General features: G+C 36.6%; 4 protein-coding genes across 12 annotated transcripts in view; 3 read left to right on the top strand and 1 right to left on the bottom strand.

Annotated features, from left to right (window-relative positions):
* Nucleotides 1-9,698, top strand: part of gnb1b (guanine nucleotide binding protein (G protein), beta polypeptide 1b) — a 51,780-nt gene extending 42,082 nt beyond the window's left edge. For 2 of the 3 annotated variants that reach the window (XM_051707107.1, XM_051707109.1), the window contains exons 9-11: nucleotides 1,989-2,205; nucleotides 5,076-5,219; nucleotides 7,466-9,698. In XM_051707107.1, coding sequence (XP_051563067.1) covers nucleotides 1,989-2,205; nucleotides 5,076-5,182 — 324 coding nt within the window. In that variant the 3' untranslated portion in view covers nucleotides 5,183-5,219; nucleotides 7,466-9,698. The remainder of the gene's footprint in view (nucleotides 1-1,988; nucleotides 2,206-5,075; nucleotides 5,220-7,465) is intronic. The other variant, XM_051707108.1, reaches the window with a different exon arrangement.
* Nucleotides 9,699-24,501: 14,803 nt separating this feature from the next.
* LOC127446389 (cysteinyl leukotriene receptor 1-like) lies at nucleotides 24,502-25,731 on the bottom strand. Its single transcript, XM_051707295.1, has one exon. The coding sequence runs from the start codon at nucleotides 25,729-25,731 to the stop codon at nucleotides 24,502-24,504; it is 1,230 nt and encodes a 409-aa protein (XP_051563255.1).
* A 5,046-nt stretch (nucleotides 25,732-30,777) lies between these two features.
* Nucleotides 30,778-50,524, top strand: LOC127446289 (RNA-binding protein 5-like). Of its 5 annotated transcripts, none has more exons than XM_051707086.1 (25): nucleotides 30,778-30,936; nucleotides 31,950-31,987; nucleotides 32,114-32,300; nucleotides 32,390-32,545; nucleotides 36,134-36,203; nucleotides 36,784-36,857; nucleotides 37,650-37,733; nucleotides 38,145-38,205; nucleotides 38,953-39,018; nucleotides 39,359-39,519; nucleotides 41,671-41,768; nucleotides 41,901-41,988; nucleotides 42,079-42,147; nucleotides 42,257-42,347; nucleotides 42,503-42,609; nucleotides 42,714-42,855; nucleotides 42,950-43,041; nucleotides 44,187-44,345; nucleotides 44,902-45,042; nucleotides 45,151-45,219; nucleotides 47,146-47,319; nucleotides 47,738-47,812; nucleotides 47,909-48,009; nucleotides 48,126-48,255; nucleotides 50,130-50,524. In XM_051707086.1, exons 2-25 carry the CDS (start codon nucleotides 31,971-31,973, stop codon nucleotides 50,253-50,255), a joined length of 2,538 nt encoding a protein of 845 aa, XP_051563046.1. In that variant the 5' UTR covers nucleotides 30,778-30,936; nucleotides 31,950-31,970; the 3' UTR covers nucleotides 50,256-50,524. The 5 variants fall into 5 exon arrangements, with proteins under 5 accessions (XP_051563046.1, XP_051563047.1, XP_051563048.1 ...); XM_051707087.1 differs by having other exon boundaries at nucleotides 42,503-42,603; XM_051707088.1 differs by having other exon boundaries at nucleotides 42,257-42,320.
* A 23,908-nt stretch (nucleotides 50,525-74,432) lies between these two features.
* On the top strand, nucleotides 74,433-121,305 carry LOC127446292 (sodium-coupled neutral amino acid transporter 3-like). Of its 3 annotated transcripts, XM_051707093.1 has the most exons (17): nucleotides 74,433-74,688; nucleotides 90,429-90,573; nucleotides 91,270-91,290; nucleotides 91,412-91,493; nucleotides 91,902-92,017; nucleotides 96,672-96,745; nucleotides 97,966-98,058; nucleotides 100,824-100,905; nucleotides 109,128-109,210; nucleotides 109,667-109,725; nucleotides 109,839-110,003; nucleotides 113,155-113,234; nucleotides 113,317-113,417; nucleotides 113,727-113,851; nucleotides 115,428-115,572; nucleotides 116,891-116,994; nucleotides 118,548-121,305. In XM_051707093.1, exons 2-17 carry the CDS (start codon nucleotides 90,470-90,472, stop codon nucleotides 118,650-118,652), a joined length of 1,539 nt encoding a protein of 512 aa, XP_051563053.1. In that variant the 5' UTR covers nucleotides 74,433-74,688; nucleotides 90,429-90,469; the 3' UTR covers nucleotides 118,653-121,305. The 3 variants fall into 3 exon arrangements, with proteins under 3 accessions (XP_051563053.1, XP_051563054.1, XP_051563055.1); XM_051707094.1 differs by lacking the exon at nucleotides 91,270-91,290; XM_051707095.1 differs by lacking the exons at nucleotides 74,433-74,688; nucleotides 90,429-90,573; nucleotides 91,270-91,290; ... (3 more) ...; nucleotides 97,966-98,058; nucleotides 100,824-100,905 and adding an exon at nucleotides 103,985-106,303.
* Nucleotides 121,306-121,896: the final 591 nt, after the last annotated feature.

Here is a 121,896-nt window from a genome sequence, read left to right on the forward strand (position 1 = left end):
TTAGCCAATTAGCTTCTGATATTAATGTTGTGGCTGATCTCTCTGTGTGTGTGTGTGTGTGTGTGTGTGTGTGTGTGTGTGTGTACACCGATGAGCCAAAACATTACGACCACCCGTGTAATATGCTGTTGGTCCTCCGCGTGCCACCAAAAGAGCGCCGACCTGCCGAGGCATGGACTCAACAAGACCGCTGAAGGTGTCGTGGTATCTGGCACCAAGAGATTAGCAGCAGATCCTTTAAGTCTTGTAAGTTGCAAGGTGGAGTCGCTGTGGATCGGACTTGTTGGTCCAGCACATCCCACAGATGCTCATTCGGGTTGAGATCAGGGGAATTTGGAGGCCAGGGGAACACCTTGAACTCTTCATCATGTTCCTCAAACCATTCCCGAACAATGTGTGCAGTATGGCAGGGTGCATTATCCTGCTGAAAGAGGCCACTGCCAATAACATTACCATGGAGTGTACCTGTTCTGCAACGATGTTTAGGTAGGTGGCACGTGTCAAATTGACGTTCACATGAATGGCCGGACCCAGGGTTTCTCAGCAGAACATTGCCCAGAGCATCACACTCCCTCCATCGGCTTGTCATTTTCCCACAGTGCATCCTGGTGCCATCACTTCCCCAGGTAAACTGCGCACACGTACGCTGCCCTCCACGTGATGTAAAAGAAAATGGGGCTCATCGGACCAGACGCATTTTAGGCGCTTTCGACGGTGACAGGGGTCTTTGTGGGCACTCTTGACCGGTCTGAGACTATGCAGCCCCATACGCAGCAGGGTGTGATGCACTGTGTTGTGACGCATTGTTTAAACACACAAAAAAATAGTCAAAAAGGTCCTTTACTTGTTCTCTTTGTTTCCTTTTTTCCTTTTCAATGGAGGTGTGTGTGGTTTGAAAACCATATGTTTACCCCGGTACACCCACTCCCACCACAGTTCAAAACAAATATTGCATCTAGACAAATCACATTAAAGAGGGCAGAATACAGGTGAACAACTAAATGAACTCTGGTCTAAACAGAAAAATACAAATTAACATTGATAATATATGGTTCCTACTCAATTTTAATTTTTTTTTTTTTTTTGTTGTTGGTTTAACTTATTTCAATTGTGAAAATTGGTTCCATACAATGAAAATGAGTTTCTTTGATATGAAATTAAAATGTAGACTCTACTAAAATACTTTAGTGAAAACCTAAATGAATTGAGTTAACCTAACTTATATTTGACCTGTTCAGATAACTCTATTGAAACTTGCAGCTTGTTGCTAGCTAGCAGCAAATACATTAGCATATTATGTATTGTGCTGCTGAGAGATTACAGATCCCCAATCAGTCATTATACTGATGATCCCTCAGTTTTGCTTCATGAGAAGAGCAATACACACTGTTTTTTCAGATGTTTTGTACTCGACCTAACCATTAGCTCCACTCTTCACCACAATGGTCATTTCCCAAAAAAAAAAATTCAACACAATAGAAATTCCTCGATCCCAAAATAACAGAACATTAAGCACTAACTCATCTCCTACTACATTAAAATAACACTTAATTTTAAAATTTACGCTCCCAATCCATTCCCACGCAAAGCAGGCTGGGAACGGGCAATCCCCTACAAACATTATTCACATAGTCCCGACACAATTAGATTAAGTGAACATAGATGGATTGTACACAGTGAAATTAAGATGCAACCAAATGCTAAAGAATTGTGTTGCATTAGCTTATTTTAATTGTTTATTTTAAGGAAGAAAAAAAATTTAACTACTGTCTCCAGACAATTACCCCAGACATAGACATCTTTGACTAAGTCCCAGTAAAAATATTAAAGTGACTTTGCAACATATTCATCATATTAGAGGTGTATTCAAATAATTGTTCTGTGTTAACTGCGTTTTTAAAGATCCAGATGTCATTGACCCCTTTGGTAGTGTTCTGCTTATCCTAAAGATCTTAAAATAATAAAGATCTTATGTTTCCCCCTTTCAGTTCTTCCCCAATGGCAATGCATTTGCCACCGGCTCTGATGACGCCACCTGCCGTCTGTTTGACTTGCGCGCTGACCAGGAGCTCATGGTGTATTCTCATGACAACATCATCTGCGGCATAACCTCCGTGGCCTTCTCGAAGAGCGGCCGCCTGCTGCTCGCCGGCTACGACGACTTCAACTGCAACGTGTGGGACACCCTCAAGGCTGACCGTGCTGGTGAGATATTATATAGTCTGCAAACATGAGTTTGTAATAGTTACCATCAGCAGGGCATGCTTTAGTAACCACCATGTAAGCAAACAATCCAACCGCACAGGTTTTTCTTTTTGCATTCATTGTGTACTGCACGCACAATTCTTTTATGTAACAGTTCAATGAATGCTTGCAATTATGCCACATTGGTTTGTCTCTTTTGCATATGCTAACATGCACAGTATTCCCACAGTGTTTAACAGGACACATTTTCAAGGTTTATATTTTCTTATATCAAGCAATGACATTCACATACAGCTCTGGAAAAAATTAAGAAACCACTGCAAAATTATTAGTTTCTCTGGATTTACTATTTGTAGGTATGTGTTTGAGTAAAATGAACATTTTTGTTTTATTCTATAAAGTACTGACAACATTTCTTCCAAATTCTAAATAAAAATATTGTCATTTAGAGCATTTATTTGCAGAAAACGACAACTGATCAAAATAAGAGTGTTTTCAGACCTTGAATAATGCAAAGAAAACAAGTTCATATTCATATAGATTTCAGAAATCAATATTTGGTGGAATAACCCTGATTTTCAATTACAGCTTTCATGTGTCTTGGCATGCTCTCTACTAGTCTTTCACATTGTTGTTGGGTGACTTTATGCCACTCCTGGCGCAAAAATTCAAGCAGCTCTACTTTGTTTTATGGCTTGTGGCCATCCACAATCTTCCTCTTGATCACATTCCAGAGGTTTTCAATGGGGTTCAGGTCTGGAGATAGGGTTGGCCAGCACCCCCAGGTCATCACTGATCCTCCACCTGGTCATCTAATGGTTAGAAGGAGACCTGGAGAGGCATTCAAGCCACAGTGTCTCACACCCACTGTGAAATTTGGTGGAGGATCAGTGATGATCTGGGGGTGCTTCAGCAAGGTTGGAATAGGGCCGATTCATCTTTGTGAAGGACGCATGAATCAAGCCACGTACAAGGTTATCCTGGAAGAGAACTTGCTTTCTTCTTCTCTGACAATGTTCCCCAACTCTGAGGATTGGTTTTTCCAGCAGGACAATGCTCCATGCCACACAGCCAGGTCAATCAAAGTGTGGATGGAGGACCACCGGATCAAGACCCTGTCATGGCCAGCCCAATCTCCAGACCTCAACCCCATTGAAAACCTCTGGAATGTGATCAAGAAGAAGATGGATGGCCACAAGCCATCAGACAAAGCCGAGCTGCTTGAATTTTTGCGCCAGGAGTGGCATAATGTCACCCAACAGCAATGTGAAAGACTGGTAGAGAGCATGCCAAGACGCATGAAAGCTGTGATTGAAAATCAGGGTTATTCCACCAAATATTGATTTCTGAACTCTTAAGTTAAAACATCACTATTGTGTTGTTTATAAATGAATACAAACTTGTTTTCTTTGCATTATTTGAGGTCTGAAAACACTGCATCTTTTTTGCTATTTTGACCAGTTGTCATTTCATGCAAATAAATGCTCTAAATGACAATATTTTTATTTGGAATTTGGGAGAAATGTTTTCAGTACTTTATAGAATAAAACAAAAATGTTCATTTTACTCAAACACATACCTATAAATAGTAAATCCAGAGAAACTGAGAATTTTGCAGTGGTCTACATTTTTTCCAGAGCTGTATTTTAAGTGTGGCTCAATTGTGCAAATACTTTATGGGGCCGCTGTTAGCCTGTCTAGCACCCTCTGCAGTATTGTGTAGGGATGGCACCGATCCGATGCCTGGATCGGTATTGGCTTCGATACTGACGTTTTTAGATGGATCTGCTATCGGTCTGACGAGCCTAATCCAAATTTGATACTGTGTGTTAGTCATGTTCATTGCTGTCAAGCTCCAAAAGTGACAAAAGAACCATAACAACACCATTAAAGTAGTTTATATGACTCATGCATTTTATTCAAAGCCACTTGAAGATGTGCGAATCTCTGAGGATCTGAGAATCACAAATAAGTATATAAAATGCATGCGCTGCACCAGCGCGTTAGTGAATGGTGACTGCTCGGTTGACACACGCGGCTACTTTTAGCCTCCACGCGGTGCGCAACATTTGAGCGCTACTCACGAACAACATCTCAGATGAAGATACTCAGCAGTTCGGTTCACTTATAATATGTATTTAGAATGGCATTGGAGGCGCATTTTACCAAAATATGAATAAGAAGTGAATAAAACTACTGTGAACTTGCTTACAAACAGACACATACAGGACATCCTGGAGAGTTCAGAATGTCAAAATAAAAGCCAGAGGGTTTTAAAGTTAAAGGTGCACGATTGAGAAATATTACTGTAGTATTTAAAATTCTAAAAGTCAATAATAATAATAGTAGTAGTAGTAGTAGTAGTAGTAGTAGTAGTAGTAATAATAATAATAATTTATTATTATTACTTGTTTACAATTTATAACAATATATAAGTTGAATGGGTTCCAAAAAATAACTGTGTGAATGAAGTGGACTTGATGTCTTACAACTAAATTGAACAAAAAATGTATCTGAATCCTTTAAAGTCCAGATACAAAATTGAAACAATTTTGAACACTTAGACTGGAATTACTGTAAATTTTGCTGCTATACTATCCAGTAGACTAGTTAAAGTTTTTAATAAGCTATACATTTATATTGAAATAATGTGAAGTTAGAGGTTTGTGTTTCTTTACATATTATAGAGAGTACCCCCAATTAGTAGCACACAATAATGTAACGATATTCTGAACTGACTATGCAAAAAAAACAACACTGGTATCGGATGGGGATCGGCTGATACTGAGATTTCAGATATCGGAATCAGAAGAGAAAAAAGTGGTATCGGTGCGTCCCTAGTATTGTGTAGTGACACTGTGCTGTTACAGGTGTGTTGGCCGGCCATGACAACCGGGTAAGCTGTCTGGGTGTAACTGATGATGGCATGGCAGTGGCCACAGGGTCCTGGGACAGCTTCCTCAAGATCTGGAACTAAATGCTGAAGGTGCTTGCAATACAACATGTCCGATACAGTAAGAATCCGCATCAGCTAACACAACCTAAATTCAAACAAGAGACACTTTGTGTTTTTACATGACATTTACATGTGACCTCATATCTCCTGCTATTTTGGCTACGTGAGAACAGAAACAAAATAGGCGCATTTTATGTATCAACTTTCTAGTATTTATTATAATGAAAGTGCATTCAATTAATAATTATAGTTAACAATAATAATGATTAATCATAAAAAGGTTTTTGTATCCTGGGTGATACAAATATTTCAGAGGCTGGGGAGAGGAGCAAAGAGTGAGTCAGTCTGTCAGAATTTTTGTAAAACATTCTGGGCGTCCCTGCAAATACTGAGGTTACATGACTATGTAAACTTTGGCATCAACTCTTCATCTTTATTTAAAAGTAACATGGCAGCATTTTTTGAGAAGGCAGTTGACGAGGCCTTTCAGTGGTATTTTCTTGATTTGACAGATGATGCTGTAAAATTCAAAATAAAGACAATATTTTGAACACATGGGAAAACATGGAAATGTATTATTTGGGCCCTAATGTGTTAGAAATAAAAAAAAAATATATATATATATATATATATATATATATATATATATATATATATATATATATATATATATGTATATGTATTTTTTTTTTTAGTTGTCCTTATTTTTTTGTTATAAAAAAATGTTTTGTTTTTTTTGTAACTTGTTACATTTAATAGAGCAGTAATTATATAATAATACAATTAATTATAATTGATATAACACAGTTTATGCATAGACTTTCTAGTGTATAAGTAATATAATATTCATTAATAATAGTAATTATGTAATAGAATTCATATTTATTACATTATTAATAATTACAATTATTATAGTAATTAAATAATATAATCATTATTATAATTAATAAAATTAAAGTTTACATGATCAACCAACTTGTTGCCATGTAAAGTTGCTTTACATTCTCAATATAAAATGCAAATGAGACTTATCGAAAGACTGATTAATATTCACATTTGTTTTATCTAATTACAATGTGTAAAATGTATACATAAACTTTCAAGTGTGTATTAAAATTAATATAATTAATATACATTAAAGTAATAATAATAATAATAATAATAATAATAATAATAATGTATTTGTGTAATTAATAGAATTAATATTTATTATATTAATTACAATTATTATTGTAATTATTAATTAATACTAATTAATTGTTATTATTAATATAATATAACCATTTTTGCTTGCTGTGTAAAGTTGCTTTATTTTCTCAATATAAATGACAAATGAGACAGTATTTATTATCTAAAGACTATATGTATCTTATCTAATTACAATAATGTATAAAATGTATGCATAAACTTTAATATATATATAATAATTCATATTCATTAAATTAATAAAGTATTTATGTAATGTAATTAGTATTTATTACATTGTTAATAATTGGTACTTATTACAGTTATTAAAGTAGTTGTTGATATATACTATAATTAATAATTATGATAATATACAATTTTTACATGATCAACCAACTTGTGATGTAAAGTTGCTTTATATTCTGAATTTAAATTACAAGTGACTTGCAGTATTATCGAAATACTTTTCAAAATTCACATGTCTCTTATCTTATAAACCTAGTTTATATTATAAGTAATATAATTAATATTCATTAAATTAATAATCATATAGTAATTATGTAATTAATATTTATAACAATTATTAATTACTAATTTTTACAATTATTAAAGTAATTATATACTATTATTTTTACATGATCAACCAACTTGTTGCCATGTGAAGTCGCTTTAAATTCTCAATATAAATGACAAATGAGACTTATCGAAAGACTGTTTAATATTCACATATGTATTTCATCAAATTACAATAATTTCTATAGATATAATATAACTGACATATAGATATTGTAACCAGTATAAAATATAGACCTAGATTTAAATTCTTCTAATATAATTGAAACGTCTTATATCTTTATTGCTGTTAAATTTGAATTGGTAAGATTATTGGACAGAGAGACAGTATGTCTTTTTTGAAAATGCATGTAGCTGTTCAATTTTAATATTGTTAATGGATATTTTTACTGACAGAAATATAGATCTACTGTTTAATCTCTTGTTATACAATGGGAACCTTCTATGAAATACCCCAGTAGCTGTTATACATTTATATCTGTTTAGTGTGAAGCAGTGATTGTGTTTGGCCTAAATAGTTAATCATTTTCTCCTTTTTTGTTTCAGATATCATTTGATCTCCAAAGTTGACTGGAAGACCATTCCAACTTTAGAATGTTAAATCTCACAGCATCGTCAACAAACAAAAACATCTTACAAAACTGACTGACACCACCATGAAAAGAAATAAAACTTCTAAGGGAAAACAAGGTCTTTCCTACACCAAGAAGAGCACAATTTGTTTTATCGCCCAGCTTAAAAAAAAAAAAATTCCTGTGGTATCAAATTAATAACTAAGCATTCCCTCTCGGACCATTCTGTCACCACCCTGTAAGAAAACACAAAAACACTATCATCCCACGCTTATGTATCATGTGTCTAGAGAGCAAATGTTGGAGTGTAATTGTAAAAATTATTTAACTCTCTTTATTTTTTTGTTTCTTCAAACGGTTCTTTTATCTGATAGTTCGTCTTCGATATTTTCCTGCCTATTGTTTCTGTTTTGATATGTTTCTGATTAGAAAAACCTTTTAATCCTGTTATAAAACCATGTGAAAACAAGAGTTATGAATAATGCTGATACTAGACAAGGATGGAAGAGCAGCTTTTTATAAAGATGCCAATCATGTGTTGTTTTTTTAATTTTAATTTTGTGCACTAGGTTGCTCTAGAGGTTGTGTAGTTTTCATAACGTGATTTAAGCGAAAGGAAAAAACGTGCGCCCTCGCGTGAAGTCATAATTCATATTCTTGGGTGACACAAGGGCAGCCCCGAGCAGCTTTCAACTGTTAACCATCGCTGGGCTATTGTCATTTTTCTGGGTAATAACAGCCTTAGCTTTCTAAAAATGTAGTTTAGTTAACTTTTTCTCCATGTGAATCCTGGTCCTTGTCATTAAAGAAAAAAGAAAATGCCATAAAAAAATGCCATATCTCTTTGAAATACTTTGCCATTTCTGAGTCCGAGGTACTCGCGTCATTTTATCCATGATGGCCGTTTGTAAATATGGGTATCTGACTTGCACGTGAATGCAGCATTATATCCTAGCTAATGTTTCTTTCCTGTCTTGTCACAGCTTTGTTTGCACAATAAGAAACTTGACTAGCATTTAAAGCGTTAACTAACCAAGCACATGCCGTTAATCACATTGAATGCTAATTTTAACGTAGAAAATGCGGGAAAAAGTACAAAATGTAAAAAAAAAAAAAAAAAATCAATACAATCCTCTTTCATTGGATTAAAAACTGTTCCGATTAACCCCTTAACTTGTGTTCTGGTCTTACGTTCATATTCTCGGTTACTTTAAGCTTTTTGCTTTAATTCTGATCTGGGGGGGTGGGGGCGTTTGTTTTCAACAGGGTAGGTGTTTTGAAAATTAAACCTTTCGAAGAGCTTTTTTTTTTTTTTTTGCCCAGTTCGAGAAAGAGAACCGATAGCCCTGTCTGTGCTTGGAAATACAGTATACTACTATGTGAATGAAATGTTGTACAAATCAATGTCTGAAAATAATGATAATTCTGAAATTTTTAAGTTAAGCGTTTTATTTCATCTGCCATGAATTAACGTAGTCGCATGCTGTAGAATTTGCTTAAAACAGGCGCTGACGTCTTTAGGCCCACTGACCTGCACCGGGACGGCGAAATCGATAAGAAACAGACATTTTAGAACATTAAAAGTTTGATTCCAAACGTTTTAGACATGCTGTGCATACATCCTTTACTTTTACTGGCAAAGCTATGCACCTGTGTGAGAAATCGAGAGGGAGAAATGACATTTCCTGCAAATCATGGCCATTCTTCCTTGAGAAACCCCTCCGAATGTTTCTGAATTAAATAACAGTTACAAAACTTTCCCATTTGAGAGTCTAAAACCTTTGTGTGAGTTTTCTAAATCAAATGTTCCGAAATCACGACAAACACTTTTGGCTTTTCTTTTAAAACCTTTTTTTAAAATGGCATCTGATATGGCAGAATATTCTGTTCTTTTTCCAATATAAAGATGCACTTTCTTTAATAGTTGTGACTTTTTTTGTTTTTCCCCCTTTCTCTGCGATTAATGTACAATAATTGTGATTGTATTTGTGTGTGCTGCCACCAGTAAAGATTAATTGCAGTTCAATTAAAAATGGATTCCCCTTATTTTCTTTCTTCATTAATAACTGTAGAGCTCAGCACTCCCTATCTCACCTTTTGTAATTAATTTCAGTCTGTTGGTGTACCACAGAAAGCTGGATGCAACATAGATACTATAATAAAATGTACTGTTATTTAAGATGTAATAAAAACAAGTTTGAGATGTCTCTGATGTTCTGATGTGTTGGTAGAGCGTTTGCGGCGCCAGAAAGTACATTTAGTAAAAGACGAGTTAGCGGTTCCTCATTCTTTAAGACTTCCTGGTGTAAGTGACCACCACCATCATCTATTAAATTTTAAGTGAATGTTCCAGGTTTAATACAAGGTAAGCTCAGTCGACAGTGTTTGTGGCATAATGTTGATTACCACAAAAATTATTTTGACTCGTCCAATCTTTTCTTTAATAAAAAAAGCAACAATTGAGGTTACAGTGAGGCACTTACAATGTGCTAATTGTACGAGTAACGTCGGGGCAGGTCTCTCTTAACAAACGGGGCCACAGACACACAATTGTACAGTTTTCGAGAAAGTTGTATGAATGGCTTATTTATAGTTGTCTCTGCATATTAAATTTGCTGAAAGCGAATTTTGTTTTCCTACTCCCTGAAAGATATTAAATTCGTGAGATGTCGCACCTGTCTCTGTGACCGCTCTATACTCTGTAAACGGCAAACAAAAATGTGTCTGCGAACACAGACTCTTGACGCTTTCTGCCTGTCAATCATTTTGCGCGTTCTCATAGTGTTGTAGTTGCAGTACAACAGTGCCCGCCCACTTTTTCAGCCATCTGGGTTCTGGAAGTATTTTCCCCATTCATTTCTTCCGTAGACTTTATAAAATCCTTCATAAAACAGTTGTGAGGCATGAACAAAACCAACCAGCTCCGAGGAGATTCACAACATCGCAAACTTTGTTTTGAGACAAAAGTATTTGAAATTCAGACATAAAGACAAAGGTACAAGGCTGTGTACTTATTGTCTTTCACGAGGGCACAAACTACAATCCCATGAAGCATTGCAAATGATGTCATTGAATAAAATACTATGGGAAAATATAAAAATATAGATTTTAGGTTGTTTATTATAAGTATAGAAACAATATATTTTATGTTTATTGCAAAATATTCCAATATGTACAAATATAAGTAGTTTAAGAGTCCGGCGAGACTGACTCGATTACGTCATTCACGCTGATTCATGGGAGCGCCTGGTCGCTCCGAGGCACGTTTTCTGGGTTTCATTGTCTGCGGTAGTCTGATTGGTGGATCTTTCTCTGTTGTACCATGAGTAATGTAGTTGTTTACCATGAATACTGTTATCAAACACTATTTTTAAACAGTGAAGTAAAATGTATGCAAACTGATGGCTTCAACAGAAAGCAAATACCATCGATGAACAACCTCATAGCTCACGGTAGGTCTGTCTTTAAAGATTTACAAGTTATCATTGAAAATCAATTCGTCTATTGGATAAATTAATGGGATTTTGAGTCTTAATGCCATTTTTATGCCATGTTGCTCATAACAGTAGTCAGTTGAGGGCGCTATTTTGCTTCTGTTGTCGGTGTCAATAAAGCTCATTTGGCGTATTTGGAGTGCAGGATTTTGGAAAGAGGGGGCGTGGCTTATCCAAAACCTCAATTTTTGGAAATTCCAGAATGGCTAAAAATACAGCACCTTTAAAATGGGATTGGAGGAAGTATTTTAACCCTGAAAAAGTTGCATAGTTCAGCTTTAAGTTCTTTGGTAAATGCACAGTTTTGTAGTTAGCTCAGCTCTAAATTAATTGATTGGCTAGAAATGACTCTTTTTGAGGGTAATCTCTACTAAATGATTTAAAGTCCTAATCCTGTACTAACGAACTTCTGCAAATATTGTGGAAATTCTTTGGTCAAAAATGTGACCAATGTGACTTTTCACATTGGAATTATGGTTGTTATTATTGTTATTTTAATAAAGTGGGAAAAGCAAAATAATAAGCTAACATAAATTACCATCACAGCTGTATAAACACAAGTACTTCAGTGGAAACATCATCGCTGTGTCTTAGAGGAGCTTCTTGCTTGTATAGACAATATACTGCAGTTAACTGAGAGATGCACTTTGAGTCCCTGTTTTGGTAGTGTACTTAACCCGAAGGTCTGTGTGCTTCACTATCCAACAGCTGGAGTGAGTAAGTGGCCATTACTTTTCTTGAGAAATAAGATTTTCAAGAAGAACAGCTGTTGTGGAGGCTAAAAACTTCTCTAGGTCCTAACTTATAATTTGGGACCTGTCTGTTTTGTAGTTAATAATTAGTTTCACATGTACTGCGGCGTTATTAACCCTGGAATCTTCATCTTAAGACTGCTTGAGACCACATAAATGTGTCTGGGTCTTAAACCTCAAAAGCCTTGGTCTGGATCTGGGTCTTGACCAATGGTATGGCATGCTTATATTTACTTTAATGTCAGAACATACCAAATTTAGGCCAACATTTTGCAAGTGCATACTGTACGTGTCTAAGATCATGTGTTAGATAATGCTACTACAAGATTTCAACACCTGCATTCCTTACGGATCCTTTTAAGGTCTTCCTTGTTACCTCTTATTATGCAATACATGAGTTTTGGAGGAATGGAACTTGGTTTTATCTTTAAAAGAAGTAGACAAACATAATACCTTTTATTATTAGCTGTACCTTTAACTGAGTTACACTCAGTGGCCACTAAATTATCTCACGTGCCCATTAATGCAAATAGCCAATGGAGGCAACTCTTATGTTCAGTAGGTTTAATATTTTCTCAGACCAAACATTAAAAGTAGGAAGAAATGCAATCTAAGTGAGTAATTGCAGTTAATGTGGCGGAACAGCAAATTTGCAGCAACTGGGTGATGCTATCATGCCAACGTGGATGAAAATCTCTAAGCAATGTTTCCTGCCCCTTGTTAAATCCATGTCAGGGAAGAATCCAGACTCTTCTGGAGGCAAAGCTGGGTTTTACTGGGTGTAAATAGGTTGTGTATATTTTTGTTTTGTTTTTATTAACATGTTATTAAAAATGTAATATGTTCTAAGGTGGTCAAAATGTTTGGGTGATTACTGTAGCAGACACGTGTGCTTTAGTAGCTCTGCCAAATATCTGTTTTCTCTTTGTTTGTTCCTCCCTTTCTGTAAAGGAAGTGATTTTACAAGCCAAATTAATCCATTTCTCACAGATCTATTCCTGTTTCTTAAGATGAGAAGTTTTAAATATTCAAGAGACGCCACAGTCTAGATTTCACTTCCTTTGGAAGCAGATATGAGTAACAGAAAAATACTATACAAAGACACAACAAGATCTTGAGCATTGCTGTGTTCAAAATTAAAATCAACGTTAGTATGGTAGACTACGTTTTTAGCGTGACAAATGAACTAAGTAATGTTAGCTATGATTTTTAATATATACTGCCTGGCCAAAAAGAAGTTGCAGTTTGGATTTAAAAAAGCAGATACTTAAGAGCCTATGATTGGGTCATTATTGCAGTGATTAATATGTTTCAGCTGGCAACAATTTTTTTAACCCTAACTGATGCAGTGTGTATCTTCTCATTTCTTAAGATGTATCCCATGGTCGTGGAAAAGCTGTTACTGTGTTTCAGAAGAGGCAAATGATTGGCCTGCATCAAGCAAAGAAAACAACTAAGAAGATTGTTGAAATCACTGGAATTGGGTTAAGAACTGTTCAACGCATTATTAAAAACCTGGAAGGATAGTGGTGAACTGTCAGCTTCGCAGAAGAAATGTGGTCGGAAAAAAATCTTGAATGATCATGATTGGAGATCACTAAAATGCTTGAAGTCACATCGTAAAAAATCGACAGTAGAACTCACGGCTATGTTTAATAGTGAAAGTAAGAGCATTTCCACACACACAATGTGACGAGAACTTGCAGGACTGGGACCAACAGCTGTGTGGCCACAAGAAAGCCACTTGTTAGTGAGGCTAATCGAAAAAAAACGACTTCAATTTGCTATAGGGAGAGTAAAGTTTGGACTGTGGAGCAATGGAAAAAGGTCATGTGATCTGATGAGTCCAGATTTACCCTATTCCAAAGTGATGGGCACGTCAGTGTAAAAAGGGAAGCACATGATGCCCCCATCATGCATAGTGCCCACTGTAGTGTTGAGGCAGTGTTATGATCTGGGGTTGCTTCATTTGGTCAGGTCTTGGCTCAGCAATGTTATGCAGCCATAAAATGAAGTCAGCTGACTACCTGAATGTACTGAATGACCAGGTTATCCCATCAATGGAGTTTTTCTTCCCTGACGGCACGGGCATTTTCCAGGGAGACAATGCTAAGATTCATCGGGCTCAGATTGTGAAAGAGTGGTTCAGAGAGCATGAGGAATCATTTTCACACATGAATTGGCCACCACAGAGTCCTGATCTTAATCCCATTGAAAGTCTTTGGGATCTGCTGGAGAAGACTTTACGTGTGGTTTGACTCTCCCATCATCAATACGAGATCTCGGCCAGACACGAATGCAACTCTGGACAGAAATACATTTTGTGACGTTGCATAAGGTTGTCGAAACAATGCCATGATGAATGTGCACCGTAATCAAAGCTAAAGGCGGTCCAATGAAATATTAGAGTATGCACATTTATTTTATTTTTTTTGGCCAGGCAGTGTATTTCTTGACTGATTATTTGATTGGACTGCAAAGAGTTAAAACAAATTTTTACACAAAATTGGATTAAAATGCAAAATAACCATTATTATTTCCGAGATGATAATTGATGCCAATTGAACATAATGAGGTCAAGTGACAACACTGAGCGTGTTTACCTGCATGTTCTTACACTGATTATGCCTAATAAGTCGACAACGTGTGTGGTCATGTAAACGCATTAAACAGCTATCTTTTATCAGTGTAAGTGTAACGGAAGCCAGCTGGTACATGTGTAAACCTCACTCCACAGGCCTCAAGGCACAATAGTGACTGACGCTAGAGGCTTTAGCCTCCTCGTTAGCACGCCCGCCTCCTATGCCAGCTGACGCCGGTTCGAATCCCGCTCAAGCAGGACCAGTTACATAATGTCATAAAGTGCGCAAGTATAAACCAATGGACATGGGTATATTTTTGCCCATTACCCCAATTTCGTGTTGCATGTAAACACCTTTATCTGTATTTTTACTGGCTTATCCACTTTACAGTGTTGTGCTCATGCCTCTTTATGGTTCAATGTCAAAAGCAGCATAAGCGGGTATAAAAAAGGTGGATGGATGGATATTTATTTATCCATCAATACATATTATGTGTGATGTTGTGTTTAACTTGTTTTAATAATTAATTAATTAAACAATGGTCCAGAACAAGACATAGATTGAAGATTAATTGATGTACATCAAGGTACAGAAAGGATATCAGTATGTAAGAGATCAGGAGAACATTAAGGAACGTTCTCCAAACCTGCAGGGAACGTTCTATTTCCGTAAAAAAAAAAAAAAAAAACTTTCCTGGCGAACCAAGTGAGAACGTTAGAATGTCCATTCTGGTAACCAAAAATTAACAGTAATAAATAGCCATGCGCACATCAGCAGGTAAGAACACAACGCGAAATCGGGGTGGCAAAAATCTATGCGTGCTGATCATTTTTGCTTAACCATTTATGACCTTACTCCGGTAAAGGAATGCCGTGGTGTTTACCTTAACTTACACATTGTCGGATTATTAAGCAAAGGGCGGTCATACTATACTTTGTGCTCCATTAACTCTCATTCAATGCATCTGAACGCGGGAGACCAGAAAGCAAATATGCGAAGAAATTTTGTACAATGCTGCATCCAAAAGTTCAAGCTTTTTATTTTATTTTTTATTACAGAACTTATATATACATACATACATACATACATACAAGATCAGGGAAATGAAGCATGGTTGTATCTCTTACAATGAACAATCATAACGACAGAAACAGAAAACAAATATTATGGATTTGCAGACATCAAAATATGAAAGTATATTAAAAAAAAATTTAAAAAAAAAGCTCAATAATAAGGTTAAATCATATCTTTGAATAAGTCAAGTTCAAGCTTGGTGAACTCTGAATTGTGAATTCTTACGACGAGATGATGCGTGGCCAATAGAAAATCGAAACGTCACATGGTGACCACTTAGCTCAATACAAAGAATACATATTTTAAAGCTAAGTGGTTTTTTGCTGCAGGAAAGTGCGTAGACAATATATTTTAAAATTTTTAATATAATATTATTTATTTGTGATGTATTGTTTACGTACACCAGAAGCCCTCCCGCGTGACATCATATCCTGGTCGGTTGTGTTGTACGAAAAAAATTTGCACGCTCAAAGCCTAGCGTGACCGCCCCTTTAATCAATATAAGATCATACTAGAGTTGCCACCCATCCCGTAAAATACGAGATTGTCCCATTCATTTAAAGATGAAATGATGTGTACCATACTGAATCAATACGGGACTCGATTTGTCCCATATTTAAGCTGTTCTGATGGCATCACAGCGAAATCATTCAAGATCGTTAAATTAACATTGATATTCATTGGAAATTTTCAAGTAGGTATAGCTGCAGGCCGGAGACCTCCAAATGGGAGTGGAACCTCCCAAAGAGGGCAGGGTTACTCCAGAAGGGGGCATGGTTATTCCAAAAGGGGGGTTGTGCCAACTCCAAAATGGGGTGTCACTTCCACTCACGGTTAAGATTAGGGAAAGGGTTAGGTAAGGGCAATGGTGTAGATTTGGCTTGAACATTTGAGGGTTGCAGCATGAAGCATTTATATGTTTCCATTAATAATGGTATAAATATTGGGGGGGGTTGTATGTGATTGTTTTGATTATGGGGGGTTACCTCCCCCCCATCCCCCCCCGGAATCTTCAATGGCTGTTTGGAGCTCCCGCCTCTTTTTGGAGCAATGCCTGTAGCTATGTCCTTCTTGAAATTTTGCCTACGGTGGGTAAGGAACAGGGTTGGGAAGGTTACTTTTAAAAAGTATTCCACTACAGATTACAGAATACATGCTGTCAAATGTAATCTGTAACGTATTCCATTCGATTATTCAAAGTCAGTAACGTAATATAAATACTTTGGATTACTTCTTCAGTACTTGCAAATTTTTCACTTGCTTTGACTATAAATAAGTAAATAAAGTAAGAAAATTCACTTAAATTTATCTTGTTTTAAGGATTTTCTTATATTTTTTACAGAAAAACAATATTTAAATCCTCATTAAGAATATGATTTTTGCAGTACATCTTTTCTCTAATATCAAAGGTCTTACTAGAGAAAAAAAAAGTTATGCTCCAACGTGCACTTTTGTCATAGATATATTGGTTGTAGCTTTTCTATATGATGTTAAAGGCTACATTGGTTAGCATTTCTTGTAAAAATACCCTAACCTCATAAAAAACATTGACAAGGCGTGTAATCGTGTATTTAATGGATTTATGTTTATTAGTATTCCACAACGAACATAGCCCATTTCACACTGTTAAGGTCAGTAAAACAAGTCATGTTACTAAATTAAATAGTAATAGTAGTACTATAAGAAGACAAATAATAAGCAACAAGTAATTAGAGATTTTATTGAAACAGACTTTATATATGGCCTTCTGCACATAGTGCTTACAAATGTTTTTACATGCAGTTTTCAAAATTGTAAAGAAATAAACAATAAAATGGAAAGACATTTTAAATGTCAAAGATAGTAAAATGTACAAAAGTATTGTGGTAAAAGGATGCCTTCATGGATGCTTTGAGATGGTATTGATAATACTGGCCTTTACATATACAATCAGAAGGCTAAAAATAAATACAAAATTAAATCAATAATGCACTGTGATGCACTTAATATTAATATTTCTGCAAATTTGCTTTAGAAAGATTCCTTTAATTCATTTACATCAGCGAGATAAAATGCAGGTTTAAAGACCAATAATTTTTTCTGTGCAAGGATTTTGATCTTCTGAAACAGCCAGTGTATGCCTTCTAAATAATAACCATGCAGAATTACACGCTCTTCCTGTCACACTAACTGCAGTTAAACTGAGCCAAGTTCCAGCTAATTTCCTCTTGAATGAGGGAAACCGATAATACAGTGTTTTGCAGTAATTGTTGTTTTGACTGAATATTTAGTTGTCTAAGAGCAATCTAGTGTGAAATTCTTATTGTCTGAACTTATCTGATCCAATAACATGCGATGACTGATTTCTGATGTGCAGATAAATATTTTAAAGTGTGCATTCTACAGAACATCAAATATATAACCCTAAGTATGAGCAATAGATGCTTGCCTTATTATTATAATGCCATACTTCTTGACAAAGTGTCCTGAGTATCTGAACTCTCAACAGTTCTTTGGTTTGTCTTTAGTTTGTGGTGAAACTCGATATGCCCTTATCTGAAGTACCACATCTGAGCAAGGTCTAAAAAATAGCCACATACTCAATTGATTAGACTTTCACTTGAGAACTGAGAGAAAACAAAGCAATGGAAGAAAACAAAGGTGCTTTGAGTTGAGTTGTCCATACAGTTTCTTATTCAGCTGAGTTATAAAGACATCTAACCTGTAATCTCTTCTCTTCTTCCTCTTTATATAGTGCAACTTTCCTCTTCTACTACAAATCACTGACACATTTTCCCTTGTCAGTCACCAATGCTTTTCTGCTTTTCTGAGTCTCCAAGTTCAACTTTACATTTTATTTTATTTGCCCCTTAAATTACATTTAAGGGTAGGGTCCAACAGGGCTAAAGGCCACCTCTGGGGAAAAAGGCACTTTTGAAATTGCTTTCTCCTAAAACACTAAATAGCAACAAAAGCTACAACAGCACATTCCTTAAAGGATTAGTTCACCCAAAAATTTAAATTCAGTCATTGTTTACACACCCCTGTGTTGTTATAACCCTATATTACTTTCTTTTCTTTTCTTAACACAAAGGGAGAAATTGTGAAAAAAAAAAAATAATAATAATTGTGCTTGGTGGTTTCATACAATGGCAGTTTATAGTGACCACCTCTTCAAGCTTTATAAGAACACAAAAGTATAATTCAGAAGTCTAATAAATTATTCCATGAGACTCATTATTGTTATGAAAGCATACGATAAGTTTTGCTGAGAAACAAACCAAAATCTAATGTATTATTTAATGAAAATGTTCACTGACCATTGATCTCCTGTGCGCGTTCATGATTGGGCACTAGAGCAACAGTTCACGCAGCCCCCTCGCGACATTGGGGCGTTCAGCTCGTTTTGTTTATCTAAAAACAGGTCCTCCACAGTGATAGTGACAACAGAACACAACACAGCTGCACACAAAACAGAGAGCAGAACTTACTAAACATGTCTGAGTTTGTAGTCAAAGAATTGATGCATTTCTATGCCCAGCCTTATTTTTTTGAACGAAGTATTCGGAAATCAAACATAGAGGAGGCTACAGGCAGCCACAGTCACACCATGTCCTGACGGCAAACAACACGTGATAAAAGGTATATTTTCTATGGTATTCAGAGTTTTTGTCCTAACCAGCAGTGATGAGTGACGGTACATTCTATCGATCGCTTGTTTTCTATTTTCGGTATCGCGTGGGTATCTCCAAAAACTTTTTAAAAAATAAGGCTGGGCATAGAAATGCATCAATTCTTTGACAACAAACTCTTCAGACATGTTTAGTAAGTTTTGTTCTCTGTGTTGTGTGCAGATGTGTTGTGTTCTGTTGTCACTATTACTGTGGAGGAACTGTTTCTTGAAAAACAAAACGTTTTCGTCTGAACGGCCCAATGTTGCGAGGGGGCTGCGTGAACAGTTGCTCTCGTGTCCTATCATGAATGCGCAGAGGAGATCAAAGGTCAATGAACATTTTCACTAAATACATTAGATTTCAGTTTGTTTCTCACCAAACCTTATCGTATGCTTTCATAACAATCATGAGTCTCATAGAATCAATTATTAGACTTTTACTTTTGTGTTCTTTTGAAGCTTGAAGAGGTGGTCACCATAAACTGCTATTTTATGACATTACTGAGCACAATTTTTTTTTTTTTTTTTTTTTTTGACAATTTCTCCCTTTGTGTTGAGAAAAAGAAATAAAGTCATATAGGGTTATAATAACACTGGAGTAAACAATTACTGAATTTTCATTTTTGGGTGAACTATCCCTTTAACACCTATTTGCCACTATGCACTACAGAAACAAAAATTTCCCTGATCAAACAGTTCATTGAGTAAAGTGTCTAAAGGTTGAGGTAATTTAATATTTAATAATTTTATAAATGTTGCAAATGTACAGTAGGTAGCTAATTAAGATCACATTTGTTTTGAGACAAAATGCTTATTTGGTTTTGTTCAAGGTGATTAAATAATAAAAATAAAAATTAATTACTGTTCAATAAGTGAAAGAATATCGCAGGGACTAAAGGCCCCCCATAAAAATAATAGATTTGTTTTGAAGAATGTTCATAGTGGACTCACACTGACTGATCCAATCACAATGGAGATTATTTTGTTTATGGAATTCTTGAGATGTTAGGAAATGAACAGGAAATGGTGACCCTTTTCTAAAGTGGTTATTTTGAATAACCATTATCTTCATTTGTTACAAAAAAAAACCCCCCAAAAAAAGCAACTTGCTGTCTGAAAAGTATATGCATAAGTTGAGAAATGTTTCACTATAACTAATGCTCCTATAGAGGTGTGGGTAAAAGGCCCCCTCGCCATCTTTCTTTTCAAAACAACATTATATTGCTCCATAAATATTCAATGAAAAGAAATTCATTCTTGGTACACTTTTTCCTTAAGGCGTGCCTTTACCTCCATTGTACCCTATATTATTTCTAACCACATAACACAGCGAGTCATCCATTTATGGATTCATTTGAGTGTCAATGAATTGAGATTTCTCAATTTCAACAATTATGTCTGTTTTAAAATGAAATCAATTCATCATCAAATACAAAAGTATCTAAAAAAATGCATAAGATCATAACAAAATAAATGCTCCATTAGTGTACATTCTTAATAATGGGCTGTTCTCTTCATGGTACATTTTTAAGTAATCTAACATTTTGTAATTTTTCATCAGTGCAGATTTGACTGTATTTCATGAAAAAACACTTCATATTAGCTACACATTCAGCAACACTGGCCACTGAGACAGTGAATACAGATACCTACAAGCAACAGGTAACTACGCCCATGACTAGATAGGCCTAGAATAGAAAATGATCAAATATATAAAATGTTTCATAACAGATAGCAGATGGCAACAGGGATTTTTTGAACCCAGTCTCATAACAAGTCATAATAGTACGAGATGGCGAAATCGTAAACAACTTTTACTCCAAAAAATAAACAAACCATCCAACGATGGTAATACGATTTATACTGTATTAACGCCAGAACCGCAGCGCTTTCCAGGGCTTGGGCCCCTACACTGAAAAAAATTACTAGTTTAAGATTTACTTACATTTTATTTCGCCAGTTTTTGCACAAACTTTTTCTAAGTTCATTTTAATGGTAGAAAATTAAGTAAAATCTCCTTCATGACATAATATTGATTACAGTTAGTGAGTAAATGTAACTTAAACATTTCAGTTAATACAGTAACTTAGAAATCTGATGTACATGGTACCTAAATTATCTTCGTAAAATGTAAACAATAATTTTGTTAGAACATATCACATTTTGAACTTCCTGTATAAACACGTTTAATCATGTACCACGTGACATGACATCCGAAAGCCTACCACAGGAAAGAAATAAGATGCAGAGCTGTGCACACAGACCTAAACACTTGGTGCACAAAACACAATGAAGGTAACAATTAACAGATAATTTTTATCATGAACGGGTAATTTTGAGTAGAAAATTAACTTCAGACTTAACAAAACAAGAGGTTACCAAATGTAACAACAAAATAAAAAAACTATCAAAATAAAAACCGGCGTAAATAAACTTGCAAACAGTGTAACCATGCAAGCTCATTAATTATTTAAGCATGCAACGAACTCTAAATTTACTTAAATTACCAAATTGATTAAAAACGACAAGGTTTTCTACTTTAAGATTGAACATGATGACACATTGTAAAGATAACACACAATCATATATAATATTTACATATAAGCTAGAGCATAAACTTTTATACACTGGCGGCCAAAAGTTTGGAATAATGTACAGATTTTGCTGTTGGTTCTTTAATTCACCAAATTGGCATTCAACTGATCACAAAGTATAGTCAGGACATTACTGATGTAAAAAACAACACCATCACTATTTGAAAAAAGTCATTTTTGTTCAAATCTAGACAGCAGCCATCACTCCAACACCTTATCCTTGAGTAATCATGCTAAATTGATCATTTGGTACTAGAAAATCACTTTCCATTATATCAAACACAGTTTAAAGCTGTTTGGTTCATTAAATGAAGCTTAACATTGTCTTTGTGTTTGTTTTTGAGTTGCCACAGTATGTAATAGACTGACATGTCTTAAGGTCAATATTAGGTCAAAATTAGCAACAACAACAACAAAATAAAAAAATAAAAACTTTCTCTAGAAACTCATCAGTCAATCATTGTTTTGAGGAATGAAGGCTATACAATGCTTGAAATTGCCAAAAAACTGAAGATTTCATACAAAGGTGTACACTACAGTCTTCAAAGACAAAGGACAACTGGCTCTAACAAGGACAGAAAGAGATGTGGAAGACCAGATGTACAACTAAACAAGAGGATAAGTACATCAGAGTCTCTAGTTTGAGAAATAGACACCTCACATGTCCTCAGCTGACAGCTTCATTGAATTCTACCTGCTCAACACCAGTTTCATGTACAACAGTAAAGAGAAGACTCAGGGGTGCAGGACTTATGGGAAGAATTGCAAAGAAAAAGCCACTTTTGAAACAGAAAAACAAAAAGAAAAGGTTAGAGCGGGCAAAGAAACACAGACATTGGACAACAGATAATTGGAAAAGAGTGTTATGGATCTTAACCCCATTGAGCTTTTGTGGGATCAGCTAGACTGTAAGGTGCGTGAGAAGTGCCCGACAAGACAGACACATCTATGGCAAGTGCTACAGGAAGTGTGGGGTGAAAGGTCACCTGAGTATCTGGACAAACTGACAGCTGGAATGTCAAGAATCTGCAAAGCTGTCATTGCTGCACATGGAGGATTTTTTGATGAGAACTCTTTGAAGTAGTTTTAGAATTTCTGAATTTTTTTTTTTTTTTGTTTTTCAAATTGTAATAGTAATTTTTCACATTATGAATGTCCTGACTATACATTGTGATCAGCTGAATGCCACTTTGGTGAATAAAAGTACCAATTTCTTTCCATAAGTGCAAAATCTGTACATTATTCCAAACTTTTGGCTGCCAGTGTATATTTGAATTAAGTATGAAGAATTTACTTAATATTTTCAAGTTCACACTTTAACTTATTCAATGTAGAAAGTACTTAATCTTTTCTGCTATATTTACTTCACCACAAAATCTTTTGTGTGTGTGTGTATCTCGAGGTGAACCCATAAATAAAGTTCACAAAGAAAGAGAAACATTGAGGTTTTGTATAAGCGTTCAACCTAACCCTCACCCTAACCCAGGGGTGTCCAAAGTCCGACCCGCGGGCCATCTGTGGCCCTCCGACTGCTCCGATGCGAGAGACTTTAGAAATAGAACAGAATTAGGCCTGCTATGGAGAAATTATATGAAATTCATATTCTGGGCACTAGTTGTAGCTATCATGTGCAGCCGCTATTCACAGCGTATCATCTCTGCAAGTGCGTTCTGTGTCGTCACCAGCTTCATCCACGGGCAGAGTTCAACAGGAGTTTGGAATACTCTTTATTTTCAAGGATGAAGGGCCCAGCAGAAAGAATGATGCATTTATTAAAGGACTGAAATCAGGTTAGATATTTTACTCATGTACTTGTTCTTGTTAAAATGTCCTGATACCTCACATCATACAACCGAGTAGAGCTGCTGTTGTGCAAGCGGCTGAACAGAGTTTACTGAGCGTGCACAGAGATGCACGAACCGAGTATATTCTTCCAGAACGTCCTCTGTAGCACTGGGAAGTATACTGTAATTAATTGGTTCGTTCTGATATTTTTTTGAAACAAAACAAATTATTAACGGGCTTCCCAGCGCCATTTGAGTGAGGATGTACTGTAGAAGAGAGCGCTTAAAACACTTGCACATCTGTGCCTGATGCGCGCGCTCAGCTTGCACATGGACGTCTACAAAATAAAATAATATTTGTAAATCAAGTAACAACAGAACAGAAGTTATAATTGTATATCTATAAAGAGAAATTCCTTGAAAATAAAGAGTAGTTCCTTGCATCACAAAGTGATAAAATGAAATCTGATTCTGATAATTGTGATGGGTCACACCCAACACTCAGTAGCAGGTCTGTTTGTTCTTTGCAGTGCCACTGAATGGACATCAAAAACATAAAAATGTGAATGAGTATAATATTTTGTATAAGATGCGTCACTGTTCCATTATAAGAGTTCTTTGTGAGTGAAATACCCTATCATTTATTTACATGTAGGGCCTACACAAGCATTCCATAGAGCACAAATTATGATTAAAACTTGCATAATATTAAGTGTACAATATAAAGATTATGCATAGTGGCAATCTAGTAGCTTCTAGCCATTTTTTTTAATTATTACAGTGATGTGGCCCGCGGCTCCTTATTTTTTTCTGCCATGATTTCAATTAGGAAAATTACTTTAGTGTACCATAGAAGAAATAAAACATTGGGTTTTAAATAAGACGAGGGGAGTGTTACAGGTTTATCGTATAAATAAAAATGAGTACCAAAATTTGTTCACTGACGTTTCCTTTCTTAAATAAAGTGTTGGATAGGAGGCTAGCTAAAATGCTTTAGTATGAGTAATTCGATATCTAGTAATTTCTCCATCTCATACAAATTATCATGAGACCGTGTTGCATTTTTTGATCATACTTTTTAAATATCTGGGGCAGTTTTGTCACTTTCTGTGTCATTTTTATCTTGAGACCTACTTAATTTTGGGGCCTGCACGCAACCATTATCCTTCTTTTTGTTTAGGGTCTGACAGCTGTCTAGGGAAAATGGACAGTCTTGGCATGAGTCAATGGAGCTTTGGCGTCTTGTTCTCTGCCAGGTGCCTGAATGACTCCTGCGACGAAAAGATGGGTAGAATGAACTCTGGTTGAACAAACTCAGCGTTCCTCGATCTGAAGCTCTGCAGATGGCCGTACGGAAGGTCTCGCCTGCAAAGTAGTACAGTAAGGGATTGAAGCAACTATTGGATGCTGCCGTGCAAAGCGAGATGACCAGAACTCTTTGGAGATCCTCAATGACCTGGCAATCCTTGCCTGAAACAATGGCATAAAGATGGACCGTGCGGGCAACGTGGTATGGTAGAAAACACAGCAGAAATGTACTTAGGACAACAGCAATCAAATACACAGAGCGTCGTCGATTGTTGTGCTTCCGATTCCCAACTTTCCATCCACTGATGAGTTTGCTTATGATGCATCCGTAGCAGGCTAGAATTGTTATGAAAGGAAAGACAAATCCAAACAGAACTCCCACATAATTCAAGTCCAATATTCGCATCCAAGACTTGCTGGTCCCAGGTTCAAAGCAACGTGTTTTCCCCTCGCGATGCAAAGTTCCTGTCATGAGGAACGGTGATGACAATCCAGCCACAAAAATCCAGATGCCAAAGCATATTAGGCTAGCTCTGCGCACCGTGACCAAGGTCTTGTTGCGGATTGGGTGTACTATGGCGATGTACCGCAACACACTTAGGCCTGTAAGAAACAGTACACTGGTGTAGAGGTTAAGGTAGAAGGAAAATACACACCAGCGACAAAGCCAGTCTGCAAAGTCCCATTCACCGCCCCTAAAGTAGTAGACCAGGCGCAAGGGCAATGTCAATGAGAAGCCAACATCCGAAATGGCCAAGTTAGTCATGAACACAGTGTTGGCAGTCTTCTTAGGAGTAAGACATAGAAACACAAAAAGAGCTATGAAGTTGCTGATAAATCCAATAGGCAATACGACACTGTAAGTGACTGTGTACGCCAAATATTTGAAGTCTTCGCTGTCATTACATTTCCGGTTGATTGGTCCTGGTGTCGACTGGTTGGTGAAGTTGGACCAAGGTTCTGAAGTGAGCACAAGAGCTAGAAACAAAATGGTTTGCATTTACAAATTAAACAATTGCATTAACAGCTTTTGCAGAACAAAGGCAGCGCATGCTGATAATGTGAATAAAGAGGTGGCATTAGCTGTTAGAGTCAAGTCATTGCTTAACAATAGCTTACCAAACCAGGAAAGAACCGTGTGTTTATTTAAAAGACCATAATTCCCATCAATGCTCCGGTTCCCAGTTGATAATGCCATCCATGGAGGTTTAATACATAGACATTTGGTACTATCAGCAAAACTCCAAATGGGTGGTTAGTTGACATGTTCTGAAGTATAACATGATTTTTCAATCTAAAACTTGAAACATCATTTTTCTAATTCATTTATAATAAGAATACAAGCAGTTTTGAACCTTAATAATAGAAAGACTGCATGGAAAATGTCTACTTTTAATAATTCATATAATATGTCACACCACATGACTATTGAAGTGAACCACAAAAAAGCTAAAATGTGATTTTTGGTTGGGGGTGAGGGGGTGCTTGATAATTTCGCTTGGGTTGGTCATCCTTGATCGTGTTTCCATGTTGGTCCAGGGAGCATCAAAAGTTTCAGGGGGGAGGGCACAAGGAAAATCTAGCGGGGCAATGACCCCCCTCCCAGACCAGGTCATGATTTAAATGGGGAAAAACTTAAATTAAGATGAGTTACAGCATCTAAAATATACACTTTCCCTTGATGTTAAAAAGAAAGTTCATGTCCGTTATTTGTCAACTACAAATATCATTATTTATTCAAAAAGGCTGTTGTTATTAGTAGCCCCATCCATAGGTTATATGCAAAACATATGTAAATTATATTCTTCAACGCCTGGACTCCAGTTACACTCTTAAAAATATTTAAATGACAGCTGTAAATAGACAACTGAAGAAAAGAAGAAAAAAAAAACACACAGACCATTGTCCTGCATAAAGAAATACATTGTTAATTATTAATATGATTAACTAGCCAGTATTCTGGAAGTAACTAAACTTGTTCTGATGTGCTATTGTCAAAATTTATAGTATGGAAAAAATACAGTTGGGCTGCATTTCACTGGAAAAACAAATGAAGTACATTTAACAAGTTTGCTCTTGCCAACATGATTTTCACGAAAGGTACCATGTTATTACCATGGTGTTTTGAACACGTTACCATGGTAATTCTGTTTGTGACATGTACCATGTTACTATGATATTCTTTTAAATACCTTTGAGTACCACATAAATATCATGTGCACTGTATATGAATATGGTAATCATTCAGAACAATAATAGCTAATATTGGCTAATAGTACCATAGGCTATAATTACAATCAATAGTATTTTTTGGAGTACTAATTTAAATATAAATAATTATATATATATATATATATATATATATATATATATATATATATATATATATATATATATATATATATATATATATCAATGTCATGAAGCGCAATGTACCTCAAAATACTGTAAAACTCACCTGTCATTCTCTCTTCCATCCTCTGTCCATCCTCCTTTAAAAGTTTTATGCATGAGAGCGTTATGCAAAAAATGTCAAACTGTTCCTCCCTCACAAGTTTCAAGTGTTTGCTTCCTTTATAATGGCCATAAATAGTGTTGCCTGTGTTCCATCTTTGATTACACTGCCGTCTAACACCAATTTTACGTGGTTTTCTTCTTTGAGGTAAGTGAAAGGAGTAAGGTCCGAATCGCGAACGAATCGTTCTTTTGAATCAGTTCTTTTTAAAGATTCGTTCAATTCGCTCAGGGTTTGTGATTCATACCACAGTCAAGGAAGCATAGGAGTTTATAACTGTGAGGTGAGTGGCATTTTTGAACTATAAACAACATAGCAATCGACGCAATCTAATCGAAAACACAGTAGCCAAATAAATAGTAGAATTTAAATAAAACGTATTTTGCCACGAAAGTAACTGCCGTGCGGCAACTTCTAGGGACGCTTTGAGTGATGACTTAGAATCGGTGAATCGTTTCTTTGAACCAATGCATTGTAATGAACCGTCCGAACGAAAATCCGAACGATTCGCTATAATGAATCGGACTTCTAAAAACAAAAAAAACAACAAAAAAAAAACAACAAAAAAAAAAACAACAACAACAACAAAAAAGAATTCAAGAGAAACCACACCTTCAGGTGAATGCTTTCCATTGCAAGATTTCACTTTTAGCAGAATGAGTGGGCTCTGCCTGTTTATTTTGCGAATAACTTCCTCTGCCTTAATGTGTTTCTATTCTGTAATTGACGTCATGTACAACAGTTATGTTTCCTGTTTTCCTGTCCCATCTGTTTACCACTTATTTTTTATTTTATTTATTTATTATATATATCCAAAATTCTCACAGTAACAAATTTCACGAGGGACATTTTAATGCACCTCAAGTAGAACAGGTTGAAAAGGGAACTGTAAACGTTTCAGATAGTAATATAATGGTACTTTGATGCATACATGGCACTGAACTGGTAAAGGGACTACCATGGCACCTGTTCAAAAACATTATATTGCCATGATACATGAAAAAAAAAAAAAAAAAAAAAACACTTTGGTAGGCTATTACTATTGTACTTTTGTAAGTGGTTTTTGCTTTGCATAGATTATTATTATTATTATTATTATTACTATTATTATTATTATTATTATTATTATTATTATTATTATATAATACATGCAAAGAACCAAATTTGTCCAAAAAAAAAAAAAAATCTATATTTTAAATTCTATATAAATTAGTGTCCTTAGAGGGAAGCCCATCCATTCAATTTTATTTAGTTTTTTTATGATTTTATTTTGTTTTGTTAGGCTACTTTGTCGAAATGGTGACCATTGAAATTGAAATACATACTTAGGTGCCATATACTGTACTTCTAGGGTTTTAAAAGGAATATTTTGGGTTCATAAGCTCAATCGAGAGCATTTGTGGCATAATGTTGATTACCACCGAAATTCAAATTAGACTAGTCCTTATTTTCTTAAAAAAAAAAAATAAATAAGCAAAAATCGATGTTTCAGTGAGGCACTTACAGTGAAAGTGAATGGGGCCAATTTTTGGAGGGCTTAAAGGCAGAAATGCGAAGCTTATAATTTTATAAAATCACTTATATTAATTCTTCTCTTAAAACTTGTGTATTATTATTATTATTATTATTATTATTATTATTATTATTATTATTATTATTATTATTATTATTATTATTATTATTATTATTATTATTATTATTATTCTTTTTTTCTCCCCTTTTCCTCCCCAATTGGGAATGCCCAGTTCCCAGTGCACTCTAAATCCTCGTGGTGGCGACTCACCTTAATCCGGGTGGTGGAGGACGAATCTCAGGCTGTGTCTTGTTTCGAAGGCTGCGTCCTGCGGAGGTCGCATTTTTCGGCCGCATACGTCATCGAGGCTGTCACAAAACTGGATGAAATAGCTCAGTTGTGAGAGCGTTAGACTCAAGATCTAAAGGTCTCTGGTTCAATCCTGGGTTTCGGCAACTCTCTTAGTTATGGGCAGTGGTAGCTCTGCGGTTAAGGCTCTGGATTACTGATCAGAAGTTCAGGGGTTCAAGCCCCAGCACTGCCAAGATGCCACTGTTGGGCCCTTGAGCAAGGCCCTTGACCCTATCTGCTCCAGGGGTGCTGTATCATGGCTGACCCTGTGCACTGACCGCAGCCTAGCTGGGATATGTGAAATAGAAGAATTTCACTGTTTATGTGCAAATGTGTGATAAATAAAGAAAATTATAAAAATTAAATTATAATTATAAAAGCGAGTAGGACACTTCGAATGCAGCCTTCGAATTCGACTTTCCACGGGAATTCGAAGGATGCATGAGGTGTATCCTTCGTGGGCACTCACAACCCACAATGCTTTGCTTCAACGGAAATGTCTAAAAAAAAAAAATGACGCCAATTTGCCCATAAATATTATGTTCAAACGCAAGTAATGTTAATTCCCAAGTTGAAGTACCTCAGTAGATCGGTGCAGTGTATATAATATGTGTATATAAAACTCTCCTAAAATTTACCTCATACATTCCCTTCTAAAGGGACTTTGTTCCCTTCTCACTCAAAGCGCTCGTGCTTGTTAAAGAGTGGCGTGCTGTCATAGCAACCATGTTACTTTCCGTTTCCATTTGCCCTACGAAGGCTGTCTCGTTTAAACAAGATTTGTTTAAAGGAGGACACTCTGTATACTTCAGCCTTCAAAGGACGCGTCCTACCTAGCATGCAGCCGTCGAAATGTGACACAGCCTCAGTTGCCTCCGCATCTGAGACCGTCAATCTGCGCATCTTATCACATGGCTTGTTGAGCGCGTTACCGTGGAGACGTAACGTGTGTGGAGGCTTCACGCTATTCTCCGCAGCATCCTTGCACAACTCACCACACGCCCCAACAAGAGCGAACCACATTATAGCGACGACGAGGAGGTTACCCCATGTGACTCTACCCTCCCTAGCAACCAATTTGATTGCTTAGGAGACCTGGCTGGAGTCACTCAGCACACCCTGGGCTTGCAAACTCCAGGGGTGGTAGTCAGCATCTTTACTCGCTGAGTTACCCAGGTTAAGTTATTTAAATCGTTTTACAGGATTTATGGCGTTATGTCATCATGGCAACAAAGCTGTAAAATTGGCTATAACTTTACTCAGAAAATGTTAGTAAGTGATTTTATCACACTAAAATCATGTTAACACAAATATTGTTTACATCTTTTGGCTATACTTTTGAAACAGTGAGTATTTTAACGTTTACGGATTGGCCCCATTCACTTCCATTGTAAGTGCCTCAGTGTAACCCAGATTTTAGCTTTTTTTAAAGAAAAGGAGGGACGAATCGAAAATAATTTTTGTGTTAATCAACATTACGCCAAAAATTGAGCCTGTCGACTTGTATTGAACCTGGAATATTCCTTTGAGAAAGTTAGTCATGCAAATTAGGACTCAGCCAAAAGCAGAACGGGGAATTTCGAAGAAAACGTCCGAAAGAACTACATTTCCCGTCATGCAACAGTTACTACACGTAATCACGTCTATGGGCATTCTGGGAAGGAGAAGCTTGTACAGGGGTTTGTAGACCATTTTAGCTGCCGATGACATCGAATGACCTGAGGGGCAAAGTCTGAGTTTTCGTCGAGAAGACAGTCGTTTGCAGTCGATACATTTCTCAGTATTTGAGAAATAGTTCTTTTCAACGTCTCGCTGGAATATATCTGGTGAGTTTGTGTTGTTTCGGGTTAATTTGGTGTGTTTTTCACCTTGTACAAACGACAACCCGACGGCAGTCTCCATTTTGATGCGTCTTCCTTTAGTTAATTGCACTTTAGTTCGTGGTACAGACGGACACGATGACCATTACTGCATCACATTATTCTTCTACAGCTTAATATTGCGATGCCAAGACTTAAAAATGTATTTAGATATTTAAAATTTGTTATAAAAAGCAGTGAAGGACACAAGGACACATTATAATTACACTGTTCTATGAAGTGTATATAAGTTTGTGTTTAAACGCTGTCCACATGTTACTGATTATGGAATTGCACCGATATAATTATTGTGGTCGATAGTGATAGCCGACAATTATTTTTTGGGCATATTTTCAAATCTTAGGCCTAACCGATAAGTTGACCGATATTTTAAATCTACAGCGTTTTGTTTCAATGATTCATTGAAATCATGCATCAAAACTATACAATATACAGAAGAAAAAAGTTTGAATTGAAAAAAAAACAAGAAAAAAACAAACAGCCGATATTGTCGGTTTTCCATATCGGCCTAATCAGGTTGATGGCTGCCTATAGTTATACAAATCGTAAATATTGGCCAGTGCAGATATGATAACTGATTTATCCCTTTTTCTGTTTCTTAAGTTGATTTCTATGATAGTTTGCATGCAATTGTAAGAAAATTTTTCATAACCAAACCCTATAATCTGCTTGTGCATTTTAATCCGATTTGTGCATTTTGTTGCATGCAATTGTTGATTGTATCATTGATTTTAGAGAGGTTTTGATCTCCGTAGAAGTAAGATAAAAATGCATTTTCTTGCATTTTTTAAAACGGTGCTGAGAACTGACCAGTGTTACTATGTTGGTAGATTGTCTGCCTGGATTTTTGTGCTAGGCTTGCATGAATGAAGTTACAAAAAATATCAAATAAATGCGTCTTGGACTGTTAAATTTGGGAGCGTGTAACATGTTGACCTTGTTCTCTACGTTTTTCACAGGCCTTTTATTTGGAAACAAAGATGGGTGCAGATAAACGGTAAGTGTTTTTTGTAGCCTATTTAATTCTGTAGTGTAAATATTCTCTGAAAGCAATGTTATTTAAAAAAAAAATAAAAAATAGCAGGTTTTTTAAAAATGTTTTAACAAATGTATTTTTAACCAGGGTTAGCCGCACAGAGCGCAGTGGCAGGTATGGCTCGGAGCAATCTCGAGACGACAGTCGCAGAGACCGCCGAGATCGTGATGACCGCGGATATGATTCGCATCGCTGGAGTGATGATCGCCGTAGCGAGCGCTATGACAGTGAAAGAGACAGAAGTGATCGATACTGGAGTAGAGACAGTCCTGAGGTGAGGACTACGTCGACTTGTGTTTAGTGGTTGTAAAATGTTTTGAGACAGGCTGATGCTCAGTTGATCTTTTCTTACCTACGTAACAGCGAGGAAGGAAGCGTCGTAGCAGTGATGGTTCTGATGATGGACATCACTCAGATGGTGATTACTCTGAGCATGATTACAGAGGAGATCCAGCTGATGAAAAGGAGAGCAAGACCATCATGCTCCGAGGTTTGCCCATGAACACAGCAGAGGGAGATGTAAGTCTTCTATCTTTTCATTCCACAAGCTTTAAAAGCCATATGTAAAACAGTATTTCTGGTTGTAAAATCCGATTGGATGAGTAATGTTTGAAGCATTAGCCTAATTGTAAACAGACGACAATTAGGTTGAAGAGCTATATTTCTTGGTTGTAGAATAGCTTATTTTAATGATTAAAGGGGTTATGAAGTGCTTTTTTTTAGATAATTATATTATCTTCCCTGAGGTCCAACGATAATGTTGTAAAAAAATTTTTTGCACCAAAACACAATTTAGTAATATATGATCATTTTCCACCCTGTTTTTGTCCCTCTGTCTGTAACGCTCGCTTTTGGCCTAAGCGTCTCCTTAAAACTTCAGTGTAAACACCCACTGTTATGATGTTATCATGCAGCCCCTCAAATTCGGCAAACTCAATCAGAAGAGAATGAACCTTGACATTGTAAAGCAAAATTGCAAGGTTTACACACAACACGCATCCAACATATTGCATCTGAATATATTAAACTGTTCATCTCAAGCACAACTGTTAACACTCAGCACCATAAACTATCAAACAGTCATGACATTTGAAATATTAAAGAATGAAACTGTTTACTTAGGTTTTTGAAGTGTTTTTAACTGTCCCATCCTTCCATAACAGTTCCTTTGTGAAGCTTGTATCGTATTATGACGTGTCACAAGCAATCTAAAAAAACACATCATAGTTCAAAGATCGGTGAAATTACGCACACACATACTGTAGGCACACTGAGGTGCACATTGCCTGAAACATACCGGAATGGACAAAGACGTCCTATGTTTACATGCACCAACAATTGAAAATAGCGCAGATGGATGAAAGAATGCGTCCATGACGCGTTTGTGCTCGAAACAACAAGAGGCAGCAGCTGAATGAAAGAGAATTGCTTCTCCCTTTCAGAGTTGTAACTTGACATGGCGTGTTTTAAAAGTGGCAAGATACATGGCAGTGGTCAAAGGCTACGTCCACACTAATATGTTTTCATTTGAAAACGCATATTCTCAATGTTTTGGCCTTCTGGGCGTTTTTGGAAACTCTCTCCCAAGTGGATAAATTTGAAAACGTTGTAGTGTGGACTGGGAAAACGGAGATATCCGAAAAGGATGACGTATTTGTTGTCATGTGACGCAGTAATTTGATCTATTCAACCCAAAACAATCAAGATGGCGGCCTGTGTTATAGCGGCACTGTTGTACCTGATATTCACTTGGTAAAGATAAATGTTACTTTGTACAACCTTCATATTGCATTCCTTTTAAAGGCGACGGGAAGTTTACTCGGAATTGGTGTCCAGCGATAGAACACCAAGACAATTGCATTTCATCAGTGATTTTTCGCATGCACAGTAAAGGGATTTAAGATTTAAAATGCTTAAACGCTTTTCAAATGTATTGTAATATACCTAACACCACTTCTTTCTGTAGTAAAATCACTGTAATACATGGGACCGAAGGTCAATTTGATTAGATTTTATAAATAATTACCAATATTTCCCTTACATAGTTTTATTTGGTTAACCGATGAAGTTAGACCAAAACTAGAGGTCGACCAATAGTGGATTTTGTCAATACAGATAAGGTGGTGGAAAAGGCAGATTACAGATTAATCGGTCGATAGTTTAAAATCAATTTATAGAATGTTAAAAAGATAAAACCTTTATAATGGGTACAGACCCAAGAGTCCAAAATGAATAAAATCCTGGATACAGTTTATTGTTCAACCAAAATCCCAATGATAACCAGAAAAAAATGAAGATTTTTTTTTTAATACTATCTAAACTCACACTTTTAACTATAAACAAGCCTGAAACACACCTGTGACTCTTATTTTAAAGTGACTGAGACATGGCTCCATTACAATGCTCTATAGTCAAGTAAGTTTTATGGCCTATATATTCACCAAAACAAGGGTTTTGTATATATGTTTTACAAATTTATCCCAAGATGAGGTTTAATAATGAAAAAGGTTTACTGTTTTTCACAAGATATGAAGTTGGAGACACAATGTACGTGCTGACTGGTACGTTTCTAAATAGCCACATTTTTCTCTGCATGTCCTCACTTCAGTTTAGACCATTATCTAATCAAAATAACAAAATATGCATTGAAGTGAGGATAAAAATATGGATGAACATTGTCAATGATAAAAGATTTATATATAGCAAATCTAGATGAGGTGCCAGTGATGTTTTTTAAATCTGAAGGGCTGCTGTTATAGTATACTGTAAAACCAAACTGTTCTAACTGTAGAATCCTCTAGTGCCAGCCACAAAGGAACAGCAAGGAATAATAATAATCATTTAAAAAATATATATATCAGCAACTATTGGCATCGATTTTTGACAATAAGTAACTATCAGCACCGATTAATCGGTTAAACCGATATATCGTTCTACCAAATTGTGCTCTACTCGTGCGCGCATCAACCGGGCTTCCCGCGAAACGCGAGCTCCAGTGACAGGATCAGTGCGAGCACGTCAACCGGGTGCTCCTTAAAATGTGAGCTCTCTTGACAAACGCAGAGCAGCTCACATGCGCAATTGATTTCTATCGATATCGTTGCGCATGCGACCCATTTGAATGTTACATGAGAATTTGTTATTTTAAAGTACCATGGAGAAGTTCAACCATGTGAAACATCTTGACAACGGTGACATTCTGAATGGCACTAACGAGGGAAAGAGAAATCACCTGCTCTGCTCTAGCATCAGTTATAAGACTTTACACATCAACACCCTTACTAACATTTATCCCAGTTAGCTGTAGCAGAATTTGTCATTACAACTGTGGAAGTTGTAGCCAAGAAAAGATGGCACGGATAGTTGGAAACAAGTCATAGGTATGTAAATACTTTGAATTGGATTAAACTGAAAAATAAGCTGTAATCAAACGATTGATCACTTGTATGTGACGTTATTATCTGTATAATTTTTTTCAACATCTGTAGTATCTTATTTTGTTGTGGATGTCTGAATGTGGATACTAAATTTGCACTTTCCAGAGAGCTCAATAACATATTCAAATTATATTTTGTTTGCATTTGAGGGCAAACATTTTTTAATTGATTGTGTAAAATAGGCACATAATATCGGAATATCGGTCGCAGGGCCCTGAATCAAATCGAAATCGTATCGCGGCAGACTTGGAAGTAGCCTATTGGCAAATATCAGATCGCAGGCCAAGATAATCTATATAAGATCATATTGTGATGAAACGTCCGATTTACACCCCTAATGAACATCCAGAAAGACAAATTGTGCAAAGTCTGGAAAGTTGCATTAAGTGAAGAGCCTTGGACTATAGATTTTTAATTAAAGTGAATATAGCCAATTAATTGACTGACTATGCACAGTATTAGTCTTACTATGCAGGCCGTTTACATTCAGAAGTTAGTGATTAATGATTTAATTATTATTGTATCATAAAACTGTTCTGCATATTGTTATCAGACACTTAAACAAATAACATAAAAATAACTGACATTGGTCGGATAAACACAATTGGTTGATCTCTGCTCTCAATGCTTGTTGCTTTATTTAATTTTACTCCCCATTTAAAATCTGCAGATTCGAGCTGCAATTGACCAGCTGGAGGGGCCAAAGCCAATGGATGTGCGGCTGATGAAAAAGAGAACAGGTGAGATTGATGTACCGCGGGTCCTCCTCCTCCCAAACAAACCAACCTGTGTCCACTGGGCCAACCTGCTTCTGCACAAAAACCTTTTGCCATAGCAACATGTTAACTGCTAGAACAGTTTAAAGAGTTTTGTTGTAAATTTAGATGCAAGTTTGGAGGTAAGTTTTTGTGTGGCTCAGAATTCAGTTAATGCCAATTGAAGTTACATAAACGTAACCTTGCAATCATGTAGCTGCTTCATAATGACATTTTAAATTAGGATAAAACATATTAAAGATTATCCAATAAAGTCATGATACTGTTTGTAATGATCATTGCCTTGTTAGATTTATTACTGTTTGCTTTGTTTTTATTGTTGGAACAACCTATTTTATCAGCGTAAGGCCAGTAGGTAGGTAGAATATTACGAGGTTCTGTTGCTATGGTAAAAGTTTCCAGGCAACCCCACCCCCCATACCTCTCTTTGGCCTCTCTGGGTCAAGGGGGGTCCCGAAGCAGTTTGTGACAGAGTTTGAATATTGTACCACTGATCCATTTAAACTAACACGCCTCCCGTCTGTATATCTGAATGCCTCTCTAGGTATAAGCCGAGGTTTCGCCTTCGTGGAGTTTTATCACTTGCAAGATGCTACCCGATGGATGGAGACCAATCAGGTTGCTTCCTAATCACCAAGTCTAGCTTTTGCTCTGGGGAATAATGCAAATAAAATAGAAAAAGACAAAAGTTGCTGCCCCAGCAGACTAAATGGACAGTATTGGACCAGATTCCCTGTTTTTGAAGGCAAGGTGTGACCAAAACATAGAAGAGCCGTTTGATGGATACACTGGCTTTTCTCCTAAGTCATGTTAATTACATTACCAGAACTGTTTAAGAGGGAGGAGTTAAACAATGCATCAATTAATAGGTGTGACTTGAATTAATGACTGACTGAAATGGGAACCAAGCCACAGTTTTTGTGACAATTTTAACATCATGCTCGCCAAATTCATTAAACCTTGAACTATTTTAGCAGTGCTGATAGGTTTCTGTAAGTTGTTTGAAGGTAATACTAGTAGTATCAGGTCTTACGTCTGGTGCTATAATTAACAGACCCATTTTCTCGACCTCAGCCTTTAAATATCTGAGAAATTTGGAATAGTACAGGAAAATGGTTCTTTTCTGCAGAGAAGCCACTTTTACTATGTGGTAAGCATATGCTTTGTCTTGAATGCCCCAAAGTCCTCCAACCCCCCCCACCCCCAATTAAGAAAGGACTACTTTTTTTACACACTGTTCCGGCCCCATCCGGACACTCGGGTCCCAAACACACACGTGACACATGCTTACATGTTAATCCCTCCTGGGGGACCCTCACCCTAAACCGTCATGGCTAATGTGGTTGTTCTTGGGCTGAGATCAAACCTGCATAAGAAAAGAAATAACCAAACCCTGTCTTCCTCTTGCAGAAAATGCTGACGATTCAGGGCAGAACTGTTGCCATGCACTACAGCAACAACCGTCACAAGTTTGAGGACTGGCTGTGCAACTCGGTAAGTTACATTGGCTTCCCAGATGTTTGAGGATATTTATTTGTTTAGCATTTCACTGTACACAAGTTTATTTTAAAATAGTTCTGTTAAAATTTTAATATGAGGTTCCAGGTGATTATTGTATAAAATAAGTGACAACAACTTGCACCTTAAATACTACTAATGCTGTCAAAAACCTTCCCTAGTCAAACTTTGTCATCACACAGCAATATTAGGTTTGGAAATATGAGTTACAGATGTAGTCTGTCTATTGCATTGACATGATTTTTAGGCAGTTACATTTAAAAATGTTGAAATGGTCTACTTGTTGGGCGTCCATCATGGTAAGTATTCAAGCCACTCTAGTGTGCTTGTTACCTAGTGCCCAATAGTAGAGCTTTCAATTAAAACGCTATGACCGGTTGCTTGCAGTGTGGCCTGTACAATTTCCGGAGGAGGCTGAAGTGCTTCAGGTGTGGCGCAGCTAAAGCGGGTAAGTAGCTCTTCAAACAGAAAGCCGCTGTCTGCACCTATCCGGATTTTCCAGTCAAACACACCATGTGCAATTTCATGTTATTAATCAGGGATCAGCTTGATACATTTTTTTTAGGTTGGCAAATTGTAGCTAGAGATGCATCGATATAGAAACGTTGGCCGATAATAACTGGTAATTGTTTTAATGTTATGCCTTGAAGCACCAATACAGAAACATTTGCAGATATCATGTAATCATGTATTTGTTTTTTATGGCAAGAGACGAACAGGTTTAGAAACTTTGGCCGATAATTGTTGTCAAGTTCTAACTAGAGATGCACCGATGTGCAGTCTTTGCCCAATTACCACCGATATTTCATTTTATTTTTTTGTTATGGCTAGACATACAGATAGAAATGCACAGATACAGAATCTTTGGCCAGTAATAACTGAATATTGATGTTATACCAATAGATGCAATGAAATATAAACATTGGCTGATATTAACCGATAATTTGTTTTATTTAATGGCCGATAACTGATATAATGACTTCGATTCAGAGGTTTATATGCTTGCGATTTGAAATGGAGCATCAAAAGTTGGAAAAACAAGCCATGATATTATCAGCTTCCAATTTAGTCACCGATATGTGTCTTTTATTTGTAGCAATTTGTATGTTAATCTGTCCAAAGCCTTTATGGGGCTGTTTAACAGATCTGTGTTGAAAGAAACTCACTGTGCTTTGTTTTTTGTGTTTGCCTTCAGATTCTGAGTCTAGCAGCACCACAGGTGGCACAGAGACTCAACCCAGCGGAGATTACTATGGCGACAGTAAGGATTAATTTAGTTTCACTGCTTAATTAGGGATGCATCAATATGATTTTTTTTTTTATGATTTGGATAGGCAAGTGGTTGTATTAAAGTGTTCACATTAAAGTTTCAAACTACAATTGTAATAGTACAAGTGAACTTTGGCATATAAAAAGATGTATAATCATTCATTATTTTTTCAACCTGGCCTGTTATTGACTTTCATTGTTGGCCACTAAAGACCGATACTGATTTTTTTACACTAATATTGGCTTATACCGATATGGTCATCAATATATTGTGCTTTCCGAATACATGGTTTTTGGTATTGATGTTGATGTATTTTTGCACGTCTTGACAGCCATTATTTTGAGGAATATCGCTCCTCACTCCACCGTTGAAGCCATCCTGGCTGCACTCGCCCCTTATGCCAACCTCTCACCCGGCAACATCCGCCTCATTAAAGACAAACAGACCGGACAAAACAGAGGGTTTGCATTCGTCCAGCTGGCCTCACCTTTGGTATGTAACACCAACATGTTCCTGTTACCTTCCACTTTCATTGTACAGAAAAGAGCTGCTTAGATATTCTGCTTAATGTCCTTTAGTGTTCCATGTAAGAAAGTCATACATTGGAACAGCATGAGAGCGAGTTAATGATGACAGAATTGTAATTTTGGGTTAACTATCCCTTAAAGTAATAGTTTATACAAATCACTTTAGTTGCTAAGATAAAGGAAACCAAGGAAAACAAGATGGCACCACGGATGGCAGCCACGTTGTGGAGCTTTCCAGTAATTTTGTTGTTTTTGCATCATTGTTGAGAGGTCTGAAAGACATTACTAACTACAGGACACCATCCCCCAACACTGTAGGGAATCAACAACTGACTGACGACCTGAATGTGTTCTACTGTAGATTTGAAAAGCCCAGTCTCACACCCCAAACCCATTATTGGTTGCCCCTTGCCCTGCCTTCAAGAACTGTACACTTGCAGTTTGAGGAAAAGGGCTGGAAAAATCACTCTGGACACTCTCACCCAGCCCAATACCTTTTTGAACTGTTGCCTTCTGGCCGGCGCAACAGAGCACTAAGCACAAGAACCGTCAGACACAAGAACCGTTTTTTTCCCTCAGGCTATCCATCTTGTGAACAGTTAAAACTGCCCCATTGAGCAATAGTGATGTGCAATACACAGCTTAGTCTTTTTATATTTATCTAACATATCCTGCCATTACGTTCCCTTGCGCTAGCTGTATATAACAGATTTGTTTTTGTACATACATGTGTGTGTGTGTGTGTGTATATATATATATATATATATATATATATATAATCTCATTTGTCTTGCTGTGTATTTCTATATATACTTACATTTTCTATTTGCTTTTTATTTGTATTTTTTTTTTTTTTAAATCATCTCTGCCTTGTATTGTTTGTGCACTGGAAGCTTATGTCACCAAGACATTGTGTGTAAGCATACTTGGCAATAAAGCTCGTTCTGATTCTAACTAGGGATGCACCAATACCACTTTTTCTCTTCCGATATCTGAAATCTCAGTATCTGCCGATACCGATCCGATACCAGTGTTGTTTTTGTGCATAATCAGTTTAGAATATCGTTACATTATTGTGTGGAACTAATTGGAGTTCTCCTTTATATGTAAAGAAACACAAACCTCTAACTACACATTATTTCAATATAAATGTATAGCCTATTAAGAAACTTTTTTTAACTAGTCTACTGGATAATGTAGCAGCAAAATGAACAGTAATTCCTTGTATCATTCAACTTGTATCTGGACTTGAAAAGATTCAGATCTCTCTGTTAAATTTTAGTTCACTTTTCATGGTTATTTTTTTGGAACCCATTAAACCTAAATATTGTTATAATTTGTAAACTAGTAATAATATTAAATAATTATTATTATTGACTTTTAGAATTTTAAATACTACAGTAATATATTTCAATTATGCACCTTTAACTTTAAAACCCTCTGGCTTTTATTTTGACATTCTGAACTCTCCAGGATGTCCTGCATGTGTCTGTTTGTAAGCAAGTTCACAGTAGTTTAATTCGCTTCTTATTCAAATTCTGGTAAAATGCACCTCCGGCGCCGTTCTAAATGCATATTATAAGTGAACCGAACTATTGAGCATCTACATCTGAGATATTGTTTATGAGTAGCGCTCAAATGCTGCGCAACGTGAAGGTTAAAAATAGCTGGGAGTGTGTGTAAACAGCTGCGCCATTCAGTAGCGCGCTGCACATGCATACTATATATTTACTTATTAAACACAGCCTTTTGTGATTCTCAGAGCTATCGCACTTCAAGTGGCTATGAATAAAATGTATGAGTCATATGAACTACTTCAGTGGTGTTTTTATGGTTCTTTTATGTCATTTTTGGAGCTTGACAGGAACGAATATGACTAACACACAGTATCGGATTTGGATCGGTCCATCTAAAAATGTCAGAATCGGAGCCGATCCAGGTATCTGATCGGTGCATCCCTAATTCTAAGATCTTCTAAAACAAAATAAGGAATCTTTGACTTCTTTTGAGGGTAACCAATGCTTGTCGAAGAACTTCAATAGCATTAAACAAGCTTTTACTCTGTGACTGTTCTGTTTAAATCCAGCACATACTGATGATGTTTGTGGTTTCACAGGAAGCGTCACAGCTCTTAACTATCCTACAAGGTTTACAGCCCCCTCTCAAACTTGATGGAAAGACCATTGGTGTTGACTACGCCAAGAGCGCTCGCAAGTACGCACCTTGTTTTAGTTTGCAGCTCAAAAGTTTTTTTTTTTTTTTTTTTTTTTTTTTTAATACATGTATTATAGCTCAATTAATTATTCAGTATGCGTCTTTAGTAATAGTGTTCTTGTTTGTTTTTAGGGATTTGTTATTGCCAGATGGAAACCGCATCAGTGCCTTTTCGGTTGCCAGCACGGCTATCGCAGCTGCCCAGTGGTCCTCTAGTCAGGTATGAACAACTTTATTTTATCCATGTCTCAGTGTAAAGAAAAAATTATCCATGCATGACCAATTTAATTTACAAAATTTCCCTTTACAGCCTCAGCAGAGTGTGGAGCCTACATCAGAATACAGCTATCTACAAGAGGGATATATGCCCTATTCACAGGTCAGCAGACTGCATTTTAAGCCTTAGCACAAACAAATGCATTCTAAATGTATATCTCAATTATGTTTGAGGTGCTGAAATGAGCTAGTTTTGTTCTGTTGTTTTTTAGGAATACCAATACTATCAACAGCCTGGAGCCGTGGACCCTTCCCAGGCGAACGGCATACTTGGAGGTAACGTTTCAAGAAGGGTAAATTCAGGTAAATTTAGGCATCAGTGTGAAAATGGGGGTTCACTTGGCGAAATTGTTGGAAAACTCTGGCCTATATGGACAGTTAGTTTAAGAAGGACTTGGAAAATTAGCTTCATTTTGAGATGCCATGTGATCTGCAGTTAAGTATATGTTGATTGACAGCTGCTCCAGGAGTGAAGATTCTGCCCACTGCTACAGGAGTGGTAATTTCTCAGGGTGCACAGGTCTATCAGCCACATATCATCAGCCAGCCAGCCACTCAGGCATGTGTCAGTGTCTTATTTGTAGTGTTAATTATTGTTTATTAATCTTTTTTCAGACATTTATAGTGTTTTTATCATGCTGATGTCGTTACAATCCATTCTATTGGCAGACGTTACAAGCTGTGCAGATTGAAGGCAAAGCCCAGCCTATTATAGCTGCTGGCATAATTTCCGTCCTGACAACCTCCGCAGTTGCAACAACAGCCACGGCAACCACCACAGTAATGGCTACCTCTCAGGAAAACCAAGCCAGTAAGAGCCAATTGCTAAATCTGTGCTTTTCCAAGCAGAAAATGGTTAATCGTTAGAACTCTTCTCTGATTCCTTTGCCTCTTCCATCTTCTAGATGCTCCAGACACGTCATCTTACCAGTACGATGAATCTTCTGGGTACTATTATGACCCAAGTACCGGACTGTACTATGACCCAAACACACACGTATGTTAGCTTCCACTTGCATCGTTTTTGTTGTTTTTGTATTTGAATGTAGAAATTGTGATTACCAGGCCTGAAGGAGTAATGGGAAAATTTATGGAAATTCTTGCTAATATAGATTTGTCTAGTTTTGCTCAGTTCTAAAATATTTAACCTCTTCAACTCTGCGGACCTCCGGCAGGTCCAAAAGAGGATGCTTTGTCGCTAAAAAGTTTACGCTTAAAATGTTCAAGTCTCCGAATACAAAAGTCAGGCATATGGGGTATCGTTTCAAAGCTTAGAATCTGAACTTTTTATAGATAACTCTCACTATATAAGGCCTGAAACATTCGCATCGCAGATCAGCGCCACCTAGAGGTCATGTGGTAAAAAATATTAGTATGACTATAATAAGTCTTTCAAATAGCTCTTAAATAGATAAATCATATATCAAATGGACTTTTTGCACAATACCGCAGTTTGTAAGATTTTCAAAAGAATCACGAAGTGAAATATGATATTTGTAAGACATCAAATACAAACATCTCTTATGTGCCGATCACTGCTGCTGTATGCCCCAAATAGCTAAAAATGTTATATTTGCTTTAACCTTAGGCAGATTTCTAAAACATTTGACCAATTTTTGGCAATAAATTCACTGTGTGTGTAAATGGCGAGCGTTTATATTTGAGTGTGAAAAATTGCAGGCGGCAGCCCAAAAATGCCTCTGAGTTGAAGAGGTTAATTAGGTTCTTTGAGTGCTTCTGTAAAGAGGTCAACCGATAGTGGATTTTGCAGATAACGGTAAGTTAACTAAGGTGGTGGAAAATGCCTGTAACTGATTAATCAGCCAAAAGTTTTTAAAAATTATGTCATGCAATGTTACAAATATTCTCAGTCTTTCCTTATGACGAGCACTGACCCAAGAGTCCAAAATGAATAAAAATCCCAGATGCGTTTATCGTTCAGCCAAAATCCAATTTTTTTTTCTTTGTATTAATCGGTGAATCTCTACTTCTGTAGCGTAAAACTTGCTCGCAGACCAGCATGGTGTCATCAGTCTGTCCTTTTTAGGGTTTTATTGAACACATTTGTACATTTTAACTAATAAGTATAATCAGTCAAATCAATTTAATTCGATTAAAGGGTTCTAAATATTGTGTGTGTAGTACTACTACAACTCTCAGACGCAGCAGTATCTTTACTGGGATGGAGAGAAGCAGGCTTATGTGCCTGCGGCTGACACCAGCAGCTCAGCTGCCTCTACATCTACTCAGAAAGACGGCAAAGAGAAGAAAGAGAAACCCAAGAGCAAAACTGCTCAGCAGGTAATAAAACTCCCCAAGTTCATTTAGAATATAATTTTGGCTACGGTAATAAAGTCGAGTCCACACTGCAGTTTATTCTGACCAAAAACCACCCACTTCAACAAGAGTGTAGGACTGTAAAATGACCAACCACAGTTCATTTTGTATGTGATGTTTAGAGACGGGTATATCTAAAATCAGATATAACCTGAAAGCACACCAGAATATACAGGTGTGCTCAAAGATATCTTGTTTGCATCTCAAACAAAACTCTTGAGTATATTTGAAAGATCGAGTTCCATTAACCTAACAAACTTTGGCAGAGACGGCCTGACTAAGTTGTTCATTAGAAGTGCACATTGTAACAGTTTTGGATTTTGTAAATGCAACTATTTCCCAACAAACTGAGGAACCCTGCTGTCTGGAAATTTTATTGCTTTGAAGAAGCAGTTTTAATTTTTTGTGTGTATTATGCATCTTGCAGTTTGCAAACAATCCATTGGTGATTCTTGAAATTTCAAGCCTGCTATTGTTCAGAATCAGACCTTTAGTTTGCGTCTTCCTCTCTGTGTGTCAGATTGCAAAAGACATGGAGCGCTGGGCCAAGAGTCTGAACAAACAGAAGGAGAACTTCAAGAGCAGCTTCCAACCCATCAGTCAGGAGGAGAGGAGAGAGGCAGCGGCAGCTGATGCAGGCTTCACGCTATTTGAGAAGAAGGTATAAGTGAAGACACATCCAATTCTCTTTTGTTTAGAATGTCATGCTACTTGGTATGTTTATCTCATTTCGGTTTTTTTTTTTGTTGTTTTTTTTGCATGTTTGCAGACAGGGGCACTGGAGAGACTTGTAATAGAGGCATCTAAAGCTACAGAAGAAGAAAGCTCTTTATCAAAGGTCTGTAACAATCCAAATCTTTCCATAGAGCCTGCATCCAAATTTGCATACTTCACCACCCACTAAACGTATGTACTTTGCTGTAGTGGTGCGTGATATTGACATAAAAATGATATCTCGATATTTTCTGGGATTTTGCATCCTTCAAAAATGTGTTTGTAAAAGTCTTATATTGTACTAGATTGCTCTTGTTAATAGGATATTAACTTTTTTGCAGAATGATTCCACTTAAGTTTGCTGAGTGTGTTTTTTTGCTGGTATCTTGGCTGGTTTAGGCCTGTCGTGGACAGCTGACTCCCAGAGCTTTTCATATTCTGTGCGGTGGTTAGTTTGCAGATGGTGAAACAAGTTAGTTGTCGAGCTGTCTTCAACGGCAACCGATTTTCAGCATAGTTTGCAGATTGCTGTCTTTTGAGCAATATCTGTCTTTTCAAAGCCAAACCACCACCATGCGAGTGAGGATGACCTACGTCTAGCAATTAAATCTAACAACGTAGATTGTGAGGCTGGTGGTGTCTGTATTTTGTCTCCTGGTGCTGTTTGTTCACTCATTTTTAACTTCAGTCATGCATTTTTAGACAGCTACGCTAGTTTAACTTGTGGTGCAGTGACCATGTACGCCTATACTAGCACACTGCATTCTAATAGGCTACATCACGCAATGAATGCGTGGACTCAAGGCGTGTTTTTGCAAAGTGAGTGACGTACTTGATAATGTCAGCTCGCACATCATTAAAACAACAATTAAGATATTATCATACACGATAATCGCACACCCCTACTTCGCTGGTGGTTGGAAAATACATACTTAAGTTTGCCTGTATTGAGATGTACAACCACTTAAAATTAAGTTTTGATACCACAGACCTTTTCGTCTCATACTGCTTGCATGTAAGCATTAGTATCTAGTGGAATGAATGACTTTAAAAATTCTAGGGTTGCACCGATATTCATCGGCCAATTATTGACCAAATTAAAACCATCTGCAAATCGGTTTTAAGCATGAAAACACAGATGGTTAATTTATAATTAATTATCAACACACTTTGTAAAAACTCTGTGAATTTAAATGTACAAGTCAGAAATAATGATGGTCACAGAATGTAAAAGGGTTAGCATTCCTAAGAATATGTAATATTTAATTTTCAAACATTCTCATTCTCACAATTATGAGAGAAACCCGTCATGACAGTTGTGAAAGTGGCACTTACCTGTAGGCTACATGATGAGGTAAAACCATCCAAAACACTTTGAAACCATTAAACTTTGACTTCTGGGACATTGGTATGGTATCCATTAAGGCTGAATGATTGATTGAGATTGAAATCGCAATATAACCTTGAAAGGCTGCGATTCAGTCAGCATTGTGTGAGCAAGTGGTGCCGTCTAGCCGTCTGGAGGCCATTATCCTTTATATAATGATCGAACTCTAAAGGGCATTTTGTTCTTTTGTTAACTTGGTAACTGGCCTATCATGTGTTCAGCAGATCCAAACCATGTTCAATGTAAATTATTTATTGTTATAACAATTAAAAGCTTTTGTACCTCTTTGTACATTTTTAAAACATAATTCCTGAACAATACATAAAATATCATTATCGGGCAATAGTTTTTTGTTAAAAATCGTTTTTGGCCAAAAATGTTCATATCTATGCATCCTTAAAAAATTCATTATTCATTCATGCATACTATTGTGGCTTTTTAACCATTTATGTAGAACAGCGAAAGTGGCTGATAGTAGCCAAAAAAGTATACATGCAAATCCACTGAAAATAGTACATGACCAGGGCAATTATGGTGTGTTTTTGATGCACTAATTCACGTCTTGCATACTATATAGTATGGGATAGTGTGTAAATTGGACAGCAGCCTGATTGACTGATTCCTGGGCACTGTTGGGTTTTGTAACAATCTCCTGGGATGCAGGTTGGGTTGGTGGCAGCATACAGCGGTGACAGTGAGCCAGAGGAGTCTGTAGAGGGTGATGACAGGGAGGACAAGTTGACCGACTGGAAGAAGATTGCGTGTCTACTATGCAGGAGACAGTTTCCTAATAAAGAAGCTCTGATTCGCCATCAACAGCTCTCAGATCTGCACAAGGTAATTGAGTTGAGTTTTATAATTAGTGGCATTTGCTCAAACCTAGATTGAACGATTTAAACAAACCTCTAATTCTAAGTATTAAACTTTGGCTTGTAACTTATCCCAGTCTCATGAATGATGCCTAAAATTGTGCACTTTTTTTAAGGAAAGGTGTGCAATACTTTTCCAAGCAATCAGATTTTTGCCTGAAAGGAGATTAAAATGGGTGAATAAATTCCATAGACTTGCATTGGATGTACCTGAACCAAATTAGAATATCAGAGACTTGAACGTAGTCTCTCTTGTAAGCAAACACCAACAACGTATGATTGTGGGAGCCAGTTTTACTCGCAATTTATTCTGAAAATATAGACATTGTGTTGTACCTTGCTTTCATGCTTCTGTTTACATATTATTGCATGTTTGTGATTACCAGCAAAACTTGGAGGTCCTTCGAAGATCCAAACTGAGCGAAGCTGAACTGGAGGAGTTGGAGAGGAAAGAGACTGAGGTGTGGAGTCACTCGGTAGAAATAAATGTGGTCACACTGCTCTTTTAAGGAAATTCTTTGGAAGTTACTGACTTTCCTGTTCCCTATAATAAACAGATGAAGTACAGAGATCGAGCAGCTGAGAGAAGAGAGAAATACGGGATCCCTGAACCCCCAGCACCTAAGAAAAGGAAATTTGCCCAGCCAACACCAGTAGTGTAAGTTCATGAACTGCTTGTTTTATTGCAATAAAGGTTAGAACCAAGTCTAACAATGTCTGTTACCTGCTGTAAGAAAAGAATATGCCATTATTGTGTTCCTTTTGATTTTGCAGAAATTACGAACAGCCCACAAAAGACGGACTGAACAGTGATAACATTGGCAATAAGATGCTTCAGGCAATGGGCTGGAAAGAAGGGAAGGGGCTGGGCAGAAACCAGCAGGGCATCACAGCACCTATCGAGGTAAGACATAATCTAAACCCCCACATAACCAGGGTTATATAGGTGATGTTGTAAGTACATGATAAAAAGGTAAAAATTGGTAGTTAAAATTTGACTTTTATGACTACTATCGGACTTTGTATAAAAAAAAAAAAAAAAAAAAATTTTGTTGTCCTAAATTTGTAAACAGGTAATTCTGGTTCTCTTCACTCCAACTCACTTTGGAAAGTCTCATTTTATTTCACGGTGTCAGAAAGCACTAGAAAAAATATGTTTTTCTCTATCACATTCCATCACAATATACAGATCTGAAATGTAGGTGGCCCTCTAATGCATTTTAGCCCTCACAGATGTGCTCGTCCATAGACATTCAGTATAATTTTCAGTTTAAGCACCACCCTTTTTGTTTAATTGAATATCTTAGTCTCTGAGTGGACTAGAAGCTCAATCTAGGTGTCTTTAGAAAGCTGATATGCTCCCCTTTGCGACGATAAAATAAAGTAGTGATCCCAACTGACCTAAGACGGGGAATGTTTTCTACGATTAAATGACAGGAATTGTGAAAAACTGAGTTTAAAATGTATTTGGCTAAGGTACATGTAAACTTCTGATTTCAACTGTATCTAACATGTATTTTTCAGTTGCACAGAATTATTAATTTTTCTATTCTGGTGTCTCCATTGCCTTCTGCTGGGATGATTTTTTTTTTTTTTTTTTATCCCACTCCATCCCTGATGGATCATTTTACTCTTAAATGAACAGTACTTTAAGTTTTACGAGTTAAGGAAAGGAAACATTTTGCATATTTCCTCACAGTAACAATAATAATAAAAATTTCAAACACTAACATTTCATGATTAAGGCTTTGTTAAAAGTTTTGTGAGAGCATAGAATTGTGGATTTAGTAAACCAAACTAAATCCTTATGCATTTATCATTTCTGGTTTAAAAAAAAAATAAAAAAAGACTTTTAATAAAATACAGAAAATTAAATGTTATTTATCCAATTAATCGGAGATATAATTGAAGATTAATCGTTTCCCAAAATTATTGTTAGTTGCAGCCCTACATGGGAATGCTTAAAAAATGTATAAAGAGGTACAAGAGCTTTTTTTTTTATTGTTCTAACAATAAATATTTTCCAATATATATAATTTCCGATATCTCAGACTTCTGGTTTTAAAGCGTTTTAGATGGTTCCTCTCATCATGTAGCCTGTAGGTAAAGTACCGCTTCCACAACGGTCACGTCTGTTTATGGCGGTTTTTCCGCATTAACGTGAGAACTAGAAAGAATACAAATTAAATATTACATGTTCTTAAGAGTGCCAACCCTTCTACATATTGTGGATATTATTATTTCTGGGTTGTGCATTTGAATTCACAGAGTTTCTACAAAAGTGTGTTACTAATTATAAATCAACCATTGGTTTTTCATATCTGCGGTTTCATGCTTATTACGATATGCCGACGTCCGATAAATATCGGCAACCGATACACCGGTGCATGCTTTATCATGTTATGTTGGAACTTAGACTTGTTGATTTATTTTATTTTCTTGAAAGTGAATGTTTGTCATTGATGTTTGCGTGACATCACTAACATTACAGCGAAATTGTTCTAGATTGAGTTGTAGATTTAGACATGTTTACACATTGGAAGACGGAAGAAAAACTAAAATATGAAGAACAAAATAAAAATGCCTCGTTTTTGTGAGTTGTTAAATATGCAGTGTAAAAGCAGCTCAATATTTCCTTGTCATGGTGACAAACATTTTCTAAACTCATCAGCAGGTGTGGCCGAAAGTGAATTTTTGGCCCTGCATACTTGTGTGCAAATAGTTGACACTATGACTAAGTCATGTTTTTCAAAGATGTGCTTGTTCTTTTGTCTGCAGGCCCAGTTAAGAATGAAAGGAGCCGGTTTGGGCACTAAAGGGAGCAGTTATAACCTCTCCGCTTCAGATACGTACAAGGACGCCGTAAGGAAAGCCATGTTTGCGCGCTTCACAGAGATTGAGTAAATAATTCCGTCATGTCTGGATGTTGTGACATCTGTGCTTTGAGGAATGTCATATTTATTTTGAATTACAAACTCTGTTGGTGAAGGTGAGAAATATGATTGTAGAACAATGTGTACATGTGTACAAAGCCCTTAAAGAAATGTGAAGAATGTGCTTTTGATTACGATTCTAATTTACTTTTTCCAAAATAGTTTGAATTGAACTGTAAAGTTTGTATAATATAAAGCTCATTTTTGTACATATGAAAATAAATGAGATGACAACTTCAATTGAATTGGTGTTTTCATTTTCTGTTGCACAGAACTTTGACAGTTACCCTTCACAAGAATTGACTAATTAGTAGATCGTAAAAAGCTTTGTCTACAAAACCTGATGTATAATTAAGAGGGCGTGAATTAAACTCATGCTGAAGATGCCAACTGTTTTACCTTTTCAACACAGAGTTTGGGCTTAGCACTTATAATATTATTACTTAAAGGGGTCATAAAGAACATTTTTGTTGCATTTTTGTCCATGTATTTTTAAAATACAGCATGACTGTGACTGTTGTACCTTATTATTTAAATATTTGTTTTTCACATCCTCTCAGTTTTCCTATGAAGCTACAAGCTCCTGTGATCATTTGCGTTGGTTTTATTTATGGTAAACTATAGCGTGTTTAAACGTGATGATCCGTTGCATTTGTTCTTCTGGTTTCGTTTATTTGCTGGCTGTGGCACACCCGTGAACTGTTAAACCAACATCTTCACAGGAATTGACTCTTGAAAGAGAACATGCTGTTGTAATGTCACTGCTGACAAACTGGGTGGAGAAACTTCACGGCAGTGTTACCAATGAACATCCACCAATGCAAACAAGAGTCTTAGTTGTATACACAAGTAAAATTAGCAAATTTAGTATTGCCTATGCTGTTATATATTTTGTCATTTTTATTAGTAAGTACATCATTGTTATATTGCAGTTATATTTATGATTATATATTTGTACTTTTGTATTGTTTTGAAGATATAAGTAATGCATTTACTTGAAGTAAATATCCCTGATATAGAAGTACCATGGTATTACCATAATATACGGTGTTTGTTTGGACACTGCAATGATGGTAATACCATAGTATTTCAGAGTTTTCACCCGTTTTTAGATTTTCACACATTTTTAAGTAACACTTAGCCAAATGTGTGAAAACATTATTCTTAATGCAATTAAGCACATTTTGCACTCATTCATTCCACAGTTCATTAAGGCAATGCCAAAATCAGATTGTCCGTACAATTGGTATGCAAAAAGTTGCAATTATATATTATTTAAATTGTAAGATGTCAATACAAAACAGTATTTTAAATAAAATAAATTGTATTACAAATAATGAGAATCATCTCTGAGAATAATAGGAATTACAATAAAAACACTGTATTAAAGGTGCATTCAGTAATTTGCTCCTCATTAAAAGAGTTTAACTCCTAAAGATGTGAATTGTAATTTTGCAGTATACAGGTGCATCTCAATAAATTCAACTCAAATTGTGAAACTTGTGTATTAAATAAATTAAATGCACACAGACTGAAGTAGTTTAAGTCTTTGGTTCTTTTAATTGTGTTGATTTTGGCTCACATTTAACAAAAACCCACCAATTCACTATCTCAAAAAATTATAATATATCATAAGACCAATAAAAAAAACATTTTTAGTGAATTGTTAGCCTTCTGGAAAGTATGTTCATTTACTGTATATGTACTCAATACTTGGTAGGGGCTCCTTTTGCTTTAATTACTGCCTCAATTCGGCGTGGCATGGAGGTGATCAGTTTGTGGCACTGCTGAGGTGGTATGGAAGCCCAGGTTTCTTTGACAGTGGCCTTCAGCTCATCTGCATTTTTTGGTCTCTTGTTTCTCATTTTCCTCTTGACAATACCCCATAGATTCTCTATGGGGTTCAGGTCTGGTGAGTTTGCTGGCCAGTCAAGCACACCAACACCATGGTCATTTAACCAACTTTTGGTGCTTTTGGCAGTGTGGGCAGGTGCCAAATCCTGCTGGAAAATGAAATCAGCATCTTTAAAAAGCTGGTCAGCAGAAGGAAGCATGAAGTGCTCCAAAAGTTCTTGGTAAACGGGTGCAGTGACTTTGGTTTTCAAAAAACACAATGGACCAACACCAGCAGATGACATTGCACCCCAAATCATCACAGACTGTGGAAACTTAACACTGGACTTCAAGCAACTTGGGCTATGAGCTTCTCCACCCTTCCTCCAGACTCTAGGACCTTGGTTTCCAAATGAAATACAAAACTTGCTCTCATCTGAAAAGAGGACTTTGGACCACTGGGCAACAGTCCAGTTCTTCTTCTCCTTAGCCCAGGTAAGACGCCTCTGACGTTGTCTGTGGTTCAGGAGTGGCTTAACAAGAGGAATACGACAACTGTAGCCAAATTCCTTGACATGTCTGTGTGTGGTTGATGCCTTGACCCCAGCCTCAGTCCATTCCTTGTGAAGTTCACTCAAATTCTTGAATCGCTTTTGCTTGACAATCATAAGGCTGCGGTTCTCTCGGTTGGTTGTGCATCTTTTTCTTCCACACTTTTTCCTTCCACTCAACTTTCTGTTAACATGCTTGGGTACAGCACTCTGTGAACAGCCAGCTTCTTTGGCAATGAATGTTTGTGGCTTACCCTCCTTGTGAAGGGTATCAATGATTGTCTTCTGGACAACTGTCAGATCAGCAGTCTTCCCCATGATTGTGTAGCCTAGTGAACCAAACTGGGAGACCATTTTGAAGGCTCAGGAAACCTTTGCAGGTGTTTTGAGTTGATTAGCTGATTGGCATGACACCATATTCTAATTTTTTGAGATAGTGAATTGGTGGGTTTTTGTTAAATGTGAGCCAAAACCATCACAATTAAAAGAACCAAAGACTTAAACTACTTCAGTCTGTGTGCATTGAATTTATTTAATACACGAGTTTCACAATTTGAGTTGAATTACTGAAATAAATGAACTTTTCCACGACATTCTAATTTATTGAGATGCACCTGTATGTAGGAAATCATGACCACTCACATTAAAATGAAGACTCCAGTCATATCAGTAACCTTATAAAAGCTGTTTTATTCTTCATGGAGAGGGTCCGCACATGGGGGCTGCCATATTAGAATCACATGACCAGCCGAATACTACTCACTTAATCTCAGTAACCGTCCTGTTATTTGACACTTTCACTCATCGATTAAAGAAATCATGGATGACTGAATACAAAATTTCTACAATGGCATCTGAAAGTGAAAACTATTGATTTTAAATGATGCTGCATCCAAACCGCTAGCTGTCAGTGTAAGTCCAAGATGACACAAAGACAAAAGCACCTTTAAACATCCAGATACTTCATGGTAATGAGAATTTGGAGGGAAATTGTGCTTAACTGTCATGAAAATGCAATGCAAAAATCATAAGCTACACAATGCCATTTCATATTATTTTAGTTTTTGATTGTGGGGTGAAATGTGCACTGGAAGTGTTCTTTGTGAGATTCATAGGCCCAGCATTAATCACTGCTATGTATGAGAGATTCACATGTTCACTATTACGGTTTACAGCTGCAGTGATTTCATTAGAAAAGCACCGCAGTGTCTCTTCTGCTGCTATAAACAAGTGAATATGAGCTCACCCCATTAGGATCAAGATACAGAAAAACATTCAATTCATGCAGCTTTATGCATGTTTCCTGTGAATGCGTGTAATTATACAGCATTCCAGTTAGCAGTGGATGCATTCTTGCAAAGGTTCTTGCAAGATCTATTCCTTATGGTGACTTGAACCTGTACAAAAACAGATGTAATCGTCGAGGTATTACTTATCAGGGCAGGTCTGAATTGTTCAGGAATCTGCAAAACAGAAATGAGTCTAAACAAAAACAAACTGTCTTCAAAGCAAGTAGATCCTGCACAGTGCCACGAGCATTGAGCTGATAATATGAAAAATGTTTTGGCAGAAGGTGTGTAATTGGTGACTGTCATGGGTGCTGGTTAAGGAACAGTTCAAAGTTCAGAAACTCACCTTTACACATCAAAACCAGAGATCCTGCTGCAACCACGGGTAACTTGTATTTGGAGTGCACATTAAGAATGAAGAAAATATCAGCTTAAAGGGGTAGTTCACCCAAAAATGAAAATTCTGTCATTATTAACCCACATGCCATCCTAGAAGTGTATGACTTTCTTTCTGCAGAACACAAACGAAGATTTTTAGAAGAATATTTCAGCTCTGTAGGTCCTTATAATGCAAGTGAATGATGGCCAGAACTTCGAAGCTCCAAAGTAATCCATACAACTCCAGTAGTTAAACCCATGTCTTCAGAATTGATATGATAGGTTCTGATTATTCCAACATTTTTAACCAATAGAGCGCAACAGTGCCTGCCCACTTTTTCAGCTTTGTCTTGGTTCAAGAAGTATTTTCCCTATTCATTTTCTCCATAGGGATTTAATAAAATCCTTCATAAAAGAATTCTAAACCATGAACCAAACCAACCAGTTCCGAGGTGAATCACAACATCACAAATTTTGTTTTGAAGCAAAAAATTATTTGGAAAAAAGGACAAAAAGACAAAGGTACAAGACTGTGTACTTAACGTCTATAATAAGGGAATGAACTACAATCCCATGAAGCATTGCGCATGACGTAATCGAATTTAAAAAGACTGGAAAACATGCAACTTTTGATTTAAAGTTGATTATAAGTATAGAATTAGCTAAATATTCATATATATATAAATATATAAGTTGTTAGAGAGTGTAGGGAGACCGACTCGATTGCTTCATTCACAGTTTTACAGTGCGCCATGGGAGTGGACGGTAGCTCTTTTACTGCACTTTGTGTGAGATTCTCTGATTGGTGGACTTTGAGTAATGTAGTGCTTCTAGAGTATGTGTGCTCTGTGTACCTTTCTGCCATTTTGTGCTGTGGAATCTGCAGCTACTGAGGGAGTGAATGGTGACCAGGGAGAACATAAGGAGAATAGCCCCAAGTAGGGGGTTTGGTGATGTGTAAGGGTGCCTAGAGGCACAACCTTTGACCCTGTGCCTTCCATGGAGCCAGTGGTTCCTGTGTTTGACACTACCAGAAGGAAGACCACAACAGAGAAACAACAGTCACTGTTACTCACTAGAACACTTGAGTATTACTCACTTACCCAACACTTTTGCTTCAAATAACCTTGTTTGTATGTTTAGATCTGAAATAACCTATAATTCTTTCACTCTTACCATTTAAAAAAAAAAAATATTTTATGTTAATCCTGCTTAGAATCTTGCTGAAACTAGCTTTAGAGTTATAGCTGGATTAACATAGTTTCTAGCTACTCCAAGCTGGTCTAGATGGTTGATCAGCTGGACTACAAGCTCTTGGACCTGGTTTCAACCAGATAGAACAACTTGGGTCAAGCTGATTGGGGCTGGTAAACCACCTTGGAGAACCAACAAACCAGCTAGCATGTTCCAAACACCAACTTGAAAACCCTGAGCTGTTTATTTTCTAACTGGCAAATCACTTCCTGTTATACTTGAAAGAACAGTTCTTAAGTTAAATGCTTGTTCAAATTTTCCTAATGCCATCACAATTTGTAAATGTGAGATCCACGTGGACAAGCTAGCATACAGTTATGTTGATGCAATGACCATGTTAACCACTAGAGGCCACCAGTGGCCTCTTAAATATATCATATACAAGTTACTTGAATCTCATAAAGGTTATGTCTGGGTCATATTTAAACCCAAAATCAAGATATAAAAATAAGAACATTATATTTTACATTTTGATGTTTGTAATTGTCATTCTCAATGGTGATTTTTTTTTCTATATTCTTTCTCATTACTGTAATACGGTAATGAAAATCATCCTGTCTGGGATACAATGATTTTTTATTTTATTTTATGAAACAAATATTATTAGTTTTATGTTTGTTTTTGTTTTTTATTGTAATAGAATCAGCATAAATTAAAGGCAGCAAAACAAAGACTAACATGATGTATAAATACGTCTCCCCTCATCTCATCTTTTTCAGAGAAAGAAAATACTGTTCCCTCTCTTGTTGTCCAGTGTGAGTGTCTCTGTGTGGTTTGCCCTTCAGCGAGGTGCTTTGACTGGTATAAATATCACTCATACTGTGTTGAGAAGAATCACGACAGCAGCACAGAACATCATTTACCCTGACTCACTCCAGTTGTTTTTGCTCTCTCATCTGTGCCACTAGTTTGCCCTCTGTTGCATCAAAGCGTTCAATATCTGTCTGTGTGATTCAGGGCTTTGTCACTGTGTTGAAGCAGTGGCACTGAAATGACAAACGCCTTGCTCAGAATTTCTCAAATTTGTGCCTCTGAGTGTGTTATAACTGCATTCATGTCCTCATATTCAAATGCAGAACCTTCACTTTTCAAAGAGAATTTTCATAACAATTTTTTGTTGTTGTTTCCCAGCTTTTATCATTAGATGTTAAAATACTAACCATAACACATTTATTAAAATTTTCATTTTTTATTTTACTTTATTTTATTTTATGTTTCCCTCTATGTTTCCATGATATTTGCATTAGATATTAAAATATTAACCATAACTTTTTTTAATTTTCACGATTATTTTCTTTTATTATATTTTTTATATAAAAAATGTGTTTACCTGATATTATCATATGTTAAAATGATAATAATTAAACACTTATTTATTTATTTTATGTTTTCATATTAGCATTAGATGTTTAAATAGTAACCATAACACATTTATTAGAATTTTATAAAAAAAAAAAAAAAAAAAAATATATATATATATATATTACATTTTATTTTGTTTCCCTGTATTTTTCCATGATATTAGCATTAGTTGTTAAAATACTAACCATAACACATTCATTAGAATTCTCAAAATTCTATTTAATTTTATTTATTTATTTTTATGATTTTTACCTGTATGTTTCCTGATATTATCATTAGTCATGAAAATACCTACCATAACTTCTAGGACACATTTTCAAAATTGTATTTATTGATTTTGTATTTTTATTTTCATAATGTGAATTTTCTTTATATTTTTTATTTTTTTATATTATGTTTTTGGCAATTTGTTCTTGTCAGAATCAAAACAAAAGAAATGTCTAATAATAATAGTAATATTAATGTCAGGGACCTAATAGTCAATGGATATACATTTTGCATTCAGTTTTTATGCAGTGCTGTCATAATTTCTTATACTGTGTGTGTAGGAGTGATATATTGAATCATTCTCTATGGAAAAAAGTTTTAAAAAAAGTTGTTGTATGTAATGAAGTAAAATGAGATCTACTTCACACCTGCCGCTCCAGAACTTTCCATGAAGGTTCAACAGCGAGTTTTGACTCTTTGCCTGTACAGCTTGGTGTATGTTGAGTTTTGTTTTTTTTAAAAACAAGTTCCCTTGACACAAAATAATTTGGCAGTTTTTGTGACTGATGTGACCTCTGAGTCCATCTCTTGGGTTCTGTAACAAACATCATGTCTTGTATATTGTTATAAACCATTATACAAATTCAGACCTATAGCTCCCCATTGTATTCCTATTGGAACAGTGTATTCAGGACACAAACTTCCCCAATCCCAAAACAGGCCACTATATTGTTTTTTGTTTGTTTTTTATTAAGAAAACTCTCACTGACATCTTTTTGCAGGTCTGTAACCACCAGACAGTAAGAGGGACATGACATCATTAAGCATCTGTAAACATCTAAATTAATATCTAATAGAGTTAAACGTAAAGTATGTGTAAAGTAAGTTATATTAAATGCTCAAATAGGAGGTTCAGTTCTAAAATAGTATAGTAGGCTATAAGATATTCAAAGCGGGGAAATATTGGCAATTTCTGGAAGGAGCATGTTTATCACTCATGACCTAGTGTTTGTTTTCCAGTGTGGGTCGTTTGAAGAGAGTCTTTTAAAAGAGCATCGATCTCTGGACCCACAATGTCAAGGTCTGTGTTGTCGACATGTGAGTCTGTTTTCACTGTATGAGAGAAGAGGTCAACTTTTCAGTACATCTCATTCTGGTTCTGTTTGGTTCTACTAGTTCTATCTAGACGTTTTTAGTTTTTTCTGGCTTTCCAGTTCTTTGAAACATAATTGAGTGTGTTTACATGCACGATCTTACACCGATTATGCTTAAGCTAACAAGGACCAGTGTTGGGTGTAATTTGATTACAAAAGTAATTTAATAAAAAAAGAATTGTCAAAAAGTAGTGCAAGAGATTACATTTTAAATTCTTGTAATCATATTACAGTTACTGATCAATTTAATTACTTTTAAGTACATTAATTGTGTATATATATTTCAAAAATAATATTACTTAAGTAGAATACTTTTAAGACATTAATTATGTTCATTTGTACATGTATTTGTGTTTCTGTGACAGATGAAGCGACGCAATAATGAACCAGAAGCGAATAAATACATTATTTTGAATTCTTGGAGCTAAAAAAACATATGAAAACTGTTTTAGAAAGTAACTTAAGAGTAAATTTTTATGTTATTACTTTCCCATGAAGTAATCAGTAAAGTAATCTGATTACAATTTTAGAGAAATAATTTGTAGTGCATTACTATTTATGACTAACTTACCCAACACTTGTAAGGACATGTAAACTATGGGATCAAAATCCCGTCAAAAGTGTTGCAGTCACGACTCCAAAAATAATAAGCGTGAATCAAAATAATAAGCGTGAATCAAAAAATAATAAGCGCAGATAAGAAAATAATAAGTGCAAAAATAAATAAAAAGCGCAGATCAAAATAATAAGCTGCAAAAAAGCAAAACAGAAAAATTAAAGCAAAGTCATCAGAATTGCAAACAAAATCATGGTTTCCTTGGTTATATCACTGTTTTTTTTTTTGTGCTCTCTGACAGTTTTGCTCATATTTTCTTACGATTATGCTGTATTTTTCGATGCTTTTGTTTCCAAGTTCTGCGCTTGGTTTTCCAAAACTTGTGAGTAGAGTTTCATGTAAATCGGGCCGTTTTGCGTCCCTACTGGTCCACTAGTTCTTGATCGACAGCTCCTCCTCTAGCCAATAATTCGAAGAGGTGAGGTGACGTCACCCCAATGTGATTCCAACGGCTGCCGCTCAATCGCACGATGGTAGATGAAGATGGATAATCGTCAGCTGGCAAATCCTGGACAATCACAGGTAATTGATTATAACTATATTATTTGTGGTTGATAGATACGCTGCTTGTGTCTGTTTTGAGTATTTTCTGCCAGCTCTAGGAAACAATGTGTTGTCCGATTAGGCCATTATCATAGTCCATTAGCACGTGTATCGAGTCAGCTGAATTTAGTTAGCAGAGTTTTTAGTTATTATTGAAGACTTCCTTGTTTGTAGGTTATTGGCTGCATATCTAAAAAACAAGGCTGGGTTGGTGTGGATGTTTTACTAGCTATACCAATGTAGTTTCGAGTTCAGAACCAAACGTGATCCGCTTTTCCATGTTGCTGAATGTGCCATTATGTACTGATCCTACGTTGGCACAGCTACATGTAGTTTCTTTTTCCACAATACTGCAGCAAAATCAGAAACAAGTGACCAAGCGTCCCCACGTCAATAAATAATGCAATAAAGTTGGCTTGATGTTGGACGTTCTTTAATCACAAATAGTCGCAAATTTAGGGACCGTCTCTAAAGAACAGGCAACATTGGAGCATACATATCCAAAACATTTACAAACATTTTCATAACATAGAGTATACAACTTCAGTAACATTTGAAACAAATGACTTACAGTCATACAACCAACTCCAATTTGTGCATGTAAGTGTCACCGCTTAGATTTTTTTATATAATAAAAAATAAATAAAATGTCCAATTATATGTAAGCATTTCTATATTATGTATTGTAATAAGCCTTGGTGTCGGGATCTGGATTTTATTTCTGTCAGCTGGCCACCAGATAAAACCCATTTGGATATAACACATTTTTGTAATTGAGTGCAAATTCTTTCCCCAACCTTCAGTACTGTGTTTATATTATATAAATTGATGTATCTTTGTGTAAATTTAATAGGCTACTCTTGTTTGGGTGTGGCACAAAGAGCCTGCAAAGCAACATTCAAACAAGTATTTCCTGACTTAAGATAATAATTATGACACCAAGGGCTATTACAATACTGATGAATATAGAAATGCTTTATTATTATATAAAAAATCTAAGCGGTGTGCATTATTGCTGACACTTACATGCACACTTTGGAGTTGGTTGTATGACTGTAAGTCACTTGCTTCAAATGTTACTGAAGTTGTATACTCTATGTTATGGAAATGTTTGTAAATGTTTTGGATATGTATGCTCCAATGTTGCCTGTTCTTTAGAGACGGTCCATAAATTCGCGACTATTTGTGATTAAAGAACGTCCAAAGTCAAGCCAACTTTATTGCATTATTTATTGACATGGGGATGCTTGGTCACTTGTTTCTGATTTCTCTGCAGTATCATGGAAAAATAAACTACATGTAGCCATGCCAACGTAGGATCAGTACATAATGGCACATTCAGCAACATGGAAAAGTGGATCAAGTTGGGTTCTGAGCTCACGACTACATTGGTATAGCTAGTAAAAACATGCATCAAACATCCACACCAACCCAGCCTTGTTTTTTTAGATATGCAGCCAATAACCTACAAACGAGGAAGTCTTCAATAATAATTAATACATGTGTTAATTGACTATGATAATGGCCTATTCGGACAACACATTGTTTCCTAGAGCTGGTAGAAAATACTCAGCAGTATCAACAGCAGCGTATCTATCAACCACAAATAATATAGTTATAATCAATTACCTGTGATTGTCCAGGATACTATACTCCACAATACTTTTGACGGGATTTTGATCCCATAGTAAACGCCTTAAACGGTTTTCCATTGTCCGATTAAGGTCACAAACACTTTAAGCAAAAACCGAGCATCAACACTATATTTTTGCCCGTTACCCCGATTTCGTGTTGCATGTAATTACTAGGGTTGCCAACTGTCTCGTATTTGCTGAGACATCCATTTAAATCCCGTTTTCTTGCATTATCGGATTTTTTGATAAAGGTGATTTTGGGAGTTATCAGCATATTGATGGCATTTCCAGGTTTGGAACACAGAAGTAAACTATGGCAGGGTAAACTTATCCTGTAATATACTATATACTTTTAGTAAGGGATAATCTACAGCTAGGTGTGCTTTAAAAGAACCACCCGACACGAAGCAGAGTGCATTTAAAATCGTTTAACGCACACCTAGTCGTGGATTATCCCACTTATACCATGGTCACTTGCCAGAATTGATTAGTTACAGCTGTAATATATATTTTTTGCAGCGCAAATTTTGACAGGAAGAATAAAAAATAACAGTTAATTTTATCTAAGGGCAGTTAGATCTACAGCTCCGCCTGTTCTAAATCAGACACAGAGAAAAAGTAGTGCGACCACACACTTGGTCAAAACTGTGAATTTAAATGCACAATCCAGAAATAATAATATCCACAGAATGTAGAGGTGTTGGCACTCCAGATAAAATGTATTATTTAATTTTTATTCATTGTCATTTTCACATTAATGTGGGAAAATTGACGTTACAAACATGGCAGTGACAGTAAAAGTAGCACTTACTGTATGATAATGGGAAAACCATTCAAAACACTCTGGAACCTGTAGATTTTGACCTCTGAGACATCGGTATGCTATCCATCAAGGCTGCACGATTGACTGAATTAACGCTGCCTGAGTTTTGTAAACAAACAGCGCTTCTCCTTCAGCATTTGAGTAAGAGTTGGGGGATGGGGGGGGGGTGCTCTAGAGGTTATAGGTAGCACTTCAGGACAGCAAAATAATATACACAACACATTACAGTTTAAATCGTCTTGCATCACCTTGCTGGACAGCGAAAGAAACATTTAATAGGTCCTGATTTCAATCTCTCAAGCTGAATTCCATTATATTAGCTTTGCTGATGAAAGTGGTTAGGAAATGTTTTCAATTGCTTTAGCTCACTGCTTGCTCTGTAATGTTATGTTGTTATGTTTACAAACAGCGCATTAATATCAAACGGTGATTAAAACTAACTGGAACTACCTGTGCATTCAACGGTTTGAACTGCACGCATTCCAGCCAATCAGAATCGAGTATTAGAACAGACCATGGTATAAGAGTACTTATACTATATATCACTTACATGCACAGAACAGGGGCTGCAAATCATAAATTCACAAATCTAAAAGTGCCCTTCACAAATGTAATGGCAGATTTCACTTCAGAATCTGTCCATGTCCTTCTGTCACTGCTAAGTTCTGTGCATGTCACTGCTATATGGCACAAACTTTTCAAATCAAATCAAACTATTAAAGGAATGTTCCAGGTTCAATGCAAGTTAAACTCAATCGACAGCATTTGTGACATGCTGATTACCAAAAAAAAAAAAAAATAATTTACTCATTTTTTTTTTTTAAAAAACATTAAAAAACAAAAAGGACATCTATTTTAAAAAAAGGACAAATTGTGGTTACAGTAAGGAACTTACAATGGAAGGGAATGGGGCCAGTCCATAAACATTGAAATACACACTGTGTTAAAAGTGTAGCCACAAGAGATAAACAATATTCGTGTTAACATGATTTTAGTGTGATAAAATAAGAGATTTTCCAGCTATGCATTGTCATGATCAAAGTCATCATAATGTTGGATATAAGCATAAGGATGGCACTTAAAATAATATTTGAACTAAGATTTGTACTCTAAATATTTATGTTGAAATTGTTACACTGTGCTATTATATTCACTTTATAGCTGATTTTGTAATGTTCAGAATTTTTCTTATGAGATTTTCAAAGCTACATTTCTGTTTTTCTGATTATCTGATTTTCAACAAAACTTTATGAAGTGAATTTCTCCTCCTATGTGTGGTTTCCAGGGTGTTGCGGTGCAGTTGCTAGTGTGCTGTGAGTGGTTTCAAGGGCGTTGCTATGCAGTTACTAGAGTTCTATGGGTTGGTTTCCAGGGCGTTGCTATGCAATTGCTGGGGTGCTACGGGTCATTTCAGTGGTGTTGCTATGCAGTTGCTAGGGTGCTATGGGTAGTTTCCAGGGCATTTCTATGCAGTTACGAGGGTGCAATGGGTGATTCCCAGAGTTTTTCTATGCAGTTACTAGAGTTCTATGGGTTGGTTTCCAGGGCATTGCTATGCAGTTGCTGGGGTGCTATGGCGGGTGGTTTCCAGGGTTTTGCAATGCAGTTGCTGGGCTGTTATGGATGTTTTCCATGGTGTTGCTATGCAGATACTGGGGTGCTATGGTTAGTTTCCATGGTGTTGCTGTACAGTTGCTGGGGTGCTATGGGTGGTTTCCATGGTGTTGCTTTGCAGTTACTAGGGTGCTATGGGTAGTTTCCAGGGCATTTCTATGCAGTTACGTGGGTGCTATAGGTGGTTTCCAGGGCGTTGCTATACAGTTACTAGGGTGTTATGGGTGGTTTTCAGGGTGTTGTTATGCAGTTGCTTGGGTGCTATGGGTGGTTTCAAGGGCGTTGCTCTGCAGTTGCTATGGTATTATGGGTAGTTTCCAGGGAGTTGCAAAGCAGTTGCTGGGGTGCTATGGGTGGTTTCAAGGGTGTTGCTATGCAGTTGCTAGGGTGCTATGGGTGGTTTCCAGGGGGTTGTTATGCAGTTGCTTGGGTGCTATGGGTAGTTTCAAAGGTGTTGCTATCCAGTTGCTAGGGTGCTATGAGTAGTTTCCAGAGAGTTGCTAAGCAGTTGCTGGGGTGCTATGGGTGGTTTCCAGGGTGTTGCTATGCAGTTGGTAGGGTGCTATGGGTAGTTTCCAGGGCACTGCGATGCAGTTGCTAGGGTGCTATGGGTTGTTTACAGGGTGTTGCTATGCAATTGCTAGGGTGCTATAGGTAGTTTCCAGGGCACTGCAGTGCAGTTGCTAGGGTGCTATAGGTTGTTTACAGGGTGTTGCTATGCAGTAACTAGAGTTCTACGGGTTGGTTTCCAGGGCATTGCTATGCAGTTGCTGGGGTGCTATGGGTGGTTTCAGTGGCCTTTCTTTGCAGTTGCCATGGTGTTATGGATGGTTTCCAGGACACTGCTATGCAGTTGCGAGGGTGCTATGGGTGGTTTCAATGGCATTGCTTTGCAGTTGCGTGGGTGCTATAAATGAAAAACAATCTATAGATGCTATGGGTGGTTTCCAGTGTGTTGCTATTCAGTTGCTGGGGTGCTATGGGTGGTTTCAAGGGCATTGCTATGCAGTTGCTAGGGTGCTATGGGTGGTTTCCAGGGCATTTCTATGCAGTTACTAGGGTGCTATGGGTGGTTTTCAGGGTGTTGCTTTGCAGTTGCTGGGGTGCTATGGGTGGTTTCAATGGCGTTGCTATGCAGTTGCTAGGGTGCTATGGGTGGTTTCAATGGTATTGCTATGCAGTTGCTAGGGTGCTATGGGTAGTTTCCAGGGAGTTGCTATGCAGTTGCTGGTGTGCTATGGGTGGTTTCAATGGCCTTGCTATGCAGTTGCTAGGGTGCTATGGGTAGTTTCCAGGACATTTCTATGCAGTTGCTAGGGTGCTATGGGTGATTTCCAAGGTGTTGCTATGCAGTTCCTAGGGTGGTAAGGATGGTTTCCAGGGTGTTGCTGTGCAGTTACTAGAGATCTATGGGTGGTTTCCAGGGTGTTGATATAAAGTTGTTAGGGTTCTATGGGTGGTTTCCAGGGTGCTGCTATGCAGTTGCTGGGGTGCTATGGGTGGTTTCAATGGCGTTGCTTTGCAATTGCTAGGGTGCTATGTGTGGTTTCCAGGGCATTACTGTGTGGTCAGCTAAGGTGTTCTGGGTGGTTGCTAGGGTGTTGCTAGATGGATTGTAGTATGTTTTGGGTGGTTGCTAAGTGGTTCCATTAGACAACATTCTTATAAATGAAAAATAATCAATAGGTGCTATGGGTGGTTTCCAGGGTGTTGCTATTCAGTTGCTGGGGTGCTATGGGTGGTTACAAGGGCATTGCTATTCAGTTGCTAGGGTGCTATGGGTAGTTTCCAGGGCATTTCTATGCAGTTGATAGGGCACTATGGGTTGGTTTTCAGGGCGTTGCTATACAGTTGCTAGAATTCTATGGGTAGTTTCCAGGGCATTGATATGCAGTTACTAGGGTGCTATGGGTGGTTTCCAGGCTGTTGCTATACAGTTGCTAGAGTTCTATGGGTGGTTTCCAGAACATTGCTATGCAGTTGCTAGGGTGCTATTGGTGGTTTCAGTGGCTTTGCTTTGCAGTTGCAAGGGTGCTATAGATGGTTTCCAAGGTGTTGCTATGCAGTTACTAGGGTGCTATGGGTGGTTTTCAGGGTGTTGCTATGCAGTTGCTGGGGTGCTATGGGTGGTTTCAATGGCATTGCTATGCAGTTGCTAGGGTGCTATGGGTGGTTTCAATGGCATTGCTATGCAGTTGCTAGGGTGCTATGGGTAGTTTCCAGGGAATTGCTAAGCAGTTGCTGGTGTGCTATGGATGGTTTCAAGGGCCTTGCTATGCAGTTGCTAGGGTGCTATGGATAGTTTCCAGGACATTTCTATGCAGTTGCTAGGGTACTATGTGTGGTTTCCAGGTCATTGCTATACAGCTGTAAGAGTTCTGTGGGTGGTTTCCAAGGCGTTGCTATGCAGTTCCTTGGGTGGTAAGGATGGTTTCCAGGGTGTTACTATGGAGTTACTAGAGATCTATGGGTGGTTTCCAGGGTGTTGATATACAGTTCTTAGGGTTCTATGGGTGGTTTCCAGGACATTGCTATGCAGTTACTATGGTGCTATAGGTGGTTTCAGTGGCATTGCTTTGCAGTTGCTAGGGTGCTATGTGTAGTTTCCAGGGCATTTCTGTGCAGTAGCTAGGGTACTATGGGTGGTTTCCAGGGCATTGCTATGCAGATGCTAATGTGCTATGGGCAGTTTCCAGGGTGTTGCTATGCAGTTGAGAGGGTGCTATGGGTGGTTTCCAGCGCATTACTATGCGGTCGGCTAAGGTGTTCCGGGTGGTTGCAAGGGCATAGCTAGATGAATTGTAGGGTGTTCTGGGTGGTTGCTAAGTGGTTCCATTAGACAACATTCTTATAAATGAAAAATAATCCTTTCAAGTGGTCCTGTCAAATGAATGTTTTGTTGAGCTTTATTTTGGCTAGTTTCCAGCACTCAGTGGTATAAACTCTTAGCAGGATTTATTCTGTTTGGACTTGATGGTCCTTGGCAGAGAAGTGAATTCCCATTACTATGTGAGAGGACTGATCTGCCCAGAGCCTGTGACTGGAGACCCCGCTATGGTTCAGCACATTGCAGTTTAATGAACTGAAAGTTGACATGAGGTGCTAATCAACAAATCTAATCTTGTTAGTCTAGAAGCTCAGTTATTTCCTTCACTGCAAAGAATAATTTTCTTAATCAGTATTTTTGTCTTGTTTTTTCAAAAAATAAACTGAATTGTTGATCAAGTAACTCAAGACAGTTTTGGTTATCAAGTAAATGTATCTTGATTTAAGGATGTTTAGATGTCATAACTGGAAAATAAGACGAAAATACTGAATACGATTTTTTAAAAGTTTTTTTTTTTGGTATGCTAATCAGTGATATGTTCCACATATTAAAAATATTATGTTTTGCCAAGCTGTAACTAAGCATTTTTGTATATATTTTTGTCAAATACTACTACTATACTACTGATACTAATACTGATACTACTACTACTACTACTACTACTACTACTACTACAACCACCTAGTAACGCCTGACAACCACCCAGAACCATGCAGCAATCACCCAGAACACCCTAGCAACCATCCAGAACACCCTAGAAACCACCTAGTAATGCCCTTACAATCACCCAGAATACCTCTGCAACAAGCTACCAATGCCATCGCAAACAGAAAACCCTAGAAGCCACTTAGTAATGCCTTACAACCACCCAGAACCATGTAGAAATCACCCAGACCACCTTATCAACCAACTACCAATGCCAGCACAACCAGAAAACACCTTAGCAGCTATCTAGCAATGAAATAGCAATCAGATCACCCTAGCAACCATCCAGAACGCCCTTGCAACCACCTAGTAATGCCCTAGCAACCAGAAAACTATAGCAACCACCTAGTAATGCCCTTACAATCACCCAGAACCATGTAGCAATCATCTAGAACACCCTAGCAGCCGACCACCAATGCCCTAGTACAGGGTATCTCAACCACTGGGTCGCGGATCACTGTCTGATTCAACTACTGATACTCAGGGCCGTAGCTGGGTATTCTGGGGCCCCTGACTGTATATTGCTTTGGGCCCCTTTCCTATTAAAAAATACAGTTTAGAATTTGTTGTGAGGCCCCTCTGGACCTGTGGGCCCATATAATCATTACCACCTTTCACCCCTCTAGCTACGGCCCTGCTGTTACTACTACTACTACTACTACTACTACTACTAACAATAATAATCACACAATATTTGTACCATAGCACATTAAAAGCGTATTTTCACACACTTTCTGATGAAATGTGAGTGGCACTTTCCCTTTGTAAATTTCATATTGTTAAATTGATGGTATCAGATGGTACTACCATGGTACTGTAGATATAACCATTTCTTTCCATGGTATATTTTAATACCATTGCACTTTTTTGAAAGGCTAATATAAGTAGTAGACATAATAATGTGAGGCTGGAAAAGAAATGTTGATAAGATAATAACCAATACGTGACCCTCCTGTGGATAATGTGTTGAGTAATGTGCTGTTTGACATTTTGGGATCATTACCTGTGATTTGGTTCAGGATGTTAATAGGTTATTGTCCAGATTTTAAACAGGTCACCCAGTCAGAGAGGCCCTGTGTGCATACGCCCACCTAGCTCTGTAAACAGTACGTTAGGATGAAACATTAGTAACAAACCTCTAAAAAATAGATGGTTGCAAAAATAGTTTCACAATACTGGGAGGGGATAGAGTGTGTTCCTAAAAAATTCCTACCTGCTTTAACTTCTATGCAACTGCCCAGAATCCATAGCAACCACCCAGAACACCCTAGCAACCATCTAGCAATGCCCAAGCAACCTGAACACCCGAGCAACCATCCAGAATACCCTAGAAACCACCTAATGACCCTACAACCACCCAGAACAATGTGGCAATCACTCAGAACACCCTAGCAATCATCTAGCAATGCCCTAACAACCAGATTACCCAAGCAACCATCCAGAACACCCTAGTGACACTAGTAATGCTTTACAACCACCAGTACCATACAGCAATCATCCAGAACACCCAAGCAACCATAGAAATACTCTAACAACTAGAAAACCCTAGCAACCATCAAGAACACCCTATAAACCACTAAGTAATGCCCTTACAATCACCCAGAACACCTCTGCAACCAGCTACCAATGCCAAAGCAACCAGAAAACCCTAGCAGCCACCTAGTAACGCCTTAGTAGCCATCTAGCAATGTACTAGCAACCAGATCAACCTAGCAACCATCCAGAACACCCTTGTAACCACCTAGTAATGCCCTAGCAACCACCTAGTAATGCCCTTACAATCACCCAAAAACATGTAGCAATCACCCAGAACACCCTAGCAACCGGTACAGGGTTTCTTAACCACTAGTTCGTGACCCAAAAGTGGGATCTTTTCTGTCATGAGTACAAATTACCAATTAGAAGGATAGAACTGTACATTTGCAATGTTAGGGGCAACAGTGACCTCTATTGTCAAATTGTGTTAATATCTCCAGGTTTGCGTAAACCGGGATTTTAGAGCTCCTTGGCGTAAATGACCATAAGAGAGGCTGCATTTCTCTGACATTTATTATTAGCTGTCCAATTACAATAATCCATCTGTGCTACGAATTGTTCTTTTTGGATAAGGTCTCTTTACGTAGTTTTTAATGCGCTTGCTCCATGCATTACCGTGCTAGTCTGAATGCAATCCAATGACATCATTTCAGAGCAGCAGTCCCAAGTAGGGTTGCCACCCGTCCCGTAAAATATGGGAACCGGCAGAACAGTCAACATAAATGTAATTACATAAATTAACTTTAAAAAACCATAAACACACACACACACACACACACACACACAGTGGCCACGTCTCTCTCTCTCTCTCTCTCTCTCTCTCTCTCTCTCTCTCTTGAACTAGCATCCCTGGATTCTCTTTATCCCTCTCCCGCTGATTGGGCTGTTTCAGCGCAGGGTGTCCATCGTTATGGCCCGGCTATGCCCTCGTCCTCATCACAGTTACATATCGAATCAATACGGGACACGATTTGTCCCGTATTTAAGCTGGTCCGATGGTGTCACAGAGAAATCGTTCAAGATAATTAATTTGTGCCTACGGTAGGTAAGGGACTGTCTGAAAAATCCTCGCATTGGGCTAAAACATGCTAAAACTGTGGAGAGTGTGGTAAGGGACCATCTGAAAACTTCAGCCAGCAGCACCAAAGCTATGCTATAGATATGGCCGCTATATTATAAGCATATAAACATAACTACATTAATTAAGTATTCATTTATTCCGCTAAACCCCCCGATTGGGCATGGATGACTGGCCTTCAAAAAAAGTGTGTGGCAGTGGGCAAAAGGTTGAGAAACCCTGCCTATATAGATGATATAGATGATATAACCCTGCCACTCAAAACATCCTAGCATCCGCCTGATAATGCCCTAGCAAACAAAAAACCCTAGCAACCACCTATTTATGCCCTTACAATCACCCAGAACCATATAGCAATCACCCAGATCACCCTAGCAACCACCTAGTGATGCCTTACAACCACCCAGAACCATGTAGTAATTACCCAGAACACTTTAGCAGCCATCTAGCAATGCCCTAGCAACCATCCACAACACACTAGCAAGCACTGAGTAATGCCCTTACCATCACCCAGAACCATGTAGCAATTACCCCGAACACTTTAGCAGCCATCTAGCAATGCCCTAGCAACCAGATCACCCTAGCAACCATCCACAACACCCTGGCAACCACTGAGTAATGCCCTTACAACCACCCAGAACCATGCAGCAATTACCCAGAACACTTTAGCAGCCATCTAGCAATGCCCTAACAACCAGATCACCCTAGCAACCATCCACAACACCCTACCAACCTCCGAGTAATGCTCTTACAATCATCCAGAACCATGTAGCAATTACCCAGAACACCTTATCAGCCATCTAGCAATGCCCTTGCAACCAAACAAAACAGAAAATTAACACGAAAGGAAAACAAATCATCACATATTGTTTTGTTAAGAATTTATTATTGTAGTGTTTTTCATTCTCTCTCCAGAAGGTCAGGCTTTCACTCTTTCAATGTATCTGAGTGATGGTTCTGGCACAGGTGTCTGTGATAACACTGTTAGCTACTCTTTACTTTAAGAGAATCAATGGATTGTCTGCCATTCAAATAAACCAGCCTCCTAACAGTCTGTCTCCATGGTAACACTCAACAAAGCAGTCGGAAAGGGCAGGTGAGGATCACATTGCACTTCATACAGACACGAAACATCTCTTGTTGTCATTGGCCTTAGTGCACGATTCTCATGAGGAAGACGTGTTCCCACCCAGCTGTAGAACACCATTCAATACATATGAAACTGTTGAACCTGAGAGGAAGCAAGCATGAGGGTTAATATGAAACACTATTAGGACTCCAAAGAATTGTATTTGAAATTAGGTGAAGATTTCATAAGACAAACTGACTAAAATCTGATGGGTTAATAGCAGGGTTGTGGACTCGAGCCGCATGACTTGGACTTGACTTGGACTCGAGTCACAAATTTGATGACTTGCGACTCGACTCAACTTAATCAAAGAAGACTGGGACTGGATTTGAACTTGACTTAAAACTTGAATGCAAAGACTTGAGACTTACTTTTGACTTGCAAAACAATGACTTGGTCCCACCTCTGTTTAATAGTTATGTTGTTCCAGAAAAAGTAAAAAGAAACTAAACTCAAATGTTTTCAAGAAGATAAATGTTTTGAGTGTTTTATGTGGTTCATTGAGAGATTATCTTTGATCAAGGTTGAAAATAAAGCAAATACAAACAGAATGCTACACACAACGCTTATGTAATTGTATTTGTGAACCAAAAAAATCTTTGTTACATAAGAATTATCTCATTTGAACATTTAACCCTTTTTGTTCCACAGTTTAGGAGGGACGAGTCAAAATAACTTTTTGTGGTAATCAACGTTATGACACAAATGCTGTCGACTGAGCTTAACCCAGAATATTCCTTACATTCCAAATTTTATCTGCCATTTCCAAAAGGGTAAGAATCCAAACAATGCACATTTAAAGAGTAGTCACTCACATTGAATAAATGAATCAGCTCTCTAATGCCCTAATCCACACATCAGACAACTTCCGGGCAATTTCTGCCCAGGGATCTGGTCACAAGGGCAAGTTTACCCACAGATTTAGACCAAGTCCTCCACGGAAACATTCCATTAAAGTAATTAGTCTAGTCAAGTGGAAATGTGCAGGGGTTTTGACAGCATTGGCAGATGCTAATTTACCACTCACTGCGACACACACACACACATATGCCGAACCCAATGTGTTATTTTCTGTGATGCAGCTGCTTAGTGTTTTAGTAGTGGTAAGAGTGAAGGAAATCAATGGGAATCTAATGAACTGCCTGGCAACTGTCTAATCTGAGTACTTGAACTTGAACTATGTGTCAGAGGAACTTAAAATTACTTACTATTACTATTGCTGAACAGACCTGTAACAACTCTAAGTATTAAACTTTGGCACGTAACTCATTCTGCATAGTTTAGTTATGGCGTCTTGGACTCTGAAGACCTTTTTATTTTAATTCTATGGTTTCTAGTCCATTTAGAGGTTAAAACGTTATAGCTAGAGTGTGTTTTGTTTTGTTTATTTCGTTTGTTTGGTACCACTCATGTCCCTTTCCCTTTCTGTGTCTTGGTATTTGGTATTGTAAACATTGATTCATTCACTTTTCCACCATTTCACTTTGTAAACAAGAAATCACTTGATTACTGCGCCGTATTTTCTAGAGTTAGTTGTAATTTTTGTTCCAGCACACATAATGATTTCATATCAATTTGAATGTTACACCCTGACACCCCTAGACCATCTTGGGGTTGTAACACAACATAAATGTATACTAAATACTTATATACTTTAAATATTTACAGTATACTTAAAAACATACTAAACTGAACATTTTATAAAGATTTCACTTCAAAAAGACACATTGATTTGAATGTGTGAATCATTATTTGAACTGGTTTATTTACATGAAATGTCCGAACAAACCAATTCACTCAAATAAATCGAACTTTCCAACACTTCTTATAAGTTAATTGGTGAATCGTGTCTTTTAACCGGTTTATTTACATGAACCAGTTGAACGAAGCAATTCACTTAAAGGAATATTCTGGGTTGTAAAACTTGTTTCGTTTTGTTTTCATTCCATTTCTGTTTCGTTTCATTTCGTTCCTCCTTTTCTTTAAAAAAAAAAAAGCTAAAATTTAGGTTCCAGTGAGGCACTCCAGTGAGAAACAAAAACGAAATTAAACAAAACCAAACGAAACAAAACAAAACAGCCTAAGCTGGTTTGCTGGTCTTAGATGATCTCCTCCTGATAAAGCTGGTCTATTTGCTGGTTTTAGAGGTGTTTTAGGCACTTGTCAGCTGGTCAGGCTGAGAGACCAGCTACCCAAACTTAAACCAGCTAAGACTAGCAAACCCCCTTATACTGGTTTAAAGAGTTCTTTTTTTAACAAGCACATTTAGCTTGTTAAACATGCTAAAAACACCTTAGCAACCACATAGCAACCACCGACAAAACTCTAAAATTATGACAGCAAGTTTTGCATGAGCAAACACCACTCACATTTTCTTTAGAAAATGTTAAAAACTAGCTTATGATAATAATAATAATAATAATACTGATTAATTAATAGGTCAGTGTCTTCTGAACAACACTGGATACGTGGATTTAGCAGACAGCCAATGGTTTCACTGATATTGTGTACATATCCTGCTAAATTCAGACAGTATTCCATGGCGCAAATAGATGGAGTGTTGTCGGACAGCTGCAGTGGCTGAGGTACCCCTACTAACCCCAGACAATTACACACACACACTAATGTACACACACACTTCCAGAACTATATTTAAACCTGATGGAGAAAACGGGACATTGGACATCTGTTGAATGCCAGTAGGTCTTTTAAAACAATGTCCATTATTGTTGAAGGGCTCGTCCCTATCTCTACTGTGCAAATGGACACTCTTTTTACAGCCATACAGATAGAGGACTGACTGTACTGACAGTACTACAGACAAGAGTTCTGTGTCTTCATAGAGGAACATCGGTTGTAGGTAATCTTGGCTAAGAAGACTGGATTAAGGGTCCAAACCAGGACTGTAACCCTGGATTATAAAAATCCAACTGAACCCCCCCCCCAAAAAAAAAACACTGAAACTATATTGTTTAAATTCCCAGAGTGGCATTTTATCCTATTTCCTATTGATTATCATAAAAACAAAAAACAAACAAAAAAATAAAATAATAATAATAATAATAATAAAAAAACATCTTTTATGTGTCATAAAAGATCTACTTTTCCCATTGGATTCTTTATAATTGGTTCCAAGTTGAGACATAAAATAGGAAGTATATGCATTGTTAATTTTATATTGTTTTCTCTATTTTTATACAAGTCAAAAATTTAAAAATTGTAAATTGTAATTAGTATGACATTATTAGGAACATAATAAAAAAAAACAAATATATAATGTATATTTTATTATATATATATATATATATATATATATATATATATATATATATATATATATATATATATATATATATATATATATATATTTAAACGTGTGTGTGTGTGTGTGTGTGTGTGTGTGTGTGTGTGTGTGTGGTGTTTTTATTCGAGTCTGTTTTTTCTTTATTTACCTATTATGATAATGCCTTTATCCAACGAGTAATTAATCCAGATTCCTTTAGTGATATCAGTCATAGGTAAGACATCCCCCTGAATCTCTTGAAGTAGGCGGGGTCACTGGAGGGGTCTCATCTCACATCAGAACACAGGAGCCATTCGACGGGGCCCCAAAGAGGGAGGGACCTAAACAACCCCCCACTACTCAACCTCAAACCTTTACCAGTCCAGTTCATCTCTAAAAGCAGCAGATCGGAACTGTTGTGAGAGGAAAACGCTTTGTCTCTAACGTGATCAACCAAACCACACGAGGAGAAGAACTTAAGGAACATAAAAAATAAGAACATCTGGAAACTTAAAACAAGCTCATCATTCCTTAATTTCATCGCGACAATTATCGGATCGTGTGAGGCACGCGCCGGCTCATTGACTGGTAGGCAATGCATGTTTATCGGTAATTTGTGATCGATTGTTTTGTTTTACGTGACATATACAATTTTTTAGCTTTGAGATGCATATACCATTTTTATAAAATTATAAAAAGAAGAATAAAAGAAAATGCTTGAGTAAAAGTTAATTGATGTGGACAAATTAATTTATGCATTGTGTGGTCGCAAACTAGTGTTTTTAATGGCCTTTGTTATGATCTTAAAGGGTTAACTCGTATAGGCTGCAAAGTAATCTAATCTTCTTTTTTACTTTGTATATATTCTTTTTTTGTTCATCTTTCTATCTTCACTGTGTCAAATTAAAAGTCCAAACGTGCATACATTAAAAAATATATTTTTGCCTATTTTTAAGATTTACGCATTTCAATTCTATTACAAAATTCCATCAAATTGAATTGTAATTTTCAACTAAATTAAATTAATAAAACTTAAAATATTTAGTTATTTTGTTATTTTGTTAAAGATTCAATTTAATGAAATTTTGCTATGAAATTGAAATGCGTAAATCTTAAAGTATTTTTTTTTATTATTTTTTTATTTTTGAGTGTGTTTTGTTATCAGGGAGCACGGAGTAAGACAGCATTAAAAGATTATTTATATGTTTTATGACTGAAAATTGTGAGTTCTGTTCATAAAGTGCTTAAACGTTTTTTATATAAAGCCGCATCAATTGAATCGCCTAAAAATTAATTGCTTTCCATATTTCATATCTCCAGCAATGTTCATATGGATAGGGTTGGGGAGTAACGGAATACATGTACAAATACAAAATATAAGTTACTGTATTCCACTACAGTTACAATTTAAATCATTGGTAATTAGAATACAGTTACATTCAAAAAAGTATTTTGATTACTGAAGAGATTACTTTGCACTTTATTGTCATTTGTTTCATTTAATATTTAGTCCTTTCAGATGGAAAACATTTATACATATAAATGATGCGATCCAAAGTGCATTTGAACAGCGGTGAAACACTTTCTTATGATGTGTTACATTCATACGAGCAGACAGAGAAGTAAGTTTGAAGTAAGTTTGGAGCAGAAGAAATAGAAATAAACCTTGTGTAAATTGTCAGCTTTACACTAAGCTAAAATGCTATTTCTAACCATTTTACATGCACGTTACCAGGCGCGATCATATTGTTTAATCAAGAAATTCACATTGATCATAATTTCTTTTTTTCTAGTAAGATCTTTAATATTAGGGCAAAAATCATATTCTTGATAATAATTTTTTTATTGTTTTCCTGTAAAAATATCTAAAAAATACTTAAAACAAGATCAATTTGATTGATCTTGTTTTAGAAACAACACTGCATAAGATATTTATGTTTTTCAGAGAATGTATTTTTAACATGTGTATTTTGTCTTACTGTACTGGCAGAGTTTTTATAGTCAAAAAAATCTAACAGTGCTGAAGAAGTAATCCAAAGTATTTAGATTACGTTACTGACCTTGAGTAATCTAACGAAAAACATTACAAATTACATTTTACAGCATGTATTCTGTAATCTGTAGTGGAATACATTTCAAAAGTAACCCTCCCATCCCTGTATATGGAACATCACATTTTAACAAAGTATCTATTACCAAGTGCAGCCTATAAATATACCTACCTTTCTGAATACGTCTCAAGTGAAAGACTGACATATAGATAAATGAATTGTTTTATAATTGTTTTACTGTTTAAATTTTGCTGAACAGCCATTAAATGCCTATAATGCATTTTAAATACAGATTTGTTGTGGAAGATTGCTTTTAAACCATAGATAGTGTCAATAATCCGCTGGTTCCCACTATTTTTACCGATTATATTCTTACCCCATGATGTGGTCGTCAATGTCAACGAGTGTTAAAATGTCTTTGTTTTTTTGGTGGAAATATTCAACAGCTTTTTTTGTAGCCAAGACCTTGAGATAAAAAATGACTTGAGTATCTAAATACTCCTCAATGTAAGAGTTTTATCAATCTTAAAAGTCATAGATTTACCTTTGTTATTTAATTACTCCGCTCCCATGTTGTCATAACATACAAGGGTACACTATTGTATATATAGCAGCATATTGTAAATCTGTATTATTATACTATATAATGCAATGTAATATCATCTATATAACTTACTCTTGTTACCCTTAAAATGTATTTTTTATTTTTTATATTGCGGCAGTGTCATGATACTAAATAATTACCATATACATATACCATGCTTCAAGGAAGAAGAATATTGAAGAAGTTATAAAGAAGAAGGTGTGCTTATTGATAATTTAAGAATGCCTCATTCAACCAGAGATTGTCTTTTAAAGGAAATACTGTCAATTTACATGAACACAGCTTTGGATCTGGACCTTTTGAAGACATTTCAAAGTAGTAAAGTGTATTTTTTTTTCTTGGCTGGCATTTGAATTCCCCATTTTTTTGACAGTAATGTTGTGCCAGATGGGCTTTAAGGATGTCTGTTCAAAATCTCTGTTTTTTGGGACCTTATATTCATCAGTCAGAGAATGAGGGATCAAAGTTCAGGGAGAAAGTGGGAAATCACCCCCCAGGTTGTTTGTCAAAGGGGTTGTAATCATTCTCCAGACATAAAACGTAATAAAAAGAACTGGAAGGCTTTGGAAATGTCCTCACAATAGTTGGATAATTGTGTAACTCAACAAAACGGGGAAAAGAATGTTATTCATTGTTTTATTTAAATGGTCTACACTTATATAGCACCTTTATAAACTTAGCGGTTCCAAAGTGCTTTACACTGTGTCTTATTCACCCATTCACACACACACACACCCCAATGACCTGCCATTGGGAGCAACTTGGGGTTCAGTGTCTTACCCAAGAACACTCTGGCATGTGGAGTCATGTGGGCTGGGAATCAAACCACTAACCCTGCAATTAGTGGACAACCTGCTCTACCACCTGAGCCACAGCCGCCCCAATGGGGCTTGTATGACTCACTTTGAACATAAATGTACTGTGACGAATCAATCAATAATTCACTTGTTAGTCAATATCTCAAGAGGCAGGTCAGTGTGTTGAGGCAAACATCCGTTTTCTGTGAATTTCACCATTGGGTATCTAGGTGAACCGATGGACCTGTACAACCAATGAACATGATCAAACAAGAATCTCCCAGAATTTTTGAGAGACAAACGCGTGACATCAGGTAAATGTGCGTGTCCAGCAGTAACTGTTCCTCAAACTTTGTCCCGGATGTAAACATATGGATGCAACTGAGGTCAGAGTTGGTGGGTTAGTGGTGACAGATAAGAGGTCGCTGACCTCAAGTCCAAGGCCAAAGATGAGCTCATGGGTTTGTAGGGCGGCAGTCATGTCCGTTTTAAAGGAGGAAAGTTCTATTTCTCTACACCATTCAGGGATGACAACAGGTCCAATCCTGTCTGATTTCATTTAAGTTGCTATTATCCTCTTTACACTTTGACATTGTCATGTTTTTATTTATGCTTTTTGGTCACATGACAGGTCACCTGCATAATTCGTTGGTTTAATTTTATCATCTTGTCATACTAGTGGTATAGCTCTTGTCAGATGTCACTGTAGTCTCCCTTTAGCCAGAAACATTCACAACCCATTTTACTTGCGTAATCTACCGTTTTTCCAAGTGAAACATGATATTCAATGAGAAAAAATTACTTGAATTTATGTATAAGGAATTGATTGGATGGTGGAACGTGGGTGTTCCCATGGTGTCTGGAGGGGACAGGTTGAAAAACAAGAGGGCTTGGTGATGTCATTGGAAAAGGAAAGTAGTTTCAAAGGCAGAGCAAGTTATTATTTTGTAATGAAAGATTACGAAGACAGTAGGGGTGTGACAATTCGCTCTGACAATGATTCGATTACGATTCTTTACCTAACGATTATGATGCATTGTGAAATCTGAAATCTGGTCATGATTCGATATGATTATATTGGAACGATTCATAATAATTTTTTTTAAAAATGCCTATTTTTTTATTTTTTATTTTTGTTTACTGAACATTCGTAATTTAGACAGCACAGACATGAGCACTAGCGTCACAGATGCATTTAGAACCAAGGAGGTTTGGCTTATATGTTTGGCTGCATATAAAAAAAAATGCATTATAGATATTATGTATATGTTATATTCACATAATATATTCCACATAATGTGGTTCATATAGATATGTTACATGCATAATAGATATCCAATAGTAATAAAGAAACATAATGTCTGATGCAACATAATGAAATGCACACACACAAACAGACGGTAAACTGTTAAATAAGCGTAATAGATCTGCATATCATGTACCATTAAGATATTGCACCAATAATAAAAGATCAAATGTCATGTGCAGGCACATGAGATCTATGTTTAAATCGAGCAGGGTCATCGATTAAAAAACTGTCTATAAGTAGAGTGTAAAGGCGTTTGTGGTATGTGGTAACCAAATTCCTTATTCTTTTTGGGACAGGCACAGAGGCATGAGGCGGCTAAATGTAGGTGCTTCAACTTGTCAAGCTCGTTTACATGAATCCAATCGCATTTTCATGCAGGACTGTTTGCACCACACACTGCCAAAGATAAAATGCGTTATATTTTCGTGGCTGCCGTGTGTCATTGACAAATCACAGGTGACTGTAATCTACTGGTTCCTTTCAGAACAGTGTGAAATTACTCCCTATTCCCTGTAGCATTCACTAATAACTATAAAGAGAATGAATGATCAAATGAGTGTTTTTGTTCACAGCCAATGCTGCCCACCTATCACATTTATTTAAGCTAGGTTCTATTCATGTTGTAATTGTTTTATGGAGATATAACACATTTTATGCAGATACAAAAACAATATTAGGCTAACATAATATATCGTAATCGGGGAAGAAGGAAACAACAATGAACTTACTTTTGTCAAATGGATACAAACAGATCTGAATAAAGACAGAAAGCTGAACTCGGCAGCATCCATCTATCCATCCATCCATTTTATCTTATGTAGGTTCGTGGGTGAACTCGGCAGCATAAACATTTCAAAGTGCCCTTTCTTTCCCTTCAATCTGGCATGCTCTGCTCCGTGTCTGTTCCAAGAAGGTTTGTGTAATATGAGATGGTCACATTGGGTATTAATATAGTTATGATAACCCATTCTTAAAAACCCTAATCGATGCATCGAAATTTCTTTGAAAGACTGATGCACCGTGATGCATCGATGAACGTTCACACCCTTAGAGGACAGTTAATAGGGTCCATTTTGATTTCATGTTGACTTTATTGTAGACTTTTTGAACTCATTAAATGGAATAAATGTGTGGAACAGTATTAAAATCAAAATAACCTAATTAATAACACAGTTTTTAAGATATCTTCACTTTAGCTGTTTGCAAAACTATCGAAATACAGATAGTATGTTGCAGACCTTTATCAGTAAAACAAACCTCTGGCAGTCTTTACACAGGCCAAGTCCCTCTAACCTCAAAGGGGTCAGATCAGTCCTGACAAAAGTGTGCTGTCAAACACCCCTTACCCACCTGCCTTTACCCCAAAAATACCATGTTTTTGGACAATGTACTATAGTAAATATATATATATATATATATATATATATATATATATATATATATATATATATATAATTTAAATATACCATGGCAATGCAATGGTATTCTTTAAAATACCTCAGAATACCATGTAAATACCAGTTTAGTTCAACAGGCTAAAAAGAACATAATACTTGTCCTGTGAGGGTACTTTTTTGTAAGGGCATTCAGTTACCTAATATATACACTGGCGGCCAAATGTTTAGAATAATGTACAGATTTAGCTGTTTTGGAAGGAAATTGGTTCTTTAATTCACCAAAGTGGCATTTGACTGATCACAAAGTATAGCCAGGACATTACTGATGTAACAAAAAAGCACCATCACTATTTGAAAAAAGTCGTTTTTGATCAAATCTAGACAGCCATCACTCCAACACCTTATCCTTGAGTAATCATGCTAAATTGATCATTTGGTACTAGAAAATCACTTTCCATTATATCAAACACAGTTGAAAGCTATTTGGTTCGTTAAATGAAGCTTAACATTGTCTTTGTGTTTGTTTTTGAGTTGCCACAGTATGCAATAGACTGGCATGTCTTGAGGTCAATATTAGGCCAAAAATGGCTAAAAGAAACAGCTTTCTCTAGAAACTCATCAGTCAATCATTGTTTTGAGGAATGAAGGCTATACAATGCTTGAAATTTCCAAAAAACTGAAGATTTCATACAAAGGTGTACACTACAGTCTTCAAAGATAAAGGACAACTGACTCTAACAAGGACAGAAAGAGATGTGGAAGGTCAGATGTACAACTAAACAAGAGGATAAGTACATCAGCGTCTCTAGTTTGTGAAATAGACGCCTCACATGTCCTCAGCTGACAGCTTCATTGAATTCTACCCGCTCAACACCAGTTTCATGTACAACAGTAAAGAGAAGACTCAGGGGTGCAGACCTTATGGGAAGAGTTGCAAAGAGAAAGCCACTTTTGAAACAGAAAATCAAAAAGAAAAGGTTAGAGTGGGCAAAGAAACACAGACATTGGACAACAGATAATTGAAAAAGAGTGTTATGGATCTTAACCCCATTGAGCTTTTGTGGGATCAGCTAGACTGTAAGGTGCGTGAGAAGTGCCCAACAAGCCACATCTATGGCAAGTGCTACAGGAAGTGTGGGGTGAAATGTCCCCTGAGTATCTGGACAAACTAACAGCTAGAATGCCAAGGATCTGCAAAGCTGTCATTGCTGCACATGGAGGATTTTTTGATGAGAACTCTTTGAAGTAGTTTAAAATGTTCTGAACATTTTTTTCAAATTGTAATAATAATTTTTCACATTATTAATGTCCTGACTATACTTTGTGATCAGTTGAATGCCACTTTGGTGAATAAAAGTACCAATTTCTTTCCATAAGTGCAAAACCTGTACATTATTCAAACTTTTGGCCGCCAGTGTATGTCAAAGTACCATGGTAATACCATCTGAAACCATCACTGTACCATGGTTCCATGACAGCACTCATTTGTAAGGGTCATATATCTATAAGGTATTCTTTTGAACGGAGTCCAATTAACAAGTACCCTGTGTACCTTACTAGCCAGGATTTGCTTGAGGATCTCTTGTGAAAGTGTCAAACCTCTGTTTACCCACACAAGCCTCTTAATTAATGTAAAATGGTGGGCAGGTGGCCTCTTGCCAATCGAATAGACGCTTGGCGTATTTCGTCTCACTCAAAAAGGCCAAAAGAATCTGCTTGTACAAATGTGCTACACTGAAAAGCTGTAGTTTGCTGTAAATTGCCTTTATCATTATGTTTTAGTTCGGACGAGGGCTCTGCTTTTTTTTTATTTGTTGGTGTCTTTACAGTCAATGTAAAATGCCATTCACAACCCATTTTACTTCCGAAATGTGACATATTTCAGAGTGAAACAGGATATTTAATGAGAAAAATGGAGGACAGGCTGCTTGGGTCATAAAAAGTAAGTGTAATATATTCCTGAATGGTGTCAGACCTGAATGCGAGATTACTAAAATAATCCCTAAATAGCTATTTGGCTATTGATTAACATTTTCCAATAGGCTATGCAGTCTTGGTGACTTCAGCAGAAAACTAAAGTTGTTTCAGAGGCAGAGCATGATATTACATTTTAATAAAGGAATAATAACTTGCACTGATGAATCATGCACAATAAGACCAGGAAGAAAGTTTAAGCAATGTTGAGTTTTAGTTGAAAGTGGTATAAAAGGCAGCACGGTGGCTCAGTGGTTAGCACTGTCGCCTCACATCATGAAGGTCCCAGATTCGAGTCCCAGCCCAACTGGGCCTTTCTGTGTAGAGTTTGCATGTTCTTCACGTGTTTGTGTGGGTTTCCTCCGAGTGCTACCCACAAGTCCAAAAACATGCAAGTTAAGTGAATTGGAGACTCTAAATTGCCCCGTAGGTGTGAGTGAGAGTCCCCCAGCCACTGAAGGTTGCGTCAGGAAGGGCATCTGGCATAAAACCTGTGCCAAGTCAAATATGTGGATCACGGATGGTCCGCTGTGGTGACCCCTAACAGGAGCAGCTGAAAGAAAAAATTGAAAGTGTTATCAAAATCAACCATCTTTGAATGCTGATTTACTTTAGTTTTATAAATCAAGTTCCAAGCATAAGTTTGGGAGAAGCTTGTTCATTTAGGTCTGCCAGTCTTATTCCAAGGATATATAAGCGGCTGCTTGCCTCGCACCGGTGACGATTCTTCTGGCATTGCTCCACCTCCAAATCTCCACCTTTATATTTCATAATGCCTATACCAATTACAGTTGTGCTCAAAAGTTTGCATACCCTTGGAGAATTGGTAATATATGTACCATTTTTTTAAAGAAAACATGAGTGAGCAGGCAAAACACATTTCTTTTATTTCTTATGGGATTCATATTCAACTGTAGGTTATAACAGAATGGCACAATCATAAAACAAAACATGGCAACAAAGAAAAAAAATGAAATGACCCCTGTTCAAAAGTCTGCATACCCTTAGTTCTTAATACTGTGTATTGCCCCCTTTAGCATCAATGACAGCGTGCAGTCTTTCGTAATAATTGTCTATGAGGCCCCAAATTCTTGCAGGTTGTATAGCTGCCCATTCGTCTTGGCAAAATACCTCCAAGTCATGCAAAGTCTTTGGTCGTCTTGCATGAACCGCATGTTTGAGATCTCCCCAGAGTGTCTCGATGATATTAAGGTCAGGAGACTGTGATGGCCACTCCAGAACCTTCACCTTTTTCTGCTGTAACCACTGGAGGGTCAACTTGGCCTTGTGCTTAGGGTCATTGTCGTGCTGGAAAGTCCAAGAGCGTCCCATGCGCAGCTTGCATGCAGAAGAATGCAAATTGTCTGCCAGTATTTTCTGATAACATGCTGCATTCATCTTGCCATCAATTTTCACAAGATTTTCCGTGCCTTTAGAGCACACACACCCCCAAAACATCAGTGAGCCACCACCATGCTTCACAGTGGGGATGGTATTCTTTTCACTATAGGCCTTGTTGACCCCTCTCCAAACATAGCGCTTATGGTTGTGACCATAAAGCTCTATTTTGGTCTCGTCCCTCCAAATTACAGTGTGCCAGAAGCTGTGAGGCGTGACAAGGTGTTGTCGGGCATATTGTAACCGGGCTTTTTTGTGGCATTGGCGCAGTAAAGGCTTCTTTCTGGCAACTCGACCATGCAGCTTATTTTTGTTAAAGTATCGTCGTATTGTGCTCCTTGAAACAACCACACCGTCTTTTTCCAGAGCAGCCTGTATTTCTCCTGAGGTTACCTGTGGGTTTTTCTTTGTATCCCGAACAATTCTTCTGGCAGTTGTGGCTGAAATCTTTCTTGGTCTACCTGACCGTGGCTTGGTATCAAGAGATCCCTGAATTATCCACTTCTTAATAAGTGATTGAACAGTACTGACTGGCATTTTCAATGCTTTGGATATCTTTTTATATCCTTTTCCATCTTTATAAAGTTCCATTACCTTGTTACGCAGGTCTTTTGACAGTTCTTTTCTGTTCCCCATGGCTCAGTATCTAGCCTGCTTAGTGCATCCACGTGAGAGGTAACAAACTCATTGACTATTTATACACAGACACTAATTGCAATTTAAAAAGCCACAGGTGTGGGAAATTAACCTTTAATTGCCATTTAAACCTGTGTGTGTCACCTTGTGTGTCTGTAACATGGCCAAACATTCAAGGGTATGTAAACTTTTGATCAGGGCCATTTGAGTGATTTCTGTTATCATTATGATTTAAAAAGGAGCCAAACAACTATGTGATAATAAATGGCTTCATATGATCACTATCCTTAAATAAAAGACAATGCCAAAATTTCACAATTTCTGCCAGCGTATGCAAACTTTTGAGCACAACTGTATTATTTCAAAATTGTCTTTCTATTTCTTGCTTTAGTCAGATAGTCCGGGGGGACGTTTTGGTAGATCTGAGAGGAGTGTTGAATTAGCAGTCAGGGATTCAAAAACATTTTTTTTTCAATTCAACTTTGTGTATTATAAACTCCCTTGTATAAACATGATTTTACTTGACATTATCCACAAGTCTTTTTAATGATTTCCTATACTCTTCACAACGAGCCTTGAAAGCTTCAGTTTAACCAGTTAAGCATTTTAAGTGGTTTAAGCCTGTTATCTACTTTTTGCATGCATGTTCACACAACACACACCAGGTTACATACCAGCTGTCAATCATCTGTGGGAACAAGATGTGGGAGTTTTTGTGGTCAGTCTAGGTCAGAGGAACATTTACATGTACATTTAAGCATTTTGCAAAATTAAAGATATTAATTGCAGTCATCTTAAATTGAGTTAAAATAATGTGAAATAGTGGTTTTAACATCAGTCAGTTTATGAAGCAAAAGCCTTTGCTTTTTAAGTGCTAATTAAACGTTAATGAGCTACAGAAAGGATTTTCGTCACAGTCAGAAACATTATAGGTGGACGTTTTATATATTGGGAACTGATTGGATTGTGAAAAGCAGGCGTTACATATCAGAATTGCAGGGTCATTAAAGGGATTGAAAATAAGAGGGAGTTGGGATGTCAGCCAAAAAGTAAGTTTCAGAGGCAGAGCGTTAGATCATTTTGATGAAAGATTACAAAAAAATTTCTTTGGAATAATGTGCACTGATGAATCGCAAATAGTAAGACTTAATGCGTATTAAGAAAGTAAATAGGGTCAGTTTTGATTTCATGTAAACTTAAAAAGGTGCATTAGGTAGCTTTTTGTTTGTTTCGATGGCTGAAACTGCAGTGATCTTGAACTTTATACTGATGCCTACTGGCATGGATGCAGCATCCAACGAAAGCAAAAGTTCTCAGTTACCACTGTCAGTGTGGGAATACACTACTCTCAAGTGTATTTGTCACTCATACTTAATTTCATCTGATAATAGGGTGGTTACTAGATAAAGTGAGAAATATTCAGCTGGTCATGTGACAGCCACCATGAGGGAATCTCAATAATACAAGGATTTTGCAAAGTAAACATTTCTGGTCCTGTAACTCTTTTTACAATATACTTCCCCCCTTGTAGTGCTTGGCTTGAAGAAAGCCCCTCTGGGAAAAATCTCGATGTTGATAAAGCCACATTCAGCCCTCAAATGGTCCAGAGTTTCAGTTGAGTCATATTTATACTGCTGTTGACAAGGGAACATCAAACATGTTATGTTTGACACGTGTGAGCGCCAGCCATACCACACTAGCTGGCATGCATTTTTTGGGCAGAGAGCATGCCAACCAATCAGCGTGTAGTTTGTGTTCCATCTGCAATTGGCATCAGAGCTGAGATGGTTTGAAGCAACATGGAACAAACTGGCCAGGACAACCTCTACAGTGTAAATAAAGATCCAGACCAATAACATTTCTACTGATGTGGGTAAAAGCATTTGACCAGAAGAAAAAGTAATAATAAGTCCTCCTTGACTCTAGAACCCTCAATAAAATAGATTCAGAGAGTCACTTTACAACCTCATTGACTTTTGACTCATTGTTGTGCATGAGATTGTTTTGAGTGAATATTTTTTTTTTTAAGGGGAACCATTAAAAACAGGACCATAGTTTGGCCAGTGTTGTGAGGTGTTGGTCAGGGTGACGTCAGTATTATTGGCTCTTTTGCCGTACAGACATTTTTATGATAATTCAGTAAATTGTTGAATGGATATCAAGGTCAGTGCATTGTGTGAAACAGCTGTGGCGGAGGACAAAATGGATGAGAGATGTTTTTAATACTTTAGTTATCATGATTCGGTCATCTCGTGAAGTAGCCACCTTGTATTTCTTCTCATTTGCATTAAGTTAAACTATACTCAGCTTTGTCGCTTATGTCGCCTAGAATTGGCTCAAATCACCAACCGTCTTTGAATATGAATGATTTCCAGTTAAGGTTATTATAGTTTTTGACTTTTCATGTAGCTTTTATTTAGATATTTTTCAGTAGTTTTCACTAAGATTGTTTTAGTTTAGTTATAGTTTTTTGTCCCACATTATATTACTGTAGGTGTCTTCAACTACTATGCACTAACATTAAAATACATACAATACAATATATTTATTATGTAACTTCATGTTGTTCAGCAAAATTCTCACAAGATTCACATCTGCTGCTACTGAGGTTGAGGTACGGGTAGGGTTAGGGGTAAGGTTAACAGTTTAATTTCAGATGTAATTAAATGCAGGTAATTTAAATCTAAGTATAATGCAACAACATGTATGTACATAATATGTACTTTGTGTCAAATGTTGAAGTACATAGTAGTTAAAGATACCTACTATAAAGTGGGTCCTAGTTTTTTGATGGTTTCCTAGTTTTAGTTTAGTTAGTATGTTAGGCTGCCAAAGCAGAAATGTTAGCTGATATCATTAAAATATGTTTAACAGCGTTACATTTCTCAAGGCCGTCTAGTGTTAACGCTATCATGTGCCATTTTCATGCTTAATGTGCATCAAATACTGAAACTAAAGTTAATTTGTGGTGATTTATTTTGTCATTTTAATTCATTTTGGAATGATGAAAAAAGGATTTTAGTTTAGTTTCCTTTTTTTTCAAACAAGTTTAATTATTTGTTTATTTAACGAATATGATTTCATGTAGATTTCGTTTTAGTTCTCGTTAACAATAAGTACACTGGTTGTGGTTGCATTGCAATGTAATCAACCAAGTGGTATGATTTTAAATTATAGACAGCTTTGTAGACTTGATATTGTGATAAAACTGAGCAGCTGCAATAAAAAGTGATTTTTCTTGTATGTTGCTTTCATAGACTGTAAATGTGTTATATATGTTTTTACAGTATATACAACATATTTCCTATACACTATTATGAACTCTGTTGTAGATGATCACGGGATTTTGTTAGTCAGTGGATAAAAACATGGATCAGCAGTTGGTCACATGCAGTGACTGATTGGTTTCGTGGTAAAGTTTTCATCCCTGGTACAAGGAGTTTCCCGTTCTAATCCCCCATATAATACTTTTTATTTTAATAAACCAAGATTGCATCTGTACATCAGTGGATCTATATATCTGTCTGATGTATATAATAGTCTGGAAACATTTGTTTGTATTTTGCTGTGCGATTTAACTGGACAGGAGCGCGAGCTGCGGAACAATGGAGCGAGAAGTGCGCGCGTCTGTGCACAAGACAACATTGCCGCTGCTGCTCAACGTCACTTATAACAGCTGAAACGAGCATTCATCCTAACATTCAAAATAACACATCGGCACTCATTAAAACACACATGGACAAAATGGATACTTTACATTGTACTATATTGTATTTAATATAGCTTGACTGGATACATAAAATATCCTTCTGATGTGATGCCTAAAATAATGATAAATGTACATTGTCAGTATGTGAAAAATTAATAATATATATGTTCATGTATGGTTTTCAGTTATGTAAAAAGCCACATAATTGTACATATGCATATTACATATATTTAAAAATACTACAAAAATGCACGTTTTCATATGTAACATAATTTTTTTTTTAAATCATGTTCAAAAGTGTATATGCCCTTGTAAATGAACTGTAATTATATATATATATATATATATATATATATATATATATATATATGGCCATTTATTACCTTTTGACAATTAAACATCATTATAGGATTCAAATAGAAATAGTTTGGCCTAATGCTGTGTGCACCAAGCTTTATGAAGGTTTGATTATAGTAACTCACACATTTAACACGTTTCCGTTTGAAAATGCATTGATTTTGCTACATTTAAACCTCTCATCCACTGTAGAATTAAGGGTTTGTGTAGCTCAACTGGTATAGCATGGCTATAGCACTGCCAAGATCATAGGTTCAATTCCCAAGGATCACAAAAACCAATCAAATGTATACGTTGAATTTGCTTTGGATAAAAGCGTCTGCCAAATGTGTTTCAGTGTTTTCCTCCACCGAAAATGTAGCGTTTCGAAAATGCTCTCCATACTTTGGAAAACGATTATGTTAAGTAACAAAAATCTTTTCAAGCAAACATTGATTAGTGTGGATGTGGCCTATGTGAAGTAACTTGCTATTGGTATACATGGTTAGCAGGCTAATTGGTTAGCATGACTGAAAAATGTAAGCTAACTGAAAATACTAACAAAGAGAGAATCATGTGAAATGTGATATTTAACCTAAACAACATCCGTTGAAATGTTTTGATGGTTACGATTTTAGATCAAAACACTTGACGTACATTTCTTATAAGATGATGGATAAAAAAGTCAACAAAAACTTGTGTGTAATGTTTTCAGGTCAAAAATTCTAAACTTGCTTGTTATTTTCACATGCAAATGAGATTTTGATTCGCCACACATGTTGGCCAGATGTTTGCAGCTCTTCGCCGGTAGTGGTGAACCTCCGGCAAACCTTTGGCAACAATGGACAATTTGCCGCAAGTTTGCTGCAAAGCTCATTTGCATGTGAAAATTATCAGTAGCAAATTTGCGGCAAGTTTGTGGCAAATTTGCCATGAACTCTCAATTTTCGTACGGGTGAAGAGGATCAAATTTTGACAGGGGCTACAATTTTGCATGGCTGTTATATATTCAGCGTTTTTAAGCATTTGTGTGACCCTGCAAACACTGACTCAGCAACATCTTACTTAGTTTTGCATTTTAATAGTTCCTTAAACATTATCTTGTAGCTGCATCAGACTCAGTTAAAAATGGACTAGATTTGAAGCATATTTTCCTCAATTATCGAGCCATAAAATTTACACACTTATTCAGGTCTTCACTTTGCTCTCCACTTAATAAAATGAGAGCTTGTGGTTTCCCTTCCAGACAGTTGTGTTTTGGAACAGTCTGTGTTAAATATATCATGACAGCTGGGCGTCTCAATAACCCTACTGTTTCCAGCGCTTAGTGGGCGAAATCATAAAATAAACAATGTTATCAAGCTTCCGTCTTTCCTAAGAATATTAAAACACCCTCAGCTGAGAATGTAGAACATATGTTGGCTTCAAATTACACCCTGGGGTGTTATGTCTCATTGTTGTTATTGTAAACGGATGTCTTAATAGCATGCATAAATGGAAATTAAGTCCCGGGGGAAGGTGGTACAAGGCCAGTCGCTACACTATATTATCCTGGTGAATTTTTAGGTGACATTTGGGTAGGTATGCACTCTGACCTGACTGTAGAGGTTTATAAGTGGGACTTTGAGACTGTGAACAATCAGGCTACATTTGAGTTTGGTTTGAGCTGATTTTCTGAGTATTTTGTGCATTACTAATGGCTAGCAAACAATGAAACAATTTGTGGATCAAAAACCACTTTAAATTCACCGTAAGATTTAATTTACATGAACACCCTTGAGTATGCATTGTTTAATTGACATGTTCCATGGCAATACCAAAGGTTTTTTGGACATGGTAGTACCATGGTGTACTTTGAATTACCTTGGAGTGCCATGTAAATATCATGGTATGTGAATATGGGAATCAGTACAATGGTATATACATCAAAGTACCACGGTGTTACCATGTGATACCATCACTGTGCCATGAGATCGCCATTGGATTTTTTTAGGGCTTTTGTTAGAATGAATACATAGAAATGAACATATGGCACAGTTTGATTGATTTGTATATTTAGTATTCATACTGTATACTTGCATCATTTAAACTATTGTCAAAATGTTTGTATTTTTCAGCAACTCGCACATAGAACTGTGGGAAATCGCCTGCTTCCGTCATGGAACCTGCCAGATCGGAAATGTGTATCCTTCCCAATGGGAAAAGTCACGACCTGGGAGAGGACATGTGCGTGCCAATGAAGACTATGATGGAGGAAGACCAGTAAGCACTTTTGCAACGCACTAGTTAATTTTCCTAATTCCCGTTTTATCTACAAACACTAATGCCACAGTTTATGGCTGTTCGATGGTTACTTGCATGTGTGTATATGTAACAGTTGGCTTTCTTAAGTGTGATGATGACCACGTGCATGGAGAACCAGGCCACTTAAAACCATGGTTCTCAACTGGTTTTGCCTTACAACCCATATTATGCCTTGAACAATACAATACCAAAATCAACCATTGAAATTGATTAATATTACAGTGTACTGCAATAGGCCAACAAAATGCAAAATATAAAAACAGGAAAACATAAGTGAGATATACTAGTCTGACAATGGAACAAATACTGGGCCAAATATTTGATTACTATTAGCCATATTACTAAGTGCTTGATGAATTTGCACTAAAATACTATGGCATCACCAAAAAATAATCCACCTGTGTCCTGTATAAATAATAAACCATTTACGGGTCACAACCCACCTGTTGGCAACCACCAACTTAAAATGTATAATTTACGTTGCGTCTAAGCACACACTTTATTTGTAACCAATGGCTATATCCTAGTAATCTCAGTTACAGTGTGCTTATATATCTTCTGGCATGGTGTGTTGAATTTGTCTAAGTGCATGTTTACCCTCTTTTTTGCTCCTGCTTGATGATGGAACCTCTCACTGTCTCTATCAACACTCAGAAATGGTACTCAAAACAGCAGGTATGTCAATGACAGAAAAGCAATGGATTTACTGATGAAGAAGTTAGAGGTAGTTAGTTAATGCAGCCTGCAAGATCATTTTCAATTGAATTTAAAGTGCACATTTCCTCCTGTCCAACAGATTTGATGATCCTGATTGCACTCTAGCTGAGAACATTGAGTTCCTACCTAACGGCGAGGGCAAGAAGCCCCGTTTCACTGATGTAAGTATGAGCAATATTTGCTGTAAAGTTTCAAGAATCTTCTGGAGCAAAGTAGGAATATCTAAGGTTTTGTGCACACTGCACACAAATCTGATTTGGTTTTTAAGTCCAATCTTTAGGACCGAGCGTTCAGACTAGACAGAGATGCATTTCAAAAATTCTGATTTTAATTTAATTTAAAAGCACATATGAATGGTTTGGATCAAGTTTGTAAACATTGATTTTCATGTGTTTTTATGCTGTACAGATACACTAAAAAACATACTTTTTGTCTGAACAAAGCCTAAATTTATGCAAATAATAGCTCTTAGGATCTAAAAGATATACAGATTTGACTGTGTTATTGTTATTAGTCTTTGCAACCTTTATCTATTGTAGTTTGCTCATGAATCTCATTTCCTCTCTCAGTTCGAGGGGAAGACCTCTTTTGGGATGTCAGTCTTCAATTTGGGCAATGCCATTATGGGCAGTGGGATTTTGGGACTGGCTTATGCCATGGCAAACACTGGCATTCTGCTCTTCTTGTAAGTAAAAAACATTCATTACCCTCTAAATTTTAATTTGTCCTAAAATTATTAATTGTTCCAGTCGATCACAATTGTTATGTTTGTTCTGATACACTTAACATCACAATAACATTTCATAGTCATGCAAATCAACTTGTCACATCCAACCCTCTGTGAATCAGCATTTAATTTGTTCTGAATGTCAAGCAGTTGGCTGTCTGATTGCCATGGTAATTAAAGTTTTGTTTAGCATCTGTTATTTTTCCAGGAATGCATTTGAATAATTGAGTATTTCCTTTTAGAGGCTGTTTATGTTAATGAACACATCATGGGTGTGTCGGTGGGATTTTCAATGTAAGAGAGCCGCCTGTTGGATTCTGTTAAATGGCAACGTTCAACTTTGCTTGGTCTTGTTTTGAAACTTTGGCTCAAAAATATAATATAATATAACTCATTAATTCAGTGTGATTAATTATATAAAAAATAATGCGTTAAACAAATTAACGCAATTAATTGTATCCCTGGACCTTAATGAGGAATATTCCTTCCAGATGAGCCATTCAAGCTTGGAGTACCACCTGTTTTCTCCAGGGGACATTCAGCGAAACTTTATATTATATACAGCGGTTAGCACAGTCGCCTCACAGCAAGAAGATCTCGGGTTTGAGTCCCGGCTCAACTGCATAAACATACTGTTTTTAGGTCGCTGTGTCAAGTTAAACAAAGATTAATACTTAGAAAAAAACGTCTTGAGATCTGTAAGTACGGATTTGTGCACCATCAAGCTGTGTTTTGAACGCAAGAACACATCCTCGTGTTGTGCTGTCTTCTGAAGGGCTGGTTTGTTCCTGTATAAGCTGCACATTGCCTATACAGCTGAAGTTTCGCTTACTGCCCCCTGGAGAAAACAGGTGGTACTGCAAGCGTGAATTGCTCAGGAATATTCCTTATTACGGTTTGGGGAAATTATTAATTGCGTACATTTTTTTAACACATTCTTTTTTATATAGTTAATTGCACTTAACGCGTTAAATCGACAGCCTTAAATATAATATTATATCATTTAAAAGTACTTTGGAGGATGTGTTTAGTAAGGGATCATTAAGATGACTTTTAGAATATTTGTCAAAAGTGCATGTGAAAAATCTTGTACTGATTAAAATTTTTCTGTATGAAGATTTTTTGTTTGTTTGGTGTGTCTGCTTTCTTTCTTTATTAATTGATTCCACCTTGTTCTTGCCAAAAATAAACTGCTTCTGGTGCTGATATGGCATTAAACAATATAAAACAAACAAAAATTTTATAAGAGAACAAAGAGGCCACATAGTGAGTGATACAAGAGAAATGAAACTAGTGCAACTATGTAGAAAATTGGTTACCTGGGACAACGGTAAATTCTACAGTTAAGTGGTCATTATGAAAAAAAGATTTGACTGCCGAATGCTTTACTTGACCAATCAGAATCAAGTACTGAGTATCTAGTAAAAACCTAAATGTAACCACACTTATCTCTACTAAAGCTTTTTCTCGAACATAAAGCGATTGCTTGATCTTGTATTTAAAGCACACTTCAACCATACCTACTATAGTGGCCTTACATATATCTTAGTAGACCTGATGTTAAGCACTACACACGTGCTGACATTCAAGAATGCTGTGTATTGCGAGTAGCGACTTCAATTCCAAAGACTAGAGGAAGATAGACAGCTAGTGCATGTGTCTGTGTGTGCTGTGACATCAGACCACGCTTTTAATATTTAATCCCTCTGAGTCCCCCATACATTTTCCACTAGTTAGCCCAGCCCCTCATGCATATCCACAGCCCCAGAAAGGCCACGACCTGACCTGGCCACGCCTCCTCTGTGCTCCAAACACATCCTTCTTTTAAGAAAACCCCACCCACTTTCCAAATATAGGTGTCATATTTGGTTTCCACTTGGCTCGTCTTGGTTTGATTGGGGGAGGGGAATGAGGAGAAGTCTGGGGCATCTCACGTCAGGTTACAGGGAACTGTATAATACAGCTCAAATTACCTGAGAGTTAAAGACTGCTTCCATCAAAGATAGTCTACTGCAGCTTATTTCCTCAGAAGTCAGTTATATTTCCAGTTATATAACATAATATTCATGAACTTCATGTAATTTATTAGCAGATGTTTCCCTCTATGGTGTGGTAAATGGTTCAGGAGGCTGTTTGACCAACTCCAACTTTCTCTTTAAAAAAAAATAAAATAAAAAATTGGGTTTTGTGAGGCCTAAAAACCAATGCTATGGACATGAATGGTACCTCAAACATGTGGCTTGTTGGGGGAGGTGTGCTATTACTTTTCTATGTGATCTGATTTACGATCTTTGCTAAAATGGGTGAAAAAACCCCCCACAGACATAGACTAAAGAAGGAGAGACTCAAGCTGTTTCTAGAGACCAGAATCTCATGGAGATTTGGAGGTGGGCTCTCTTGGGCCAGTAAGAAACCACCTATCAACCCCCATAACACCATAGCAACCATCCAGACACACTAGCAACCAACAACCACCCAGAACACCATAGCAATTGCAAAAACCTTAGCAACACCATAGTCAAGCCCTGGCAACCACCCATAGCACCCTAGCAACTGCATAGCAACATCTTAAAAAACACTGAGAACACCTCAGCAACAGCATAGCAATGCCCTGGTAACCATTAACAACACCCTAGTAACTGCATAGCAACATGCTGAAAATCCCTCAGAAAACCTTAGCTCTAGCATAGCAACGCCCTGGCAACCACCCACAACATCCTAGCAACTGCATAGCAACATGCTGAAAAATACTCAGAACACCTTAGCAACAGCATACCAATGGCCTGTCAACCACCCACAATAACCTAGAAACTGCATAGCAACATGCTGAAAAACACACAGAACACCTTAGTGACAGCAAAGCAACGCCCTGGCAACCACCCACAACACCCTAGCTACTACATTCTGAGCAAAAAATTAAGAACGCCTTAGCAACAGCATAGCAACACCCTGGTAACCACCAACAACACCCTAGCTGCAACATCCTGAGAAGAAAATTAAGAATGCCTTAGCAACAGCATAGCAACACCCTGGTAACCACCAACAACACCCTAGCAACTGCATAGCAACATGCTGAAAAACACTGAAAGCACCTTAGCAGCAGCATAACAATGGCCTTGCAACCACCCACAACAACCTAGAAACTGCTCAGCAACATGCTGAAAAACACTAAGAACACCTTAGCAACAGCACAGCAACGCCTTGATAACCACCAACAACACCCTAGCAACTGCATAGCAGCATGCTGAAAAACACTGAAAATACCTTAGCAACAGCATACCAACAGCCTGGCAACCATCCATAACAACCTAGAAACTACTTAGCAACATGCTAAAAAAACACTCAGACCACCTTAGTAACAGCATAGCAATGCCCTGGCAACCACCCATAACACCATAGCTACTACATTCTGAGAAAAAACATGAAGAACACCTTAGCAACAGCATAGCCACTCCCTGGTAACCACCAACAACACCCTAGTAACTGCATAGCAACATGCTGAAAAACCCTCAGAACACCTTAGCAACAGAATAGCAATGCCCTGGCAACCACCCACAACACCCTAACTCGCCCTGGCGGCAAGTTTTGAACTGGGAAGCACCTCTGTGCATATTAATCATGAAATATAAAAATCGAGTTCTGTATCAATGAAGTGTTGATATTAAACAATTAACTTAAACAATTACAAATTTTACTTCTGTTGCAAATCTCATAAGGAAGTAATTGAAATTGTTTTGCCTTTCTGACTCAGGCTGTGCAGGAATTCTAGATGAATGTTTATTTACACATAATTTATATATTCATATGATTTTGGTGCTTTACTTGCATGCATTCATTTCCAAAAATGGTGAAATTCAGAGTTTGTTTGCTGGGAATTGGTCAAGTTCCTCTCAAATTGAACTGAAAATAGACAATAACCTTTTGCATAATCTTTTGTAATGGAAGTTCCATTCTTTCCACTGACTGCCTCATATTATAGCACCAAACCATCTTTAAATATCAGTGCTAGTAAACAATGTAGCCAGCAACCAGCCAATACAGAAAAGAAGACATTTGTGTTAACACCTCCTAGACAGAGCACTTAACCATTTATTGGTCAAATGAAAGCATCAGGATACAAATTTAAAGTGCACATTTTGTTTAGACGTGTCAAATATAGCACCCTATTGTGTTCGCTTCCTTCCTCAATAGTCCCTCTGCATGCTGCATTATTGAGCAGCTGATAAAGTCAATAGTCTGTCAGAACACTCATCTCATTTGAATAGTCGTTCCAGAGCTCGTTTCTTGTCCATTGTTAATAACCTGCCATTTATCACATATACCTTCATCCAAATGGACTTGCAAGACACTAAATTCAGGGACAGACCACCACCTGGAGTTAAGCCTAAACCTAAAATGCATGATGATGATACCACAGTATTCTTTGAAGTACCATGGATAGTACCATATAAATACAACAGTACATGATTATGATAATCATTCAGATGGTATTACCATCCGATACCATCACTGTGCCATGTTTTCACCACAGTACTTTATTTTAAAGGTAGCAGGTCTGTCTAGATGGTGTTTCAAAAAGTGATTGTGATGGTTTTGTCTGCTCTTTCTATAGGTTTCTTCTGACGGCTGTCGCTGGTCTTTCATGCTATTCTATTCATCTCCTGCTCAAGTCTTCTGGTGTTGTGGGTAAGCAACACCACATTTTAGATAGATTGATGTGTCGGCCAGGCTGATTAATTGAACAGTATTTATCCATTCAGAGATTATCGGTCTTGGTGACCTTTATTTGAGCATTGTTGTAATGTTCTGTTTTATATCTACGATCAAAAGATTATTAAAATTATTAATCACAATTAGTTTTTATTATAGTGAATGTGTTACCACATTCAGTTCCTTTTAAGGAAAGAAAACTAGTAAAAACTAGTAAATTTGGGAATGCATTTGCACTTGTAGCAGAACGTATGCTTTTTTAATACAAGATTTTCACTCATTTAAAGGAATAGTTATCCCTAAAAATAAAATTGTCTCATCATTTACTCACCCTCATGCCATCCCAGATGTGTATGAATTTCTTTCTTCTGCTGAACACAAACAAAAAAAATTCTCAGATCTCCTGGTCCAAACAATGCAAGTGTATGGGTACCAGAACTTTTAAGTACAAAAAGCACATAAAGGCAGCATAAAAGTAATCCATACAACTCTAGAGGTTCAATCCATATCTTCAGAAGCAATATGATAGGTGTGGGTGAGAAACAGATCAATAATTAAGTCATTTTTAACTATCAATCTCCAATTTCACACAATTCATCTCTTGTTTTGGCGATTCGCATTCTTCATGCATATCGCCACCTACTGGGCAGGGAGGAGAATTTATAGTAAAAATGTACTTAAATATTGATCTGTTTCTCACCCACACCTATTATATCCCTTCTAAAGACTTGAATTTAACCACTAGAGTTGTATGGATTACTGTTATGCTGCTTTTATCAGCTTTTGTTCTGGACACCATTCACTTTGACAGCACTGAAAGGACCAACAGAGCGCAGATATTCTTTTAAAAATCTTTGTTTTTGCTCAGCAGAGGAAACAAAGTTATACATATACCTTTAAGCTTTGTGTCGTAAAATTAGATATATTGGTTTTAAAATATTTAATGTAAAACTACTTATGATGCAGTTCAGGGCGTTTCCAAAAAAATACAAAGCCTTTCTTAAAAGACAAGAGGTCTGTTATTTCCTTTCTGAAGGCATCATTCAGCTGCTATTTTAAGACTTACCAGAGTCCCATGTTAAACTACAGCCATCACCGGCAAAGATAATCATAGCATGAGATAAGGTGTTTTGTGGAAACTTGGCTCCGGTTGTGATATTTGTCTCTCTTCATGTTGTAATGACATTGATTTCCAGGAATCAGAGCATATGAGCAGCTGGGATACAGGGCCTTTGGAATGCCAGGGAAAATGGCAGCTGGAATCGCAATCACTCTACAAAACATTGGAGGTGGGAAAACCTGTAGAGAAAGAGACTTTACAATTGACTAATAGTACCACAGAGACACATTGTTCACAAATGGCTTACTTACAGTTGTCTCATATTATATTAAGCTGGGATAGGAAAAAAGATTTCAACATCCAAATAAAAAATAAAAAAACTAAGAAAAAAATACTGTTATGATATATGATATTCCCAAGGTTTTAACCATATTCCCTTTTTTAACACCAGCTATATTAAATAAGTCATCGGGAACTATCATCTTTTATCAATTAAAAGTAACAAGCAAAATACATTGCATTTATTAATTATTTTAACAGGTCAGCACAAATCTAAATATGTCAAAACTTATAAGTGTCTTCCTACAAAAACAGATTAAAACATATTTCTTTTATTTTGCACATTAACATTCCAAGACAGGGAACATTCCTGCATCTTAAAGGTTTTGTAAGCGATTTTAGCCAATCCGGAACTTCCACGAGACAGAGCCATTGAATTTACACCACCTCTTTCAAAACACTCCAAAGATAGCCGTTCCAGCACTTTACGCTAGGTTTAGGGTTAGCGCCATGGCGATACAATTCGATCCTATGCTTTACTTGCGCTTGGGAGGGGCATAGGCATAATTTAGGATAAACAGGGATCTCGCCCTGGTGTACGATTCCATAAAGAAATCACCTACAGCACTTTGAACAACAACCAAAATGAACGCTAAATATGATAAACAGAAAGCAAAAACAAATGAGTGAAAATACTGTATGATGACACTAAAAAGACAAAATAATACATATTTCGACATATAGAAACATAAAGCTTCCATCTTTATATTCCTTTTGTGCGTCATTAACATAAGAAATATTTTGCAGAAAATCCTGTTGTTTGCAATTAATTAGATGTCTGCTGCCACCTGGTGGACGTTTCCAGGCATTTCTTGATGGAAATATATTTTCAAAAATGTCCGCTTTTGCATGCACTCATTTTTTTATGTGAAATATTTGCTAATTGTAATAAAGTAAAAATGCCAGTAATGATTATATTGTTACTGACATTTTAAAATGAGTATTTGCTGAATATAAGCGCCTTGTGCTTGATTAAAATTTTGTATATTATTTTATTTAAAAAGCCCATTAAAATCCATGTATCAAATATGATACAACAGGCTTTTGAGGTATACTGTATCTCTGAATCATCATTCCAACAAACAAACAAACAAACAAACAAACACATTTTTTTACAGAGCTTTGAAAATTCTGACATATACTTTTTATAAGATATATTTAAAGTGTGAACTAATATTTCAGTGTATTTTCATATATGCAGCCTGCTCTGTCATAAAGATCTCATTGTTTTACATTACAAGCTATTATAATGTCATCTTACCAAAAGTTCCTGAGACCCAGCGAAAAAAGTTTTACAATTTAAATGTCTTTTTAAAATGTCAATATAGTGTTTGTGCATAAAATACATATGAACAAAATTATTTATTGAAAAAATAATATTTTATTCATATTGTATTTGATATGCTGAATTGAACTATGATACATTTGTCATCGCCAAAATCTCAAACATTTGGTATCTCTGAAAAGCCCAGGGAGTCCTCTTATAATACCCCAACATTTACCACTGTAGCATGTATGGGATAAGAACAAATTAAATAACAAATGTCGTACACAAAAATTAATTGACGGGTCTTAGGAGGATAATGAACTTTAAAGCCTAATGTATCAAAAACAATGCATAAAAACACGTGCGCAAATTTGTTTTTTAGGATTTTATTTATACTTTTTATAGTTTGTCTAATGGTACTAAAAAAAAAATTAATGTCAAAAAATTAGAATTTTCTGACAGTTCTTTCATATGTCAGACTTTACAGGGTTAAAGTACTTGAAACTGTCATAAAAAATAAATAAAAACATTAAAAGGTCTGCTTTTTATCATTTGCAAGTGTGAATATTTTATTTACACACACACACACACACACACACACACACAAATGTTGGTGCAGCTATCATTATGAGGACTCTCCATAGACATAATGATTTTCATACTGTATGAACTATAGATTATTTCCCCTAACCCTACCCCTAAACCTAACCCTCACAAAAAACTTTCTGCATTTTTACATTTTTAATAAAACATCCTTTAGTATGTTTTTTAAGCGATTTAAATTATGGGGACACTAGAAATGTCCTCATAAACCACATTTATAGCATAATACCCTTGGAATTACCAGTTTGTAACCTAAAAAATAGTCCTCGTAAACCACTTAAACCTGCCCACACACACACACAGTGTGATTGATAGATAGATAGATAGATAGATAGATAGATAGATAGATAGTGTATATATACGGTATATATTTTATAAATTTGCACACAAAAATGAAATTGAAGCAAATAATAATAAAAAAAATATTAGTGGTGGGACAGTAAAAAAAATTAGGGCATATACAAATTATTTTCCATAAATCAAGGTTTGAATGAAAATAATTCTTATTCTTATTTAAAAATAAAAATAAAAATGAAGAAACAATAAAGACAAAAATATAAAAAAAACAAGAAAAAACAAAGGAAAAAAACAAACAATCATATTACTTTTGGTGACGATAAAGAATTGCGAGAACAAAGAAACATTTTGAGCATTTTTTAAAAAACAATATGATATTTACTCAATAAAAGTACCAGGTTAACAATATCAGAATAAAACATGAAAACATGAAGATGCATTCTTTAGTTCATGTTAATTATATTATACATTTTTTGTCATTCCTATAGCCATGTCCAGTTATCTATACATCGTGAAGTCAGAGTTTCCTCTGGTGCTGCAGGCATTTTTGAATGCAGATACAAACTCAGGGTAAGTGCTTTTGAGTGTCATTGTGAAATATTGAAATTAAATGAGAAAATCTTGACCTTGCCTCGAAGTGCCATTTGGGAGCTAAAAGTTAATTATTCATGATTCCTTGGTGAATTGTACATTGTTCTGGCCACTGGTTCGAACACACATGCATTCATTATCAGCTGACATCCTCTTGTCACCGTTGAGGGCAAATACCATCTACCAGGGCCAACATGCAAAAATGTCAGCCTGACATCAAGGGTAGGTGTGGTGGCTGCCTTTAACCCTGAATTGGTCAGCTAATAATAGAACAGGAGCTGACTGGCCGATTCAATCCCTTTCCCGCCACACCTCTGTCCTTCTGCATGTGACAGCTGCTTTAAACAACAGTATTGACGTGGTGACCATGTAACTTGCTGACATCAGGAGGCACAACTAGTTTTCTGTGGCTAAAAACAAACATTGGGCTGTAGCTAAGGTCTGCTGCTTGCGTTCTTGGGTTAGTTTAGCTCCTTGTTTAGCTTTATCGAATATAAACATTGGTAATGTGAGAGTGTACAAATTTTGCAAACAGACCCATCCCAGCGGGTTTGTAAGAACAGAAAGAACGCATTGTGTATACTTTAGGCATTATACTAAGCCCTTATACTAAGGACTTGTCAACCTTAGTAACAAGTTTTAAGTCCTAAAATGTGAGGATTGCATTCTATGCGCAACAAAGAAATCATTTTCATTTTAAGACAATTTTAAGACTACTTGCCGTAAATAATTTTGCTAGCTAGCTTTCTGTTTGAAAGCACTTGCTATTTTAACAACGTTGCGTTTGTGTTACAGTGCAGGACAAATGTGTCAAATCATGCTGCTTGTTGAGGATGAGGTGTGCTAATACTTTCTAAGTGATCAGAATTATGATTTTGCCCTGGAGAAGGATAAAACCGGGGAAAAATTTCCCATTGACAAAAACTACTCAGAACACCATAGCAATAGCATAGCAATGCCCTGGCATCATGGCAGTTAGTTTTGCATTTCTTCAGAAAATGTACAAATCTAGTCTGTTTGCACCTAATTTAATATGATCAAGAAAAGACTTTTCAAAACTAACTCAATAGATCAAAATTGGTAGAAGTTTAAGGAACTTGTGAAAAAATCAGTGATTAATCAGATTAATTGTACATTTTGTCTCCTGTGACATCGTTCTATTAAGAACACCTAACAAAGAAAATGTTACCTGATACAGATTGATATTTACATTAACAATATATTTAGTTAAAGGATTAGTTCACCCAAAACTGAAAATTCAATCATTATTTACTCACCCCTGTGTTGTTATAACCCTATATGACTTTCTTTCTTTTTCTTAACGCAAAGGGAGAAATTGTGAAAAAAAAATTGTGCTCAGTGATGTCATACAATTGTAGTTTATGGTGACTACCTCTTCAAGCTTCAAAAGGACACAAAAATATAATTCAGAAGTCCAAAACATTATTGTATGCGACTTATGTCTTGTTCTGAAGGAATATGATTAGGTTTGGTGAGAAACAAACTGAAATTGAATGTATTATTTAATGAAAATGTTCAATGACTGTTGATCTCCTGTGCATGTTCATGATAAGGCATGAGAGCAACAGTTCACGCAGTCCCCTCGCGACATTGGAGCTTTCAAGTGAAAACTTGTTTTGTTTATCTAAAAACAGGTCCTCCACAGTGATAGTGACAACAGAACACAACACAGCTGCACACAACACAGAGAACAGAACTTACTAAACATGTCTGAAGAGTTTGTAGTCAAAGAATTGATGCATTTCTATGCCCAGCCTTATTTTTTTGAACGGAGTATTCAGAAATCAAACAGAAACATAGAGGAGGCTACAGGCAGCCTCAGTTACACCGTGTCCTAACCTGACAGCAAACGACACGCGATATAAGGTATCTTTCCTATGTTAAGTTCAGTTTAAGGTTAAGGAGGTTTCACTCTCTTCAGGTCTGTCACAAATACTCACCGGTTCAGAATGGACAAGAGGTGACAGACATTCCCATCTACTCCATCTCTTTCTGTTTGATTGAGGACTCCAGTTCAAAAAAATAAGGCTAGGCATAGAAATGCATTAATTCTTCGACTACAAACTCTTGCTATTTTAACAATGGTGCGTTTGTGTTACAATGCAGGACAAATGTGTCAAATCATGCTGCTTGTTGAGGATGAGGTGTGCTAATACTTTCTAAGTGATCAGAATTATGATTTTGCCCTGGAGAAGGATAAAATGGGGGAAAAATTTCCCATTGACAAAAACTACTCAGAACACCATAGCAATAGCATAGCAATGCCCTGGCATCATGGCAGTGAGTTTTGCATTTCTTCAGAAAATGTACAAATCTAGTCTGTTTGCACCTAATTTAATATGATCAAGAAAAGACTTTTCAAAACTAACTCAATAGATCAAAATTGGTAGAAGTTTAAGGAACTTGTGAAAAAATCAGTGATTAATCAGATTAATTGTACATTTTGTCTCCTGAGACATCGTTCTGTTAAGAACACCTAACAAAGAAAATGTTACCTGATACAGATTGATATTTACATTAACAATATATTTAGTTAAAGGATTAGTTCACCCAAAACTGAACATTCAATCATTATTTACTCACCCCTGTGTTGTTATAACTCTATATGACTTTCTTTCTTTTTCTTAACACAAAGGGAGAAATTGTGAAAAAACGTTGTGCTCAGTGATGTCATACAATGGTAGTTTATGGTGACTACCTCTTCAAGCTTCAAAAGGACACAAAAGTATAATTCAGAAGTCCAGACCTGACTCCAGTTCAAAAAAATAAGGCTGGGCATAGAAATGCATCAATTCTTCGACTACAAACTCTTCAGACATGTTTAGTAAGTTCTGCTCTCTGTTTTGTGTGCAGCTGTGTTGTGTTCTTTTGTCACTATCGCTGTGGTGGACCTGTTTTTAGATAACAAACAAGTTTTTGCTTGAACAACCCAATGTCGTGATGGGGCTGCGTGAACTGTTGCACTCATGCCCTATCATAAACGTGCACAGGAGATTAACGGTCAATCAACAGTTTTACGAAACTGTACATTCGATTTCGGTTTGTTTCTCACCAAACCTTATCGTATGCTTTCATAACAATCATGAGTCTCATGAAATAATTTATTAGACTTCTGAATTCTTAAAAAAACAAAAACAATTCCTCATATTATAATCTTCCAATATCGGCCTGATCAGTGCTGATTATTAAAATTACATCTAATATTGACTAATAACAAAATGTGCATTCCATGTCACTAAATATCATGTATCCATAATATCATATTTTATGCACATTTTTTACGTCTCTCTGAAATACTTGATTCTGATTGGTCAATTGCGCCATCCAGCAGTCTGATATTTCTGATTATAAAACAAATTGTTTCTTTCTGGATGCTGATTTTGCAATAGCTTTATTCAAGAAAATGAATATGACCTCGATAACCTCTATGACCTCTTTACCGAGCTAATATTTGTATCACTGCGCAGCACCCATAGCTGGCAGTTATTCTTGTTGCATAGCAATGCTCTGTTTACTGTCTGGGACAACCTAAGCTGCATCCGAAACCATGTACTGTCACACTCACAGTATGTACTGTATTTGTTCAAGGACGCACTTATCTGCCATCAAAACAGTACGTTCTTTTAGGTATGCATGCAAGTAGTATGAATAGATTTTGGACATTCTTCATCATTGGCATCATCTCTTGACCCGAATATATGACATAATAAAAACAACCGCTAAAACTATCTGCTTTGGTTTTGTTAAACAAGCACCATTTAAGCACAAGGAACAGTTATCTTGGTATAATAGCACTTACAGTTGAGAAGAGCCGTCTGCCTCACGATTCACCAGCGTTCATTTAAATCCAGTCTTTTGAACATTATGTCGCTTCAGCTCCCGAGGGACTATGGGAACGTTAAGTATCCAGTCAATCTCGCCTGAAATATTAAGTCATCGGGGTATTTCTCGCGTACTGCTTCATGAATACTGAGGATTCGGACATACTACATCGGCATACTGTTTTTCGCATACTATATAGTTGAGAAGTATGGATATATGGACGCAGCGCTAGACTCTTAGAATGAATGTTAATACAACAACATTTTTGCAAACTGAGTTTTATGTGCTGCGTTCTACGCTTTGCCACACTTTCCTGGTGAAATTAACACTAGAGGCACTACAACAACTGTGCGTTTTATTCATTTTCACACAAATCACAATCACAACGGCTGTTTAGGACTTCATTAACACTTATTTTTCACCCTATTACTCACATACTGCTATATCCACTTTACTATAACGCATCATTTGAAAAACGATACATTTTAATGCTTGTATTACAGACCCACCTACATTTACACACATATACCAATGTAATTAACTTCCACGATAGCTCACCTGGTAGAGTGTTGGACTGTCATAGAAAGCGACACGAAATGACATGGTTGCTTCAGAAAAAGTGCTTTTTTTTTGCTTTTTCCACACCATCGGTTAGGTCTAGGTATTGGTTTAGGATAAGGAAGTCTGTTTTGTTTACATCTCATTTGCATTTAGAAAACTATTGGTTAGGTTTAGGTTAAAGTTTAAGGTTAGGGAGGTACGTTTTACTCATTAAAACCTCCATTTAATATTCACCTTAAAAACCTCGTCTGATTACGACACCATTTCACACGCAATCAATATTTCATGTCTATTTATTAATTTTTTTGTCAAGTTGTTTTGTAACAAGGACAAGGAGCAGTCAAGCAGTCATTTTTTCCAAAATAAACACCAACAGGTTCTGACGCAAATCTAAGGTGTAATTCAGCTATTCCTAGATATTGCGCTTTGCGTCACAATCACCCTGCTGACTATACATTATCCCTTATATATCATACAAACTATGTACATACACATTTGGTGGCAAGGAGGAAGGCGTGGCCGGGCTGTGATGGAGCACAGCTGGCGCTGAATCAGCTGATCAGCGGGAGAGCGAGATAAGGGGCAGCTGGAGGCGCCGTTCGAGAGAGAAAGATGCACACGGCAGGGCTGCACGTTTGTTTATGTTGGTTTTAAGTTTACCATTAAACTTTATATTTACTGTTCAGCCGGTTCCCGCCTCCTCCTTGCCCGTCCTTTATGTGTTACAGTTGTGCCGAAACCTGGGAGGGAGGTGGGATGCGCTGTTCTCACCGTTGCCATCCGCCAGGGGAGTAGCCGCGGGGACGGAGGGGTCGCTGCCGGCCGCCGAGAGCCGGAGGAACCGCGGCCATCTGCTGAGAAATGGAGGAGTGGTTCCATCCGCCAGGGGCCAGGGGACTCGCTGCCATCTGCCGGGGGAGGAGCGAGCTGGTGTCCGCCAGAGGGCGGAGGAGCGGTTGAGGACCGGGCGACAGTGCGTCCGGGAGCCGGCGAGCAAGTTCTTCTCTCTCTCTCTCTCTCTGTGTCTCTGCTCACCCTCTCCCTCTCCCCACGCCTCCCCTTGTCTCTCCCCCCGGTTCACAGGTGGCGGGCTGGGCCACCGGCTGACCGAATGGCCGGAAGGGCAGCATCTCCCCCCCAGAGAAGGGGTGGGGGGGGGGGGGGGTTAGTCAGACCAGTGGCACCCCGGCCTGAATCGGGTGGGGGAGGAGTGTGACGAGGAGGAGGGCGTGGTCGGGCCGTGATGGAGCACGGCCGACGCTGAATCAGCGGAAGAGCGAGATAAGGGCTGGCCGGAGGTGCCAGTTCGAGAGAGAGAGATGCACACGGCCGCGCTGCATGTTTTTTTATGTTGGTTTTAAGTTTACCATTAAACTTTATGTTTACTGTTCTGCTGGTTCCCGCCTCCTCCTTGCCCGTCCTTTATGTGTTACACATTTCAAATATGAATACAGTATATAACAGATACCACATATACTGTATCTCACCATTGACTTGTTTCTATGCAAAAGCTGGCATGTAAATTCATCTTTACACCTACACATCCTCGCAAAAGTACCCGCCTCTATTTTAGTGCCATCTTTATGCCCCTAATGATAGATGTCTTGTTTAATGTTTGAATGATGTGTCGTTTCCACGTATAGCTGTCTAGATATAGCATGAGAGGTCATCGGCACGCCAACCTCCCCTGTCAGTATTTGGAGACCGGGGACGAGAGGAGTGGTACGGTGAGGGTCTGAAAATAGAGAGCTCTCAAACAAGGCCTGGTCCTTACACCTTGTGACTCCATTCTTCTGCCAGCGTGTTTTTGTGGTGGTGACTTTAGCTAGGAGAGGGAACTGCGCCATGTTGCAGTCTGCTTTGGGCAGTATTACATGCTCTGTGTCGCCACCGGTCGTAGAAAACACAACGTGCCATGCCATAAATCAAGAGAATTTGCAGAATTCAGACTCAATCTGGGATCGGATGGAGTGAGACAGTTAGATTCTGGAATAGTGTGAATGTTTTTCACAGACAGAGAACTGAAGATGCTTAAAGGTGGCCTGTCGGAGAGACAGAGCAACATGGGAAACAAGAAAAGGAGAGTGACTTTAAAATAGGAATGGAAAGTTACGTAGAACACCATATTGTAAAACATTTTAGTGTGAATTTACAGTATATTCCTGGGCCCAGTTGCAACAAAGCCCTTAACCCGGTAACACTTTACAATAAGGTTGTTTTTGTTAACCTTAGTTATCTACATTAGTTAACATACAGTAGTTTTACAGCACTTATTATTCTTGGTTAATGTTAATTTCATATACGAGTACATTTTAGTATTAAAAGTTGTATATGTTAACAGTAGTTAACTGCATTAGTTAACATGAACTAACAATGAACAATACATTTACAGAGCTTAATAATCTTATTTAATGCATTAAGAGCTGAGCAAACAATAAAAAATAGTATTTTGATAAATTAACATTAACAACAGTAAAAAATGCTCTAAAATATTGTTTATTAATAGTTCATAATACCTAATGCATCAACTACTGTTAAAAATATAACCTGACTGTAAAGTGTTACCGAAACCCCTTTAATACTAATTGTAAAGACATTATTTCTAAGGGTTTTCTTAACTTTAAAGGTTTGTTGCAACTGAGTCCTGGCTATTAATAAATTAATATAAGTAGTACATTATTTATATGTACTATACATACTTATAGGTACTTATATTTTAATAATATACATATATATATATATACATGTATATTTTCCAATTTGGAATGCCCAAATCCCACTACTTAGTAGGTCCTCGTGGTGGCGTGGTTACTCACCTCAATCTGGGTGGCGGAGGACAAGTCTCAGTTGCCTCCGCTTCTGAGACCATCAATCCGCGCAGTTTATCACGTGGCTCATCGTGCATGACACCGCGGAGACTCACAGCATGTGGAGGCTCATGACACTCTCCGCGATCCACGCACAATTTAACACGCACCCCATTGAGAGCGAGAACCACTAATCGCGACCACGAGGAGGTTACCCCATGTGACTCTACCCTCCCTTACTTGTAGCAAAATACATGTGCAAATAAATATGAAACAGTGCTCTTTACTCATCTCACTCGCATAAAAAACTGATTATATACTCCTCGAAATGCATCAACACCATGGAAAGAAAATTGATGAATGGAACAGTTTTGCCAAAGTAGGTAAATAAATGCTTTAACAGCATTCAGTATATTAATCTCTAACAGCTGAAGGGTGAGGACAGGAGACTGGTATAACAACAGCACTGCAACAGCGCCACCTCTGTACAGGGGTGAAATAGTTTTAGGGTTAGGTTAGGGTGCGAATAGACCTTCCGTCAGACGTTCGTCTAGCAAGATCGTCACGGATTTGATGTGAACGGGCCTTTACACTGTTAACCTTAACACCTACATCTAACCCCTAACCCAGCCCTTACCCTAATCTAAACCCTAACCCTACCCCTACTCCTAAACCTACCCGTACCTCAACCTCTGTAGGAGCCAATTTGAATCTTGTGAGAATTTTGCAGGACTACTTCTAGTTACACAATATATACATCATATTGTATATATTTTAATGTTAGTACATAGTAGTTAAAGACACTTAATATAAAGTGGGACCCTTTAAGTAGTATATTTTTTATAATGAAATAATTACTGTATACTGTGACTTCACAGTAAGATTACTGTAATGTATTTGCATTAAGCTTAGGTTCCCAGGATGTGATTTAGGTTATATTTTATTTACTATTTGCTGGTTCAAAGCATCTATCTCTCTGTGTCTCTCTAGGGAATGGTATCTCAATGGCAAGTACTTGGTGGTGCTTGTCTCTCTCTCTATAATTCTGCCCCTGGCTTTGATGAAACAACTTGGTGAGTAGATTGTTTCTTCAATCAATATGTCTTTCATAGGCCCCCCCCCCCCCCCCCCATTTATGTTTGACTCAGTTAAACACATCGCTCATATTACAGAACATCAGTTCAACCGATTTAATAGCTCATTTTGTTCTCAGATGACATAATGTGACATGAAACTAATAAATAACAGCAAAAGTAACATCTAAAATATGCTAATATACCAGCAATGACCTTTTTCAGACACATGGAGGTCTGTTTTTGGTGTTTTGGCACAGTTTTTAGTAATTTAATCAAGTTTACCCTCACGAGTATTTCTGTTTCGTGACCGGATTTAGTAGAGATTAAGTGAGATGAGCGATAACTCACTCGTCTTTTCACACATTTATAGCTGATATGCAGCCTTGTGTGCATAAATATGAAATTCAAATGATGACGACATATTGACTCGCCCTGTTATATTGAATTTTGTAGGTTACCTTGGTTACACTAGTGGTTTTTCACTCAGCTGCATGGTGTTCTTCCTTAGTGCAGTAAGTATTTGCCATCATAATGATCATCATTGTCATTGTGTTGAGTACAGATATGATTCCAAAAGAGGGGGAAAAAACATTATTAATAAGAATATATACTTCTTTATTCTTAGGTCATCTATAAGAAGTTCCAGATTCCTTGCCCATTTGAGGAGTTCTCACACAATAGCACGCACGCACATTCAAACGTTACAGTCAACCACGCACACAGTTACAATAACGGACACGAGATGGACGAATCACACTGTGGCCCTCAAATGTTCACTGTAAACTCACAGGTACAAGACAAAGAAGCAGAATATTTGCTTGTCTTTTGACATACATAATGATAGGAGCCATATCATAAGGAATAACATTCTCCTTAATATTTTGGGATAAGAGAGCTGTATGAAAACACTTACTCTCTGAATCTGAGTGAAAAAAGTTAATTTATTGAAACTAAGGGCCAATGTGGGTAAGAAAAATAAAGAAGAAAATCATTAATCTTGTATCAAAGAAAATTTGATCTTGTTTTAAGGATGTTTAGATATTTTTCTTGGAAAACATGACAAAAATACTGATAAGAAAGTGATTTTTTAGGAAAAGAGAGGGTGAAAAATAAAGATAGAAACACTATTTTATGCAAAAATCACTAAAGGTGCACTCAGTTACTTTTGTCTTTGTGTCATCTTGGACTTACACTGACACCTAGAGGCTTGGATGCAGCATAATTTAAAATCAATAGTTTTCACTTTCAGATGCCATTGGAGAAATTTTGTATTCACAGTCCGCCATGATTACTTTAATCAGTGAGTGAAAGGTTAGTGTTAGGACGGTTACTGAGATTAAGCGAGTAGTATTGGGCTGGTCATGTGATTCTAACATGTGCGGACCCTCTCCATGTAGAATTAAACAGTTTTTATAAGGTTACTGATATGACTGTAGTCTTCATTTTAATGTGTGTGTTCATGATTTCCTACATATACTGCAAAATTACAATTCACATCTTTAGGAGTTAAACTCTTTTAATGAGGAAAAAATTACTGAGCACAGCTTTAAGTTGAAATCAGGAAAAATTCATATTAAGTAATAAACTGATTTAATAAAATTAATTAAAAAAAATATTTTATTTATTAAAAACTCAAGGAGGATTAAACAATTTCTAAAACTGACTTGGGATGTAAATGTGGTATGTAAATACTTACCATGCTGACCTTTAACTATGGGCCTCAAAAGCTAGCATTCATTATTAAAACATTGTTTCACAATAATAATAATAATAATAAAAAAGATTAGGATTGATAAAAACAGACCCATATGATCTTTTTTAAAGTAAAAAACAATTGGTTATTGTTTTTACATTTTAACACTACATGTTTTTCTGTATGACATTCATTAAAGGAATAGATCACTCAAAAATGCAAATTCTCTCATCATTTACTCACCCTTATTATGTTTATGACTTTCTTTCTTCAGCAGAACACAAATGAAGAGCTTAAGAAGAATATCTCGGCTCTGTAGGTCAATACAATGCAAGTGAATGGGTGCCAAAATTTTGAAGCTCCAAAAATCACATAAGTCAGCATAAAAGTAATCCATAAGACTCCAGTAGTTAAATTAATATGTTCAGAAGCGATTTGATTGGTGTGTGTATGAGAATCAGATCAATATTAAGTCAATTTTTATTATAAATTCTCCCTGCCCAGTCAGTCTCCACTTTCACTTTCACATTCTTCTTCTTGTGTTTTTGGTGATTCACATTCTTCATGCATGTACCCCCTACTGGTCAAGGAGAAGAATTTCTAGCAAAAATCGACTTAAATATTGATCTGTTTCTCACTCACATCTATCATATCACTTCAGAAGATATGGATTAAACCACTGGAGTCTTATGGATTACTTTAATGCTGCCTTTATGTGCTTTTTGGGGCATTACACTTTTGGCACCCATTCACTTGCATTGTAAAGACCTACAGAGCTGAGATATTCTTATAAAAAATCTTAATTTGTGTTCTGCAGAAGAAAGAAAGTCATTCACATCTGGGATGGCATGAGTGTGAGTAAATGATGAGAGAATTTTCATTTTTGGGTGAACTATTCCTTTTGATCTGCCACTCCAGATAATCCTCAATTAAGGTGTCTTCTATCATGTGAACTGACCTTTTTTAATTTAGTTGAATATTTTTAAAAGGCAAAGGGCTATTTGCAAGTGTAAATAACAACAAAAAGCATCTTCTTTGCCCTAAGTGCAAATAGAGTTAGGTGCTATTTGCAAATAGTGGCAGGTACAATTTGCACCCATATATATATATATATATAAACATACAGTATACCATCACTGCAGCTTGTTTATTGTGTTTATTTAGAGTCCCTCAGACACCCTACACAAACCCCTAAACCTAACCCTAATCTTGCCTTAACCATGGTATTTTGTAGTAAAATCATAGTAAGCACAAAATTAAACATGGTTACTATATTAACGCCATATTACTGTAGTAACACCATGATTAATTGCAATAAAACGATGGCTTCTGCCAAACAATTTGGTTACTACCATATTACTATTGTAAAACCATGGTTAATTTTACCCGGATCAATCCTTTCTCTCAACTCCCCGACATTCACCGTGATCAAAACAGTGCGAGGAAATCAATCTATATATTCATTTTTATTTATTATTAAAAGTAGTATTAAAGGAAATAGTAAGAGTGAAAACTGGAAACAGGATGGGAAAAACTGGGGCAAAAGGCGGAATCGAACCCGGGTCATCCACACGGAAAAAGCACAGTTATATCGTTGTTATACCCCACGCCACTGCAGCAACACAGGGGGATGCAGTGTGTCTTCAGTTTGTGTGTTGCAACATGCAACTTCTCAATTTGCACTACGCCTCAACACTCCAAACAACAAATATAGCAGCTTAGAGTAATATAGAAATGTAGTGCAAGATAGAATACATAAGGTTATCTTTTTACAAGTTTATAACAAATTTTTTGGTAAAAAGCATTTATCCTAATCCATTGTACTTATATGTATGTGTGTTTGTATGGGTAGGGTTGTTGAGACAACATAGTAAATATAATAGTAATACAACAATAATAGTAAGACATAGTAAGACAACTATAAATATCACCTGTTATACAGCCTTTTTTACACTGTCACCCAAAAGTCCTCCATTTTCAGTGTGTCTGAAACTCTTCAGAATTGAATAAAAGAAATATAAATTGTTTAAAAATTCCTAATAAAATAAAAGTAGTTTTATAAAGAATAAGCATCTAGATTTCACCTTACATATGTATTGAAGTTACAGATGAGTTTGAGGGTTAATGAAGTGGGCCCATAGTGGGTTTATGGACAATTAGAAGTATCAGAATGCACTGTCAAAAGTCCTGTTAAAGATATGCACAATATGAATAAAGCAAGTAAAGTCATGCTATTGTTGTTCTACAGACTGCATATACCATCCCTATACTGGCTTTTGCTTTTGTGTGCCACCCTGAAGTTCTGCCCATCTACACTGAACTTCGCAAGTGAGTCCGCTGGATTAAAGTAGCAACATAACTGAATCCTGTGTTTTGTACAAACATCTCACACCTTCCTCTCTCCTTGCAGTCCTACTCAGAGGAAGATGCAGCATATTTCCAATATCTCCATCCTGATCATGTTCACCATGTACTTCCTTGCGGCCCTCTTTGGCTACCTCACATTTTACAGTAAGTTTTAACGAAACATTTGCCCATAACTAGCCTTTTGCTTATGAATCATGTCTATACCTATGGGGCCGAACACACAAGGCACATACTTGAAGTTTCATACTATAGAAGTTTTTCTTACCCTTGTATCAGTTCCAAAATCTCCAGTATGCCTGAATAGTTGTATTATACTGCCCTGAAATGTTTTTTTCTAAATGTACTGCTCAGTATATTCATCTGTATGAATATTCATCATTGTAAGTGTATGCTATTTTAGGTGCAGCTAGCTGAGTTCATACTAAGTTGATGAACATCCCTTTATTTACACAGCTAATGTCGAACCAGAACTTCTGCACACATACAGCAGGATCGACCCTTACGACACTCTGATCCTGTGCGTGCGATTGGCTGTGCTCACTGCCGTCACGTTGACTGTGCCCATCGTTCTGTTCCCAGTGAGTTTTATGAGATCAAAATGTTAATATGAAACATGTTGAAATGCAACGTTCCTCATTTTCTGTTCAACCCTGTTATGCTGTGACAGTTCCCCCTTTAAAATAATGGTTTGATCTTTCAAACATCATATAAAAGGGAGTGACATAACATTATTTGACCTCATGGTTCAAAGTATGTAATTATGGTTACATTTTGGACTTGTCAAACTCTGATTTGGACAAAAAAACAAAACAAAAACCTTGGTAATCTATTTTTTTGAGGAAAATGTTGTTCTAGGCATAAAATACACAAGTATTGACTTTAAATAATGTGATGTGATGCACTGATATTTGATAGCAAACTGATCTTCAGCCCTGTAACATTCAACTCCAAAACATTTTGACTGCAACAGGGTTGCCACAAAACATGTTTTGGATTTATAATGTGTCATTTATTACAAGGCACACAGAAACTGAGTGTTATTACCAGAATATACTCTGTTATCTATTAAAGTTATAACTATATTAATTTTAAACTTACGATGACAGGGTTGAAGTAATGTAGTGCTTTACAGTTAGGGGTAGGTTTAGAAATGATGAATAACTATTGGCACTTTATAAGGATGTAACCACATATAACATATATAACATATAACATAAGAGATGTTTAAAAGAGTAGGCAGATTTGGCTTTCTGTACAGAATCAATCCCGTTATGCTGTTACACTTCTCCCTTTTAAATAATGGTTTGATCTCTGACATCATATTTTTGACCTCATCATTTAAACAGAAGTCTTTTACAATATTTTATTTTACAGTAGTATCACTTTGGCCTTGTCAGGCTGAGCAATTCAACTCTGTTATGGGAAAAAATCACAGTAACTTTTACAGAAAAAAAGTCATTCTTGGCGCAATGCACACAAGTATTGACTTTAAATAATGTGTTGTGTTGCACTCTGATATTTGGTAGCAAAGGCCACATGCAGCATTTTTGCACTGATCTTCAACCCTGTAACATTCAATATTATTGATAGTTTGAATGTAACAGCGTTGCCACAAAACATGTTTTGGATGCAAATATTAATATTTTTAAATAATAATACCTGATTTATTGCAAGGCATGCTGAAACTGAGTGAAATTACCAGAATTTACTCAGTTACCTTTTACATTTATAACTATATGAATTCCAAACTTGCGGTGATGGGGTTGAAATAATCTAGCGCTTACGGTTAGGCTTAACATTAGTAACGATAATAACTATTGGTACTTTGCAGGGCTGTTACCACATACTGTATTTAGGAATGTGGTTAAGAGTGGAATCGACCAGTGAAAAACGTTGACCGCTTGTTGACCGCTAATCTGAAATGTCTATGGTTGTTTCGACCATGGCCATTTGTTTTTGGTCCTGAGATGGGAAAATATGATTTTCTCAAAGTGTTGAAATGGTTAAAAAAAATCCAGATGTTTTCCGGCACAAATGGAATAATTTCCTAAGAATAACCTTAAAACATTGAACCCCTTGACCAACAACTGTATATTATGATGTTCTGTTGAACATTTTTTGTTCTCAAGCTTTAATCTTTTTCTTTTCTCAAAGGTTCGGAGAGCCATTCAGGAGATGCTGTTTTCTAAAAAGGCATTCAGCTGGATCCGACACGTCACCATAGCTCTCATCCTCCTCACTTTCATCAACATCCTGGTCATCTTCGCTCCAAACATTCTGGGCATCTTTGGCATCATCGGTGAGTCTGTCAGTCATCACTGACCCAAGAGCACCTTCTCTGGCCAGGACAAACATGGTTTCTATTGTGGTTGAGATCCTTTAACCAACGCCAAAAAATTCTGTTAGCGCCAGAGTCTAATGACATGTCTGAAATGCCACAGCATACACCCAGACCCTGTTTAGGGTCGTCATGTTGGCATCATTGTTGATTTTACGTTCTCAGTACAGGTTATGGACACTGACATGAATGTGCTTGCTTTTGTAAATGTTCTCTGGCCTTGAAAAGAGTTTCAAATGTGACTGTTGTTTTTATGAAGAGACAGTGTTGTGTTGTTAAGTCAATATTGTTGTTTATTTACCCCATATAGTGAGAAAAAAAACTAGTTGGAGTTCAAAGTTTAAAACCCAAATTAAGGGTTTAACTCCTTTATTATAAAGAGGAAAACAAAACATTAACAGATTTCAAATAGATACATTTAGTTGTTTAAAATTGCATTAAAAATGCTATTCATACTGACAATAATTTCAGTACACCTCTTTTATGATGAACAAGTTTTCGATTTCTTAATTATAATTTAAGAATTTATTTAGATCTTTTTTCTGAGCTTAAAATCAAAATTTCTTAGATGTATAACTTTCCTGATATTGTAATAAAGTAAAATTGTGTTTTCAAAAAGCTGAAAGCCAAAAGGGAAGCAGTTTTGTTTTAAAATATTAATATTTGAAAAACGTTGTCATAAAGTCAGTAAGTAAATATCTGATCATTTGGCCTTTTTATGATATTTATGGCAAGATTATTTAAGATTTTCAAATGTCAATTGTTATAACCCTAAGAAAACCCCAGATATTCCTGTTTCACAAATTATTAATTCCTAATATATATTTTTTTTACACTAATGTGCATATACTGTGCAATATGTATTGCTTTATACTTTATGGTTACACCACTTGACATTTTTCAATTAATTTAATTTACATTTTAGTTGAAAATAATATATCAACTTTTTTTAAACTGTAAGAAACAAACATAAATGCAGAGATTACATTTCTAAGAACTAGATTTTATCATCATCTTAGACATTCTTATTTGTCCTTGACCCATTCATTTATTTTATTTAACAGAAAACTTCCTATTCCATTTGTTGATGGCCATAAAAATAAGACTGAACTGTTTTTTTTGTTTTTTTTGTCCAACCCAAATTATGGCTTCTCATTTAACTTTTCCAATCTCATTTTCATCAGCAAGGACAAAATTGCTGGTTCTGATTGTAATTGTCATCATGTTATTAGTGTCAGATTTAATTTAATTAAGCTGATTTGCTCATTCTTGTCTGTAGGTGCAACATCCGCTCCGTGCCTGATCTTCATCTTCCCGGCCGTCTTTTACATCCGGATTGTTCCGATGGATAAAGAGCCAATGCGCTCTGCCCCCAAAATCTTTGTGAGTTCTGTTTGTATGATTTATTACTGTCCATTCACCCATAAGAGATGAAAGTACATTTTGAAAACTGCTGTCTATGCAGCGACAGATGTTTAAATTAGATTGATCCAAGATTTATGTCATCTTATTCCAGTAGGCTGTGATTCAGTCTGGCTGAGTGGCTTCTTTGGCTCTATATCATCACGGTCTATTGATTTACAAAGTGTTTAAGTTCAAAGAACAGACCCAATAGAATGATTTGTCTTGAAACGGACATCACTATTACTGCAAACCATCTGCGAATCATGAATCTGTCTGAATCGAATCAGAAGTTAATTGATCGAACAACACACTGATTCAGTGAATAGGCCATATTTCCTAACACATACTCTATGACTATGATCAGTGTGCAATTATTCATACTTTTAACCTCCTGAGTGCTTTTCCATTCCCCCTTTTGATTTGTAACTATTAGCCCCTAAGAAACATGCAACGCAAATTTTTTAGACCAAATACTTTTCCTAAATATTGATGTCCACATATGTGGACAACAGGACTAAGTTGTGAAATTTTAAATAATACCATTACTAAAGAAAGCCAGATTTTTTCAAATCAAATTGTTTATTATGTCTCTAGGATTGTTGGTTATTCATGTTTGAGACATTACAGACATTACATCAGAAATTAGCATAATTCATTCAGATTCAGTGTATTGGCCAGCATCATCCAATCACTGCCAACCGTGTTAAAATAAAATTATACATTATAAATTCTGAATCTATGTACTGATTATCATTGTCCCATGTCTGCCAAACATGTTGAGTGGTGCAAACATCATCTGCAGCCTGAATACTGAACTATAAAAAGGAAGTTTGCACTGAATGCATTTAGCTGCATAGAGAGCTACAGGATGCTCCCTTGCTTAACCTCCAGTTTGAAATGCACCTTATTTTCATCCTAACTCCAAGTACTCTGAAAGCAACATTTTCCAGTCTTTGGATGCATCCATTGATTGTCAATGTGATAATGCACAGTACATACAGCCACAAATGTGGTCATTGTGTTGAACAGCGTGCCATTTCTCGATAAATCGCTCAAATGGAAAAAATAGCATATCGGATGAAACTAGAGACTATAATCTGTTGACTCGAACAGCTTTCAATGTAAAAACTTAATTAGGTTTCTTACCAGATGTAGTTTTGTTGGCGTTTCTCCTGAAGACAAACTGTGGTCGGCGCCATGCTGTTTAGTCACATGACTCCATACGTCAGAAGTTGAACCCTTTACTGACAGCACAGAGTCTCCTGAACTGAGATCAGTTGGATTAAATGAAATTAAATTATGTGTTGCATTTAGCGAAGCCAAAACATAATATCCACGCATGTGGACACGGGGTCTCAGGAGGTTAATAATGGGTTACTTTAGTCTCTTTTTTTCAGGTATCTGAATTACTTAATTAGGACTACTGGATAGCCTACTGTATACAACATTGGATACTTATTTTAGACTTATTTTTTTTAAATATATATTTATGTATATGTATTTATATTTCTCTCTCTCTTTCTCTCTCTCAGGCTGCCTGTTTTGCTGGACTGGGTGTGTTGTTTATGATAATGAGTTTGAGCTTCATCATCATTGATTGGACAACAGGCAGCAGCAGTGCTCTGGGCGGCCACTAGGGGACAAACTCTTCTGAATGTGTGCTTGTGTATGTGCCTTTGTATGAGAGTTAGTTAGGGGTGTAACATACTGGAAGATGATTTGACTTTTATTTTTTTGTCCTTATTTTTTATTTTATTTTTCTTGTCTATAATGTTTATTGTGTTATAGTGGATGACCTAGGTGAGGGGGACCCAAAACAACATTTTCCACAGATTTTTCAGTGCCATTGTGGAAAATTGCCATTATTCAGAAAAGGCCTTTGATCAATTCAGCCTAATGTTGTTAATTTATAAGTACCAAGTTCAAGTTAGTGGTGCAATTTTACCACAATTTAAATGTGTTAATCATGTCAGGTTTGGTATATCTTTGTATTTATTAAAGGGTTAGTGCATCTTCTCTTATCCTGTAGAAATTCACTATTATGGCTCAAGTTTGCTTTACTTCATTTTTTTAATTTACTCTCTCTTTCTGCTTCATCAACCCAAAGCCCTATACATGACACGATTAACCAAAAGTACTGTAGAAAGGCGCAATAGTTATGTACATATATACATGTATACATATCAGATTTTTAAATCTGAGTAATATTTTGCCCATATTACACAGAACAGAGAAATTGCAGATGTTTTGATTATTTCTGAGAGAAGAATGAAGTGAGTGTGGTTACTTTGGTATATTGGTAACTTGTTAGTAGTCTTGGGACAATCAAGAAGTCATGCTATCAACTATTTCCGGTAACTTGTGGTCTTTTTTGGTGAAGTGAGAGTGCAGTTTATCATACTGCACAATTTCAGTGTGCCAAAGCAAAGGATTTTTATAATCTATCTGTCATAAAGTATATTTTCACTTTTCCTAAAGTATGCACAGTAGAAATAGAAAAAAGCAAGGCATGCCTTGATCAGATCGAGATTTAAGCTGTGTTAAACATATTTATTTAAATGTATCAAATATATTCTGCAGTTCACTGGATGAGCATTTATCTGTATGCTACGGTATTAACGTGTACTTCCAATGAAAACGCTTTTGTTTGTGTTGCTTTAAAAATCATGGTGGCTAAATGAGTGCTCAGCATGCTTGAGGCCATTTACGCAAACGCTAGATATACAGGACATGAGCAAACATTAAACATATATTTGACCCGAAACAGACTTAATCTCCCTGTATTAGAATTCCAACAATCATATTATGCAAAGTTGAAGTGATTTCGTTTGGAAGCTGCTCACATGAAAACTGTTGTAAAAGTTTATTTCGCATTTGTGTTGTTTAACATTGTTTTACAGTAACGTTTCTTGCAATCTGAGTATTGTTGAAATGGAGAAACTTTTAAACAACATCAGGTTTTATTTTTAGTTCGAAAACCATTGATGGCTTCTGGCTTATGAGGTGTTTGAAATAACTCTTAGTCAGTGGTTCATGCAGTGTTTTCAAGAAATAACGTGTGTTTAGATCCTGTCACTATAATGTAAAAATATATCTACAAGTTGAATATTATGTGAAAGGTGTTAACTGGCTGGTCTGGTAGTGGCAGACATTACAAACCATAAACAAACATAATCCTGCAACAGACATTAACACGCCTTTGTAATGTCAACACCGTATTTTTATAACATCAGAATATTATTAATTAGATATAGAAAAACATCAAATAATTGTTAATTTAATTTGAAATACATTAATTGCCATGACATTGGTGCATACAGCATGACTTCAAAAGAACATTATAGAAAGTTCTGTTTGCACTGTCAACAAAAAACAAGCTGAACTTTTACAGATAAAACATCAAAACAGAGTAAATTATGCTGGTGTCAGAAAAACAATGTCATGTTTCTATTAGCTGCCACATTGTTGCTCATAATTTAAGTGTTTAAAGAAGGTAATGATGTTTGTTAAACAACTTTTGCTTTGTTTTCATAATGTTGTTAACTGATACAAATTTGACTCTTTAAAGTATTTTTCAAAGGAGAAAATCCAACAGAAAAAGTGCCTCCTATGAAACTCTTTTAGACATTGATCACTAAAGTGCTTATGGTACATACAATGTGAGTTATATATATATATATATATATATATATATATATATATATATATATATATATATATTTTTTTTTTTTTTTTTTTTTTGAGTATTATTTTGTCCAGTATAACCTTGCTAGGTATATTACATTTGCGCCATCCAAAGTAGCTTTGGTTAAAAGATAAATTCACGAGTATTGAATGTTGAAAATTCTGTATTGTGATTCATATGGCGTGTACTGCAAAAATGAAAGCTATTGAAATTCTGTCAAGGTTATTTATTTCAATGCTGCCCATTTTATATAACTTTTCCACAAAGAAGTACTGACCATTTATTTTGTATGGCACACATATTCTTGCATTTTTCCTTTCAATAAGATTATAAAAAAAAAAAATAAAAAAAATGTTACAGCCTTCAGTGCAAAAATCAATGTTAATTTGAAACATGGAAAGAGTTTTGCATTTTATTGTTTTGAAAAAATTATTCTCACCAACAAATAACACCTATTTAATTGATGCAGTTGAGTTAATATGTTGTTTAGTGCATTCATATATAATGTATATAAATGTTAACTGCTTTTTTTGATGAATATTTAGTTTGTATAGTGTAAATAGAAGAACATTTTGACAATAAAAATGCTGTTTTCAAACCACAAATGAGTTTTTTATACTATCCAGCCTCATCAATATGTTATGATTTTCCTAGGTCATAATAAAATAGCATAAAATAAATATATTAAACAGTAGTGCAAGTCTACTATGTCTAAAGATTTTGCACAATGACAATTTTCAGAATCACTGTTGTCATTAAATCACGTTATTTGGCTCTTTAACCTGTATAAACAACACACACTAGAAACCTTGTTTTATTTTATGCCAAGATTTCAAAATGCTGTTTTTAATATTTCTAGCAACTGCAGTTCTACTTGACAAATGTCAGATACTATGACCTAAAAATTAATTTTAAATGAATCATTATTCGCACTGGAGCATTTATTAGAGCAAATTTCCCCATCACATATTTGCTCAAGCAAAGCAATCTTGTCTGATACATTTAATAAAAAGCTCTTGAACTAATTCTGATATGGGAAACCAAAGTATTTTTAACTCGCTAAACACAATTTTGTTCATTTGTTGAACATTTGTAATACGTTTCTGTAGTTTCTTAAAGTAGAGTTTAGGTACAAACGTGTTGTCAGTCTTGCACTGCCATTTCTAGTGATGTCCGATTCGAACGAGTCGTTCTTT

Source organism: Myxocyprinus asiaticus, chromosome 9 (assembly GCF_019703515.2).
Source record: "Myxocyprinus asiaticus isolate MX2 ecotype Aquarium Trade chromosome 9, UBuf_Myxa_2, whole genome shotgun sequence".
NCBI classification, from domain to species: Eukaryota; Metazoa; Chordata; class Actinopteri; order Cypriniformes; family Catostomidae; genus Myxocyprinus; species Myxocyprinus asiaticus.

Bases quoted from the DNA above. Each gene is read 5' to 3' on its own strand.
- LOC127446389 (XM_051707295.1), bottom strand. From the start codon at position 25,731: ATGCAAACCATTTTGTTTCTAGCTCTTGTGCTCACTTCAGAACCTTGG.
- LOC127446289 (XM_051707086.1), top strand. The intron at 44,346-44,901 runs GTAATAAAACTC...TCTGTGTGTCAG, and splicing joins AGAGCAAAACTGCTCAGCAG to ATTGCAAAAGACATGGAGCG. The intron at 47,320-47,737 runs GTAATTGAGTTG...TGTGATTACCAG, and splicing joins AGCTCTCAGATCTGCACAAG to CAAAACTTGGAGGTCCTTCG.
- LOC127446292 (XM_051707093.1), top strand. From the start codon at position 90,470: ATGGAACCTGCCAGATCGGAAATGTGTATCCTTCCCAATGGGAAAAGT. The intron at 91,494-91,901 runs GTAAGTATGAGC...TTCCTCTCTCAG, and splicing joins AGAAGCCCCGTTTCACTGAT to TTCGAGGGGAAGACCTCTTT. The intron at 113,418-113,726 runs GTAAGTTTTAAC...TTATTTACACAG, and splicing joins TGGCTACCTCACATTTTACA to CTAATGTCGAACCAGAACTT.